Source organism: Acomys russatus, chromosome 8 (genome assembly GCF_903995435.1).
Source record: "Acomys russatus chromosome 8, mAcoRus1.1, whole genome shotgun sequence".
In the NCBI taxonomy this organism is placed as follows: Eukaryota; Metazoa; Chordata; class Mammalia; order Rodentia; family Muridae; genus Acomys; species Acomys russatus.
In genome coordinates, this window is record NC_067144.1 from 8,417,296 (window position 1) to 8,561,474 (window position 144,179).

The following is a 144,179-nucleotide window of genomic DNA, read 5'->3' on the forward strand; positions in this document are numbered from 1 at the left end:
CTTGGTCTTTCTGTGGATGTAGAAATATTGTGAGCTGTAATGAGATAATTGTTATGCGCAGAGTCATTCATTGACATAGCACGTGCCTAATGAGTGCATATTTTAACAAGATGGACATTGCTCTGGGCACGCAGTTCATAACAGAGGATGACAAGACTAAGTAGCCCCTGTTGAAGATAGTCGAGTAATTAGTTAATACACAATATAAGATGTATAGGATAAATAGGTTCTTTTTTAAAAATTAGAAGAACAAATTAAGTAACATGAATGGACAGAGAAGGGATGGACTTACAAATTTAGACTGGATGTCTAGGGAGGGGTCTCAACAAAGAAGCAGTTGACATAAAAAGACTGAGGGACGGAGAACAATGGCTTGTGCCAAGGCCTTGAAATAGGAGCAACCTCAAATGCTCCATGTGACTGGCGTGTAAAGGAACTAGGAGAGGAACTATGAGAATATCACTCATAGCTTACAGCTCTGGGTCACTGCTGAGATGACAGACAGGAAGGCCCTGGAGTTGAACAACGGGTGTGTCAGTTACTTTTCTATTGCTGTGTTAGAACGCCATGGCTGAGGAGATTTATAGAAGAAAGGGTTTGTTGGGGGCTTTGTGTTTCAGATGGATGGAGCCTGCCCCCACCATGGTGAGGAAGCATGTTAGCAGGTACCAGGCATGGCATCAGGAGCAGCTGAGAGCGCGCATCTCAGCTGCAAACAGGAGAGCAGGAGAGCGAACTCTCACAGCCCACCCCCCAGTGGCATCTGTTCTTCCATCAGGGCCACACCTCCTAAATGTCCCCCAAGAAGTACCAACTGGAAACCAAATATTCAAATGCCAGAGCCTACGGGGCCCTTCTCACTCAAACCCTGCTTGTAGCCATGTCATAATACAAAATGCAGTTAGTCCAACTTCATGCCACTCGGCTGTTAGTCTGAACACCACCGGAAATCCCCAAGCCTAGTGTCTCTTCTGATTAAAGGCGATCTCTTCATTGTAATCCCCTGTGATATCAAACCCAAAATAGAATGTCACAGAATATCCATTACCATTCCAAAAGGGAAGGAATGAGAGGCTGGTAGGAAATACTGGAACAATACACCACGGGGCAAACACCAAATTCTCTAGCTCCATATGTTCACAATCACAGAGCTTAGGTAGCTCAGCCTGTCTGCTGCCTGTAACATGCGTCTCTCTCTCGGGCTGGTTCTGCTCCCGGTGTGCAGCTCCCCTTGGCAGCTATTTCATTGCTCTGGCATCTCCAACATCTCAGCGTCTCCTGTGCAACCAAGCCAAAACACAGCTAAACATAATGGCTCCTCAGGGCCTCCACGCAGGGACAGCCCTGCCACATGCCTGGCCTCAGAGACTCTCCGCAACTGCATGGGGAGGTTCCATGGCCTCTTTAACTCATGTGTTCTTCATGACTCTAAAGCCAGCACCCATGTGGACAACACTGCCAAACTTGGCTGTGCACCTAATTCCTTGAACTGTACTTGCTGCAGCTTTTGTTGCTTGTTCCTTTTCACAAGCAGGAAATTCTTAGGCTGTTTCCTTTCACGGGGGGGGGGGGGGGGGGGGGGGGGGACAGGGGAGATGGACAGCATCTTGCCCCAAGGGTCCCCTTCCCTTTATTCCACTGCAGATTTGGCTCTTCCTAATGGCATCAAGCTTATCTCTTTTAACACAAGCTTTGGCTGTAGCATTAGGTTTCTTGGTGCTCTTTTTATTTATTCATTCATTTATTTATTTATTTTTGTTTTTCGAAACAGGGTTTCTCTGTGTAGCCTTAGCTGTCCTGGACTCACTCTGTAGACCAGGCTGGCCTCGAACTCACAGCCATCCGCCTGCCTGTGCCTCCTGAGTGCTGGGCTTAAAGGCGTGCGTGACTCTTTTCAAACTGTACATTTTGTGTCTCTGTTTGCCCTACTTCCTCTTTTTCATTGTAGAACCACATAAGAATGTTTGCTACCAAACCATGTGACGGGGTCAACATTAGGCTGTTTTTGAAATCTCCTATGCCAAAGAAATTAGCCCATTACTTTGACATTTATCCTTAGGCAAGTTCTTAGGATAAGGACAGAAAACTGTCACATTCTTTCCCAAAATGGCACAAGAATGGTCTCTAGCCCAGGTGCTATTATCATCACACTATGAAGCCTCTTGATCAGAGCCTCCACAGTCCACAGTAACTCGTAGCACAACTATCTTCCAAGCTCTTGCTAGAGGATTTCCCAGTAAGCCTCTCTTACAACCATTTTTCTAGTCCAAAGCCCAAGGGTCCATCACATTCTTCCAATACCAGTATGGCTGGACCAATCTCATCAGTAACTCATTTCCTGGTATCAACTCCTGTATTAGTTACTTCTCTATTTCAGTGATAAAACACCACGGCCAAGGAAGCATATAGAAGGAAAGGTGTCCTTTGCGCTTCCAGTTCCAGGCTTGGTAAGAGTTCATCCCCATCACAAGAGGGAAGTGTGGCAGCCAGCTGGCGATGGAACTAGAATAGCTGCAAGCTCACTCCCAGTTACACAGGTCCTCCTAAACTTCCACAAGCAGGACCAACTGGGGACCGAAGGTTCAAATGCCAGAGACCATGAGGGGCGCCTGTCACTCAAGCCACCGCAGTGAGCAATGCTATCTCATTTACTGCCACTGTGTTAATCGGTTTCTGAGTGACAAGAGTGAAGACGAAAAGATTATCAAGGATGTGCCTGCATGAGGCAATGGTAGCCTGCTGTAGGGTGGGGGCTGGGGATGAGGTGGCAGCAACTGTGTGCTTGTAAATGGCAGAGTGCCAAGGACTTTCTGATACCTCAGGAAGCTTTATAGGGGATAGAGGTGTAAGGGCCCTAGGGCCTCATGCAAGCAACGGGAAGAATGAGATGCTACCTCCTAAGGTGAGCAGAATAATAAAGAACAATTTTGGGGCAATACTTAGGGGATGGTTTGGGGTGAGTTGCTTGGGATGCTCTGTCGACATTCCTTTAGACTTTCAATACAAGAAACGGCAAGGGGTCAGTGGCTCAGAAGGGAGGCTCATGCTAGAGAAAACCTGGTCACCCATGTTTAGATGAGGCTAAATATCCAGAGACCAGGTGATACCACCCAGGAATGAGAGCAGATAGAGAAGAGTCTAGGCACTGGAACTTGGGGCTCTCCATAGAGGTTGAAAATACAAGGGGAAGTCATCAGGGAGATGGAAAACTGGACCACCACTGAGAACATAGGTGATAGAGCTTCTGAGCCCAGAGACACAGCTAGACCTGCTCTTGAGGTTGTCACAGTCAGCGCCAGAACTCTTTGCGGGTAGCAGCTGCCTCCTCTCGTGGCCCCATCTCACAGCTTGGGTTGGCATCCCAGGGGGCTTCCTCACACAGCATGCTGTTTCATCACATCAGAGCAAGACATGGATTTGTGTCTATTTTTTTCCCTCAGTGTGTTTGAAGTATTGCATAATTTTTAAAAATGCACTGAAATGATGACTTAGTGGGAGGCCTAGACTGCCAAGTAGGAAGTGAACACACCAGGTCAAAAACAGAAACGTTGTAGAGACGTTTAAAGGGACAAATTCAGTTGTCACGGGTCCTATTGGCAGGCCTTGGGCATGTATGGCATTTAATGGCCATGGATTAAATAAGCTAAATGGTTGTAGGGGTTGGGAAAGATAATGTCACATGACAAATAACCCAAGGGAAGATAAATGTCCTTATTGCCTAAGTGGGTCAGCAGCTTTTGGGGTCTTGAGCCTTGGATGAGTCTATATGGAAGCTGAGGCTCCCATTCCTCTGCTTGGTGCTGGCTTATTACTATGGAAGGGAAGTCATAACCTCTGCATCAGTTAGCTTTATGCTACTGTAACAATGTGTCTGATGCAGGACACTTAGAAAAAGAAAGACCTGTTTTGGCTAAATGGGCTAGAGGCTCAAAGGGCACCCTGCTTCCTTCTGCCAGTTCTCATGAGGGCAATGGGTGGCCTTGGTAGAGCGCATGTGTTAGTCTGAAGAAACAGGGAAAGGGGGTGAACGGATTACCTCAATCTTTGATGCATAGACAGCCCCCCCCCCCCAGACCAAAACATCTCTTACTAAGCCTTACCTCCTAAACACTCTCCGTCCTCTGAACAATGCTACCCTGCTACCTCTCCTGCCTCTGTGTTTTTACTAGCTGAGTGACCTCAATCCAAGTCATGAGTCTGGGAAAAAAAACAGGCTCCCACATTCTTCAGAGGGTGCATTCTGGCAGAGCAGTCTAGAACAGTGGCTCTCAAACAATGTTCATTAGAACCATGTGGAGCTCTTCATAAACCTCCAGGGTTCAGGTCTTATGCCAGCAACCCCTTGACACATGGACAGGGGACCCTACCCCTATTCATGCCATCCACACTCTCTTGCTTTGTAGAGGCCACCACAGGGTGAGCAGCAGAGGTGAATGGCATCCCTGCCTATCTGGACCTGTCTGTTACTCTTCACGTAGTCCACTTTGGATTAGACACACCTTCTCTTTGTCGTAACACTGCTCTGTCCCCGATTCCTTTGGGGGGAAACACCCTCGGAGCCTTTGTGATCTGCCTTGATGTTGAAACGGTCCTGGCTCTGCTACCCTGTGATCAGAAGTTCATTGCTGGGAACTGAGCCTGTGTTTTTGCATCCAAATGACATTTTCTTCATCTCTTTGTGGGGGGAAAAAAAAGATCAATGCGTACCAGATGCAGGAGAGCTCTCCAAAGGCCCTGTTTGTGTCCTTGTCTTGGCTCAGAGTAGCCAAGCTTCCTTACTTGTATGATGCCAGCAGACAGAGAAGGACCAGGGAGCTGGAAAAACGTCACTTTGTTTTTGGGTTTGGTCCCTGCTCCATTTCTTCTTTTGTTAACTCTCTCTGAAGTGTTCACAGAGGGTGAGGTTAGCTAAAGACACCTTCTTTAGGCCTGGCCCTAGATTCTCAGAACTCCAGATGCACAAAATTCTCCTCCATGGGGTCTCGCCTCGCTGAGGAGCTTTAGGTCTTTTGCCTCGTGTCATGAAGCCTCTTGAATCTGCCTGTGTTCTCCCTTCTACATTGGCGCCTCATTTGAAAAACAAGCTGATCACATATCTCCTCAGTTCAGAAAGCTCCAGTTTCCCCATGCCCCCAAACCTAAAGCTTCCAAGGCTGTTCATGACTGCACAGCCCCCAGTCTCCCCAGATAGTGTGGGGCTCTTTTCTCCCCCCCTCCCCCTCTCTCTCCAGGGACATCATTTCACTCAGCTTTCCCTTGATATCCAGGGTCCTTCCATCTCCTTGTTCCCCAATATTCTGCTCCCCAGCTCCTCGGGAGGGGGCGGGGAGGGAGGAAATCTCCTTTTCTTAGTTTATTTTTGGAAAGTGAAAGTGTTCTGTTTAGGAAAACACTATAGCAGGAGTGCCCGAGTGATGGTACTGTTACTGTGTCGCAGGAGAGTTCTGGCTTCCAGGCCAGAGTACCAGGGCATCTTACTCCATCCCTGTTTTTCTATCAGCTGAGTAAATTCAGTCAAAGGCTGAATCCTGGGAGATAGTGGCGCTCATATTCTTCTGTGAAGGGCATGCCATATGGGCAGGACACCCATTAAAATCATTCCGGGGTCTTCTAATTAGACCTTACACCAGACAGGAGAAGGATCTGGGAGTCTCTGTGTCCTTGAGCTTCCAGGTTGACTCTTATGTGTAGCCTCATTTCTCTTAGTTGGTGTGCCTGCTCAGGGACGAGGCCCCAGAGTTCATCAGAAACTGGTTTTGAATCCTGTTTCTTATACCTCCTAATGGACAGGTCTCATAACTTTTGAGTTTTCTTCATTTACAAAGGTTGTGACGATGGCTTAGACAGTTATACTATAACATAGGCTAGCTGTTTCTGTTTCTGAAAGGATTTATATTGTTTAGAGCACTGCATTTACTATAACAAATGAACCAATACAAACCCCACTAGCAATCAAATCCCTGCTTTGTTTGAATCTCCTTAGTGTTTGCTTAACCCATCACTGGCCCATTCCAGGATCCCACACTAGCTCACTTGTTTGTGAGGTCTCTTATATTAGTATCCCAAACCTAAGTGTTTTAAAGTGACAGGCTTTCAAGGTATGGTAATGAAGGCTGAGGTCTAAAACCAAGGTACCGCCCTGAGATCTTCCTTACCTGTTCCTGTCTTCTGGAGTCTTGGTGGCGATCCTTGGTACTCCTTGACTTGTAGCTATGGGATTCTGTACCTACTGACAAGGTCCTCTTACCTGTGTATTTGTACCATCTTCTCTTATGAGGAAAACAGTTGCTCTGGATAAAATGTCCATTGGCTCTAGGATGACCTCTTCTTAATTAATCCCATCAGTAATAATGCTATTTTGAAAGAATGCACATGTGGAAACACTGAGGTTTTAGACAGCCAGTATCTTGTGTGTGTGGGGCACAATATAACCCATTCTAAGCTTGTGTTGGTTATGACAAGTTTGTTTGCTTGCTTGTTTGTTTTAATGACACCCCTACCTGTTTTTTGATGACCTGAGCAATTTTGTGGCGCATCAGTCAGATGCTTTGTAGACTACTCTTTAGTTACAATTTGTCTGATATATTTCTCACAGTTATGGGTTGCAGAGTTTGTGGAGAAGAACAGAGAGAGGCAGAGCCGCGTTCAGTCTCACTATGGCTTTGTATTGTTACTATTAACCTTTGCCTCCTGGCTGGGGTAGGGCCTGTTGGCGCCTGCCCTGTGGAGTGACTCTTTCCTTCCTCCCATACTGTTGTTTTTCTTATGTGTGAATGGTGGGGGGTTGAACCTGATGCCTTGTCCATGTTATGCAAGTGCTCTTCCTCTCGAGCCAAACCCGGCCCCAGACAATGCTTTCTGGAAGAAAACTATTATGTACCTCTCAAGCTTAGGGGGATGGGCAAGCTTCTTCACAGCCGGTTTGTCTATGCTCACAATTTATGTGCGCAGTAAGCCATGAATTCAGAGTTTGTGCTCATGGTTCCTTGCTTTGTATTTTGGATTATTACTCAGTACAACTTTGTTTTTATTTTCCAGTTTTTTAAAATTAATTTATTCATATTACATCTAGATTGTTAGCCCTTCTCCTGTTTCCTCCCATTCTTCCCTCCCTCTCATTTCTCCCCTTTTCCTCTCCCCTATGTCTGTGACTGAGGGAGACCTCCTCCCCCTATATATGCTCTCAGAATATCAAGTCTCTTCTTGGTAACTAGCTATCCTTCCTCTGAGTGCCACCAGGTCTCCCCATCCGGGGGACGTGGTCAGAAAAGGGGCACCAGAGTTTGTGTGAGAGTCAGATCTCACTCTCCACTCAACGGTGGAGAGTATCATGTTCGTCGGCTAGGTCTTGGTAGGGGTTCGAAGCTTACTGCCTATATTCTCCTTGGTTGGTGCCTTAGTTTGAGGAGGACCCCAGGATCCAGATCTGCCTGTCATAAAGTTCTTCTTGTAGGTTTCCAGGACCCTGTGGGCCCTACTATGTTTTATGGCTCAAATTGTTCCAGCTCTGGCCACTGGGGCTCTTTTCCTTTTGGAGTTATCGCCACCATTGAGGAGGTTTTTAAAAAATACTTCCTCACTTTCTGGCACTTCAAGATGCTCCAGGCTCATCTTGTGTATTTCATGTCCCAGTTCTAGAATCAGCCCCAATGGGGCCTTGTTTCCTGGAGAATTATATGATACCCTGAGATTGAGGGCCTTAGCGTGTCTGAACCGTGAAAGTTTCTGCTTTTTGGTCCAGTTGCAGTGACTTTATGGTGCTTCAGTTGGCTCCCTATGAAATGAGGATCTGAGGAGTAATTTCAGCACCACTTATTGTTGGAGTTCAATTAGCGAATGTGCATATAAAAGCTGCAGTATCAGTGAGATAGCATATAGTAAAAAAGCATGATTATTTCCTACAGAACTTTTACATTTGGGCTAAGTTTATAGTTTCTCAATATTTTTTCTTGTCTGCTAACTCATGCATTTAATTATCTCAATCAAGAGAAGGCAAGCGTTTTTTTTTTTTTTTTTTTCAGTTTAATGAATAGACTGAAGTTAACCTTCACTGTTTCACAACTTGTCTCTCTTTTAAAAATATTTATTTGTTTTTAGGTATATGAGTGATCTGTCTTCATGAACACCAGAAGAGGGCATCAGATGACATTATAAGTGGTTGTGAGCCACCATGCAGTTGCTGGGAATTGAACTCAGGACCTTTGGAAGAACAGAGAGGGCTCTTAATCTCTGAGCCATCGCTCCAGCCCCAGAGCTTGTCTTTTGATTCAAAGATCCATTCTAGACTGAGATTCACTGCGCCTCTATATATGAGTGATTCTCATTTCTTCTCCTTATATCTTGCCTCTTGTTTGAAAAATATCTAAGAGATGGTAGGCTTTTTTTTTTTTTTTTAAAGAAGGCATGCCTTTGTGGAAAAGATTAACTTACAGCAAAAAGAAAGTACATATTCCAACTTTGAGCATGCTAGTGTAGACATGCCACAGTATTTCCTGATGCACACATTAAACATTCAAACAGAAAAAAAAAACAAAAACAAAACAACAACAACAACAACAAAAACAACCAAAAAACAAGAACAAAACCAAAAAATTCTCTTCTAGTCTAGATGTAGGTGGTATTCAAGAAACATAAATTGTGTGCTGAGATGTCAGCTTTATGGTATCATGATAATCTGCCAGGACAATAGTGTAGGGTTTTTAGGCAGCATGAATCAATAAAACCCAAGACATGCTTTTGTATCTGTAACTCGGCCTCCCCATCCATTTCTCTCTCTTCATGGTACAGTGATCCGAATCGAATAGAACAAATTTTCGAAACATGTAAACAAGTTACCAGCCCCATCAGTGCATGAAGAAGCACACAAGCCAAACAGGGATCTTTGACTCAGTGCAGATGTTTATTGGAACGAATGTGTAGTTTCCCATAAGAACAACAGCTTCTTTGACTAATGAATCCCAGGCCTTGAACACTGTTGCTAATAGCAGTGCTCGTAGTATGAAGTCATAGCTTTCGTTATACAAATTAATTTCTTCGGAGGTAGATTTCAGTTGCCTGGAAGACAGACCTTTTTACGGGTAGTGCATTTTAGGGTTGTTCAGGGGCTGGCTGGATTTGAAGGTAGTGAGGTTGTTAGCACTGGGCTATGAACATGAACGTAGACAAGATGGTGTCCTTGGCTAGTTCATCCTTCTGTGTCTGTGGTTCTCCGCGATCAGGTTTCTTGGACCACAATAGCAACTAGATTTCTGTCTTAATCAGCGTTCTGTTGCTGTGAAGTTACGCTATGACCACAGCAACTCTTATAGCGATGCTATGACCACAGCAACTCTTATAAAAGAAAGCATTTAAAGGGTGGCATGCAGACAGAAACAGTGCTGGAGACGTAGCCAAGAAAGTCTCATATCTGGATCCACGGCAGCAGGAAGAGAGAGCTCCTGGGCCTGGTTTGGGCATTTAAAAACCTCAAACCCCACCCCCGGTGACGCACTTCCTTCAACAAGGCCACATCCACTCCAACATGGCGACACCTCCTAATCCTTTCAAATAGTGCCATTCCCTGGTGCACGCATTCAAATATGTGAGCCTATGTGGGCCATGCTTATTCAAACCTCCACATTATCTAGCTGTTACTTGTAGGACAAGGTTGGAGTTCCATGGGCCATTTAGCTATTTTTCTCAAGGTAAGAATAACGTTGGAATTTGGAGGGTAAACAGGATAAGCTCGGCCCCGCCGGAAGTTGGTGTCTACACGGCATTTAAAGTGCTGTTAAGTATTCTGACTCTGAGGAGAGAAGCTTGTTTGCGTGTTGATTCTCATGCTTGAATGCTAGTTTCCTGGAAATATCATTACTGTGGGAGGAGCTGATGTTATCTGAGGAAAGTCTGAGTGGACATGGAGTCCTGTTCTAGAAGACTTTCCTTGGCCTCTCTTGTGGAAATGCACAACTTCTGAAGGTCATCTCCCCCTAGGCTGACTCTTTCAGTTCCCTTCCCTCAAACTCCATGCCACAACAGCTTTCTTCTCTCTCCATGCCTCTCTAAAACAGACTTGTCAGGGGTCATGCCCATATCGCAGTCACATGTGTGTCACAGCTCTACCAGGAGCTTCTGGAAGCCATGGCCCTTACTCTCCCCACTGCATAGTCCTTCGGCATCAGCCAGCAGGACCTGGAGCAGCAGGAAGCACTGGCAATGGAAAGGCTCATTGCCTCAAATGCAGTTTCAAAACTGCATCAAATTCTTTGTTGGGAAATAAAGGAGAGCACCAGCTTGCTTGCCAAGTGTCTGATTATTGGGTCCAAGTGTCATCTCTTTGCACAATAAAGAGTAAAGGCCGTAGAGGTAGGATGACTTGCTCAGTAGGGTAGAGGCAGGCTGTGAACTATTGTCCCTGAGTGCGTGGCCTCGGATTTAATACCCACAAATCCTTATTTCCCCACTGCCTTCCTCTTTCACCAGAGATTCATCTGGGCCCTAGTGGCAGCAATGCATCTCAGGGGTCAGTCTCTTTAAGAAGAACAATTCTCATACTCAGAAACTGAAGGTGGGGCTTCCATTTTGGATGAGGTCTCTAGGAGCTTCTTTAAAAAACGAGGGTTCTCAGGTGGATGAGGCAAAGGGGCAGGAGTCAGAGAAGTGGCTGTTTAAGGTCGTCTGGGATGTGGAGAGGGAGAGAGCTGGTGCCTGAGGCTGAGCCTGCCAGGGCCTGCCTTATGCAGCCCATGCTTAGAGGACGAGAAGAGCCCTGAGGCTCAGAAAAGCCACTGTAGAGTAAGGGGGAGCTTCTTGGCTGCACTTAGCCTTGGTCATGTCCTTTGGGACCTGGGTACGGTGGCTCACTGTGTATATTTCAGGGGCTGCGGGAGAGTTTTCTCTTTTGAATCTAATGAACATTTTCTTTTGGGTTACTTTGAATCTAGCTCATCAGAGGAAATGTGGCTTCATTAGATTCTAGAATGCCTTGGCTTGCAAAGTCCTTCTAAATGAGAAGAAAGGACTGGTAGGGAGGGTCACATGAGAGATGGGGGTAGATGTCTGACTTCACAACCCACCAGTTCCCTCCCAGCCTCTGCCTCCCTCAGTCACTCTTACAATTTTGGTACTTAGCTCAAGTGCCTAATGGCATTGTTGGGTGTGACTGAGGTCATGCCAGAGGGCTAAGGACTTTATTTATTTTTTATGGGGGATCCAGGCTGGCTTTGAGAGGACTGGCTTTGGTGAATAAGCTTAGACTGCAGGGGCCGTATTAGAGAAAGGGTTGAGGGTGGGAGGAGGGGTGACACTAACCATCCCTGAGACCCAATCAAGAGTTTACAAGAGGCCTCAACCTGCCTGCTGGATACAGATGACTTTTGCTATGTCAAATTTATGGAACAGACAGTTCAGACAGTTCAGTGCACACACCGGGTTAAGTACTATGCATGGAATAGAGTAACTTGTTCCTCATCATACTTCTGTGAGGTAGATAAGGTATTGCCACTTGCTTCTCATGGTTGAAGATACAGGCTCTAAGAAGCAGTCATCTGTCCACCATTACAAAGATCCTAACTGGTGCATCCATGATCTAGGCTTTTGCTTTGGCTATTTGGGTACCCTGCCTCTATAAAGAGCCTGGGAGTGGGGGGGGGGGGGGCTGAACGAATCCCATTCTCACCCAGGAATGGGCGGTGAGGATTGAGGGCCAGGGGAGGAAAGGTTGCTTTCATCCACTGATCATCTTCTGCTGGCATCTGACCACCACAGCGGGTACTGGGCTGGGGACACGAACTCAGTTTCTCACCCCAGTGACCCTCTGGATCCAATCCTTGTTGGGATAGATGTAAGAATATACTCCATAGCGATCTTTCTTCCCACAGTCCTCACCCCAGGACACCACGCCCACCAGGTACCAATGGTCCGCGTTTTCATCTTTGGTCACCATTGGGCCTCCGGAATCACCACCACAGGCGTCTTTGCCCCCTAGATGAAAGGGAGATACAGATAATATATACAGCGAGTGGCCCTTTCCCAGTGCAAACCTGTGTCTGACTTGTAGTTCAGGCAATCGGGCACCAGAGGGTGCAGCAGACCGCTGGATCCAAACACATGCTCTAGGCTAGGCAAGATGATGCTAGAAAGTGCTGGTTCTGGAAGGGATGCTGAACCGTCTCTATCTCTGTCTCTTCCTCTCTCTCCCTGTACCCCCACCCTCAACCATGCTGTCTGTGCCCACCTCAGGCTCACAGTGCCTGTACTGCGCTCAGCTTCTCGACTTACCTTCCTTTTCTCCAGCACAGATCATGTCCTTGGTCACTTTCATCCTGGATGGGGCATAGGCCTCCCGGCACGTGTCATAGTTTACAATGGGGATTTCAATCTGGAACACAAGGCTGCAGTTGGTTCCCACTCCTGGCTGAGGAGACCTTGCTATTGTGAGAACTCTGGGTGGGGCCTCCAGCTACCTTACACTTGGTTTCAAGGAACTGCTATGGGGTACAGGTAAAGGCACACAGCTGGAGGGAGAGCTGGAGCCACACATTCTTCTACAGCCTCAGCTACACAGACTCGCTGTGGCCTTGGTCAAGCATCTTTGCCTGTTTGAGACTCAGCCATCTCATCTGTAAGACGGAGACAATAATACTTGTCTGGCACATACCAGCTTCAAACATGACAGTGCGCAGAAACCCAGTCTCAGCTTTCATATGCTTCCTCCATCTCAGCTCTGGAGCCCGCTGCATGTGGCTTTATCTCTCTTTCTTAGACCACAGATACTCCGATGTCTTATCTTAAAGATGGCCCTCACAGTTATGCAAACCAATCACAAGCAGTTTCATAAGGGAAACAATCTAGAGCGTTGACAGCTCATAGATATTAGGTACTGTGCACTAGGTCTTTTTTAAAATTAAGAATGTTATTATTTTTAACGCATATGTGTTTTGCCTGCATGGATGCTTGTGTGCCACAAGCATATCTATGGAGGACAGAAAAGAACATTAGATTCTTTGGAACTGGAGTTCCGAACAGCTTTGAACCAACAGGTGGGTATTGGGAATTGAACCCGGGTCCTCTGCAAGAGTAACCAGTGCCTTTAACTGCTGACTCAGCTGTCCATCCCCCAAATGCTAGGTACTTGACAGCCTACCATGCTTGCTGTGTAGCTAGCTCTCATTTATTATTTCCCCTCACTGCAGGAACGGAATGGACCATGTGCCCCAAGCGCACACCCTCCCTCCGTTGTCACAAGGGAACTAGAAGTCCATGAAGATTCTCCTTGGACTGGCCCTCCTGGGAAAGTGGGGACAGGACCCCATGTCATGAGAACACGCTGTCAGCATATGCTGGAGTCCCTGATTAACCACTATCTACCATTCAGGTGCCGTTTAAGAGTATCATCCTTTGGGAAGGCATCTTGACCTTACAAGATGAGGTCAGATCTCCCTGGTATATCCCATAGCATCTTGCACTTCTCCATCATCTTTATCATACCCATAACCACTTCCTGTCTGTCCCACTTGGCTGTAAATACAAGGGGCCCGGGTGCTAGTTCACTCCCTTTGCCCTCTCTTCTCCCTGGCACATCTAATAGCTAGTTCACAGGAGACAGAAACCAAGCACCTGGGAGTTCATGATTGAAGCGATGGATGACGGTTACATGCTCAAAACCTTTACACATGTTTAAAAATGTAAATGACATATGTTCAAGGATTTAGATATGTTGAAGGGCTTAGAACCCAGGCCCGTAAGAGAATCCAGTAATGTCAGAGCCAGGCAGTTGCTAGAGGAAGTTAAGTTTGACTCTGTCCCCTGTCCCCCTAACCTAGAAGGATAAGATGACTTCTTTCGGGTGACTCAGGGAGTTACAAGGGCCCCATATTTGGAGCCCATGGCTCGTTAGGTCAAGTTCAGCTTTCTTTCCTGAAATGGTAGGGATGTGACCTTCAAGTGCAGAGGTCAGAGTTCACTTCTGGAAGAGCTGTGTTTCTCGGAGCCTGGCCTGTTCTTGTTAATTTGGTATGCAGTCTTCGTGTTGTACAGATGAGTCACGAGCCTGCTGGGGGCCCACACTTGGCTGTGTTCTGGGGCTTTTACAAGCTCCTAGGGACATTGAATTGTATTTATAGACTGGAGCCCGTGACCAGTTAAACAAACATATCAAACTTCCTGGGACTTCACGTCCCATTAAATTTCAGAGTTGAGTCTGGCCTCTGTCTTTCTCCTTATCATTTCCCTCCTCCAAGCTTCCAAATCTCAGAGCAGGCAGTAGAGAGCAAAAACCCCGCCCCCTCCCACCCCCACACCCCCATGCATGGCTGCAGCCTCACTGCTTGTAGGATATAAATTAAATCCCACCTCCATCAGGTTGTCTGGAAACCTCTGTAAGAACTGCCTTCCCCAGCCGCTGACGATGACCATGGTTCCTGGAGGAGGAAAGACACTGTGAGGAGAAAGGCTGTGTGGGGTGTGCGAAGAGTGGTCCTGCTTCTCTGCTGGGGGAGACGGGGGTGGGGTGGGGTGGTGGTGGTGGTGAATTTGCTACCTCGGAGAAAGGCAGTAGGCAAAGAAGAGGGTGGGAGAGCGGATGAGGGGGGCGCATTTGATCCTGTGAGACATTAACTGGCTCCTTTGTTTATCTCCCTCACCCTCTGGGCAGCTAGCAAAGAGCTGAGGCTGTGTGTGAGGAGTAATTTCACCCAACTCACTCCCAGTTGCATCCTCTTGTCTATGGTGGTGGTGTTAGGGTATAAGATGGAGGTGCCTGGTCAATGACTGTGAATAGACAGAGAGCCCAGACTAGTCAGCAGTGGGTCAGGCTATATCTTATCCCCTTGCTTCTCTTTATACCTTAGACTCCACATCCATAAAGTGATGAGGATGAACTTGGTAGGCCCTAAAACCAGCCCTGACGTTCTGTAAGCTGAGGACAATGTGGAAATAGGCTGAGGGTGAAGAGAGCAATTGTATTCTTATTTAAATAAGGAACATTTGATACTGAAAACAGCACTGCACTTAAATCCAGAGGACCTCAGCTCTACTCTCACATCTGCTCCCAAGGACATGACGAGCCTCAGCTTCACTTTCTTTCTTTCTTTCTTTCTTTCTTTCTTTCTTTCTTTCTTTCCTTCTTTCTTTCTCTTTACTTCCTTCCTTCTTTCCTTCCTTTCTTCCTTCCTTCCTTCCTTCTTTTCATCTTTCTTAAACCTGACAAATACAATCTGTGCAGTCTCCATTACTTTTGGGTTTGTGGCCTTACATTGGAGCATAGTTGACCCGGCAGAGGCCACACCCTTACTTACACTGACTCTCCCTATCCCAGAAGCTGAGAATTGGCAATATCTCCTCAGCTAGGGGTGGGACCTTGTGCCCACCTCTCCTCTCCAGGCTGGGATCTTGTCTGACTGGGGCTTGCAAAGGTCTCCTGCATACTGTCACAACGGCTGTGACCTCACGTGTGCAGCTGACCTGTTCGGTCCAGAGAACAGTCTCTGCACGCATCTGTCACCTCTGGCTCTTACATTCATATTTCTTACCTCTTCCACAGTGAGCCCTGAGCTCTGGGAGGAGGGGCATGATACAGCTGTCCCATTTAGGGCTGAGTATTCCATAGCCTCTTAATCTCTGCAACGTGACCAGTTAATCTCTATCTACTGAAAACAAAAACTTTTCTGGAATAAATTGAGAGGTGAAATAATCTATGGGTTTAGGGACAAGTCGCATCAAACATTGTACCTAAGTTACCTAAGTTAGTGAATGCCAGGAGCTGGGACATGCAAAGTATACAGTGCCCAATTAATCAGATCTGGCTTTGCCTACACATTTCCTGTCTGCTCACTTTTCTTAAACACTTCTCAGATCTCAGCATTTTCTTTAAGCCTCAGGAAATGAGTGAGGATATGACACACTGAATTCCAAGGAAAAAAAAGAGGACAGCTGGCCTGGGTTGACCTTCTGCTCTCAGTTGGTCATGTTCTGTTTATGATATTCCATTTTAATAACACGGCCAGCCTGATGGGGCTTTGTGTCCAGTGTAGAGGTGAATGCTTACTGAGGCTGGCAGCATCCTCCAGATGCGTCACCAGGAAAGCCAGCGTGATGATAAGATCTGCGCTGGCAATCAACCACTGTCCCTCAGCTTTGGCTCGCCCTGCCACCATTTGTTGGTTGCCTTTATGCTGGGGATTAAAGCTAGGGCCCACTGCATTCAGGGCAAACACACCATTGCAGAGCTCTGTTGCCAGCCTGAGTCGCACTCCCAGCCATCTTTCTGTGTGCTAATTGGTAATGCTGGGAGTGACAGCAAGAAATGGCAGGTTCTCTTGACTGGTGGGGTTTTCAGAAAAAGGAGGCAAGCTCCACTCTTTCAGGCTCCAAAGACCCAGCTTCTTATTTCCGCCCCCTCCCCTCAGACTACATGCAATGATTTTTTTTTTTCTTGCAGAAATGTCACTCCGTTCTCAGATTGTCCCCTTTACTTATTTAGGGCATTAATACTTTATGTTAAATTCTCTGTTATAACCAGTTGGCTGGCTTCTGTGTTCCTATATGAAAAACCAGCATGCCCATTTACCTGGTACCTAATACTACTTATGTCACCACAGAATTAGTTCCGAGTTTGTTGTTTTAGGGGAGGCAGTGGAGTGTCACACATGCTCTGGGAGGAGGTGTCTTTCTAGAGCTTCACCAGCTTGGAGAATGCCTGGCCATAGCCGCAGCTGCGGTCCAGAGGTGCAGTCAGGGGAGCGATGCTGTGCTGGCTAGTTTAATGCCAACGTGACACAAACTAGAGTTCTCTGAGAGGACTCTCAGCCAAGGAACTATCTCTATAATATTGGGCTGTATGCAAACCTATAGGGCATTTTCTTAATTAGTTATTGACATGGGAGAGCCCAGCCCATTGTGGATGGTGTCATCCCTGGGCTAGTGGTTTTAGAGTCTATAAGAAAGCAGTCTGAACAAGCCAGGAGGAGCAAGCCAGTAAGCAGCACTCCTCCATGGCCTCAGCATCAGCTCCTGCCTCTAGGTTCCTGCCTTGCTTGAGTTCCTGTCCTGGCTTCCTTTGACTGATGAACAGTGACGTGCAAGTGTAAGCCAAATAAAGCCTTCCCTCCCCGGGCTGCTCTTGGTCATGGTGTCTCACCACAGCAACAGTGACCCTGAGTAAGACAGGTACCTTCACTGGAGGCCTTCTCAGGCAGACAGATGGGCATCACAAGGTTGTTCAGCCTCGGGCTCTCTGCCAACTCCACCAGACCCAGGTCGTTCTCAAATGTGCTGGGGTTGTACAGCGGGTGCAGGATGGTGCGCTTTATGCTCAGATGCTGTTCGTCTTCGTCTGAGCGCAGTCTCCAGTGCTTCCCTGGGCACGTCGGAGGCATGAGAGGCAGGGGCGCAGGGGAGGGAAAGGTTTGTGCTTGCTCCCTGTCAACTCCAGTCCCGTCTAGTACCAGTCCAGCCTTAAGCCCCTTGTGTTTCTGCTACTGCCCTCTCAGCCATCCTGTCCTACCTGCCATGCCCCGCATATTCTCATGGTTCCACCCCAATGATCCTAGTGCCACTGCCCAGTTGGCACCCTTTATTGTCTAGGTCATACGTTGCCTGCTTAATTGAGCCTCTGGTGTCCTTGAGTTAGAGGCTTTCCCTCTGTGATAAATGCAGGCCAAGAGAGATAAATGCTCTATTAATCTCTCACATATGTATATCCTAGCCTCAGACTACTAAATGTGCATGTGTGTATAAGAGAATATGTTAATTAAGACCAGGAAACTAGAGTGAGACCCATGTGACCAGAAAAAAAAAGTGTCTCTAAGGGGATTGGGGTAGGGAAGACAATAGAGCCAAGTGGAGTAGAGGAACACAGCAAAGAGGTGAGAGGTGAGAGGTGGGCAGGATGAAGGGGGGAGAGCCAGCCGAAGCCGTGTGTGTGTGTGTGTGTGTGTGTGTGTGTGTGTGTGAGAGAGAGAGAGAGAGAGAGAGAGAGAGAGAGAGAGAGAGAGAGAGAGAGAGAGAGAGAAAGAAAACCTCATATGAAAGCATTACTTTGCAAATTAATTTAAAAATAAAATAATAAATAAATACAAATACAAATAGCCAAAACACTACGAATGTAACATTTATATAATTCCTGATTGTTTTGTGGTTCTTCCTGTAGGTAGCTTAGTGAATATATGTGTAATAATATAAATGCACATGTTAAAAAAAAAAGAAAAATAAAAAATATTGAAAATACTTCTGAGCTATTTATTCCTGATGTTATTTTAGCTTTTCAAACGACTTTTATTTTAGTGGTGTGTGTGTGTGTGTGTGTGTGTGTGTGTGTGTGTGTAATGCACATGCTCACAGGTACCTGCAGAGGTGAGAAGAGCCATGTCTCTGCTCCTCTGAGGCTATTTTGTAACTCAACTTAGCTCACAGGAGAAAATTTTAATTCAAATAAACAAAATTTTAATTACTAAAGGTCTTGGTGTGCATGAAAATGATTTCTCCCTACAAACTCCGTAGGCTCAAAAATTCCTGCTTCCCCTCGTACAATAGATGCCTGCGCTTTCGTTTTATAAAATCTATTGCCTGCTACATGTAGGCACTGGTTCTCAATTGGACCCTGACAGGCTGATAAACTGGACTGAGCTGACAGGTGGCCTTTATTTTTATAGTGGACAGTCTTGGAAATGGTAGCAGTAGGACTCTGCTCCAAGACCCACAGTTACCCTTAGATGTCTCGTCCCCACTCACCCATGATAACGTTGAAGTCAGAAGGGCCGAACAAGTATGAGCTGTGTAGGGTTGGGTCTTCTGGATCAAGTGGATGGTGGAGGCAGTGAGCAGCCGTCAAAACCCAGTCCAAACCTGCAGAATCGAGCACACACATCCTGTGTCCTGCGTTGCCCCATCCTATCCTGACGCCTATTGTGTCAAGCTAAGGGCCTTACACCTATTCAAGAGCCCCTTCTAAGATCCTCAACACGGCGAAACCAGCCTATGTTGTGTTCATGGTCCCAAGTCAGACACTCACATTATCCTTATTTGAAGATGAGCAATTGAGTCTGTGATTCGCTCTACTTCAATCTAGGCCAGGACCGGACATTTTAAAGAGATTTTCTGGGCTGTTTAAGGCCCAGGGTATGGGTGAGCATTAGCCAGCCCAAAGTGGATCCTCAAAATTTGAAGGAGCACTGCCTTCTTCCCTGATTTTGCTTTGACTGAAGTCTCGCGGCAGAGGACTACTGTTCAGAGCCAGCCCTGTCATTAATAACCACAGACATTCAGAACAGTGGTGTGGCTGGAGTGACAGAAAGCTGGTGGTACCAAGTCTCTTGATTAGCATCCTAGTGTTGGATGAACATGCTCTTGGTGGTTGTTTAATGCAGAGTCAAGCTTTTAGCCTTCCCTTCAATGGGGCTCACGGCAAGTCCACAAGTAGCAGAGGCCTGGACATAGCCAGTGGGAGCTAAGCAGAAAAAGAAAGCACCGTGAGCTGGTGGTGGTGGTGGTGGGGGGTGGGCTTAAGGCGCAGTGGTCTAGATTAAAGTTTGGAGCCGGGGGCAAAAGGGTGCTTCTGGAACAGCTTCCAGACTCTGCCTGTCTGGATTCTTGGTTCTGGATAAACCTCAATACAGAACACTTTCTTCCCCTGAGGTATGTCCTGAACCTGCCTACCACCAGGGATTATTGGAGTGATGGGTAAGGTGGGCTGAGGTACCCAAGCCATGAAACCCTGAAAGCCTGTTTCAGAACAGGGCTTTCTAGATGAGTCTAGGTATATGTTCTGGTTTGCCCAGAGATTAACTTCACTTTTGAGCTCTGCTAGATGTCCCTGCCCCCACTGAACCTCAGTACGGACACAGAGACAGTGCTTTGTCTCTTTCTCAGTCCCTTAGAACTTCTCTTTTTTGTCTCTCTGCTTTCTCCTATCTACATCTCTCTTCTCCCTCATCACAAAGAATAGTATCATCATCATCATCATCATCAGCAGCAGCAGCAGCAGCAGCAGCAGCAGCAATTACAGACCTGCAGAGCTGTGAGGAAGGCCAAGAGTGAAGGAGCTTTCAGCCTGGCTGATGGCAAAGTGACTCTCAGCTTTTGAACGTTAAACACGTAACCAGCTCCAACACAGGGTGCATGTTACTGATCTAAGGAGTCAAGGCTTAGAAAAAGCACTTCAAAGTCTTAAAGCAGCGGGTCAAGGCCATTTTCCATTCTTCCTAACAAAGTCGAGAATGCAACAAAGCCTCTTTTTCTTCCACTGCCTGTGGCTCTTCCCCTCCACCTCTGGCTCCTCTGTTCTTTCCGCAGGGTTCCACCCTCCCTTTCTTCTTTTCTGATGTCTCCTCTCCCTTGGGTGTCCCAGGCCCCACCAGCCTCTCTTCTTTATGTCATTCATCACCTTTATTTTTGTCTTATTCTGTCTTCAGGTCTTTTCCTCTTATGCTCTAGGTCTCTTCTCTTTCTTGGTCCCATCCCTAGTGTGCCTTGATCCTCACTGAACCGGCCAGAATATACCTAGACATCTGCTTCTGTTTCCAGGATCTGATAAGTTCTCAAGTACACATCCAAGGCTCTTTATAGTCCACTTTCCCTGATTTCCAGGGATGGTGTGTGGTGGTGGGATGAGCTGCTGGTAGTGGTGGATGAGGGCAGGGTAGGGGGGGATGTTCTGGCTCTCCCTGACCTGGCATCTCTGGCACATCCCAGCTCTGTGTCACATGTCTGTGCCTTGAGTTGCAATCTGTCAGGAGACTGACCGACCAGAATTTAGGAAGTTCTCCGTAGCACAAGGAATTAGAACAGGAGCGTGCCTGTCCTAGGTCCAGCTGAGCCCTCACTCTTCCACACTGCCTTTCTCTGGCAGTGACTCACAGTGAAGAAACAGCCAGCTTTCAAGGCAAGGTTGGTCTTTCCCCTCCACCCTGTCTCCAGCCCTTCACCCCTTTACTGTCTCCTTACCTATAAGGCTCCCCCCACAGAAGGGCTGCCCGTTCAAGTGTGACAGCATGGCAATCCACGGAGTGGTCCCCTTCTGGGCTGGGCGTCCACTGAAGATCCTGGAGATGTGCTTCCGGGAGAACTTGGGGAGACCACACACTGTAGCCAAGGGAGGGACAGGTCACACTCTATACTCTCCAATACTCACTATGGTTACCAGCTATCGTTCTGTTAGGAACATCTCATACTTCAAGGTCTCCCATAATCCACTGGGACCCTCTAATAGTGTTATGGTTGAGTCTCCTCCCCCTCCTCCTCTCTCTCTCCCCCCTCCTCCTCTCTCTCTCTCTCTCCCTTCCTCCCTTCCCCCCCCCCCCCGTGTGTGTGTGTGTGTGTGTGTGTGTGTGTGTGTGTGTGTGTGTGTGTGTGTGTGAATGATCTCAACTCTGCCTCCAGGAGTAGGAATGTGCCTCATGAAAGGTCTACATCCTGTGCCATAGCAATGTCTTTAAGATGACATATGCCCTTAGACAGACAATTAACGTCTGGGTTGAAGATCTAACGAAACAGTAATAAGAATATTTCTCTCTGCTGGTATTGCTGAGCGGTTGTTTTGCAGGACCAGATCTGTCAGCTTTAGCCTTGTGGAGAACATACTGGGGCCAGAACAGTGCTGCCAGCATCCAGGAAAGCACAATGGAAAAGGTCAGGGCTGAGGCACCTGTCACATTCCAGTGCTGCGTTCTGATAAAGAACCAAACCTAAGCCAGGTGCAGTGGCACACACCTGTGATCCCAGCACTTGGGGAGGTAGAGGTAGGTGGATCTCTGTGAGTTCGAGGCCAGGCTGGTCTACAAAGTGAGTCCAAGACAGCCAGGGCTACACAGAGAAACCCTGCCATGTGGGGTGGGGGTGGGGGAAGAACTAAACCTAAAGTCTTTTCAGTCATGTGAACCTGTAGATCCCCGCTCGTTTTTTCCTTTTTTCTCCCCGTCCCTTTTGATGTTGGTTTTCTGTAATTCAAAAATGTTAGATTCTTAATAAAGAAGCTTCATGCTCCATTAGCAGGGGGCTCTCCTGGCAACGCCTTCCTCCTGGCCAGTGGAGTTGCACACTCCCACAGCGAAGGTCTTTCTGCTCTATGTCCTCATTCCCAGCCTTGCTTGATGTGGATCCACTGACCAATCCATGGCCGAATGCCCTTAGAAACCATCCAGTGTGTTCCTCCTACCATACGGCTCAAGATGACAAAGTCTAGAAAGTATCTGGCTTGCCAAAAGTCATTCCATGGGGAAATGGCAAGAATATAATTCTGGATCACCTGACTCCAACTCTGTATTTATCCTACACCAGCCAGCATCATTAACTCTCAACAATCTTCCTTAGAACTTTCTGGATGTAGGCAGCCATGTGCCACTTTCAAGGCAAGTTGGCATGAATCACAGACAACTGCTGCACCCTTGATCATGTCCTTAGCATCTCCCGGTATTGCTGCACAGTTTAGGCAGTGGCTCCAGCCAACACCTGGCTCCATTCCCAGCCGATATTCCAGGCCCTGGGGGTTGCTGCCCTTCTGTATGGTTCGTCTCTTCTTTACAAAACACGACCAAGACTTTTCAGCAAAACAAACAAACAAACAAATCAACTTCTCTTTTATCCCACAGACTCTCTTTCTTGTCCCCTGCAATGAAGCCTTTCCAAAGAAGACAGAACACGAACCCTTCATGTTCTTCCCTCTCTTTGGACCTGGATTTAGATGCAAGAGCTATTTACTGATCACACTTGGAAGTCAGGCAGTCATTGGACTGGCTATTCTGTTGGCTTTGGGCCCTAAGTGGAACTTCAACAGTGATATTTGCGTATATGGGAGAACACTGTTTCTGAAATTGTGTCCAATGTGTTCTCTCTGTTCTTACAACCTTGCACTGCCCTGTGGCTCCGCAAGCGTTGAGGCTGGCCCTCCTTTTAAGTGAAGAATAGATAGACTTCAACTTCGAAGAACAAAGCAGAAACCGAGGGAGGGAAAGACAGACCTTTGTTTGAAGCTGGGCTCTGTGGTAAGAATAAAAGATCAGTGCGTTTGAAGGAACCAAAGCCTAGGAACTGAGCGTGACTTTTGCTCGATACTGTAGAGAGGCGATCATGCTACCTCAGCTTCCTGCCTCTCAGGGGAGAGTTGAGAGTCTTTCTCAGGCACACGAAAGGGTGGACAGAAGGAGAGGGGTTTCCTAGGAGAGAAAGGGGGGTAGAGGAAGGCTGGGTGTTCGGCAGTTCAAACACAGGCAGCTTGCACCCTGACAGTCCCTCAGAAAGGACAATGGTGGCTTGGAGCTTCTCTTTATGAATGTCCATCCTAGAGGCCTTTGTCAAGACCCTCAGGTCATACTGAGTGAGTATTTACATCACCACACTGTACTTTCTCTCCTTGGCTACTGAAGCACTTTTTTCTTTCTTTTCTCTAATCCCCTGCCTTGGGGTTCTCTTTTATGTCCTTTGTTTCCCCTCCCCCCTTTTTTTTGTCATCTTCCACTACACAATAGCTTCTGTCTCCAGGTCTTATTCTACCTGCTGCTGGTAAGTATCTCTCACGTCTTGCAAGTGCCCTCTCTTCAGAAGTTCACGATTAATTGCTGGGGATGTACATTTCCAGCTGAGTTGTCCGAGAACCCTTCAAACCTAGCAAAGCTGAGCCCTCACCCTCATCTTCCACAAGCCTTCCTCCCTCCCCTGGGTATTCCAGACCTCTTTTGATGTCTGAACTGACCATACACTTGCCACCTCCCTTTTCTTTCACTTCTATATCTTATCAGTCATTAAGCTGATGGGAAATTACCAGATGTAGGACAATACATCTCTGTATTCCACATCACAGCATGCTTTCCAAATAACCCACGTGCCATGATACAAAGTCGACGTAGCTAGTGGAACATATAAATCAGACATATATTCAGATTCAAGGCATGGCAGCCTTTGAAACCAGCAGTGTGTAAAGCTTTCAAAGGCTAATTTATAATTGTTTTAGTTCTCAACAGCATGTAACTCCTGGCACACATCCAAAAGTATGATACAAACCCCAAAGAAAGGCAAACCATATGTATGTCCCAAGAAGAAGCAGGATGATGCTGGCCCTGCATCCCCATTTGTGCACTGTTTCAGGAGATGCCTATGACCTGAGCTTTGCTGACACACCACTGAAGTGAGCCTAACCTGCCTTGTCTGCACTGTCATGCATGGTGAGGGTTCCTATTGTTTCACCAAGATACTTTCAAATAGCCCGGCCCTTCCCGGCCACTTTCCCCGCTGGGCTAGCTGGACTCAGATCTGCTGAATTCAGAATTTCCACGGGGTTGAGATTCATCAACTCAATGTTTGACAAGACATGAATCCAATACAGGATGCAACTCAGAGAATCTCAGGTTAGAAGACAGTGTGGAACAAGGCTTTTAAGACTGCCTGTCATTGTCCATTGCTCTGTGTTCAGCTAAGGCCTGCTGTCCTGCTTTTCCACCCTTGTACAATTGTACCTTTTCTCTCCCCTCCTCTTGAGTTTTTGTAGCCTCTACTAAAGCATTCTGAGTCCCTATAGCTATACAGAGTTGCACCTTCGTTTAATAACATACCCACAAAAAGTCTCATTCCTTTTCCCCTTTATTTCTGTTAACATCTATATCCACATAGCCCCGTTCTGTCTGCTGATGTGATCTCTTTGAAGCCATGGCTGTAAGTTGTAGGCACTTGAATTGGGGTGGGGGGGGGACTACAACCTTACTTCTGAGAAAAGAACAGATAAATAACCAATAAGTACCCCCTTTCCCTCACTCCCTTGTCTCAGATGATGACCAGATGCTAGCAGCTGTGACTACAACGGGAGCAGGAACTTAATGAAGGCACATTTCTTTTTCGAAGATCAAAATGTAGGAAGGCACTTCACAGCAAACTCTCAAACCAAGCTTATTGGCTATCAACAGATTTATTGCCACCGTAGACCCCCTGACAAGAGAAATAGTGTGCAGAGGCCCCTTATAGGGTAGCAAAGCCTGTGATATTAAATATACAAAATATAGTACCCTTTACATGTGCCATTCATAGATATGGGAGTGTGTTTTGATGACCTTTCCCAGTTTTCTCCACATCTTTCTCTAGGCCTTTCCAGCTGCCTTTGTCTGATGGAGATTCCTGGGATAGTGAGCTTAGGGAAAGAAGAACACGCAGCTCGGGACACCTGGAGACGCTGGTGGCACTCAGGGAGGTGCGCGCTGAAAGTGCTGGATAGACTCAAGGGAATCTTCTGATTTCACCTTCTGGATGAGGAGACTGAGGGTCAGAGGAGAAAATGATGCCAAGGGCCCTATGGGCAGCTGAAGGCAGAACTAGTGACAGAACCCGGGACTCAGGGCTCTCCATCTCTTTCCGACTAGTGAGCCTCTGTCCCATGACCTTGTCCTCTGGAACGCCAAGGACTGGATGGCTTGGAGAATGCCACTTGGTAGATTCTTCACTGAGCTTGGGCTCCAGGGTTGAGTGTAGTCTAGTGTATTGGAGTGACTAGTCAAGTCTTAAGTCCATATTTCATTCTGTTTTCCTGCTGAGAAGCAGTGAGGAACAGCAGGGCACAGTGGGGCATGGTGTTCTCTTTCTTCAGGTAGCCACTAAGTTTCCATATGCATGGCTAGGGGCAGGCAGTCTGAAGATGATACATCCCGGGGCTGTGTTTGTGTGGAGTGGCAGGTGTTGACACCTCGAGGTACCTGCTGGTATTTGAGTGGCACACAGGCCCGATGAGTGGACAGCAGGTGTTTAAGGGGCTTGCGAGAACTGCTGCTGTTCTTCTCTTTCCTCAGTCATCACAACCGTCACAGTAGCCTCTCTGTCATCTGAAACTCTGAGAGCACAAGGCATATGCCCCCACGCTGTAGGAAGCTTTCAGGAGAAGATCAGGAACAAAAGTGTGCGCTTCTACTTACTCTTCTTAGAGACAGCTCAGACTCTGCTCTTGATGGCCCAAACCTCAACAGTTCTTTCCTAGATGAAAGAACTAGGCTTAGTGCAAGTGTAGAAACCAGAGCTGGGAAAAATACATGGATACAGACTGTAGCTGAAGGAATCCTTCCCTAATGATCGGATCCAAGCTTTCTTGCATCAACACTGGGCTTCGTGGGCTTGAAGAGTGATTAGGAGTGATTGACACTTAGAGAGGATCTAAGTCTTTTGGAACAGCTTGCCCTGTGCTGTGGGAGTGGTGAAGCTAAGACACAGGAAGAGGGTTGGTTGAAGCTTTGGATTGAGTTCTCTTGTTTAGAGATTTTTCTCTGCATCGTATTAATAACCCCGGTTTTGTGGGTGTTGGGGGCGCTCTCAGGGTATCGAGTGCCCAGCTAGGCCAGTGTGCTGTAGTTTATTTGGTCTGCTAAGTAACATGGAGTACGCTGTTGGCAGTGTGTAGTGTAGCCTCGCTTGAGCTGGGGCAGGGTAGGCAGGCCCCAAGGAAGGCCAAGCATTCACCGGTCCACCTGGAGCTCCCTGACACCCCTCGGGGTGTTCATCTCCTCCCATACCCAGTCCACATAGTTGGAGACCTTTGTGTAGACTCCATAGACTTGTTTGCTGCCACATTCTTCGGGTCCTCCCCAGGACACCAGGCCTTGGGCTACCCAGTGCTGGCTCAACTCATCGAAGGTGATGAAGGCCCCGCCACTGTCCCCAAGGCATGTATCCTTGCCACCCTCATAGTAGCCAGCACAGAACATGTTCTCTGTGACACTGTAGTTGCCTGAACGAGACTCGTAGCTGGCTTTGCATTCAGCATGTGACACCACTGGTAATTTGACATACTGTAGGACATCTGACAACGTGCGTGTGCCACTGATGATGATCTCATCCACTGTCATATTGGGATTGGAGATGCCCCAGCCAGCCACCAGTCCCAACATGTGGGGACCTGGACCTTGAGGCTCAGGTCTCGGTAGACAGATGGGCATGACATGGGCCCCCAAGGGCACAGGCTCCTGCAACTGCACCAGCGCGATGTCATTATTGTAATTCTGGATGTTAAAGTCTGGATGGAGCACCACTCGGGCGGCAGAGCTATTGACAGCTCCTGACTTGTCCCGCACATCATGTAGGCCCAGGTAGACAGTGACATGTTCCTTTGAGACAGGCATGACTGTGTTGTCTCTGCGCTGGGAGCGCAGTACGTGGGCTGCCGTGAGTATCCAGGACTCAGAGAGCAGGGCCCCACTCCCGAACCACTTGTCGTTCGGTACCCTCGACGTGTCTTCCACCACTATCAGGGCCTGCCACGGGAAGAGGCCAAGCTCGGCGTTCCGGCCTCCGATAATTCGCTTCACCAGGTTTGGCAGGGGGCGGGAGGGCTGCCCGCACACTGTAAGGAGGAAGGAGCGGAAAGAAAAGACAGGGAAAGAGTCAGCCATGTAAGAAGGACCAAGAGGAAGTCACATCTCATTCACTGTGGATGATGCCACCACGGAACCCTGACTTGCTGAGTCCCGCTAGGTTGGGAGAGCTCAGATGTAGTTCATTTGCGTCTAAATCTCTCTGAATTGGCCTGTGTCGAGTTTGAAATGTCATAACCAGAGCCATTCCAGTACCAGATCGCTTTATTTTTTGGCCTTGTTCAACCTGAGCTACTTCTGACTGAGTCACGTTTGGACTGGACCATATTTAGCCAGGCTACCATTAGCAGAGGGCACTTCTATCTCTTCTTCTCTAGAAGGGTATCCTATCTCTCAGAAGCCATCTGCACCATGGGTACTCAGAGAGCCTCCTGGCATTTTCTAGTCAGATGTTAAGCTTCTAACCCAATAATTCCCCTTTATGAGCCACAGGACCTCAGGCAAGTCGTGTGGTTTTCAGAAGCTCAGTTTCCTCATCTGTAGAATGGGTATGTTAACAGTGCTGACCTTATGACCTATACAGCACGTGTCTACGATTACCAAGTTCAGTGCTAATTTCGTAGATTTCATGCTAGACTGGGGCACTTGGGTTCCTGACTTAACTTTTCCGCTTTCCAAGTGAACCGAGTCAGCACTCCTATTTCTGGATTTCCACCTCTGAAAGATGATCTCCGAATTTTAAATTTCTCAAATTATATCTTTCTTTGCTGTGTCCACAGCTTACATAAGATTCTCATTGTTTAGAGGTTGGGGTTAGCTCGAGGTGACATGGGTAACGAGTCAGGTGGCAGGGCCTAAGCCAGACCGTAAGATTGATATTTCAGCTGTATCCTGTACTGCTTTATTGCATAATAAGACCATGGCCATAGGCTTGAATCATTTCTCTGGCCTAAAGGACTCCCTTGCGCTTGTTCCTTAAGGCTCAGTGCACACAGGGTAAGGAAAAGGTGGCATTATCCACAGGCAATGATGCATGAGCCCTGCTCGGGTCACCCATCATTGCACCCAGGGGTCCTTTAGTACCTTTAAGAGAGAAAACTCCATTCCTCTGAACCGCACCCTGAGCACACACATGTCACCAGGTTCCCACAGCCAAACCCCTCTGGCTTCTGAGGAGAAGGTCTTCAGGAGCAACTCCTTACTGGCTATGAACAGACTTATATGGGCCTCCCCTGGGAAGGCTGTTTGAGGTTGCTGTGGGTGTGTCCTTCCTGTTGCAATGGTCAGGCTATCCTCTTTGGTCCCGACCGCTTCTAACAGTTCTTTAGAGACCAAGAGACATTTGGGTTTTCTTGCAACTTTGGGAGGGCACACTTTCAACAGGCCAATGCTTTTCCGATGCTCTTCTCCTCAGAATCAAATGCTTCTTCCATAATCCTGGGCTGTCCCGTCATTTCCTCCAAGACAGACATAAACGGGCCTTCTAACTCTTTTTGGCCTGGCTTTTGAAGTTGAGGGCCAGTCTCTCATTACAAACAGCAGACAGCAAGGTGACATTTCAAGGCAGTTCTGTGACATGCTCTAGCAGACAAAGGTCATAATCCGGTGAGGGACAAATAGATGACTCAGTCCACAAAGCTCATGGCCAGCAAGAGTGGTACCTCTCCCCAACCTAGGTGTCAGCACCTCCTGAAGTCACAGAAGGTTAAAGCCCAGAGAATATTAGAGAACAGTGAATTTATGTATGGAGATACAAAGTTATGGGAAGGTTATTTGCTCACTCAGAGTCATTATATTAAGAAGAAGAAATACAAATTGCTTCTTGGAACGAGCTTCATTTGCCCATTACAATGTTTTATTTCTGATGTACCTTTGGTTTTTCAAGGGGTCAAATGATGCAACAGGTCTTTGGGGGAGTTCACTAAAACAGGACCCTCCTCCTCCTCCATCCCAGCCTCCTCCTCTCCTTTCTCCCCCCTCCTCCTCTTTTGCTTTTTCTACAGCTTCTTCTTCTTCTTCTTTATTTTAAGATTAATTTATTTATTATGTATGCCTGCATGCCAGAAGAGGGCACTGGATCTCAGTATAGGTGGTTGTGAGCCATCATGTGGTTGCTGGGAATTGAACTCAGGACCTTTGGAAGAACAGCCAGTGCTTTTAACCTCTGAACCACCTCTCCAGCCCTTCGTCAGCTTCTTAAGTAGGTGGGACTCCAGGTGTGTACCACTGAGCTCAGTGAAAAGCAGCAGTAGGTGGCGATGACCTCAGACTCCATGCTTGGGATCTTCCATGTTGCTCACTGCTATGCTCTGCTCCCAGTACTTCCTTTTTTTTGTTGTTTTGTTTTTTGTTTTTTGAGACAGGGTTTCTCTGTGTAGCCTTGGCTGTCCTGGGCTTGCTTTGTAGACAAGGCTGGCTTTGAATTCACAACGATCCACCTGCCTCTGCCTCCCAAGTGCTGGGATTAAAGGCGCGTGCCACCACCACCCGGCTCTCCCAGTACTTCCTTAGACAGAAGTGTCCTTCTAGTTCTCAAAGCTTTGGCTGTGCAGAAGCCAGATGAAGACATTTAAAAGAAATGGTGAGTACAGAAGGAAGTAGGTCCCTTAAAACAAAAAGGTGATGTTCCAGGATTCTGCATACCTTTTGGTGAAATAAAATATGACCCATCAAGGAAAATGCAGCACTGTGCATGCAGACAGCCATGTTCTGAGTTATCTTCTGGTTCAGGCCCTACACTAAACGTGGCCTTGCAGATGTCACCACACCATCCTGGTCCTTAGTTTTCATGTCAGAAAAATAAAGAGCGTGAATCCCATCTGCTTATATATACCCCTCGGCCCCAGAAGGGTAGACATTGTGATGCTGGATGAAATGGGTTTGTCCGTTCTGGCTTGCTACTCAGGCTTTCAGAAGGAAAGAATTTAAAAAGTTCCAGTGTGGTCCAATGATCCCTTATGGTTCTGCCAAACTCTGCGTGTTAAAAGAATCTCATGACTCAGTGTGTCCAAGCTGTTCTTTACCGAGTGAGGCGGATGACCATTAAGAACCACAAAATATGAGTCGTGTCTTGGTCTTGCTCACTCACTTCTTAGGCATGGACTCCCAGCCCCAGACAACACCATCACTTCCGGGAGACCACATCTGGAAGCATCAGTCCGGGACCCAGGCTCTCAGCACCCACCCTGGCACATGTTCCCCATCCAGACATTGCCTTGCGGCTTTCCAGGAGGGGAACTGATTTTAGTTTTTTTGGCCACATAATCTTTTAGGAAATGTTGACATCTGAACCACTGGCTTGCCACAGACCCACTATTCTACTCCTTTTTTTTTTTAAAGCCCTTGCCACTTTGAGTTCTTGAATGTGCTTGTGGCTAAGCCAAATTGAGACGAGTGAAATTGCTAAGCATGAATGGCATGGCTACACTTTCTTGTTTCTCCTTGTCAGTCCTTCCTGGTGTCCACCTCCCCAATTCCTGCACGAGCATGGGCCTTTCCTTGCCCTTTCTAGAAGGCCCGGAGCACCTGTGGTGGGACATTGGAGATGCATAAACTACGGCACTGTATATATTAAAGTTAATTTCTGTGGGTTGTACTTAACCGTGCAGTGTATGACCTGGGGCTCTAACTTTCTAATCGTACATGGATGCATGGAGAGTGCAAGGAAACCATCTATGCTTTTAATGCCAAATCAAACTCTCCAACGTCTATCTGCGTTCTAACACCCTTGTTACCACAAAATCCTCTTTTCACTTTAAAGTGGGGCCAGTTGATGAAACACAGAGGAGGCAGAATCAAAACTGTCTATGCACACAACTCCTTTTGGGTTCACCAGAACATTATAGTCACCAGTCTTACACCGACGTCTTCTCTGGGGCCTGGTGTGTGCAAGGACAGAGCGTCCATTTTCTTGATTTCCCCTAGCAGAACACCAGGGGCACACGCAAGTCGTTTTGAATGAGAAATCTAGTGGGAAAGGATAGGAGCTGAACAGCAAAGAGGTAGGAGAGTGTCTGGGATTTTAAAGTAGGCCGGGTAAAGACACTGGTTAGTTTGAGAAGTGGCCAGCTAGACTTTTCTGACCTCTAACCTTCTGATGACATCACTTCGCAAGCAAAACATTTCCATCTCTGCTTCACATTAATAGAGCTTGGGTGGGAGGCTGTGACTGGTGGGGTGAGGTACCTGGAAGGCAGGTGGGCAGGCTTCTCTTGAGCACTTCATTTGTCCAGGCTCCATGAGCAGAACACCTATATACACCTTTGGGAGTAAAAAGGTGGGAGAGGAGAAAGAAAATAATTAACAGAAACTCCCAGGAAACAGGTCTGGGTTCTCAGTTGCTCTAATGTGGATCACTGTAGCTTTTTTTTTTTTTTTTTTTTTAAAGATTTATTTATTTGCTTTATGTAGACAATGTTCTGCCTGCACATACACCTGCATGCCAGAAGAGGGCACCAGATCACATTATAGATCGCTGTGAGCCGCCATGTGGTTGCTGGGAATTGAACCCAGGACCTTTGGAAGAGCAGCCAGTGTTCTTGACCACTGAGCCATCTCTCCAGCTCCACATTATAGCTTTTTTTGTGGTCTCTCTGCTATCACGTTCTCCGAGCCAGTCATCTCTGCAACCTAACGTATCTTTCCCTTCAGCTCAGAATTACTGTACTCAGAAACAAACACCATGCTCTTCAGTGTGGTCCCATAGGCCCTTGTAGTCTAACTTTGCCTGCCTGAGGGTAGTCTGTGCCTTTGCCTACACTCCTCTCCTGGGCCACGGCAAGTGTCTCCTTCTCGTGGGTCATAGAACTGTCCACAAAGCTCTGTGCAGAGCACATGCCTTTCTCTCCCTTCTTTAAGCTCTTTAATAAGCCACATCTGTGTCCAGTGCCCAGCGTGGGGCCGGACGATAGCCTTGTGACCTATAGCATGTTCTCTTACTTGAAGGCAAGATTTGCAGATATAAAAAAACCAAGGAACTGTTTTCAGAGCTCATATGCAGAGGGTAGGCTTACTTGTCTCCACAAGGAGACCATGAGGGTCTCTGAGAGTCTTAATGGTTTGAGTTCACAAGGCTTCACTTGCAGGAGAAGTGGGGCACTTTTTTCATTGTTTTTCCTCCCACACCTTCACTGTGACAGAAGGACTGGCTGTTGCATGGCTTTTACCCTCAACCTACATGCTGCTACCTGACTCCAGGGGAAGCCAGGAGTCTTGGCCAGAAGTTGTAGAGAGGCCTGGGCAGTACCAACTATGGCTGCATTTTGGGACGTTTTGGACTTGCTGCTGAGATGGGTCATCTGCTCCCTGCTCTCCCAGTTCACCTGGGTGAGACGTAAGAAAATGCCTCTGAAAGAAGCCCTACGGAGCTACTACAGCCCTACTGAGTGGCTTCGGTCTGGTCAGTCCAAACAGGAGACAGAAGACGGTGGGGTCAGCCAGAGCAGCCATTTTCTAGAAATCCTAGCTCTGCCTCAGACACATGGAGGACCTTATTTTGGGAGAGTCTAGGCTTCCTTGAGAGTCTCAGTTCTTCTCTTAATTTTGAGAAGTGTACATCTTTTATGCTCCATCAACAAGGCTCCACATTTACTATATATATATATATATATATATATATTTTTTTTTTTTCCAGAATTTCAAGTCCAAAGGAAAAACATCTTGGCTTTGGTCTTGGGCCTATTTGGTGTGTCAAAATGGACCTATCCGCTTGAGTGTATAGGGGGCAAAGGTCAAATTCTATGCTTTATGGGAGAACACTTTGTATTGTAAGGCTTTGCCCATGTAGAGGCGCCCCTCCTCCTGGAGCTCTTCCCTTCTGCGCCCTGAGGCCCAGAAGGTGTGTGGTGCCACCCACTAGTGTGGAGGACTTACCTGTGGTATTGTGAAGCATCTTGTAATAGGGCTGCTGGCAGGAGTATCTTATTTCAGATTGGTATGTAGTGAGGTTGTTTGGTGTGGAGAAGGTCACCAGCCCGTGTTTCAGCCCTGCTGGGACTCCACAGTCTACAACTGAGAGAGAAGCGAGACCTCTTAGCTGACCTTTGTTCTTCCTCGCAGGGTCACCAGAGCATCTGTCTTCCCTAGAGGTACAGTCGATACGCAACACACGACTCCGGAGAGAGGGAACATAGCCTACCCAACTCGCACCCTTGCAACTGTGCACCGCATCACCTGTCAAGCTGCCATCTCCTTTTTTCTGGCATTTCTCCACTATAGTATTACGATATCTACCACACAGGCAACTTACCTGCCCTGGCATCAATTTCAGGGCAGGCCTGCAGAGATTTTTGGAGACCAAAGCTTCTCCCCCCACCACAGCCCCTTTCTTGGATTTCGAGTTTATTTTGCTTCCGTTGCCCAGGAATAAAGCCCATGGCTCAGTGAGAAAATTCTGGCTGACCTGAACAAAAACAAAAACAAAAAAAACAAAACAAAAAAAAATCTTCCATTTTTTTCAGTCTCAACCACAGGCTGAATAAGAACATTTAATTTGCTCACATTAGAGCTCAGTACTAAAATAACAAACCCACACAAACAAAGAAACTCCAGTTCCTACGTGAGTGTACAGCCCCACCCTGCTGTATGGGCAGCTCATCTGCCCACAGAATGCAGGGAGAATTTCCAGTATTCACATGTTCATTTTTCTCCTTTAATAATGGCTGGACACTGGGGCTGTAAAGGACATGACCACAGATGCCTTCTCTTTAGGATGGACTTTAGTTAGCTTGACTGTCTAGCCACGTCCTAGGCGAGTTGCTATCCTGGGTGGATGCCGACATGAGTCAGTCCGGTCAGGACATCTGTTAATGGCTGCAGCATCAGAGGCCAAGGACTCAATCTATTGAATCCTTTTCAAGGAGTTCCATTAGGAAAGGTGTGTTTTAAGGAAACAGCAATCGTACATATAACAGTCTATGCGACAGTTGGAGAAACATGAAATTCCACCATTGGAAAGGAAACAGAGGCAGAGCGTGCATATTTGCCTCTTTATGTTAGAGATAAGCTCAGCAGGAGGACTCAAGTGGTCTGAGGTTACCTAGGGAATCATTGTCAGAGCAAGAACCTGACCTTGAATTCAATGTTCTTGCAGTAGCAGGTACTAGCTGTTCCCAGGCTTCTGTTTTCCCGTTAAATAGCAAACATTCCCTGGCTGACATGGACATTGCTGATACTTCCGGAGTTCTGGCAGAATTTCCAAAGTTCCACCTCCTCCACAAGTTTACCCAACCCCTTGAGAAATGGAGTGAGGCAGTTAACCTCAGGGTGCCAGTTATTGGATTTTTTAACCCAGGATTTCAAAACTCACCTTTTAGATTGACTAGTTACCTAATTTGCAATTTGCATGATTCCAGAACCTTCCAGATGAGAAGAAGGAGGGTGAAGGAAGGAAGTTCATGTGAGGACTTCTTACCCAAAAGGGTCCTGGCCTTCAGCCCTGCCACCCGCAATAAATCATTTCATTTGTATTGATACCCAGAATATAGATATAGATACACTTGTAGTTTATACAGTAAACTAAACTAATCCTAAGGCCTAACCCTAACCCTAACCCTAACCCTAACCATAACCATAACCATAATCCTAACACTAACCTAATCCTAACCCCTAACCGTAACTCCAACCTAATCCAAAACCTAACCTAATCTCACCCCTAAGCCTAAACTAACCCTAACCATAACCCTAACTCTAATCCTAACCCAATCCTAAACCTAACCTAATATCAACCCTAACCCTAACCCTAATTATAACCTTAACCCTAGACCTAATTCTAACGCTAACCCTAATCCTAGCCTAACCCTAACCTAATCCTAACCCTAACCTTATCCTAATCCTAACCTCATCCTAACCCTAACCCTAACCTAACCCTAACTTTGTCCTAACCCTAATCCTAACCTCATCCTAACCCTAACCTAACCTTAACTTTATCCTAATCCTAACCTTAACCTAATCCTAACCCTAACCTAACCCTAACTTTATCCTAATCCTAACCTTAACCTAATCCTAACCCTAACTCTAACCTAAACCTAATCCTAACCCTAACCTAATCCTAGCCCTCACTCTAACCTAACCCTCACCCTCACCTTAATGTTAACACTAACCTACCCCTACCTCTACTCCTACCCCTACCCCTAATGTGAAGGTTAAGACTGGGATAATAAAAGATAGTAATTGCTACTTAAAGCCTTAAGTAGATTGAAATGTATTCTGCTGCTGAGACTAGAAGCAGATATTCTTCTACCTTCAGGAAATCCCTTTGATGGATACCTGAATACTGGTACTACTGTTGTCCCCCTGAGCCTTCTGGAAGTTCTTTGGCTTCAGTAACCCACATGACCCCTCCCTTGTGCTTGAATGGTTGGTGTTAGCAGGAGATATTTTCTAAATAGTGGGCACACTTTCACATTGCCCCAGATATGTAACCCTGCCCACTGACATGGCTACGAGAGAGAGAGAGAGAGAGAGAGAGAGAGAGAGAGAGAGAGAGAGAGAGAGAGAGAGAGAGAGAGAGAGAGGGAGAAACTGAGAAACTGACAAACAGAAAACAGAGGGCCACATCAGCTTGATGGTAGTCAGTGTGGAGGAAGCAGCCTCTTCTCCCCATGTGCAGAATGACAGGGAGAAAGTCATGTCCCTTTGAGAGGAGACGACTTCCCAAGAGTACTAAGGCCTCTTGCATGACACAATCAGTGCACGGCAGAAACTGTCCCCAGCTGGCTGAGTAAGCATTTCACCTTGTTCTATTTGCCCTTGGCCACTGCTACACCCTGGAGTCAGAATGTTCTTCCCTTCTCCTTTCCTCTTCTCCCTTTCCTCAGCCCGCCCTGCTTTCCACTCACTCTCTGGTATGAGCTGTACTGTCCCATATCTTGTGTCTCTGGCCATTTTTTGCTGCCATTTGTTTCTTCCAATACACCTGTCTTGGCCTCAGCTCTAAATGTGCTTTTTTTTGTAATTCAAGGCCTTCTTAGAGAGCCATGCCTAAGCACTTGACCCCAGTACTCAGGACCAAGAATTACGCCCCATGACCTTCCTGCCCTCATTCTCTTTCCCTTGGTGCACGTGCACTCCACATCATCTGACTCTCCACAGTGCCACTTCCGTCTTACAGGCATTGCCTAGGCCGCTTTGTTTCCATACCTTTCCTCACAAAGCCTTGACCAAACACTGCTTCTTCCTGAAGTGTTTGTTGCCCTGCCAACTGGACAGGTCATGCTCTCTTGTCCTAACAATCTTTATTCAAGTCTCTCAGGTGGTGCACACCTTATGTTGTTTGTTATTACAATTGTTTGCACATACGTCAAATCTTCCTCTTAAGTTGTGAGTCCCTCTATCACCTTGTACATAATGGCTATCAATACTTTGTGGCCTGGCCAAACATGCATGTACCCAGACGATATTTGTCTTTGGTGGCCATCCCATCTCCTCTCTCAAGGGCGTCTTTACTCCAAGACAGTACCTCAGTCTCCAGTCTGCTCACCACCCACCCTTGAAGGATTCTGCACTCACTAAGCAGCCACCTAAAGAAGTGAGACCTCTGGTGTGTGGGCTCAAGGCAGCATTGCCTTGTAAAACGCCAGCACGCAGGCTGCTCTTCTTCAGCCCTTTCCTCACCATCATTCATGACCCAGTTATAGCCATGACCCAAAGCTGAGGACCGCTGCCTCCAGATGTGCTGGTCGTTTCTTTCAGGTTTTTAATAGTGAGCTTTAAGAAACACAAAATGTGTAAGCCCTGGTAGTAAAGAACCTCAGACACTAGAACTTCAACACAAAAGGTATGGATAGGAAATACACGTTCTGAATGAGAAAACAGCCAGGTTCTCAAAAATCCACACGCTGTGTTATTATTCATTTAAAAAACCCATCATTGTTAAGAAGGTAGCAGAAGGCAAAAGTCTGAAAAGTCACTAAGTAGTTGGCATCCTGACTCATTTAAACTTACAGTATAAGTGGATCACTAGCCAGGACCCATGTTGATCTAGGTCACGTGAGTGTATATTACATTTGTGGTTTTTGACCCAAGGACATGTTTTCCTTTGAGAAGAGTACAGTTCACTCAGAGATCAAAAAAATAATCACCCATTGTCTTTTCATTGCTTTTTGGAGTAAGTTTGTATGGTGAGTAAACCGTCAAGAGAGAGAATTTGTTGTCAGGGCAGGCAGCACTTTCTGCTGATGAGGCCGCTCCACCTTGCTCAGCATCCGTTCTAACCCACACTGAAGTGGGCAATGGAGTGTTGGTGGGGCAGGGTGGGGTAACTCTGTGTGGGACTGAGGGGGGTCTCGGCAAGTGATCCATCCCCGGATGTCTGCACTGTGTGTGGTTCTCGCGTCACTGTCATTCACTCTGTCATTTGTTCTGACTGGAGCTCGTTCTCCAAATTGATCTCGCTTTCTGTCACCATGGTGAAGTCAAAGTAGGATCAGGAGACCAAGGAAGAAAGCAGAGAGAGGGAGAGGGAGAAAGAGAGGGGCAGGGGTGGGAGGGGGGAGAAAAGGAAGAGAAAGAAAAGTTAGCAAGCGAAGCAGAAATAAGTTCATGCAGGAAACACAGAAACCGTTCTACTAGAGCCGACGGAGGACGCGGTTTAAGCACAGCCAGTGTGGAGGACAGTTTGGGACTGCTGAATTTGTACCACTCTGAGCATTTACATAGTCTTACATCCTGGCTCCTGGGGAAGATAAAATTCTGCCCCTGGCTGGGAGCTTTGCATTCATCTGGCCCAAGTGCTTAGCTGACAGATGGCATTCAGAGTATAGCAGGACTTGTCACCACGAAGTGGAAGTAGGGCCAGGACAGCAGCCCAAAATTCCCACTTCCTGCTCTTTCATACATTCTTATAATTTCCCCCTTTCCTCTTCTTCTTTCCTTCCTTCCTTTTTTTCTTTTCTTTTTTTCTCTTTTGAGACAGGGTATCACGTGGACTAGGTCGGCCTTGAACTCACTATGTAACTGAAGATGACCTTTCATTTGTAATCTTCCTGTCTCTGCTCTCCATCTCCTGAATGTGGGTTACAAGCAAGTGCCACTGCGTCTGGTTTATCTGAGGCTGGGGACTGCATCCAGGGCCTTGTGCTGGTTGTCATTCTGCCATGGGACCTGCATCCCCACCTTCTCTGCCGCATACTCCTTAGTCACACCTTCCCCACTTCCTGTCTGTCTCTGGCCACTCCCTGCACACTCAGTCTTACCTGTATGTCTTCCCTAGGACCTAGCAGTGTACAAGGTATGCACAGATGCTCAGAGATGCTGGCGTCAGTCCTGATCTAGCTTAATGCAAATGAACTGGGTCACGTTTTCAGTATAAAAGAATATGATGTCCTGAAACTTTCTAGCATAGGTCACATAAAACAATACTATTTGATGTGGTAGTGTCTTACTCTGCCCATTATAATAACCCATATGTTTTACTAGGGAAAGGCATTAACAGCACTTTCTTTATTCCAAAACTATGAAGCAGAGATACTAAGGCCCTGGCCACTGTTGGGGATGGGCTGAGTATAATTAAGCATTTAGTTCACTTGAATATATTTCTGTCTCTCTACAGGCATGGCGAGTATAAGAACCCACGTAGTTATCACCACAGTCTTCGCCAGTGAGGATAAGGCCAAAAGACTATGAGCCAAAATGCCTAGGCACGCCCAACTGCTAGAATGTGCATTGAAAGCCGTAGCTTCCTGACTACAGAGTCCAGTTCTGTCCTGAACACCAAAGCCTCCACTAATCATCAGAACAATCCTCGCTTTACCCTGGATCCTAGCTCAGAACCCAGTCACACTGCACACTGGGCCACCTACTGGAGGAGCATGTGGCCCTCGGGGTTAGACCTTGTCTTTTCCATCTGAATTGTCTCCAGAACTCAGCATTGGCATCCAGTAAGTGCTAAACTTATTACTGAAGCTATGAAGGGACAACCTTCCCCCCCCGCCCCTCAGGGCCCTGACCACAGCCCATCACCATATGAAAAAGAAAACAAGCACATCTTAAGTGCTGCCTGGGGTTTGCCTCCAGGGAGCCCTCCTGCCAGGATTCCTTGGGCACAGAAGGGACAGATCTGCCCTGAATGCTGCATGGGAACTATTTAGAGAAGAAAGGGACAGAGCTCAAAGGGGAAAGAGAATTGATGGAACTGCCTACAATATCTTCATTTCTTATCCTCCATTCTAAAGCAAGTCTGCGGCCCTCCTTCCCTCCCTGACTCCGCCGCTACCGCTGTTGCTGTACACAGCTGCAGAGTCAGGAAGGGAAGGAGGGGTGCACAAGGCGAGAACTCTGGGTCACCTGAGTTAGTGCCCTCTACTTCATACAGGTCCTCTGTGCTGACACTCCCCGCCCCCCCCCCCACCCTAAGTCATCAGCTGACCCAGAAGGAGACTTAGTGGGAGAATGATCAGCTCTGGGCATCAGTGCCAAACTGGCAATTCCTGAGCTTGAGCTCGTTTTGGACGTTGAGCTATACTTGTATTCCTTGACTATACGTTGCACCCTGTCTTCAAGGTGGGGAGGGGGGATGGGAAGGATTCGTATTCAGAAAGTAAACCAAAGGCCACCAAAAAGTGTGCATGCGCTCGCGCCCCCCCCCCCCGTGCTTGTGTGTGTGTGTGCGCGTGTGTGTGTGTGTGCACGTGCATGCGTGTGATTCCAAAATCTGGGCTCTTATTATCCGTCCAGTTCCTCTACGGTTATCGCTTCCTGCCCACCCCTTTTTAGAGAGCGCCCGCAAAGCTTTAAAGCCAGCACGGTCATTTGCTGCAACCCCGCCATGAGGAAATGTGACACTGGAGTGAATCCATTCGGGTTTCTTACTTTTACAGGTAGGAACCTTGTTACTCCATGTACCGTCCTTCAGACACTCGATTTGGAATGTGTCCATTACCTCATTATCCTGAAAAGAAGCCAGAAGGGCGTGGGAAGAAGGAGGGAGTACATTAGCACATATTTCCTGACCAAGATAACTCAAACTTCAAGCCTGGCTATTTTCAACTGGCAATTCCCACCATGACTTGCCCAAACTTGCCCAAAGGAAGAGAGACAGATGCTCACTTTGCTACCTCCCCCACTTAAACTCTGGGCATGCGCAATTGCCTAGAGGGGAAAAAAACCCACTATAGTTTTGACTCTAGTTTTAGGGCAATGGTTCTCCAACTAGAGCAAGCAGTCAGCATCACCCTAGCAGAGACGGACGGCTGGTCCCTGCCACCAAAACTCCACTTCAGTATGTCTGACCTACCTACCCAAGGAGAGATAGTTTTAACAAGCTCCCAGGTGATGCTGCTGGGCTGATCTGGCCTCTTCCTGGCGCGGGATAGGCATGGGGGTGACAGCTCCTCCAGAGCAGTGGGATTCTACCTTGGTTGTACTTTGGGCTCACCAAGGGAACGTTAAAACACCAACCACTGGTTCCGGGCCCCAAAACTCCACAAGTTGGAACTGCGCATTCTTACTCCTGCTGTTCTGAAAGGTGGCGTAGGTGGACCACCGCTTTGGGGGAGGGGCGACGAGAGGAGTGCGCATCTGCCACTTTTTAAACCCCTGCTTCCTTTTCAGCACCATCCCGCCCCACCTCTGACGAGCTTTGGTAAGTTTCTCGTCCCCCTAATTAAAGAGCCATATGGCCTCATATTTAAATTTAAATGTTCATGCCCCAATGAACAACTTTCGTGCCATGTCCCGCAGTGAGAAGTGACTGAAATGCATAATTTTAAGTCCCTGCCGGTTTGGAGAAGCTTTAAGGAGATGCTGGGAGATACTGGGAGATACTGCGCTGGCAGTTTGGCAGCTCCTACGCGCCTTAGCAGAGTTTTTCCCGGCCCACTCACTCCACTTTCCAGGCAGGGTTCTGCACCTTGAGCACTTTGTAGCCTGTGTCACAACTGATGAGCACTTGGTCTTTGAAGGAATACACGGCTTGCAAGGGCTCCATTTTCCCATAGGCAGGAGGTTGTAGCTTTGGGCACTCATTTCCTGGCAGGAAGCAAATGAAAAGGTAGCAGGTGAGAAAGACAAGAAAACCCCCGACAGCCAAGGGCCTGCCCGAAGGAAGCAAGGCCGGAAATGAGGTGGAAACAACAGGACTCCGAGTCTAGACACAAGTTTTTTGAAAACAGGAGTGAGTGACTTTTCTAACGTGGCCTTCCATCTCTTCATTTCGAACATGAAGGAGTCGGCCAAATACTTTCACCAACACTCAGATTGGAGGACCATTAAAGGCCATTGTCCCACATCAATGGTGACCCCCGCCTCCACCCCAGGCCTGTACTTGTGGATACCCCGGATTAAATAGGCAAGGTCTTCCTATTCAGTTGAAATTTGTGCAGTGGCATTTTTCACTCACTGGCCACCCAGGATGATGGTAGTCACACAGGCAGATCCCAAGACACTAAGGGATTATGGTCAGATGCCTCTGTTCCTCATCAGAAGGCTGATCCTGACAAGAACCTCAGCACTTTGCCTAGCCATGACTCTCACTCAGGGACAAACCTTTTGTTAATTTCTTGTCACATCTCTCCCCAGGATGCCCTGGATGTGACAATGCAGGCAGAGCCAGGCTTCCTGGCCCTGTGAAGATGGTTTGTTGCTCCCAGCTGGTGTCTATCCTCTTTTTCCTTGAGTTATTACAGATGTATTGAGACATATAAGTCCCTTTGGGTTTTGTGGGAGGACAAGCTCCCATGGAACACCAGGAATGAGGGCTGTAGGCTGTGCCAAGCTGGGGGCCTATGTAGACACAGATCTCAACAGTGAAACCTTCAGCTCTCCAGAGCTCCAGGCTACAAGCTCTAGTCCCACACCAGGACACAGCCAGGGTTGGGATGTCCTCTCAGCCTGCTGAATCTCATGTGAGGGGAGAAAAGGAACAGATTGTTTCAGATGGTGCCTCAGCATAACCACCCTTGAGCGTAAATCCAATCTCTCTGGTGTCGTCCCTCCTTTTGGGTGGGAAACTCAGCCAGAAGCTGCATCTTGGTTTCCAGTTTCTCAGCCAGAGTCCTACTAGGTCCCCAGAGGGGAACTGGCTTTCTAGCTTGAACCTACATCCTTCCTTCCTCAACAACCCTCTTTGTGTGACTGGGGAAGGAGGGGCCGTTACCTGCTGCCCTGTAGGAGAGCCTCCAGCCTCGGTTCTCCCCTGAGTTGTCGCTGCGGAATAGGATCTGGATACTGTGGCTCTGGGTGCTGAGTGGTTCCGGGGCTTTCTCTCCACAGAAGGGCCCCCAGACTTTTGGACCAGTTTTAATCTAAGAGAAGAGAAGAGGAGAGAGAGAGAGAGAGAGAGAGAGAGAGAGAGAGAGAGAGAGAGAGAGAGAGAGAAAGAAGAGGAAGAAGAAAGAGGAGGAGGAGGAGGAGGAGGAGGAGGAGGAGAAGAAGAAGAAGAAGAAGAAGAAGAAGAAGAAGAAGAAGAAGAAGAAGAAGAAGAAGAAGAAGAAGAAGTCACATCTGAGTGGTGCACATCCTGCTGCAGGCAAATGAGTGCTGGGGGTTTCTGGAAGTCCTAATGGGAATCTATAGTATACATAGTATACGTTCCTGGTTTTTTTTTTTTTTTTTTTTTGGTAGACTTACCAATTACCAAATGGCTTTATGTCCATTTTTTTTTGTCATAATTTCAGTGGCCTTTGGAGTTAACAAGGCAAGTTAATAATTGTGGGATTAAAGATAAACATTTGGTGGGCAGTCTTGAACAGTACACAAAGTAGGAGAGAGGTTCCCACTCTCAAAGAATCTGTAGTTTACTGGGGTGGCTGACAATAAATAAACAAAATAATTATAAGCACATATATATAATATATACATATATATGTAGAAGGAACATGTGCCATATTTTATAATTCGTCGTTAAAGTGTATATTATATACATACAAAACTATATAATCTATAGAAGTCATCATTTGTGTAATAGAAACCTAGTAACTGACAACTTTAGGTTGTTAGGATTAGGAAGACCCTATGATAAAGTGACATTAGGTCTGACATATAGAATGAGTAGAAGAAAATACAATACCCCTTTTCAGGCAAAAAAAAAAAAAATCCTTAGCATATGTAAAAAGCAAGGTCAAAGGTGGGGAAATCTTGGCAGGCTTGAAGAGCAGGAGAATTCATTGTGACTGTAACAGAGGGAGTGCTAGGACATGAGGCTGGACAGACTGGCAAGGATCTCATTTTGTTGAGGATTTTTAGCTTAATTCCGTGTCCAGCCTTGGTCCGATAACCTTGCTGCAACCCTCTGTGCTGTGGGGAAACAGATGATGCAGGAGCAAGAACAAAGCAAGAGCACCAGCTGGGAAAGTTGCAGATGAGCAGGGCGGAGGGAATAGCGTCTGGATTCTATATAACGGAGGCAGCAGAGCAGGGGAGCTGGCCTTAGGTACCACTGCCTGATTCAGACCACCCAGCTCTCAGTACTCTGCACTTAACCCCTCTCCTTATATCTCTGAGAACCAGGACTCCATTTTGAGCAGTCGGTAATGTCTATAATCCTGAGTGACATCATTTCGCAGGGGACAGAGGAAAGAGTACTTCAAGACATTCAGTACCTTGATATGGATCTCACGCTGGGCTTCTGAAGCACAATGCGTTATACCCCAAGACAGTCAGCAAGCCCTTCTCCCTCAGTGTTTCTTTGTCATTAGAACAACTTTGAGAGTATTTTTCATTCTTTGAGGATCCCCCATATATACAGTGCGTCTTGGTTATAATTACCCCTCACATTCCCTATGACCCCACCCTGGCTCCACCGTCTCTTCTCCAACACGATCAATGCTTTCTTTCCATAATCCACTGAGTCTAGTCAGGGCCATCCATCTGTGCATTGTCGCGGGGCCATCCAGTGGAGCATCTGCAACCTACCAGGGACCACTTCCCCAAAGAAAATGCATTCTGTCTTAGTAGCTTTCGCTGCCAAAGCTCCTCAGCTAGGACTGGGAATTTGTGATCCCTTCCTCACCTATGCTGAGCTTCTGACTGGCTCGATCTTATACAAGTCTCGCGGAAGCAACTACAGCTGCCTTGAGTTCGTGAGTGAAGCAGCCCAGTAGTGTCCAGAAGACACTGTTTTGCAGCCGTCCATCCACATGTCTATTCTCACAATCTTTCCTCCTCTTTGTATACAGTGTTCCTTGACCTATGTAGGGAGGGGTGTGATGTAGATGACCATTTAGTCCGGAGCACCATTGCTCATTTTCTGCACACTGGCCAGATGTGAGTCTCTGTAGTAATCATAGCCCATTGTAAAAAAAGAAGCTTCTCTGATACAGCTTGAGAGCTTCACTAATCTATGGGCACAGAGATAAGTATTTAGAAGGTGGTTTGATAGTATATCCATTTAACAAAATGATAGCAGTGAGTTCTTTCCTGAGGTCTATGACCCTCCCAGGCAAAAGGTCTTTGCCAAATTTACAGGGCAAGGCATATGTATTGTCCTGTGGTGTGAGCAGTTGGTCACCCTGTTAACCTGTATGCCACTACTGCACCCAAGGGCATATCTTAAAAGAATAGTTATAGATCACAAAGCTAATATCTGCATATGACTGTTGGTGACTGTTCTCCCTCAGCAGCCTCTATGGCACCATGAAAGCTAGCTGACAAGAAAGAAGGTTCCAGGTCAGGACCAGACTGACTTCTCCATGCCCCGTGACTCAAGTGTTTGGTGTCTTTAGCAATAGGGTCTTATCATTTCGTCCTGATGGGCAGCGAAGAACAAGTGACAACAGCCTATTTGGGTCATCAGGGTTCTCCGGGATCAGACTAACAACTTGAAGGGTGGTATTCTTCACTTTTCTGTTTGATAACTATGGCTTCTGAAAGGACCATAATCCCCCTATTTGGGCAACTCCATTTAAACTCTTGTGTGTAAAATAAATGAATAAATGAAAAGTAATAAATAAATACATAAAACAAAGCCTCTAAAATAGTATATTTTAATATGGCTCTTTCAAACGTCTTTAGTGTTAATTATTTCTTCTGTCTTTTATTATCTGCCTCCCTTAAGATCGTCTCACCCTGCTAGGGCCTCTTTCTAGTGTCCTGGCTTCTACACTTACTCCGAAGTAATCACACATAATCTAAACATTCTAAGCTAGCATCCACACATGAGAGGAAAAATGTAATACTTGGTGTTCCAAGACTGGGTTACTTCACTAAATGATTATCTCCCAGTTCCATCTATTTACTTGAAATTTTAATAATTTCATCCTTTTTTATAGCTGAATAGAATTCCATTGTATATATATATATGTATGTACCACATTTTTATTATCCATTCATTGGTGGATGGACATCGAGGCTTGTTCCGTGTCCCAGCTGTTGTGAATAGAGCAACAATGAACTTGATCAGTTATCGCTACGGTAGGATATTGAATCCTTTGAACGGATACCAGTGAGTGATACAGCTGTGTCATAGAGTCGTTTGATTTCTTGAGGAACCTCAATGCTAGTGGTTCTCTATCCCTCATTTATTTATTTATTTGTTTGTTTGTTTATTCACTTCCCATCCTGATCACAGCCCCTCCCCCTCTTCTCCTCTCAGCCCCACCCTTCCATTCCCTTTTCCCATTCCCCTCTTTCCTCCTTAGAGAATGGGAGGCCCCCTATGGGTACCAACCAGCCCTGACACATCAAGTTGCAACAGGACCAAGTGCATCCTCTCCCACTGAGGCCAGACAAGACAACCCAGCTGGGAGAAAGGGATCCAAAGGCAGGTAAACAGAGTTCTCAACCTTTTTAATGCTTGAATATAGTTCCTTGTGTTATGGTGATTCCCAAACCACAAAATTATTTTTGTTGCTACTTCCTAACAGTAATTTTGCTACTGTTATGAACTGTAATGTAAATCTCTGTGTTTTCCCTTGGTCTTAGGTGGGCCCCACTGAAAGATCCCTTGCCTGCCCACCCCCAAACGAGGTTGAGACCCACAGGTTGAGAACAATGCTCTACACTGGGTTTCATTTGGCTACGTCAATTTTCACTCCCACTAATGGTGAACAGTGGCTCCTCTTTCATCACAACCTCACAGCAATTTTTGTTACTTGTTTTCTGTTAGCCATTCTGACTGTGGCAAGATAAGATATCGAAGTAATTTTAATTTGCCTTTCTCAAATGTGTCAAAGGTATTGAACACTTTAAAAAGTTGTTTTAGATTGTATTTCTTCCTTAGAAAGTTCTCTATTCTGCTCCATTTTTTAAAAAGTTGGGTTGTTGTTGTTGGTGGTGGTGGTGGTGGCGATGGTGTGTGTGTGTGTGTGTGTGTGTGTGTGTGTGTGTTTAGTTTTTTGAGTTCTTTGTATATTTTAGACATCAATCCTCTGTCAGATGTTCAGCAAGGACTTGTTCCCATACTTCTGGATGCCCCTTTACTAGGGCTGTGGCTTCCTTTACTGTAGTTTGGGTTTCACGAGGCTGACGAGAGGGACTCCTCAGAGAGCAGTACACAAGAAAGTGAGAGCAGTTTCTGGCACCAGTTATGGGACCCGAGTCCATCAAAAGCCAGGAATAAAGTTCTGCCACCAGCTCAGATGATCATGGAAGTGGTTTGTTTCCCAGAACCTCACGGCAAGAGTGTCATCAAATTGACATCTTGATTTCCATCCCATGAGGCCCTAAGCAGAGAGCTGATAGAGCTGATTGGAACTTCTGGTCTACCAAAGCATGCAGTAAGAGTTGTTGCAAGCTGCTAGGTTGAGAGCACCATACTCTGCCGCAACACATACGTGCCCTGTGTTTCCTGCTGTGCCATCTGCAGCCAGACGCTCTGATTCATTAAGTTGTTGGGCTTTCTCACAGCAGTTACTAGGTTTCTCTGATTCTGCTGCTGCTGACAGCTCCCTTTCAGACTTCCCTTCCTGACATCATCAATGGCCCTGACCCCTCTGTCTTCTAGTTCCCATGTCTTTTGTTCTCTTGAACAGCTCAACATCCTTACACAAGCACCTGTCTACATATTCAATGGCGCCTTCGTTTCTCTCAGGGTCAGCATCTTCCCTTAAATTAGAACCCGATATTCAGCTTCCCTTTACCTGGCTCTCCAGGAACTTCTGATTTTCTCCCCACACATCTGAGAAAGGGTTCTCTCACTATCCCAGCCAAAGCTCATGTTTAGATCACCTTGCTTTTGATAGATACTATTAGAATAACTGCAAATGGAATAGTTGTTGGCCTTGAACATTTTCTTCCATCATTATTGCCTTTGTAATAGTCTCTTCCTTCAAACTAAACCACCTGTGCAATGTCTGGGATCTAGTACAACCCAAAAACCTGAGCACCTTGCTCAGAACGTATCAAGTTTAAGATGGCATGAATGCACAGGCCCATGTGACTGTACTGAGTGCAGTCCACAACGCTGAATCTGGCTCAGGGGACCTTCCTAAAGCACAGATTTGACTCTGTGACCCTCTATCTCATATTACCCTACTGTCCAGGAAGCCAATTTGAAATTGAGGGGAATCCCAGTCTGGATCTGATGAAACCAAGATATCATTTAAAATAATGACATTATTTAAAATAATAATGGGAATAATAATAGGGATTATTTATTATTCTATAAAACAATAGAGGGAAGCTAGTGGCTTAGCTCCCTCTTCTCAGAGAAGATAAAAAGCCCAAAGCCCAAAGCCCAGAATATTGATTTTTCCCCCCAATCGAGCCAAAATGCACCCTTAAAACAAATAGCCATCGCATGCTTACCTTAATGTAGTCATAGGGACAGGGCACCTCAGGATGGTCTTCAATGTCAAAAATGTCCTCAAACTGCAGGCTGATCATGAAGCCTTCTTCCAGATCGATGGTGTAGGAGCATTCAGAGCTCTTGGGGTACGGGTTGGGGTAATCGGGGCTGGTGATTGTACCTGTCCTCTGGGTAAAGAGATTGCCACTGCACTCCACTGTGGAAACCGAACAGAGAAAATAGCACAGAGTCAACACAGACACAGCCAACCCTTGGCTCTCTGTCCCTGTGTAATCTTGCCAGGGTTCCCAGGAGGCAGGCAGAGCAGGCACCCCCATTTTACTGAGAAACGGAAAACGCTATGGAGGGTAACGGTTCATCCACAGCCACCTGTGGGAAAATCTGCGGTCAAGACGTGAGCGCAGACTTTCTGAGGCCTTCTCCAAATGGGTTCACCCAGGATGCTGACCCTTGCCCTGGGGTCCTCTGGCAGAGGTAGGCAGTCACTCTGAGAAAAGGACAGTTTGGAGATGAAGGGGGCAGGTAGAGCTCTTTGGACCTTGCTTCCTCCTTTGCCCAGACTTCTTTAGTTTCTCTGCTCAAAGTCACCCTTGGTCCTCATCTAAGGAAAGTCCCTTCCACTCCCCACTAAACCTCCCCACACACCCTTGATTCCTAGGCCCCGACTTTTCTCCTATTGGTTGCACAGTTCCTTCATGTTACATACTCTTTAACCAACTTTGTCCCGCATTACACCGAGCTCCGCATACCCCAGGATTCTGCTACCCGCCCCCCACCCCCATCCCCACATCCGACATCCAGCTCCCTGGGAGCCTGGCCATGACTGAGCCTGTTACAGGCTTCTCAACCTCGGTCCTTGGGCTAGCCCCTCCCAGGCCTGGTGTGTCCATGCATCGTGAGCTTTGTTTATTCTGTTCTTTTTGCAAATGAGGAAACAGTAGCTCAGAACAGCCAGCATTACCAATGTGAAATTCCAACAAGAACTGTAGAATGAGGCCTCTCGAATCCCCATCTATTTTCTTTTTCTGCCTCAAGTGTTCTCATGGAGAAGTCTCATCCTCCTGAGGGGTAGGAATGGTTCTTGGGAGAGGAAATCCCCCTCCTCTTATTCACAGCGCACAGACAGATATGTGGGTTACAAACAGATACACAGCATATCTGCAGTGCTTTCTTTTAAATGGTCCTTGGGGTGAAAAAGGGTGAGAAAAAGTGACCCCGAGCTTTAATAATTCTCTTTGAGAAAAATTCCTTTTTAAAGATACTGCTTTATACTGATGGATTTCTACAGAAGCCATTCGGCTTCATTCAACAAGTTTCGAAGGAGGAAGCAAAGAACTCTAGTCTGTCCGCAGCCTTGGCTTCCTCCAGGGAGCCCTCTCCGAGTGGGCTCACAGACACAGAGCTTACTCTGGGTGGCACTAAATCATGGGCAGCTCCCAATGGCCTAAGCTGTACCATGCCTGCGGATCGTTTTAGAATCTGTTCTCCCTGCGTGGCATGAGCTTCTCCATAGGCCTTCGCTTGTGTAAGGGAAGCCTTCGTCTCTCCTCCAGACCAGCTCAGGCCTGACTAGACTGCCACCAAGCTTCCTTTATGTAAGCATAATAAGGGTAGCATTTGCTTGGTGTCAACACTCACGTGGCTGTCACCCAGCTGGCCTGAGGAATACCCCTGGATCACCATCTCTGCCCCAGCCTGAGCCGGCAAAGCAGAAGCCACGATGGAAGAAGATGATAGAGCGACAGAAGGAATGAGCCACTGTCTTGCCATCTTTATTCCTCTTTCCTCCTCTGTCATCCTTTGGTTTGTGTGTCTCTCTGTTAGAGAGGGACAGAGGAGGCCACAGAAACAAAGGAGGAGAGGGAAGCTTTGGTTGAACTTATGGCTCAGAGAGAACGGCCTGGAAAAACCCAGGTTTCACTTAACAAAGTTGGCTACTTGCAGTAGGAGAGGAGACAGAACCGTATGGAGACTTTATACCCCTGGAAAGATGGCTCAACTTCAGAGCTTCTCAGATGCTCCTCTGACAATGGACCTGGGGCCCCTAGGCAGGTTAGTGCTGCAGCATCTATTTATAGGGTATGTGTGTGTACCTCTGACTTCTTTGTCTCTGTCTCTGTCTCTGTCTCTCTGTCTCTTTGTGTCTGTCTGTCTGTCTGTCTGTCTTTCTCTCTGCCTCACCCTGTGTGTGTCTAAATGCAGGTGTGCATACCTGTCCATCTGATACAGAGACCAGAGTTCAATGTCACTGTCTTTCTCTCTTACTCTCCACTCAAGTTTGAAAACCAGTCTTTCACAGAACCCAGAACTCACCGTTTCATTCTTGTTGGATTGGGAGCATAGTGGGGGTGGGGTGCACAGCAACCTCTTTACTCAGTGAGCCATCTCTCTCTCTTAATTGTTTGCACTATGTAGCTGTGTCTCACCTGATCTTATTGGAACCTGCAACACATATCGTGACACCGCACGGAATCATGCCTGGGCCCTACCTCGGCAGGTCCTGTTGTCTGTGTGGAGGATGTAGCCAAAGCGGCAGGAGCAGTAGTAGCCGCCGATGTAGTTGTGGCAATAGTGGTCACAAGACAGCTCTTCATCTTCCCTCTCTCTGCACTCATCCACATCTGTGGGCCAGACAGAGCCTCTCATCAGTCACGGCATGTGTGATGACTAAGCCACATTTATAAATCACTGAAGGTCATTCACTGTTTGGGGCGGGGCATGCTTTTCTTTCATTTAATCCTCATGAAGCCCAGAGCTGGCCATGGTCTCCGCTTCTCAAGTGAGGTAAGCAGAACACAGAGAAGTTAGGCAACTTGCCCATCATCACCGAGAGCTAGGTTGGAACCTAGACAATCTGAGACTTGGTAGAGGTAATTATCACATCTTGGTTACGGTAAGTGTCACACTGTGTCACAGCATTACCACCTTCAAACTGTAAAATGATGAAACTGGGACAGAAAACTTGGGGTTTCTTCCAGAGCTTGGCTCACCCCCACATCGCTACCCACTCTGTCCCTGATACAGATCAAGTCCTGCCCTAGTATTTGAACATTTATTGCTTCTGCAGAAGCATACAAATGCCCAGTCAGTATAAAAAAAAAGATGCCCACCATTGTTAGTCACCAGGGGATAAAAACGATTGACAGCATTTAATGTTGATGAGGACACAGAGCCATAGGAAATGTCATCAAAATTATATAAGGGTTTGGAGAAAATCTGGCAACTTCCTATAAGACAGATGTTCACAAACCAGTGATTCTGTGTCTATATAGTCACAAAAATACAGGAAGACATATATTCACGAAAGGCTGAAAGAACCTTTATTAAGGAGTGTAAAACACAATACAACAAAACAAAACAACAACAACAAAAAGCGAAGCCCAGGTATCCCTCAATGGGAAAAGGACAGAGCATTATAATGTATTCACACAGGGGAACACAGTTCTTCTGGGGAGCTACAGCAAAATAAGTCAATCTTAGAAACGTGGGACCGAGTGTAAGAACAATTGTGTCCCCACTATACTTTCTGTGTGTTCATTTATGTGACATTTTTGAAGTGAAACTAATCTACAAAAAAAGGAAGAGGAGGAGGAAGAAGAATGGTTGTTTACTGTCAGGACATTGGGAGCAAAGGGCTAAAGGGCTCAATTGGACAAGCATACCAGAGTCTCACACACACACACACACACACACACACACACACACACACACACACACGCACACGCACATGCACACGCACACACATACACACATACACACACACATACACACACACATACACACACACACGTGTACACATGTATACACACAAATACACATTTTCCAAAATGTAACAAGTATATGTGTAAGACTTGCACATTCCATTATATGTATATTCTACGGCAAAACAAAACATTGTCACCAGGTGTTGAACTAGGAAGCAATATAATGATGTCTGCCATTACTTTGGAATGTATTAAAAAAGATAAATTGTTAAGTGAGTGGTGACTGGCTAGACAGGTGGGTCTTTACTGGAACAAATGCAGCAAGCCCACTGCAGGCAGGAGCCATTGGGTGGGTGCATGGCTGTCACACAAGGAGGGAGCAAAAGGGCAGTTTTCATCTCTAGAGACAAAGGGAGACCTCACGCGGGGGCGGGGGGGGGGGGATGACTTACCGACAGCCATGTAGTGGGCATCAAAGCCTGTGAATCGTTCCTCATTGGAGAAATCTGACCGGAAAGTGACAGACATGAAGGAGCCAGGGGAAAGAACCACTTCCTGGCCGGGGGTCTGCTCTGTGTCGGTGGTCTCCCTGCCACAGAAGGTGGCCAGCACCTGGTCTTCAGTTTCTACCTTAGGGGTGAAAGTGAAAAGGAAGAAAGTGAGTGCCTTCCCATGTCAGCCTCTCTCTGGCTCTTCAACAAAACAGAGGACAGGCTGTCCACAAGCAGATGAGGCAGCCTGGGAAACTCAAAGAGAAGGAGCTAGAACTCTCAGATGCGAGGGAGAAATGGAGAGCAACCACCCGGTCAGTTTCATTTGCTCTGTTTCGTCCCTTCAGTAGGCATCTGCTGTTTGTCACTCTTATCATCATTTGGATGAGTTACTCATTGAGAACAACTCAATGGAGACTTTAAAAAAAGAGCCAGCTAACCTCACAGATGGATTCCATACGCAACAGGAACCTAGCCACACTTTCAGGGAAAAGAAATGTTATACACAATAGGTCATTCACATGGCACCCAGTGTGTGCCTGCCACTGAACAGAGCCTGTGATGGGGCGAGGAAAGATGAACAAAGCTCAGGGTTATTCACGGGACAGCGGCGTTAGGACAGACATAAGTGGAGCTGTGACAGTGTGACAAGCGAATTCACAGCAGCAGCCAGGAGGTGAAGGGGTCCCGGTGTAACAAGCTACAGGATATTAAGAGAGTTTTGTTTTTAATAGCCTTTGCCCCAGTGCATGGAATAGAACCTGGCACACGGTTACTTACCCAATAAATATTTGCTAACAAGAACTAAAACTTCAAGACACATTATGAGGACTACGAGGAGCCAGGGAGCTGGTGAGAACTGGAGGAGGAGGCTGGGTTTGAAAGGATGCTGCAGCCCATTGTGGTTGACCTTTGATGACGTCAATGCTCTGAGTAGAAGCCACTGAAGTTTCTTGAAAGAGAAGTCGTGTGCTCATAACTATATTTAATAGGTAGTCCTGAAAATTTTAGAAACTGTCTTTTGGAAGCATCCAGAAATTGCATGCATGTGCTCATGCTGAAATCAGATGCAAAATTGTCCTACTTTATAAAAGAATTCCTTACTTTGGAAGGGCCAGAGACTCTGTGCAAATTTGGAAAACAAAGCAGAAGCAATCTACAGCTCGCCTGAAGCTGACTTTCAGTGTCTGGTTGGTTTAGTTGAATATACACATTTACCTATCTTCCTTACTCCTAATGTATTAACTTACAACTCACTTGATTCCTTTAAGCTTGTATTTCTGTTTGTAACATCTGCACCGATGTTTTACCCAAGCTAAGGGAGAAAATCCCGTAGAGAACGGAAGTCACCAAAGAGAAATTCTCAAACGCTGCCTGTCCCAAGTGGCTTCTAATAAATCCACTGTCCTGTTCCTAAGTGTAGTGTGGCAGAATATCTTGACATTTGACACTTCTGTTTTGAAACTAATGGTTTATTTATTTAAAATAAGAAGGAAAGCAATTTGCCCTGGCAGCAAGACACAAGGACAATTAATCACTAATGTTGGGAACTGAAGTGTAAACAGAAGATGAGCTCACGGCCTTGCTATTTGTTCGTTGTCTCTGCAGATAGCAGCGATCTCCAGCAGCCCCCCAACTGCAGAATGTCTCCTTCTTTTACACAGCTGAGCTGCCACTCCTCAGCCTTCCAGCTGCTATGTTGTTTTGGTTAGTGGGGCGTCCCAGATACTGAAGGGTTTCTAGAAGTAATCCCTAAGATTCGCTTCCATTAGGTAGAGTGTTTCCTTTCAAAAGAGGGTTCTCCGTGAATCACCGTTTTCTTAAGTCAAATACATTAAGCTTGCCTCGGTGAGCTGAGCTCGCCAATGTCAAATGCCAGGACACTCCATTACTGTGGGACTCTCGGGGATACTAGCCCATGCACTGTTTGCCCTGTGTGGAACACTGCTCCCTATACTTCTTCGCAGTTTTTACATCTTCATTATGAAGTGTTCGATTTTGTGTATAGTAGCAGCCTTACTTTCTGACTGCTTATTTTTAATATTTTATAAATTAGAACTGATTTGTACTGCGCATGCTGGAATTTAATAGAAAGGAGACAGAATTGATCTCGAAGAAGGATTAAGGGGAGAGAGTCCTCAGTGGGAAACTTAAAAAAAAAAAAAAAAAAAAAAAAAAAAAAACCAGCCAGGCAGTGGTGACGCATGTCTTTAATCCCAGCACTTGGGAGGCAGAGGCAGGTGGATTGCTGTGAGTTTGAGGCCAGCCTGGTTTACAAAGTGAGTCCAGGACAGCCAAGACTACACAGAGAGACCCGGTCTTGAAAAACTAAAAACAAAACAAACAAAACAAAACAAACAAACAAACAAAAAAACAGTGTTCTGACTTGGTGTCAGTGGCTTACAGTACTGTATGCGTGTAGAACCGTAGACATCACAATACACAGATCTAGGCTGCCTCGTGAAGATACAATGTTTATGAACCATCCTGACACACTTGAAAATTCATTACCAATGAGCTGTTGGGGCCTTAAGCAATAAGAGCTCCAGCACAGAAACCTTCCTGTAGCCTGGTAGTCCCACTGGCTCTTGGATTTTGAAATGTGGGGAACACAAGGCTCTTTCAAGGAAAATCAACTACAGATCATCTGGAATAGCGATCTACTGAGAGCCTAGAAGGAGTTTCCCCATTCCTTGCAACTTCTCGGATTAAGGCAAGTTTCATGACAATAAGCAATCATCACCTGCAGGGCCACACCAACCTAGAGAACAGGGATACACACTCGAGCAGAAAGCCAAGAACACTGAGTCATGGACACTTTTAGAAGCAGACAAGAGATCCAGCCTGCAGCCCAGAATAGAAGCTGAGCACACTGCTGGTGAGGGGGCCCTGCAAGAGATTGAGTCCCTTCCAGAGGAAGCTGAGACCCAGAGGGGAAGTGACTTCAGAAAGACAGAGAGCATGAGCACTTCTGATATCATGTTTTGCTTTAGATACAGTTCTGGGACTCACAGAGAAGCCATCAACACAAAGGAGCGCGACACAGAATGTGACAAAAGGACACAGACACTTGGCCGAATGATTTTACTGGCTCAAGTGCCTCTTGATACCTTATCTTGGGTTCATGAGTTTTTCACCCAGAGAGAATGTAGCTCAGTGACAGCTCAAGCCATAATCTAAATAAAAAGCTCAGTGGCCCTGGTAACCCTACTGTTACATTATAGAGTGCTGCAAGACCATTTATTTGCCTCTGAGGAGAGCAAGACTGAGCCGTGGCTTCTGGTTTAACTGTCCTTGTGTCTAGAGTCATCATACCAACGTGGTGGAGGCAAGTTTAAAGTAAAAACATGAAGTTCATAACCAGAGGCCCCTGTAACAGAGGATCACAGACTCTCCGCTTACCATTTCTGATGATAGAAACCATGTTGTTGTAAGCTTTTGTTATTGAGGGCACCGGCATGTGGTTGTGTGTCGGCAGTTTGGCTTCTTTTAACTCAACTACATAGACACTTATGTACTGAGCTCTGTCTGGGCTACCTACCATATGAAGGATGTTAAAAACGACTTATTCTGTGACATGAGCTAATAGGCATGCCCCCTGCCTCTGAAGACGTGAAATTTAATAGGAAAATGATCTAAGTGCTCAAATGTGTGATCTCTTATCACCAAGGTGTAATAACGTCAATGAAAGATGGGCAGCCTCGGGCTTTGAGGAAGAGAAACATATGTAACTACCTGAGAGGCTCCAGGAAATATGTAGGAGCTAAAGACAGTTCAGTTGTAGAGCACTTTGTCCATCATGCACATGGCGGTGAGTTCGATTCCTGGGACTGCAGCAAGAAAAAGGAGGAGAAAGAAAGAAAACACCCAGAAAGAGAAAAGACATCCTTAGAACCAAGGAGTGTCAGATGCGCAGGAGTTAGGCGGCAGAGGGAGGTGGGGGAGGGGGGGCGCAGAGGGAGGTAGGGGGGCAAGGGGCTGGGTGGCAGAGAACATCCAGGCGCTGTGAAGACTTAGGGTGTTCTGGGTGTCAATCAAATGTACACCTCCATACCCCAACCACTGTGTCAGAGGGGTTCTATTGTACAGAGGACTGGACAGCATGTCTCAGGAGAGAGGCTAGTCTTGTTTTCCAAAATCTTTTTTCTAAATACAAACCTCCCAGACAAAGCTGAGGCAGACACCTAGAAGCCGGGTAAATCTTCAGAAAAGACAGCTGAGATGTGTTGCACTAGCTTTATTTAGAACACTTGGGAGACAGCATGTCAGGAGCCAGGGTTCTTGCTCCATAGGCAAAGGAAGGGAAGCCTTGATAATTTTAGTGACCTGGGCATCATAAACAGGAACCAGTGAGTGATGCACGGTCTAGTGCTAGGTGAATGTAGGGAGCCATAGGTCTAGGTCCACAATTATAACAAGAAAACTCTCCTGTGTACCTCTGACTCCCTCTGAGCTCCCCCAACTCCCTTTGAGTGACTCACACCCAAACCAGAGCTGCTTTAAGAACAGCAGACAAAGAAAACCTCTCCCGCTGTCTAGAATCTTGGACTGTGCTTGTCATTACTCACAAGCTATACCAAACCCTTCTGAATTCTACTCTGGGCCTTCTGAAGAACGTTTCGTACTTATTTTAGGCACAAATCAGCATCTGTGCTAGAATATCGGGCCCTAGGATCTCCTTCCTGTATGATTCTAAGATGGCCCTAAGAGAAACTTGTGCCAATTTGAAAGGCAGTAACCATTACAGTAACTGTAAAGATTGTTTTGGATGGATGGAGAAAACCCAGCCAGTCCTAACTTGTCTTCTTGAGAATTTCTCCACTCTACCCCCAGCTCTCCCCTCCCACAGACCAACAGTGGTCCATGCCTGCCATCAGATATGTGAATGCGGACCCATAAAAGTGCTGTCTTCTTTGAGCCAAGAGCTCTAGAGGCCTCTAGTTATATTCCTTTGCAGTTGTCCACCTTGCCACTGAAGCCAGGGATTTAGGAGGATTGTCACTTTCTCTGTGGCCCTTTCACTTTCCCTTCCCACCATTTACTCCCCGAGCTCTTCCTATAACGAGCTCTAACATTCATGCTCTCAGTGACCACAGAGATTGGTTCAACTCTCTTGATGGAATGTCGAATGACAATAGACTAATTCAAGCTGGCAAGTCCCCCTTAAAGTCTCTCTTGAGCCTTCTATATGTGATAACATAGTTCTTCGTGCAAAACTAGAATACTTGAGTGTCAGAAAACAATGCCCATTGCCCTTCGGTTTGGGGATTGGCTCATATAATGAACTCTAGAACTGAATGGTAAGGAAAGCACCATAGAAGTCTCTCAAAAAAGACCACGTGAGCTCTGTCATGGTGAATCGATTGGCAAAACAGCTGTGGCAGCTGTGGAGGTGGGGCATCAGCACAACAGCCGTGCTCCTGGTTAAGGACACACCGAGGAGGCAGACACTGCATGTGGGCATGCACTGTTGGCTTTGTGCACCAGTCATCAAGAAGCAGGTGTCTAGAAGTGTGAGGACTTAGAGGAGGCAGGGATGGGGTTGGGAACTGGTCTTTTTACTAGAAAGAAAAAACTAGCTGCAAGATAAAGGTGAGGTCAGAGGTATGGTGCTTCCACCAGTGTGTTAAGTTCTGAAGGACTCCAGGTGGAGTCTGGACCTCCTTATCATCCAAACCAGAAGTCAGCTAAGAATCTTATAGATTCTGAAGCACTTTCCTAGGTGCAAAAGCCAACTTGGCAAACTGCTCTGGCTGCTATTGCTGTTGTTTTGTATGAAGAACTGTAGAGGCTCAAGAGAGACTTTATGGGGGATGCGCCAGCTTAAACTAGAAATGAAGAGCCAAGAGATGAGGCCTTGAGTTCAAGGCTCCAATGCACAGAAAGCCCGTGGAGAGCCCTTGGCTGCAAACATGAACTCTGTCGTAGGGGAAGGAGCGGGTTTCTCTGAAGGTGAAGTTGGCGGAAGCAGACGCACAGAGAGCAGAGGACTGGGAACCATATTCAGACAGCAGAACTGGTTCTATCCAGGAAGCGCTCCTAAGTTCTTGAGCAGACGATAAGGAACTGATTGCTCTTACTTCCATCCTTCCCACTTTTCAGCGAGGGCTCTGCTATGCGCCACTTATTCTTCCAACACAAAGAGAATCAGACACTGGGCATGTGGGGGGTAAATAACTTCCCCTGCAGGTTCAGAGATCTATGGCAAAGAGAAGCTGTGCACAAGGGCCTGCTGAGAACAGTTCATCTGTACCTAGACCTGGTTTAGATCAAAAGGCCCTGAACTTCAAGCCTGATCCCACAATGCACTTAGGCGACAGTGTGAAATTGTATTCAGTGTACAGAACAGGCATGGATGGTTTTGCTCCTAGACTGTGCTCTATTGTTTCCCAAAGCACCTGCAACCGTCTCTTCTATTCGTGTACAAAGAGACTTCTGCCCTGTGACTTTGCCGATCCTGGGCTGAGCTGGTGACTTGTGCTGACAAAAGCACATTATGTGTTCAAAGGGACATGCCTTCTCTGAGCTCAGGCTGCACAGTCTTGTAGCTGTGGGCAAAGATTCTTTGCTTGTCTTGGCTTTGGTAAAGCTTCTCAGTTTTCTGCCAGGCCCTGTGCACAAAATCCACTACTAGCAAGGAGTCAGGGTCTAGGCAGTTTCTGAAGGACTCCTCTCCCAGTGCCCCCCACTGCTCCTCAGTGATGTCTCAGCAGCCTGGTCTGTCTTCACCAACTAGCTTGTTAGATCAGTTTAGCCACTGTAAGCCCTGATGTTTGCTACTAACAGTTATTCTGCTCTGTGGATTTCTACCTGTCTGGTCTGTATCTGAAATAATAGTTAAATTTGTATTAACTTATAAACATTAGGGAGCCAGTAGTTAATGGAGAATTTGCAAAGACCTGGAAATATTCTGAGGAAATTTTTAGCAAGGAAAAGCCCCATTACTGCAGTCCTTACATGGGTGTGATGTTCCTGAGTACAGCCTACCCACTAGTCTTTCAATGTTCCTCCTCCTCTTCCTCCTCCTCCTTCTCCTCTTCATCTTTTCCTCTGCCTCTTCCTCCTTCTCCTCCTCTTCCTCCTTCTTTTTGGTTTGTCAAGACAAGGTTTCTCTGTGTAACCCTGGCTGTCCTAGAATTCACTCTGTAGACCAGGCTGGCCTCGAATTCAAAGAGATCTGCCTGCCTCTGCCTCCTGAGTGCTGGGACTAAGGGTATGTGCCATCATTACCCCAGCATAATATTCTTGTATGTTAATTGACTCTTTTCCTTAAAAACTATTATTTCACATGTAGAATTCTGCTCTGATGTCGCTACAAGAAAAAGCCTTAGGAGACCTATTGGAGTGATGTAGGTCAGAGATGAGTTGTCTACGTGAGAGTTCTAGCTAGCTGACACTCACCATTAGTCACCAGGTGAGTATGTGAGGTCTTTTTGTACCTTTGAGTTTCAGGGAATCTCTGAACGTTGTTGATGCCTCGTTGCCTCTAAGCTAGCACAGCACAGCAGCGTTCCACTTAGTCTAGATCAAATCCATCACCATAGGACTGTGAATGAACCTTTAACCAAAACAAAAATCAAAACCAAAGCAAAACAAATGATCACCTCTACCCTAGTCTCCCAGTAAATAAGAAACTTGGTACTTTCCAAGTTACAAAGTCATTCCTTGTTCTTATACATGGTGATCTAACCTTGGGAGAAAGAGTCAAACATGGTATATATGGTGTGTGTGTGCAGTGATTTTATATATATATATATATATATATATATATATATATATATATATATATGTGTGTGTGTGTGTGTGTGTGTGTGTGTATGATTTTATATATATATATATATGTGTGTGTGTGTGTGTGTGTGTGTGTGTGTGTGTAAATTCCAACTAACTTAGTAAACATTAGGGAGCCATTAGTTGTTGTCACATTAATGGAGAATGTAAAATGACCTGGAAATAGAAAGCCTAAGCAAAGGGGAACTATATAATGTGGTGTGATCCCCCAAACACTGATCACACACACTGAGAGTGCAAAGCAGGAGGAGCTAATGACAAACTATAGGTAATTCTTTGCTTTTAGATCTGAAAAAGAAACTTTGGCTTAAAGAGACATTGCTCTATTAAGCCGGACTCAAATGGCAAATATTTAGTATATTTCTCCTAATATGCAGAATCTAGATTTAATAAAAAAAAAAACAACTCAATGGACACAAAAGTATAATGAGGGCATTTGGTGAGAAGCAGGGGACCACCTTTACCTCCAGAGGCCAGGCCAGTGGATGATACCCCAATCCTGCTAGTCTAGCAGGTGGCTTCAAATTTCAGTTAAAGAGCATGGGTCGAAGCAAATTAAGTGTGTCCAAACAGCAGACAAGGACCTCAGCCCGGAGTGAAAGGGGGTGGCTCGTGCCCTGCTGGCACATGAACAGTACATGGAAAATGCTCCTGAAAGCTATGCCTGTGAAACAACATAGCTGGCAGATGGAAAGTTTCAGTTGACCTCACATAGATGTGCTGAGAGATTGATGCTTCAGTCCTGACCCAAATCATGTGGCCTTGAGAAATAAGTGAAAGCCGGGAGTGGTGGCCCATGCAGGAGGATCCCTGTGAGTTCCAGGCCAGAAGTCACACAGTGAGTTCCAGGACAAGGAGAGCCACATTGTGAGACAACCCTGTCTCAACAAAAACAAACAGGGTGGTGATTCATCCTTATTCTAGTGGGGCATTTTTATCTCTGACTTACTGCCTCCTAGTCAGGATCCTGTAAGGAGGGTAACTCAGGCAGACATCACAGGTTTGAGTCTAGAGAGGTCATATGGATTCCCTAAGACCACACAGCTTATGAGTTATTTCCCACTGAGATAAAATTCACGTGTACTGACTTTCATCTCTGGCCAAATAATAAGAATCAGACAATTATGTAGACTTCGGAGCTGGAAAAGAGTCCAAAGATAGTCAATGTGTGCACCTTTTATTTCCTAGGTTGGGAAGCTGAGACCAGTTCAAAGTTACGCCACAGTGGCCCAGGTGTACCGATCCTTCCAGGACAGTAGTCTTATTTTACAGCTAATCATGGTAAAATCCCTTAACAGAGCTTGATAGTACCATAAGAAGGTCCCGTCTGTGTGCAAAGGGCAGACGTCATAAAGAACGGGGAGTGGGGCAGGACTGATAAAGAGCTCCTAGGTCCTGAGAGTCTGTGGATGCCCCTGGTGCCAGGAAGGATAGCAAACTGAAGAGACCAGCATGTACAGGGAGAGAAGAAAGGACTGGCAGGGGAGGAGTCTGGCCCCGAGCCTAAGAACTGGCATCCAGGCATCCCGCAGGTGGGAACCAGCCATGCCTCCACATCGCAGGCTGCAGTGGGGGCAGCAGAGGGGCTCCTGGTACTGTAGCTGGGGTGGAGTGCCAAGGGAGCATTTACAATCCCTGTAGCTGGTGAATGGCGGCGACTCCTCCAGCCCACTTCTTCCTGCATTGGAGATTGCTCATTCATATGCAAATCCCATTAGTGTAGAGAGGCTGGGCCCCACAGCTCTGTGCAGGAAAATAGCTTGGGGACAAGGAAAAAAACAAAACAAAACAAAGGGTGGTTGTGTTCCCCAACTGGGGCTGCAAGGGTTAAGGTACCTCACAGTCTGGACTGGGGGTGGGGTGGCAGGGGGGCGGGGCATGAGGTAGTGAGCTCCTTTCTTTCAGCAGCATCCCAGGCAGTTTGCAGTAATCTATGAGCTATTGTGTTCACTGTCACAGCTCAGAAGTCTCTTCCAACCAACCTCATTTATACCCTCAAATCTTTGTATAGAGAGCCTTCAGGGGCACTGAAAATATGGATCCAGGGGCCGTGTGTCCTTGTCACAGCCTTGTCACACTCTCTCTACTCAAATTACTGCCATGTTGTGCTGTGAATCTGGAAATGCCTATTGGCTTACAAGAGCCAACATTCAACTTTGCTGCAATTTTGCTCTAATTGTCAAACAGCCACACAGCCATCCTTAATGGCTAAGTTCCCCACGCCCAAAATTACGATTAAACAAACCATATTATAAATAAATGAACTCTATGAAAACTCATCATTTCTAAATTATTTTAGCATTGTTCTATCATTGTCACTGAGGTTTTAATGTCCTGTATTCAAAAGAAGAAAGATGTTCCAAGGTCCGTCTCTTGCCTGTTCTGTGCTCCCCACTTTGCTTCATTTACACGTATTATTGATTCTAGACGTCGGCTTTCTAGAACATAGGATCTGGACATTGATATTGTCCTCCACTTGCCAAGGCACAGGAAACAGAGGGTGTAGAGGCAGCTGTCACGTGCTTTCTTCCCCGACAGCATCTTGCAGGAGCCCTGTTCCCTAGCCTCCCTCCCTGGCCTTCTCTGTACCTTCTTGTCACCCCCCACTTCCGGACGGTTCCCCTCAAGGGTCTTTGTGATGCCTGTTCCCTCTGAGCTGGATGCTTTTTCTCCAGGAATCTTCAGACTAAGAAGATCCTCATTGTTATCTCTGCTCAAATAGTCTCTTCACAATGAGGCTTCTGTGCCTGCCCTGTTCAAGTAACCCTCCTCAACTTCTGCAGGACCCCTATACCTCCTCGATTTTGTTTCTCCGCCCATCTGCTCATTACTTATTAGATAAAATATGGATTATTGCTGCTTATTGTCTAGTACTCAATGCAAATGTGAGGCCCAACTTCTGTACCTTATAAACCATGGCTACATAGCATTTCCTGAATGGACACCTTTTCCTACTTTCTCTTCTCTCCTGTAAAGAAAGTTTAAAATCTGCTTTTTTTTTTTTTTTTTACCAAGAAGTTTCCTGTGGACACACAAGTACACAGATGTGCACCCTGTACACTGCACACCAGAGCACACGCAGGAGGTATACATTCTGTACACCATGCCCCAGAGAGAATATCTAACACACACAGACACACACAGACACACAGACACACACACACACACACACAGACACACACACACAGACACACACACACAGACACACACACACAGACACACACACACACAGACACACACACACACAGACACACACACACAGACACACACACACAGACACACACACACAGACACATACACACACAGACACACACACACACAGACACACACACACAGACACACACACACAGACACACGTCCATTCACACTCACTTCCCTTCCCTAGACCAAGCGTGAGGCCCTTCCCTCTGTTTCTCATCACCTTAGAGCCTGTGCTGTTTGCATTTCCTGCTTAAAATAAGATTTGGTCACACTTTTTTGAAGCTCATTTTCACCTTCAGTTAGCAGGCCCAGTGCCCCGGAGGGAAGAATTGTGCTGAGAGCACAATTACAACGTGAGGGAAACCTTCATCACTTCTCATTTCCTTCAGAGGCCAAAGCCTTCTGTCTACTCCCAGAGACTGAACAGACAGACTTCAGTACTTGGGGTCAGCAGAGCCTGATGGTTGTGGGCATGTTGTAAGTAAACAGAGAGCTGTAATGAGCTTGCAGTGGAGGTCAGAGGACTTCTGTCTTAATTGTGCAGCAGGATACACACTGACCCATGTGGCTTGGGGAAAGGAGCACTGGACTGGCTCTCAGACCGGTGAAAATGGGAAGGGCATGGCCAGCTGGTGCACTTCGCTCACTGAGAACGTGGCAGCCCAGAATGCACTGGTAATTTACCGGAAGTCTTACCCTGAGCCAATGGGTGGGTTCTAGCATCGTGTTCTTTCCTCCATACAATTGCCTGGAGACTTGAGCCTTTTCTGCCCTACCCAGGACAGTGCTGCTACTAGAGAAAACTCAGATCCAGCCTTGGACTCCTGGGGCTGGCTGTCTAGCCGGAGTGCCTTGGAATGCATGCACCCCAGATGACAGCTGAGCAACCGGGCACTTCCCATAATCCTTGGTACCAGAGGCTTCTCTCCTTGCTTCTTAAAAGCAATTTTCCTCTCAAAGCCAGGATAAAACACAAAGTTATTTGACAGAATATGGACAAAAGAGGAACCCTCAAAACCCCTGATGCCATTTTACAAATTTGGCTAAAATACCACAGCAGGCAAACTGTTGCCTTAGCAATAAATGCATGGCTGAGAAACAAACCTAGGTCCCTTCTGGGCTAGAAGCTGCCTGAGAGGCGCTCCACAGTGGACCAGAACCACATCTTGGGCATGCAAAGGAACTGAGACTTGGTTTTTCCAGAGAGACTTGGGTAGTTCTGTCTGTGCCTCAGTTTCCTTCTCTGTAAGATAAGTATAACAATACCTGTTTTTTTCCAATTCCACGAGAAGAATTACATGTGGCAGTAGTTTAGAACTGCTGTAAAGGTTGTGAGGCAAAACGCACAATTCCCTGCAATTACACAGTCCTTTCAAAGCACTTGGAAGGAGTTGCTCTGAAAACACCAGGTGACTCCGCAAGGCAGAGAACAGAGGAGGAGGCTTACATTCAGTGGCTGATGCCAGGTGAGCCCCATGCTATCTGGCTAACAACGCTGCCACACCCACCTTACTTAGCTATGATGCATTGGACAGATGTCTTAGAAGCATTTCCCATCAATTTAAAAGGGTATCATGGAAGAAGCACTTGCTCTAGGGAGAGGTGGTGGTAGGACCTGACCCTAGGTCTCAGAGTTTCCGAAACCTGGACACAAACCACTGAGTCTGACAGCCGTTTTCAGCACACACTACATAAGACTACCCCGCCTCAAGCTGTGAGAAAGACACTGTGCTCCACTCTGGATTTTTAAAGAGTTGACAACAAGCCTGAGCTAAGGGAGCTGAAGAAGCTTGGCCAAGGGGTCTCATGCATAGTGGCTCTGTTAATTTTATCCTTATGCCTGGTTAAGCCCCATCCTAAAAGGCAGATTAGCACTTCCAGTTGTGTTCCAGACTCAGTGCTCTTCAACACACCCCATGCCCTCTAACCCCCCTGTCCCTGTATGCCCCTGATCTTCATGCCTTGGAAAGTGGGTCAGTGTGTGGTGAGAACCTGGGTTAGAAGTGCTCACTCCCCCTTCCTCTCCTCTGGGCACTCATCTCCTGTGCTGCACGGCCTGTGCTTCCAAAGCATCCTTTAGGGGCCACGAGCTTCCTCCAGACACACGTTCTATCCATCCATCCATCCATCCATCCATCCATCCATCCATCACAGCCGCACTCAAGCTAGCCAATGAGTTTCCATGATGGCCTGTGCCTAACTCCTGTGTTTACATATCTAGGTCAAAATTACACAGACACGCCTGTGACTATGTCACCTCCACATCCTCTGTCCCCAAACAGTTCATAGCTTTCCTACTGGAAAGACTCAAATGCCAGATGATGCCACATTGAGCGCATTAAGGCTGAAGCAAAGGACTTTTCTTTAGATGGAAACATATTTTGCACATTAAATGCAGATGGACTTTCTTTAATCCACAAAGAATGTTTTCAAATAATTTTCCTTGAAATATATGCCTTCTCAGGCACTTCCCTGTTTCCTATTTTTGGTAGACTCACTGGAGGGGAAAGTTTTGCATTCTTTACTATGAAGGAAGTAATGGCACAAGCAAGATATGAGAAAGCTTTGGCAGTGCATGCAGAAGGGTCCATGGGGGATGGGGAGCCCTAACGGTATGGTCCACACTACAGGATACCAGGGTTTGCCTCTCAACATTGCCAGATTTTTGAAGGGAAACCAGGATTTTTGTGTGAGATCACAAGTTTTATGTTGATATAATTTTTTTTGTAGTTACTGATTTTCTTTTTCAAAGCAGAGTGAGCTCACATAAAACTGTAGAACAAAATACAGTGAAGAGTTAATTCTGCCTTTTGATCACTCTTTATGACCATGGATGTGTATGCTTAAGTCCCCAGATCAATTCAACCAGTCTGTCACTTGTCTGTCACTTTAGATGGCCATGTTTAAACTGGGATTTACTAGATATTTTCTTAGTCCCTCCCTACATAATTGGTGTAAGCCTTTCTTGTGTATCTCCCTCTGTCAACTCTGATGACTCTTGTTCTCACCATGACATCCTTTTCAATCTCTGTGTCATGGTTATCAGCTGCCACATTCCATTCCCGGAACCTCAATGCTGAGCTTCTAGTCACCCTTAAGGAATTATCTCAAACTCTGAGATCTTTCTGGCTACACAGAAGTGGCCAGTCACACACATATATGTGTTGCCTTACATTTATGGTGTGGGTTTTAAATTTTTAACTATGTAATTGTCTTATTACATCCTTTGAAATCATGGATTCCCAGAGGGCGGGACTACAATGCTTAACTGTGGGTACCCAGTTTTGGCAGTGATCGTCTTAGGGATAAGTCATCTACAGAACCCTTGGGCATCAGGAAGAAAGTGGGTCGATACTGAAAGAGTGTGAGAATGGCACCAGCAGGGAGACACGTGAAGATGATCCCTCTGAATATCTACAGAAGGTGGACTCATAAGAGAAGCTGATATCTAGCAGATATTTAGGAGAAGGTTGCAATGTACCGGGTAAGCTGATGCGGGACCAGGGCCTAAGGTGCTCACAGTGGAAAGGACATGAGAGATGCTCATTATTTAGGAGTGCAGGGTTAACAGAAGTACAGTGACACAGAACCTTATGGGTACTTAGTAGGCACCAACTGAGCTTTGGGGGAGGCAGTTGAGAGAAAGAGCGATGTGGAGGGACACACACACACACACACACACACACACACACACACACACACACAGAGGTGGGGGAGGCTGAACTGAAGTGCCGCCTGCCTTCTTTTTCTTAAGCAGATGGAACATGAAATGGGAGGTGTGAACTTCAGTGCCTGGAGGTTTGCATTTCTACAACTCTCACCTCCTGACTCCTTCATTAGCAAGTCATGTGACCTGATGCTCAGTTAAACTTACTTTACTGCATTTTCTGGGGAAATCCTGTCTTTTCTGGCAATAATTCAATTATAAGAGAGTTTTAACAATTTCACTATAGGCAGCACATGCTACATGTTGCAACTTAAAGGTTAGGCATTCATAAGATGGGACTCTCCTATAGATTGATTAATTTAAAAGAAGAGAAGATAGACATTATTTTTTTTTATAACAGGGTCTCTACCTAACTCTGGCTGGCCTGGAATAGGATATACAAGGCTGCCTCAAACTCTTAGAGATCCACCTGCCTCAGCCTCCTGCATGGTGGGATTAAAGGTATGTATCACCACTCCTGGCAAGACCAACAATTTTCAGATGTAGATTCTGCTCTAGGCCCGATTGGGCCAATGGTCTACCGTTTCCCAATCTTTTGACATGACAACAATGATGATGATGACAGTGATGGTGATGATGGAGGTAAGTCTCAGGTCTTTGGATACTGAGCTTAGGTGGACCTTATAGACCATGTAAGTCAACTCCGTGATTGACAAGGAATGGGAGGATGGGAAAAGAGCAATTCCTTCTAGATGAAGCCACTTGCCAAAGGCTAATGTAATAGTGTAGAATAGCAAGTACAGCTGAGGCTTCTGATCCCAGCGCTCAGCATCTGTGCTGGGTTCTTCTTCTGTGGTGCCCACCAGCTGTGACTCATATGCCTCCTCTGTGCACTGCAGGACTCCACAATGGCAGCACATTCCGAGGACGCAGATGCTGCTGTGCAGATGTGCACGTGTCTTGAAGACTGAGGACTGCGGGCAAGCAGGCTGCAGGGGAATGGCCGTAACTGTGAGCATCCGGTTCGCAGCTTTGAGGTCCTATCTTTCTTCCTGGCTGATGACACTCAGTGTCAGCGGTTCCCTCGTGCTCACCCTGGTGGGCTTGAGCAGGCAGGGAGGATCACGGGTGTGGTTTGGACTGAAAAGGGTTCTTGTGAGTTGGGTAGTCCTTTAAATCTACCCATTGACTGTGAGGACAATTCAGCTGTGGAGCAAAAAAGCCTCGAAATAGTTCAGGATATTATCCTGCCAAAGGAAACTGATGATAGTTTAAATTATTTGGTTATGAATAGCAGTGGTGTGCTATGTTTACAAGTTTGATTCGAATAGTGTATTACTAAAGCATTCCCCTGAAAATTGTAGGCTCTAAATAGAGTGCTGATGGCCTTTGGACTTGGAGAATTGGCCAAGTAGGATAATGAAAACTTGGAGGGGTCATCTGGAAAATTCTGGCCCAGAATTTAAGGGACTATAGGGGTCATCATCTCATCCCACGTTTTGGTCCATCAATTTCCTCCAATCTGCAACATTTCTCTGTCCTGAAGCAAGCTCCTTAAGATTCGAAAGTAAGCAATTGCACAAGGTTCAGGAAGTTACTGAAACTAGCAAGACTCATGAGGCCTTGCTGGGTGCAAGAGAGCCTCCCATCCTCCGAGGTGCCTACAAGGGTCTCTCCAGCCTGTCTCTGTCAGTTTGCAAGTCACAATGGGGCCCCAGAATGCAGCTTTCATGAACTGTCATTCTGGCTGAGAGGGTTTTTGGGTGGTCCAGCTGCCTTTGAGTCATTGTCAGTTACTCCTCTTCCCCAATGAATGCACTGTTCCACCAACTTAGACTTTGGTAGAATCATTTCTTTGGTTAGTTCTGGGCTCCCAGCAGGGAGAGTAGAGATCTGTCCATGTATCCCTGGGAAAAGTGATGCAATTCATCATTGAACAGATGAACTAATAGGATTTTAGGGAGTGGTGTTGACTTCTCCTGGAGCCACAGGGCAGCGTGTTTGGGCTTGCATTCAGGTTGAAAGAGAAGAGATTATCTCTCATTCAAAGTAAAAACATAAAATAAAAAGAAAAGAAAGAAAAGAGATATCCTGGGACCTGGGGCTTGTGGAGGAAGCTAGGAAAGGAAAACAGGTTTCAATTCTGTGTGAGGTTTCTGGACTTGATAGTTGAAAGGCAGAGTATTAGTGTCTCCTTGAACTCTGATGTCCAGTCTCTTCTTCCAGCCTACGAGAACTAGACTGCAGCTGCAAATTCAAGCACTGGGCCTCAACGTGCTGTAGTTTGGTCAAGGGCAGTGAGCAAGCAGAAGAACTTTAAGGTTCACTTAAACCCAAGCAGTTCCACAGCTGTGTCTTTCTATGTTGGGCCAAATTTAAGGGTTATTAGGACACGGTTATCAGAGAGACAATACTGAAACCACAGTAACATTTAGCCTAATCCTGTCCGATGTAAGGACACGGATCTGTAGAGGCCCCGGACGTTAACGTTTGTGCGTTTGTATCTCAGAGGAAAACTCTATTACATGTGTCTCTGTCTGTGGAAGCGCCAGTGGCCAGCAGATGTGGCAGCAGCATCTTGAAGCTGGAGACCTGTTCCTGTCTCAAGGCTGCCAGAAACTCTGCAGAGAACTTATGCTGATGCGAGGAGGGATTTCTAGAGAGTCAGTCATGCAAGCCCTCCATAGGAGTCCCTGTCCTTATAGAAATTAGACAAACATGTCTGTTTCACGAGGGTCAGCAGCTCATTCTGCAAGTTGCCTCACGTACATTTAGAAGTACCCAGAACCCATGTCTTCTAGGCTTATCTTTCTTCTTGGGGGTGTCAGATCTTTTGCACCCTAATAGTTGTATTATGCATAGCACAGGGCATCCGGATAACGGCAATACCTTATACAGCAATGGGTCTGGGATGGTGTTCGGATCTGTATACATTTTTGGTTGTGACAACCAGGTGGAATAGCTACTGACACCTAACGCATAGAGGCCAGGGGACCTGCTAAAACTCCTTCAGTATTAAAGACCCTCTTCTTCAGTAACGGTGTCAACAGTGCTGAGATTGAGAGCCCAGACACGGAACACCGTGTGAACATTTGATGCCACACTAATGCTCTACATATCAAACGAGCTGCAGTTGGGGAGGGGGACCACAGTTTCCCCATAGCATTTCCTGTGTCTCTTGTCATCTTCTGTCCCTTGGGACTCAGGGGAGCACAGCTCATGAGCCATTCAGTATAGCAGATAAGCATGGGGTTCAAATTCACAGGACACAGGTTGGGATCTTGATCTGCCATCTTCCGGATGGATTGCCTTGAGCCACTTAGCCTTTCTGCATTTGTTTTGCTGTGAAATAAGATAGGAGTTCATGCCCCATAAAATGTGTCTGTGGTTCGAATGAGATGGTTTATACAGTATAAAGTGTGAATTCCCTACTTGGCTGTTGATCGGATATTCTGGTGAATACCAGGTTAGCTGATGCTGAATGACAAACTGGGGAAATAAGAGTAGACTAGTGACAAGAGTGTAAAAAGCTGACTCTAGCATTATTTGGTGAGAACCTTTTCCAGAAAGTCAAAGAGAGCTAAGTAGGGGTGTTTCATGGGGCCAGAGAGATGGCTCAGTGGTTAAGAGTACCTGCTGCTCTTCCGGAAGTCCACCTGTACCCCCAGTTCTAGGGACCCTAATGTTTTCTTCTAGCCTCTGTGGGCACTGCACACATGTAGTGCACTTATATACATACAGGCAAATCCCTATACACATAAAATAAATAAATACATAAATACCGTAAAAAGGTAGATTTTTTTCAGTTTTCATAACTTCTTGAAGTAGGTCCTTCCGTAATAAACTTGATGTCTTAGAATATTTTTTGAACCTTTTCAGACCCATTTTATTATTATTAATTTTTTTGAAGACACAATCTGAGTTGTTCCAAGGCTTTAACCTCACTGTTGTCCCGACCCTACCTTCTGTGTCCTGGAATCACAGACATGCATGCCTAGTTTAGACCTACTTTACAACCAGAACTGCCCACCCATGGCAATTCCAGGGAATTTTGTCTATGTGTAGTGATACTCGGCTGCTCTCCCTGTACATTTTTAATATTTCCCACTAACATGGGTGTAAACTTTGCTAATAAAATACAAACATTTGACATGATATTCAAGATCCTCAGAACCACACTAGCCCTCCCTTCGAACCCTACCTCTTGCTGTTGACTGCTGCATAGCCTAAAATCCTAAGCATTTGATTATTATTTGAGGAATCTGGCAGTTCTTTCTAATATCTCATTATTAGGCATAATTATGATTCTCTGTGATTACTGCTTATTCTTGGGTCTGTACTTATTCTTGGGATGTTTTAGCAGAGGCTATTGGATATATTACAGATATTGAAAATAGAGGGGGGGAGGGAAAGCTGTTGTGTCTAACTGAATCATACCACCAGCTCTCATGACTCAAACCTGGCATACTACTCCCATTATATTTTTCATTGCAACATCTCCTTGTGTGTCTTCCTCAGTAGATGCAACCCCATGAAGGTAAGAATGGTACCTAATCAAGTCCCCATTAGAGAACATTGGAGGTCTCACCTTCACATAGTCATATTCACAAAGATAGGAGGATTCCAAGTTGAAGTGCATGAAGTAAAGCTTGATCCGAAAGCCCTCTGGGACAGTGATATTCCAAGTCACCTCAGAGTCACTCGGATAGGAGTCTGGATAGCCAGGCGACTGGATCTGGCCAAACATTTCATTTAGCTCCACAGTATGGGCTGAAATCTCCGACAGGGCGAGCCACAGAGCATGGTAGAGAAGGAGCCGCCTGAAAGACACAAAGGAGGTTTTGCTCACATTGATGATTAATATGTCCAATACCAAGCTAAGTATCTGCTCTCATTACTTCTCTCCTCGAGGTCTTGCTCACCTGGTCTGTAGGACCTTTGGAGAAAGTAACTAGATGATTGCTAAGGTTGCTTTTAGCTTTGTCGTTTGAAAAGTTGATGTGCATACTGAAGATTTTTAGAGAGTTTCACACTGGAGACTCTGAAATGTGCTCTCTTTCTCTTGAAAGTGTAATATAATTGGGTGATAATTGTATTACTTCTCTGGCTGCACTTCACTTAGGAGCCTTAAATTCTTTATGCATTTTAAAAATACATGCAATAATAACTGAAACATTGGGATCAATCTTCTTCTTCTTCTTCTTCTTCTTCTTCTTCTTCTTCTTCTTCTTCTTCTTCTTCTTCTTCTTCTTCTTTTGGTTTTTTGAGACCAGGTTTCTCTGTGTAGCCTTGGCTATCCTGAGCTCACTTTGTAGACCAGACTGGCCTTGAACTCACAATCATCCCCCTGCCTCTGCCTCCTGAGTGCTGGGATTAAAGGCATGTGCCACCATGCCTGGTGACATTTAATATTCTGAAAAAAAGTTGGTTACTACAAAGCCAGTAAATGTATACAAAACCTTAGATAGAGACAGAACGGACAAAATAAGTCTTGGTGAGTGTTTTCCTTTAGCAATCAAAAGTTTATTGTTCATTTCTGGAGAAATGAAAAGTAATGGACTACTGAGAGAGCTGCAAGAGGGGGCCATGGAAAACACAGTATCAAACATGGGTGATGCAATAGTGAGGCAGGATCACTAAGGCTGCATAGTCCTAACAGTCAGGTCACAGCATAGCACGTTCCCAGCAAGACACAAGGTCCTTGAATACAAACATCTCAAGCCTGACTCCTTAGCTGCTCTTCTAACAGGGTCCCCTGACCACTTTTGCTCCTGTGGGGGCATGTGCACATGTGTGTGTATGAGTGTGGAGGCTGGAGGTCAACCTCAGGCATTGTTCCTCTGGAGCCATCTACCCTGTATTTGGAAGCAGCCTCTCTCTCTGGGACTTGCTCACCGATTAGGTTAGGCTGGCTAGCCCATGAGCCCCCGGGGGATCCTCCCACCTTTGCCTCCCCAAGTCTGGAATAACAAGCTAGTGTCCTTGCCTCACTTAATTTGTGGGCTCTGGGAACGGAATGCAGGTCCACACATTTGCATGGTAAGCATGTGCTGTGGAACTTCTCAAGCTCCATTTTTTTGGTTCTTTTTTTCCTGCCATTAACTAACTAACTAGTTAATTAATTAACTTTACAGCCTGATCAGGACTTCTTCTCCTTCCTCTCCTCCTAGTCCCTCCCTCTCACCTCCCATCCCTCAGTGCCCCTCCCCCTTCTGCTCAGAGAAGGGGAGGCATCCCATAGATATCACCTCCTCCTTGGCATATCAGATTGTAGTAGGACTGGGTGCATCTTCTTCAGTTGAGGCTAGGCAAGGCTGTCCAGTCAGGGAAAGGGATCCAAAGGCAGGCAACAGAGTCAGAGACAAGGCCGTACTGCTGTGAATGCATCCAATCTCCTCTGATTTCCTTTCTTGCTGTGGCTGCTGGCCACTTCCCTGAGCCTGAGATCCTACCAGCTCCTCTTTGCTTTGACATGATGTGTACTAGTCACCAAGCCCTATTGATTCTGCTTCTTATGCTTTAGAAATCGATCTCTCTCGTCTCCAATCAATTACTTCATTTAAAACTGTCACCATGACCTCAGTGATCTTCCTGTCCCCTTTCTCCTGGCTTACTCCTTTTCTCCTGAAGTTGGCCTTCTAACACAGAGAGGACCCTGTTGCCTAGGAACAGCATCTGCTCCTTAGGTGGCTGACCAGACCCTTTGCAGTCTGATGCTCACCTTCCTCTCTAGTCTCCCTCAAGACCCCTCATGGCTCTCCCCAGGCCTCAGCCGCACTATACGCATGCTCTGCCCATCCGCCACATTCACTTCTTATTCCTCTCAGCTATGAATGTCCTTCCATCTTCCAGCCCCCATTGCTGGAGTATGCCTCTTTTGGAGCAGCTAGCGCACTGCTCTGCTTCCAGCACAGCCTCTAGAACGGGATGCTCATGAAGCTAATCCCAGTTCCTCCATTGTAGACACCTAGGGACCTTGCCTCTTTGTGCTCCCGTCCGTTCATGCATAGATGGGGTTATCATTCCTCATTTGGAGTGTTCGAGTCATCGTGAAAGATGATGCCTATGAAGTATTTAGGAGGGAGTCTGGCATACAATAGACGTCAATGAACAAGTAGCAGAAAGGCCATGGAGGCAGAGTTTTCAATAACCTAAGAAGCCAATGCTAGGGAACTCTGTGAAGAACTTGGATTAACAGTTACGTCTTTGTTAATCAGAAAGTCAGCTCTGTGCCAAAACCTCCTCCCTTGTACTCTCAGATGCAGATCTGTATATGTATACTTATGAATTTTTCAGTGTGAAAACAATGAATAACTACATGTTCAGATTATCTAGTGTTTTATGTCATAGTTACATAACAGCAAACAGATGATATATATGGATGTCTATTGTGATATTAGCATGGATGTCTGTGGAATGGGAAAGGGACTGTCTTAATCTTGTGTGTGTACCGTGTTACACTGAAGGGCTGCAGAGAGGCTAGTTAAGAGCACTTGCTGCTCTTGGAGAGACCCGGGTGCCATTTTCAGCACCTACATCACATGGCTAACAAGTATTTGTAACCCAAGGGGAGTGTATACTCCTTTCTGGCTTGCACAGGCACCTGCACACATTGGGCACATACAGACAAGGTGGACACACATACAAGTAAATAAAAACTTCAAAAGATAATACATCGATCAGGCACTGAATTTACCCACAAAGAAAATAACAGTTTAACATTTCGCCAAGGCCCCTACAATTGCAACATGTGGGATGGCAGTAAGAAAACAGCATGTTTTAATCCAGGCGCCAAAGTCAATATTGTTCTACACCAATCTATAAAGGAAAGGCTTTGTGGGTAGAGAAAGGCAAAGGCACATGTCCAAGTTACCTGGTGAATTCAGGGGAAAACTGAATTTAGGAACTAACTTTCAGGGCACAGGCACCCCATTTCTGAGTGAGGAAATGTACTTTTGTTGCCAGAGTTGAGAGTGCCTAGCAAGGAAGAACAGGTTCAACTCCAGGCCTTGGCTTTTTTTTTTTTTTTTTTTTTTTTCTCCTACCCACTTTAGGGAAGTTGGGGGAATGGAGATGCCCTCCACCTGTTTCTTCAGCTCATACCTAGTAACAGTAGTGACTTCTCCACAGGAGCATTAGAACAAGCTCTAAATATCCAGCCGTAGGCAAAGGCTGCCTCTGACAGCTCCATCAGGCCCCTTCCTGGAAGGCACGAGCTCTAACCCCCAAGCCTGATTTCTCTGCAATACTGACAACCGAATTACACTATTACACAATGCTGAAAGGTCAACTTTCTCCACCGCTCCTTTTTCCAGAACACACAAGAGATGAAACCCTCCTCAGGCCATGTCTGCTGAGGCTGCCAGCCCAGGCCTCGGTGCTGTGTGTGGTAGGCAGCCAGTGAGTGTGTCTGAAAGGCCCACAGAGTGTTCTGTCCTTTGCGTCTCACAGACGTAGACACAGGGATCAGTTGTCTCCATTCATGTGAGAGGCTGAAACATATGCCTGCTTGCTTGCTTGCCTTAGGGGCTGCGAATCAATGGATGTACGTGGCAGCTTGCATTTCTCATCACACTTCTTGGTTTGGCTTCTCACGCACCAGACACCGGCTGTACAAATCCCTGACACCTGTTATCTCTCCTCCGGTTGATCAAAAAGTTGGGCTACATTTACTGGAAATGTCAGAAGTGATGTAGAGAGCTGGGATTTCAGTCTCCGTGCTAAGAGCAGGCTATCAGGGATGCATAAGGAATGCTGTGTGTGTCAGATTGTGGGTTGAATTGGTGCTCCCTAGCATCTCCACTCACCCCCCCCCACTTCCATGTGCTCACCACCAACACTCCATTTTTAAGATTCAGAGTTGGAAGTGATTACACGGCTCCCTTACCCACCACCCTCACTTGACAGACAATGAAACGTATACCCTAAGCGATGGCACGCCATGCCAAATACCATATGGTGAATTAACTTCAACAGAAGAAAAGAATAACAAAAGCTCACACGAGAAGTTGGGCCCATGCCCGTATCATGCCCAGGCATCTGGCCAAAGCAATTAATCCTGTGAAAAATAATTCTAAAAAGCCCATAGCTTTATGTGAAAAAATTTAAAAATGCTAATGTTCGAGTCCCCTCCTCTGTGAGCAAAATTCTGTTCTATTGCCCCGGGGCTTGGCATTCCTCAGGTACCATTGTAATCTGCAGTTGGGATTGAGAGCCTGGTAGAATATAGCAGGGAAATGCTTGGAGCCCAAAGACACAGGAACAGGTCTGGGCCATTTCAAGATCACTGGTGTGGCTCTGGGCAAGCTGATTAACTGCATCTATTTCATGTATCCATCAGTCCTTCTGTCACACAAAATCCGAAGCCAGGATAAGACAATGCTCATGAAAGTGCCTTGCAGACTCTGAAGTGCTGTATACCCCTGAGTCCAGACCCTTTAGAGACAGCCAAGGGAACACTTCCCTAGAACTTCCTTTTGATATTCAGTCATTGAATTCAATTCAGTCCTGTTTATTGAATTTCTACTAGGAAAAGGACAGGATCTTAGGTGCTGGTCACCTGAACAGGAAGACATTCTACAAAGACAAGGACACTGATCTCATCCCTTGGAGGGGGTGTGGGCATTTAAATAAGCAGCCATTCCAAAGATGAAAAGAATTATGGCCACAGATGAGAACAAAGGAAGGGCTGCTTTGTCTGGGGGATGCAGATCAGAAGTGACGATGCAATGTTGAGTCTGCCCAGGCAATTCTAGGTGGGAAATACCTGGGAGAGTTGTTCTGGGCTATGTAAGGGTGTCCTTTGCTATGGCCGGAGGCTCAGGTAAAGGAAACTGTCATTCCATACACAAAGGAAGAAAAGTCCTTGTTTTAGAGGAAAGGAAAATGAAAGTTTCTGATAGGTTTAAAAACAAAACAAAACAAAGCAAAACAAAAACATCAAAGGACTTTACAAGATCAGGAGAGTGGAATTAACTTTTAGAGACTTCGCTCTTGCTCTGAGCCAGCCATAGTTAAGTGGGATTCAAAGTTACACAGATTGAAAGCCCTTATTGGCCAAGGACTGAGCAAAGTTACTACATGACTGAAAAAGAGAAACAAATAGAAACTTTATCAATTTAAAGGAAAATGAATGGGAAATATGTGCATGGGGACTTAACACACCTACAGTGTGTTTTTCTGGCTCTTTTTGAGTTTTTCTGGTGGTCTTGACACCTACAAGTGATAAAAATAATTAGGATAGTTGAGGTTTCAGATTCTGGAAACACTTATAAGAAATGCCTGCCGAGGAACATCAAGCAACACAGGGAACAAGAAAGGTCGAGGAGCTTCAAGCCCATTAGAATTTAAAGTGGTAGGTTTCCAAATTCCAAATGCTTGTTTAAAAAACTGTGGTGTCTCTTTAAGAGCCATTTGGTGCACTTCATAGCCTGATTCATGTCACCAGCTGCCTCTGATTTCAGTGAGAAATGCAGAATTTATAGGGAACTGTAAAATGGGGACAGGTTTTTTAGTTTTCTAAATTGAGGTTTAACTGGCAAACTTCTGAAGGCTCAAAAAGCCACAAGCGAGGTTGTAGGGAGCTGGTTTCTTTTCCGGTCAGAAAAAAGAAAAAATAAAAATAAACACACAAACACATTATCTAACTCTCAAAGTGTTGCGAGAAAAAAATTGTTGCTCTTTGCCGAGGAGGAAAATGAAGAATCAGCCTTGTGGGCAAGAGGAGGAGGATCACATTGGCCAGTAGGCAGCACCCTGTGCTGGCAGAAAGAGAAATCTGAGCCTCAGCCACACCAGCCAGGAGCAGGCTTTGCACAAACTATCTGGTTTCATGTTGCTGAGTCCCTGGAGTCTCTGGGAAGGTGGCCCAGGGACAGGACCCCCATTTTCATGACCCGGAGGATTGACGGAAAGCCCCCATCACCAGCCACCCACAGGACAAGCAGGTGAGTCTGCAGGGAGACAAGGTCAGACCCAGCGGGATGCTTTATACTTGGACTTGGAGAAGAAACCCGGTGGTGTCTTGCCCTTGCCTGAGCACTCACCTCATTTTCCTGCCTTGTATGCTCCTGGCTTTGGTCCCTTCTGCCGGACTTGTCTGTGAGCTCGTCCCAGTCCCCGGTGTGGTGTCAGCGATGCCTTATCTTTGTTCTGAGGTCCCTGTGTGTCTCTGGAATTGGCTGGCATTCTCCATTCAGGTCACGCCTTCCCCTGCCTGCAACAGATCCCCTCTCCCCCTCTCCCTCTGGCTTTCCCTGTCTCTGACTGAGCTTATGCACACTCAGAGGACCTGACCGAACTGTTTCCCTGGAAGATCTGCTGGCCAGTCCCCTCCTTGGGAGGGACTGCAGCCTTTTAGAAAAGAAAATCTGAGACACTTGGAGGTATGTGTGTGTGTGTCAATCTCACACACACACACACACACACACACACACACACACACACACAAAGAGAGAGAGAGAGAGAGAGAGAGAGAGAGAGAGAGAGAGAGAGAGAGAGAGAGAGAGAGAGAATTTCTCATCAGCCTCCCTTGCCTGATGGCTATAACAGTTTTTTCTACTTCAGGACCCCAGAAAAAGAACAATTAAATAGAAACAGCCAACTAAAGCGGCAGTGCTAGGAGAGTATAAAAAAGAATGCTTATGCCAAGCCTCAGCCTGTCTGTGGACATCCGCAGGTTTTTTTTTTTTTTTTTTTTTTTTTTTTTGGAAAACCCAAGAGGCTGGTCCAGACTGTGAGGGAGCACCAGTTTCTGCAGCTGCCCACTTCCTCTCCCCACTTGAAAGGCACTGTTCAGCTGCTAGCCTGCAGTCGGCTAATTTAGCTAATTTACCCACTTGGGAGAGGGCTTCAGCCACGTCAGAGAGCCAGGTGACCCACGGGCCTAGAGACACCTGTCCCTGTGAGATGTCGGTGCCCCAGGCCTGTGGAGAAATCACACAGTGGGTCTATCTGAGCTGCGTAGTAGGAGGTAGCCCTCTTCATAAGGACAGCACCAAGTGGGGACTCTCTCTACAATCAACCCCTGCCCTGTAACCGCCCCCCCACACACAGTATAAGCTGTGCTCTCTGACTTCTCTGCATGACGTAGACCCCTTCCCAGTAGTAGTCCCCATCACACAGAAATGCCAGCCAGCACTGAAGAGAGTGCAAATGTGGAACTCCCTGAGGGTCATTCCTGTGCCAAGCCCAGATGACATCAAAAGTACTGCCACAAAGTTCTGAGGGCTCTCTGTGATGCATCTTTTACAGGTGACGAAATGATCTTGTGACAAGATTATGTGATGGGCCAAAGTCATCCAGATACCCTTATCACTCCTGAAGAGGCTAGTGCCACTTCAAGCCTACTGTGACACCATTCCTTCAAGGACCTTTGTGTCTCATGCACGTCGGTGGTGGGATTACAACTCCACTTTCCAATGAAGAAATGACCTGGAGAAGCTGGTCCCGCAGCTAGAAAGGGAAGAAGAATTCGATCTTATCCGTTCTATGATATCATGCCTCAGTAACTTGTCATAACACACATTCACTAACAGAGAAACTCAGTTTCGACTCATTTGAAAAGAGCTAGAGACACCAATCCATACCTTAGCAGAGATCTGTGTTTTCAGCTCAACCTGGCTGTGTGTGTGGCACTAAATGTTTCTCCTAGTTAGCTCAATGGAAGCTGTAATAAGGTGCAAGTGAGATTCTGATTGATGTTTTTCAGTCCTGCAGAAGGCTACCTGACACCTGAGTCAAGGTGACAAACACATTCTCCACCCTTAGATAGCGCTCCTTTGGCTTTTTTTTTTTTTTTTTTTTTTTTTTTTGCTGGGAAGCAATAATTTGAGATCCAGTGTAGTTCTTACCCACTTTCTCTCCAGTGTCCCCATTTTAGCCCTCTTGGGTGTGTCAGCCTTGCGTACTGGGCATGGTTACCAGCCCCTGGTTGATAATGCAGGTGTGTGTGTGTGTGTGTGTGTGTGTGTGTGTGTGTGTGTGTGTGATGGAGTGAGGACTGTGCTCAGGCATCCTCTGAGTGGAATGCTCTCTGTTTCAGGCAGAATAAAAAGAAAAGCCTATAAACCCCCATTAAGCAGACTGTCAGGCTCTTTAGACATCAAATAACTCTCACAAAACAACATTTTAATGATTTAAGTGTAAATGAATCAGAAACACATGGGCCGCATTTCTTTTGGAATACACAAGGGTTTTCAAAGCAACGGAGAAAAGAACTTGGCAAGACATACACAGTGCGCATTGGCCTTGCCCGGGAAGGAGTCCCGCAATTCTGCCTACAGCTGAGCCTGCCCTCCCTGGATTTAGCATACGTGTTAGGAACGGCGTTTATTCTGGATCTCAGCACAGAGGGAAGGACTTGGGAGGGAAAGCCATAAGCTGCCCCTTGTAAAGTGTCACAGAGAGCAATTAGGCCTCTGGGAATAGCTCCTAGCCAGCACTTTTTTGAAGCTGCCCATGATCAAGGGGAGGCATTTGAAGGTTATTCTGAGCTAAAGTTCTGGCAATAGGCAGCAGATCTGGTATGTGCCTTCCCTAGGAGTCAGCCAAGGCTCACTGGAGCTGCTGGAATGAACACAGTCACCAAAGTGCAGTGAAGGCTCTGGGCGTGGTCGCCACCGCTCCCCACTGGCTTGGTGTCCTCATCAGATCCAGGTGCGGGAGGCTGGCCGTGCTGCTCCGGGGTTTGGACCACTGGGCTCATGGTGTGTATTTGTTGTAGCTTTAGGCAAGGCACCTACTTTCCTTCCTTTTGAGTGAGGGCTCACAGAGGATGATATGGGTGTGATAAGAGGCAGTGATGGTAAGCTGCTTGTCTGTGCAGAGCCTGGAGACCAGAGGAGCCCTCACCAATTAGTGCCACTTGGCTTCCTCTGTGGTTTGGACAGTGTCGTCATTAATTACTCAGAATCCGATCATGGACGTTAAGAAAGATCATGTTTGGAAAAATTCAATTAGTTTCTTTAAAAGTTTGACAAAAAATGGTTTATTAATATGCACACAAGGACCCAATAGTTCTGACTTCTGAGCAAAGAAATCACAACAACAGGGGTCGGCTCAGAGCCCTCGCACATCACTCAGGAAGCCCTATCAGAAAGGCAGCATCTACGGAAATGAGTCCCACAGCTTTTCTACCCTGGAACACTGAGGTTTACATTTTTCTCACAAAGTATTTATTTTGTAGCATCTGAGTGAAAGTTTCTGGAACTCTATGAACGTGTCAGAAAAATGTAAAGAATTCAGTCAATGGGTTTTCCTTTTGCGGGGTGGGGTGGGGGTGGGGATGGGGCAAAGCCTGGAACCCGGGCTTCCTTCTGAATATCTGAGAACCGAATACAGAACTTGAGTGGAATTTAGAATTACAGTTGTGGTGGAGCACAACTCTAATCCCCTGTCCTCAGAAGAGAGGCAAGAAGACAGCAGCGACTTCAAGGCTAGTCTAGGCTGCACGGTGACACTCGCATCAAAAACCAAAGCAAACCAAAATTTAAACCTTAGGTGGTTCAGCACATTGGCCAAATGTGCCAAATTTGCCAAATTCCAGGTCATCATAATAATGTGAGAAAGTAAAAAAAAAAAAAAAAAAAAAAAAAAAAAAAGCCATGGTTTGTCCTGGAAGACTCAAATTCACTTCAGTGAGGTTGCTGATTCGGAAGTCATGGCTGCACCATTTTTTGATGCATACAGCAGAGAGCATCATTATAAAGACAAGGCTATTTTCCTGACTTCTTTCTCAGCACATTAACTTTCAGTATATAGAAAAGGTGCTGACTTTTATGTTGATTTTGCATCCTGCTACTTTGCTGTCCATGTTTATCAGTTCTAAGGTTTGTTGTTTTATTTGTTTGTTTTTCTTTTTTTTTTGACTAAGTCCTTAGAATCTTTTACACATACAAGACACCGTTTGCTTACAAATATGCTAAAGTAGACATTCTTCAACAAGCAGTTCCAGGAACAGTAGGCATCCACAAGCAAGAGAAAGGAACCAGACCTCATCTCTCACACTGTACACAAATCGATTCAAAAGGTGTCAACAGACTTTATGTAAGACCCATGACTCTGACTCTGTAAGAGAAAAACACAGGCAGGGCGTATCAAGGTCTGGATATAGGGAAAGACTTTCTGAAAAAGGACTCTCTCGCCTTAGGAAATAAAATCAAGGACTGACAAATTATTTTGTGAAATAAAAAGGCCTCTGCCCAGCAAAGCAGGTAACCCAATGAGGCAGCAACAGGGAGCAAGAGGAACTCTTTGCCCACTATATGCCTGACAGACGTTCAACGCCTAGACTGTAAAAGGAATGGTAAGCCCCAAGTACTCTAAAGCGAAACATCTCAAGTAGTAAATGAAATGAACAGACAGTTCACAAAGACGATGATGCACAAACAGCCAACGAGCAAGTGGAATCACAGTCAGCATCCCTAGCCATCAAGGACAACTCATCTTACAGCTACACTGAGACCCACTCCATCTTAGTCAGAACGGCCATGGTCAGGAAGAGGATAAACACTCAATCGTCACACCAAAATACAACGTTCTATATATTTATGATATACAACGTAATGTAAAACAATATATATATATGAAATGTATACACTCCACAAATTAGCGTACATGTCTTCTAGAAGAAAATAACTGAAGGATGCAAATTGGTTCTTGGTTTCATGGGGACATGGAAGGTGGTGCTCTGTAGTGGTGGGAACTTGGAATGTGACTTGTGACATTTCCACACATAGGAAAGGCGGTCTACCTCTAAACCTGAAGGTTCACCCCCATAGCAACCCACATCTTCCAGTGAAGGCCCATGTTGCAATGCCTCACAATCTCCCAGAGCAGTACTGTCATATAAAACCAAACCAAACCAAATAATGTGTTTTCTTCTAATATATTTGTATATAGTTTGTTTCAAATTATTTTTCATGCTGCTGTTTAACATTAGCTAAGGCTATAACTTTGTTTGTTTGTTTGTTTGTTTGTTTAGCATATGGACAGTTTTCTTATTAAGGAGCCGGTCTTTTTCCCTATTGGATATTCTTGATACCTTTGACAAAGACTTTGCTGACCGCATCTGCATTGCCTTATGTATGTGGGTCTCCACTACGCACCATTAGTCCACATGCCTATTTTTTGTACCAGTATCAAGTATCAAGTTATTTTGATTGTTGTATATTTAACAGTTACTTTCACCACAGTGTAAAATCAAGATTTCTGCTGCCTGTAACTTTGTTCTTTTATGTAAAGTTTTTTTGAAGCTGTTTGAAATATTTTGTGGTGCCATAAATTTTTTCTGATATTTTTTCACTTCTGTGAAAAATGTCATTAGAATTTTACAGTGACAGCCTTATATTTGTATATTAATTTGAACAGAGTGGGTATTATATTTACCTGTATGTGACTTTGGGTAGCATGGACATTTTACTTACTTATACCTTTTATAATTTTTCATTTTGTGTATGTATCTCTAGGCATATGTGTTATGTGGAGGACAACTTGGGGGAGTAGGTGTTCTCCTTCTAACAGTTGTGTTTCTGGAATTGAAGTTAGGTCTTAAGTCTTGGTAGCAAGCACCTTCACCCACTGGACAATCCTGCTGGCCCAGAAATTGAAAAAAAAAATCAGCTCTTCAAACCTATGATAAGGGACATATACCCATTTGTTTATATTCTATTTACTTTCTTTCACTAGTCTCTTACAGTTTTCGGGATATTTAAGTTTTACTACCTTAGTTAAATTAATTCCTAAATGTCTTAATGTTTTTGTTGGTATTGTAAATGTGTTGTCTTCATAGTCTCATTTTTACTGTTTGATGTTAATGTATAGAAATGTTACTGATATTTGTGGGTTGTCTCTGTGCCCTATAACAAGATATTAAAAGTAATTTTTAGCAGTTTTCTTTTAATACACTTCTTAAGCTTTCTATATGTAAGATCATGTCAACTTAACTTTATAACTTGTATGCCTTTGATTTAATTATTTAATTTCCTTTTTGTCCCTGTCCTGCGGGTTTAGTTATTCGGGTTCTCGAAGGGGGTTGCGGCCTGTAAATGAGAAATGGGCGGGAGAGAGACACGACTCTAGAAAGGTTGTCTTATCAAGAGTCATTTACTGAAAGCAGGTGTATGATTTTTAAAGTGTGCTTCAGGAAGGGCGGGGGAAGGAGGGAGAGCAGTGGGAAAGTACAGAATCTTCTGGGGTAGGAACCCCTGGGACAATGTGTGGGGTGGGGGGAGGAGACAGGTGGCCCTGCGGTCCTCTCCCAGAGACCACAGCACGTCAGATGTTCATGTACCGTGACTCCTGTGAAAGGCTACAAAGCCACGGTACGCTGAGTGTTCCTTTTCTCAGGGCCAAGTTCCCTCTCCTGGGGCCAAGCACGACATTTGCGGTTTGTCCGTTGCCAGGCAAAATGTTTGCTAAGTTCTTTCTGTATAGGCTGGCTGGAAAGGGTCAGCTGGAGTTCAACGCAACCAGGGTCTCTCAGCTCAGCCAGGGTCTCTCGGCTCCCAACATCTCCCCCTTCCCTATTTAATATGGGCCCAGCACACCACATGCCAAGGAAGGTCTCACACATTCCCGAGAGCGCTCGTCGTCGGGGTGGCGGAAGGCGAAAACTGGTGCCACATGTGGGCGCAGTACTTCGCAGCTCTCCATAGGGTGTTATATGGGCAGTGAGCTTAGGAAAAGGAAATGGTCCGATCAAGGCTGGAGCATGTCTCAGAGCCAACTGATCGAGGACCATCTTAGAGGTGCCACTCAGTGCCATCTCGCGTGCAATGGCAAGCTTCCCTGCGGGGTGCAATGGCCACTGGGTGCATGCAGATATAGGGTGCCTTACGACATGCAATGGCAACTAGGGCCAGTCGAGTGCAAAGGCCACGCAGAAAGAAGAAAGAGAGACTCACTGCAAGTTAGTTATGTAGGACTTACAGGCAGCCTGTCAGGCCTGGGGGAATGATCTGACCTCTAAGGCAAAAAGGCTGTGCGGTAAGAACTGAGGATGATGGGAAGGGGTTTGATGAGGTTACCAGAAACGCCTGGGGCAGAGTCGAGCCCTCCATTTGGCATCGCGTAATGCCTGGAAATGTAGGGGTTGTCCATAGGGCTGCTGTGAAGGCTGTTGGACCCTTGAAGTCTCTGTTTCGGAGGCATTATTTTTAGGATCTTCTGAGGAGAGGCGGTGGTAATGGACCTGTATATTCTTGGTAGCAGAGTCAACCTGGCTTTTAACAAAGGTGGTTAAACGATGGAAGGCCCAAGGCCCAAAAGAAAGGAGGATGAGGATCCCCACAAAGGGGCCCAGGAGGCTGGGCAAGAGGGTAGAGAGCCAGGGGGAGGAGGAAAACCAATTTTGATACCAGGATTCTTGTTTCTTTCTGGCTCGCCGACGTTCCTCCAGGGCCTTGGAAACTTTGTCAAGGCTCTTTTGTGCTAAGCCTGTTTTACTGACATAGAAGCAACATTCCTCTTTAAGAGCAGCACAGAGCCCCCCCTCCTTGAGGAAAAGGAGGTCAAGGCCTCTGCAGTTTTGAAGAACTACCTCTGCAAAGGAATCAAGGGAGTCCTTTACCTCCTGAATCCCATCTCTCATATTAGAAATATCTCTATCAATAATTGTCTGGAGTTCAGCAAAACCTTGTTTGGAGGTCACCAGGGAGGCAATTCCTGTACCTGCCCCCACTGCACCAAGGCCCAAAATAGTGGCTATGGTGAGGGTCGTAATGGGCTCTCTCTTAGATCGGGGGTGGATGGAGACGCCCTTATCTATAAAGTTCAGGAAATCTTCAGGGTTGTGGACAGAGAAGCGAGGGAATAAGAGGACCATCACACACCAATCACGTTTGTGGATAAATAAAGGGGTAAAGAGAAAAGAGGCCAGGCCTGAAGAGCAGGCAAAATAAGTATCATTAGGGGCCAAGGTGAATTGGAAGGTGGTATTTAATACAAGAGTCTGATTGCAAACTTCCAATAGGTCTCTGGGGGGAAGCATATTTGGGCCCAGAAGGCAAGTGCCGAAACCAGAAATAGATTGAACTGTAATGGAGTTGTCAGGTTCGGACGTGGAAAGGGTGGTAGGTGTCTCATTGGTAAAGGAGGGGGTGGAAAAGAGCGCAATGCCCTCATAGTAAGGGGGGGTGGGGGAGAAACATATCCAACATTCTGGGTAAGTGGAGGAGTTAGCACTTTTAAGGGTCTGGATAGAGGCATTAGCGAGATCAATAATGAGTTCTGCAGTACTAGGGGGACCAACAGGGATGGTGGGTTGGAACAGGGTAGGGAAAGAAGAGTGGAGGGTGGCAGAAGGATGAGGGGTTAGCTGTAGCTTAGGAGCAGGAGGCTTAGGGGCGGCTGCTACAGGCTTATGAAGCATATTATTGGGGCCTGCAGAGGCAGCATTTTTATTGGGGACTTCTTTTAAGAGCCTGATTTTAAAGGTTAATCCCATGTCATAACCTATTTTATAAAGGCGTAGGCCCCACTCAAAGCCTCTGTCAGTCCAAATTTGACGTTTACCTGGGGCGGTGAAGGAGATGGATAGGGGATTGCACCAACCGAGGGTGGCGGAACGAACGCTATTGCAAAGGTTTTTTAAGTCATCAGGCGTATAGTAATTATTAACTTCAGGGTGTATCTAAGAACTAGTGACAGAGATATAATCCCAGGGGGAAGATGGCTTCCAATAAGTGGTTCCCGATGTCTCACATCCCCAGGAGGCACAAAAGAAATCATTAGAGCCTCCGCACTTGTAATTATTGGTCCGGGGACGATGAGAAGTGCCAGGGCAAACATATAGGCCTCCATTTAGTCCCCAGTACCCTTGTCTTCTTAAAGCCTTATGAAGCAGTATTCGTTCTAAATCATTGCGGCATCCAACATAGTCTCTTCCTCTTATGGGCTGTTCGGGAGCCTTAGACTCATGCGTGGGCCAAAAAACGTTCTCAGTACCCCAGTCGGGGTTAGCCCTGAGTGCCAGTGCACAGAGGTCTACTTGGAGGACTGGCCAATGGGGCTGAGCTCCCAGGTGGCTACTGGAATTGACGATGTCACCAGCCTGGTTTACAATGACCCATGTGTAATTGAATATCACGTAGGGATTATGACAGGGGTGGGAGAGGGGAGTACTTACCACTGGGCTCAGGAGGACGAGGAAGAAGATGTGCAGGGACATTCTAGGAGAGAACACATTTATTGATCTTCTTCAGGGACTTTCCCTGGGGAGGTCATTGGGTTAGCCAGTTTGATTAGCCTTTCAGGAAGCCATCGAGCATTTTGTTGAGTCTGGTCATAGACACAGGCATGTCCTTTGCCCCAAATGAGCACAGGATCTGGTCCATGCCATTGATGAGTCAATGGATCTTTCCATAGTACTTGAGCATAAGTATCGGCAGTTGAAGGATGCCAGAATCTATCGGCAGCCGACTTTCCCTGTCTATCAAGGGTTAAAAAATTAAGGACAAATAAGGCATGATTTAATAAGTTTTTATGATTATTATTGATGGGGTATAATATCCCCCCAGAATTTTTGAGTTTTAAAATCATATTTTTTAAGGTTTGATGAGCTCTTTCTACTATGCCTTGTTCTTGGGGATTGTAGGGAATCCCAGTAACATGTTTAATTTGTAATTGGGCGCAAAAGCTTTTAAAGGAGGAGCTAGTATAGCCAGGCCCATTGTCTGTCTTGATGGTGGAGGGCCGGGGCATAACTGCGAGGCAGGAAAGAACATGGCTGATTACATTCTTTGTAGCCTCCCCGGACTGAAGGGTGGCGTAAAGGAATCCACTAAAGGTGTCTATAGACACATGGATGTATTTTAGCTTCCCAAAAGGGGCAAAATGGGTAACGTCCATTTGTCACAATTTTCCTGGGGTGAGTCCCCGAGGGTTAATTCCCAGATGTGGTTCAGGGAGGAAGGTAATGCAGTGTTGACATTGACGTACAATCTGTCGGGTTTTGTTCTCTGGTAATGGAGAACATTTGTCTCAGGGTTTGAGCGTTTAGGTGGTGTAGTTGATGAGCCTCACCCCAGTGTTTCTCAACCTTCCAAACAGCAGAAGCAGCTGGGGGCCGAGTGTTCAAATTACCTGAGCCTATGGATACATTTCGTATTCGACTCATATGTAACCCATGCATATGGGAAGAGAAATTACACTTTGTCGATTTGGATGACCTCTTTTAAAAAGGGCTGAATAACCCGCTCTCCACATAACTGTGGAGAATGTCCTGACCATTGGCTAGATCAGAGTACAGGTTCGATGTTTACTACATGTATTGTCTTTGGTTAGTGCAATAGTTTGAGCAGACCTCCCCCCACCGCCCTGGGCCCTGATCCACCTGTCACGATGTTCTTCTTGTAGGTTTCTAGGCCCCTCTGGGTCCTTCTATTTCCCCATCTCCTATATTTGTCTTACCTAGAGTCCCAGTGTGATGTCCTCACATCTATCCCAAACTCCTGATAAGTGAAGACTTTCATGGGACATGCCTTTTGGGCTAGTGCCCACTTATAAGTGAGTATATACCATGTGAGTCTTTCTGCTTCTGGATTAACTCACTCAGTATGATCATTTCTAGTTCCATTCATTTGTCCACAAATTTCAGGATTTCCTTGTTTTTAATAGCTGAGTAGTATTCCATAGTGTAAATGTACCACAGTTTCTTTATCCATTCTTCAACTGAGAGACATTTAGGCTGTCCTGGCTATTATGAATAAGGCTGCTATGAACATGGTTGAGCATATGTCCTTGTTGTGTGGTGGAACATTTTCTAGTTATGTGGAGAACGGGGACTCACTCTGGCATGAATTCTGGTACCCCATATTTGACCACCTCCTCTGGGTGGGGAGGCCTGAGGGCACTCAAAGAAAGAATAAGCAGGCTACCAAGATGAGACTTGATAGCTTATGATCATATAGTGGGGGAGGAGGTCCCCCTCAGTCACAGTCATAGGGGAGGGGAGTAGGGTAAAAGCGAGAGGGAGGGAGGAATGGGAAGATACAAGTGATGAGATAACAATTAAGTTGTAATCTGAATAAATTAATACAATTTTAAAAAGGGCTGAATTAAGTTTGTTTGTGTCCTGTTGAGGAGTTGAGCCCCATGTCTATCATTAGTGTTGGCACATATTAAGGATAGTATATTAAGGATAATATCATTGTCTGGCTTTGATCACAAGTGATGCTGGCCCTACAGCATGGGTCTGGATGGTTTTCCTCTTTCTCAATGCTTTAGAAGAAGTGGAGGAGAATAGATACTAGTGTTTCAGCCGTGAGCCTCTAGGTTTACGCTTTTATCTGTTGAGAAGTTTTCCATTATTAGTTAAATCCCTTTATGTATTATTGGTGTGTGTGTGGTCAGAGTTCTTATTTCCTTATGTTAAGTCTTGGTAGGTTGTTTACCTATCTATTTTATGTTCTTTAGTTGTTGGTATAAATTTTTCATAGCAATGTCTTATGGTCCTTTGTGTTCCTATAGTATTTGATATAATCTCTCATCCATAATTTTATTTACGTAAAGTATTTTGCCCCTGGATAGATACTTGTGAGATGTCCATTTGTCTTTTCAGAAAGACAATTCTTAGTGTGCTTTTTTCTTTGCATGGTCTTTTTATTTCAATTATTCTACTATAATATTTATTATTTCTTATTAGCTTATTATTGTCATTATTGTTGCTCTGTTTTTTGGTTCCTTGAAGTCTATTATTAAGTTGTTTGTAGTCTTATTCACTTTCCTTTTTGTTTAGTTTTTTCTTTTTTTGTAAGATAGAGCCTCCCTATACAGAACCTCCAACTTTTGAGCCTCCTACTTCGGTTTCCTGAGTGTTAGGGGCACAAGCAGGAGTCACTGTATCCAGTACTTATGTGAATGTGAGCATCTATTGCTTTAAATTTCCATCTCACAATTGTCTTTGTTGCTTTTCATAGCTTTCGATGTGCTTTGATTTTATTTTCACTTCTTAGATCCTTTTAAAATTTCTCTTTTGCTGTTTTCTTTGGCTCGATGAATTTTTCATTGCTTAATTTACATATGTTTTTGAATTTTTAAAAGTTACTTCTGTTGCTGAGTTTTAGTTTCATACTATCATGTTTGGAAAAAAAAATGCCTGGGGCTAGAGAGATGGCTCAGCTGTTAAGAGCACCATTTGCTCTTCCAAAGGTCCTGAGTTCAATTCCCAGCAATCGCATGGTGGCTCACAACCATCTATACTGGGATTTGATGCCCACTTCTGGCATGCAGGTGTACAAGCAGATAGAGCACTCATATACATAAAAATACATAAAATCTTTATAAGAAAAAAGGGAAAAATGGCCTGATCTAATGTCTTTTTTTGTTTTAAAAATATTTCTCGTGTGCGTGCGTGTGTGTGTGTGTGTGTGTGTGTGTGTGTGTGTGTGTGTGTGTGTGTTGGAGTTTGTAAGTACATGTGTGTAGGTGCCATTGGAAGCCAGAAGAGGCCATCATATCTACTGGAGCAGGAGCTACAGGTGGTTGTGGACTGCCCAGTGTGGATGTTGGCACTGAACACCAGTTCTGTCTCCTCAAGCTCCCTTAAAATGGTTTCTTCTCTAAGTTCTATAGTATCCTGGAGAATATACCATATTCACTTGAGTCAAATGCCTATTTTGTTCCTTAGTAACATTTTGTATATATGTGCCTGCCATGTTTGGGTAATGGTATTATTAAAATTACTTGTCCCCCTATTTCTTTTTTTGTTTAGATGGCCTATGCACTGTTGGGAAAGAGGCCCAGAAATCACCTAGTATTATCGTATTTCACTCTATTTCTCTCTTTATATTTTTCTTATCCTACCGGGTGAATATTACTTTATGCCACTGTAAAGACTAAGGTTAAAAAAAAAAGAGTATTATAAGTTGTTGAATACCTATATTTTAACTTGGTTTTACATGTGTCTTTGAGGTTGGGCCATAATTCCAAAATATGCAGTTCTGAATGCAGTAATCCTGAGCAGTAGAATCCCCAGAGTATGACCGAAATTTTGTTAAGAGCTATTCAATTTCATTTTAAAAGAAGATTTGAGAAACATACCACCTTAGACAATAAAATCGGCAACAAGAAGAGATGTAGTTTTACAAGCGTATTGCTCAAGTACTCTTGACAATACCACAAGCATGACAGTTACCAACAGTGAAATTGCAGTCATGCAGAACACAGCTCAGATGGGAAATGTATAAACACAGACCACTGCGGCTCATCGCTGTGCTCATCCCCTTTACATGTGCAGTCGTGTAGAATGTGGTGTTGTAAGCTGCTTATAAACGCCATTGCCCCTCCGCGGAGACCCTCTTTAGTCCCTAGCGGAACTGTGGCTCTTCTGCTCACACCAGCTAAGTTCAAGTTCTCAGGCCCTACGTGCCAGAGACCAGGAAGGTTGAATGCTTGCTGCTTAAAATAAAACAATAGATGACAAATGCACGTTCTGCTTGGGTTAAAGATAAACTACTTTCTATTAGCGTTAAGATGGCAACATCCTGCTATGTTCCTCACTCCCAGAAAGCTGGAAAGCCTCCAAGAGCTCCCCTACCCTATATCCTGGCCAATCAGCTTAAAATGCTTTGTCTAGCCACCTGGTCACATTGTGCTCAGAACAAAATGGATTCTTCTTGTGTTTGACTGGTCAAAATGATGTAATGCTGCCCTCCCCTTGCTTCCTACCTGGTTACCTGGTTGTTACCTGGTTATGGTTTTTCTTATAAAAATCCTGCCTTAGAAACAGACTGACATCACAGCCCGGTTCTGAATTGAGACCTGTCTTGTCAGTACTTTTTTCCAGTGTCACAGGCTGTGGTCACTGACTGGTCAGTTATTGTTCAGCATTTAAATCAACTTCCATCTATCTATGCCTTTGTGTTCCAGTGGTCAGTATGGAGCTATTCCTGAACCCCAAGAGAGGTAATGGATAATCTAAATCAGACCAATTGAAAGCAGTGATTCGCGATCACATGTCCAGCCAGCACCAATTCCAGGCACCCCAGAGGGCAGAAAGATAGCTGACCCTGGACCACAAACCTCTGGTTTCTCCTCGGGATCCAGCTGGTGCGTACTTGGACAAGGATTACAGCAGAGACAGCAATGGAGCCCCACTCAGATCCTTCCTCAGGTCAAGGGACACGGTACAGATTTGACTACACTGAAGGCTAAAGGTTGGGGCAAAGATGTCTTGGTACTGACAATAGTAATTGATGGACATCGATGATCTTCCAGGCTGTTAGAGCAAGATTGGGCTTGAGCCCAGGAACGAGGCTTGTCTGTGTTCTTTGCTGTCAGAACTGTAGCTCCTCCCAACTCCATGTAGCACTGTGTTGAGGGCTGAAACATCTCTGTGCCTCTTGGTTTTGGCATGAGGTGGCAGCCTTCTTTTGGGTAGTGTTTAGAATATCAACCACATTTTGGACATGTGAATGAGCCCACACAACTTCAGTTGGCCCGTTGGCACTGTCACAAAACTGTCTTCTTCCTCTTCTTCTTCCACAAATTGCCTGGAACTAATAAAAGGAACCTCAGTCTCCGAAATAAATTCATGGTTGGTCACCACCAAATGTGTACTCAGACAAAATATGATCGCCAGAGACTTTATGGTTCACAAATGTCGATATACAAAGGGCTTTGCTTCATTTAGTGGAGAGATTTCAATTTTTTAAAAATAAACATGCTGAATTTTTACAAATAAAGCCAACTTTGTGATAATGTATGTTTATGGAGTTAAAACAGATTCCTCCTTAAAAAAAAAAAAAAAGTGCCATTAAATGAATTAGAACCATCTAGAAGTCTTTACAATATATAGCCTCCATAGTTAAAAAAAAAAAATGGGTTGGTAAAATGTGTAGCTCAAAGAATTGTAACAAATGCTGAAATTGAAAAACAGAAAAACCTATGAAAAGGATGAAGAACTAAGAAGAACTTTATGATGAGAAAGGATGATGTGATGGAGTCCTAGATTACGAGCCATTCACTGAGGCGGTCCCACTAGCACAGGCCCCCTTTCACAACCACTAACCGTATTTTAAAGTCCTACACCATGGCGAGTAGCTGGCCGTTTTTAAAAGGCCATTGCTGTCTTGAAGAACATATTTACTCCCCCTTGCTCTGCAGTGCTGCTCTACTTTTCTGTGAGCTGATTTCCACCGACGCACACATTCCCTATGCAATTTTTCCTTTGTTAGAGCCGCCCTTCCGTGTTGTTTTGGGCACAGAGAGACATCCATTCCCTCTTTACTTGTACACAGACCTCACAGTTTTGCGGAAACAATACTGGTGATCAAGCAACACCATTGCGAAAGTGCCTTCTTGCCCTACCCTGCACATAATTGTTTTCAAACCGGCCAGTAACTTTTGGCTTTCTTGCAAATGTGGCTTGAATTCATTAAGAGCTCCTGGATTTTCATCAGCTGGAAGGAATGTCAATGCACACAGATGACGCATTTTGACATTAAAATTTTTGTCATTACTCTACCATGTGGCCAATCCACTCGTCGAAATTTTTCCACCAAATGCAGTGGGTTGAATGGGGGAAAAACAAAACAAACAAACAAACAAACAAAAAACAACAACAACAAAAAAAAAAACCCAAAAACCAAACCCGATTGGTAGCACATTGAAGTTCACCTTTAGAGTTCTTGCTCATATTTGTATTCCATGTGTGTCATTGTGGCCAGGGATTCAGATGAAATTCATTTTCTTATTCAACGTTTGCAAAATATTCAAATAGCCATCCAAGATTCTTCACTTTCCTCTCATAATACAGAAACAAGTGGCGAGGTTCTATGACTTCTCCTGGTGGAGCCTCACATTGTATGTACCTGACTTAAACACAGTGGGAGCAGTTTTGAAAGTGTAACAGTGAGCTGCAGTGAGGCTTGCAATCGTTCGTCTGTGTTATACTTAGTGATTCCTGTAAGAAGTCTGTCTCTTTTGACAGCCAGAGCACTAACCAAGGCTACTCACTATCCAATCTGCTTCGTGACATGGGAGGAGACTCTAATTAGCAAACGCCTTCGAGCCAGATTCATTTCACTCCCTGACAAAGGGCATGACACTATGTGCGCAAGGAGCTCAGACAATACATGAATGAATAATTTGACAACTGCCCCGGGCACAACCAAAGAAATCATTAGCTCTTTACCAGAATTCAGCTTCCTATTCCTTTTTCATGACGTTTTTATTTTTCATGGAAATGGTTGCTTGCAGGCTTTGGGCTTTCAGAATTTCAGCATTTGAAACGTTAAATATTGTGTTATTATGACCTGGGATTTTTGCCTTTACAGACTTGAATCTCAGGGTTTCAACGTCTGAGGGGTTATGAAATTCAGAGCCTTTTCTTTTGGTTTGTTGGTTGTACTAGTTTACCTTATCAGCGACTTTTATACTTTCAGAAGTTTTCATATGGTTATTTAGTTTCATTTCACCGCAGCTTTAAGAATTCCATTTAGCACTTCTTGCAAGTCAGATGCATTTCTTGTGAGTCTCATAGAATGATGGTAAACTCACCCAGATTTTGTTAGTCTATGGACATATTTTATGTCTTTCTTTGTCTTCAAGACAGGGTTTCTCTGTGTAGCCTTGGCTCTCCTGGACTTGCTTTGCAGACCAGGCTGGCCTCGAACCCACAGATATATGCCTGCCACTGCATTGCTGAATGTTGAGATCACAGGCATGCACCACCTCGCACCTCGCTCAGGTGTCATTTACGTCTGTATCACTGCCTCTCATTCATTTCTGAAGGACAGTTTTACTGGGTATGGAATTCCTGGTTGGTTTTTTTTTTTCAGGGACGTTGTTTGTTTGTTTTTGTTTTTTCCTTTTAATACTTTGAATGTATTACCCACCATCTTTTTTAAAGTTTTAGCTGATAAGTGAGCTGAGACTCAGATATGAGTCTTTTTTCCTCCTTTCAAGACTCCCTCTTCTCTCAGTAATGCGTTCTGTTCTGTGATATCACTATTTAACATTTTTTTTTTCTTTCTTTACAGACTTTTAAGCCTCAAGGATCTGGTTGTACATATCTCTCACAATGTAGACATTTTAATCTATTCTTCCTTTTGTAATTTAATCTTTTATTTTTTTAATGGAAATATAACCATAGTGCCGCTTTCTCTTCTTCTCTTCCAAACTCGCCTATAATTCACATATTTGCTTGCTTATGTCAGCCTGTAAATACATTATGCTTTTTTTTCACTTATCATTTTTGGTTTCTCTAATTACATAATTACACTTCAAATTGTTTGAAAACATTTGAAAAATATTCTTGCTATTACTTCTGCATGGCCTTGCTCTCTTCTTCACTGTAGTTTTGCTCCATTCTGTGGCTATGTTACTCAGCTAGGATTTCTATGGTTCTTTTCTATGATTTTTATTTGTTAAATTTAACCTCTGGTTTTGCATAATTTCCCTGATTGTAGTTGTTTGCAGGACCGTGCTTGCCTGGCTCCTTACTATTGCCATAGTCTTGCATTCCCGTTTGTGCACTTCAGGAGTTGATACCTCTTCTCCTCTTTGAAGACTGGCTTCAGCAACTAAAGGTTCTTTCCTGTTGGCACCTTGTTGGGCTTATGTGGTTGTCTCAAGGGCCAGTTGAGTGGAACTGAGTCACATAGCTGTTGTTGAGTCTGCAGTTGGGTGTGTAGGTTCCCAGATTCTTAGAATTGTGGGAGATACAAGCATGGGACTCCTCTTTCTTCCATCTTGGCAACGCAGACATTTACATTTAGGACGAATATTACCATGACTGGATTTTATGTGTCACAGTATTCCTTCTGTTCTATTTGTCCAACTCTTTCTCCACTTTGCATGGGTTTTTTCTTTTTCCTGACTTTTAGATTAATTTAAAGTAGAAATAGTGTATCCATTGGTATATATATACATATATATGTATATATCTGTAATTGGTTTGTTATTTCCCTGTTTTATGGTTTAACTTATCATTATATAGTTTTGACAGATGCTATATTCTTCCTTTGTATTATAAGAAACTTTTGCTAATTTCCATTTTCCTGTCCACATCTTTATATTACTGTGGTCATTAACTCACAAGTTTACATTATAATTCCGCATCCCATTGGTTTTATTTAAGGAAAAGGTCGCCCATATTTAAAAAAAGAGAAACAATAATGAAAACAATCTTAGATTTTTACCCATGTATCCCTCATTTTAGGTGCCTGTGTTTCTGTATGGTCCATATCTCTGTCGGTATTGATTTTGTTTGTCTGAATCACTCTCTTCAGTATTTCTTTTGTATGGGCTTGCTGGTAGACAATTTTTTCAATCTTTATACATAAAGAAACCTTTGCTTTACTCTTTTTTTAAAGGTATTTTTACTAGAAACAAAAGACTCTGTAATTTTGAGGTCTAGGAAAGGTATAATTAAAATAATAGCTTACATATGTCAAGCTGTAAGTATTATTTGTGATGTAAAGACTTGTAGATCAAGGCTCAAAGAGTTGTTGTCCAATGTCATTCACGTACCAAGCAATAACATTGGTACAGTTGCAACTGTGACTGCAGCGTCCCATCGTCTGTTAGGATAAAAGGCACACCAATAAAGACCATACTAATTGCATTTCTGGTCGCTGTAACCAAATACCTGATGAAAGTGTTTTGGCTCATAGTTCAAAATGGGAGAGAGGAAGGGAGAGGGAGAGGAGAGAGGGGGGAAGGGCGAGAGAGAAGCGAGATCTCTCGCTCGTCTCCTCTCTCGCGCGCTCTCTCGCATGTTCCTTCCTGTTTCTCCGAATCCTCTCGATATATTGTTGCCACCCCCCATTCGGGGTGTGTGTTCCCTCTTCAGAGAAACCAGCCTGCAAGTATCCTCACAGACACACCCAGAGGTATCTCCTCTTCTGGGTGATTCCAAATTGAGTTAGGTGGCGAAAGTTTATATCAAAGAATCCAGGAAATGTTTCATGCTTATATTTCTGAGGAAAACAAAAACAAAAAAGCAAAACAGCAATTTATGAGCAACTTTGTAGAAGGCCTTTGCTACTTTGTGGGTTCTTCTTTTTTCTACCCTTTATTCCCCTGGTTTCACCCTTATCACTAGATAGGGAAAAAAGAAGGATAGAGGGGAGAGAAAGAGATAGAGATCCCTGAATCTAATTTCCTTTCTATTGTTTTTTTTTTGAGCATGACCACTAACAAAATGCAGCACCTCCCAGCAACCACTAACCCCACCTCTTGGGGCCCTAGCATGTATACCCGCTGGAAAGTTCTCAGAATTCCAAATGTCACACCATCACAGAAACTATCTGCAGGTGGCAAAGCCATGCCTCTGCTAGAATCCAAGGCAAATCATTGTCAGCTGCTGTGGACAGTCCGAAGCGGCCCCACATGCCCACACCTGGGATTAAAACAAAAACACATTCTTATACTATTTCTGTGTTAGAAAAAAATTCCAAAATTTTTACTACAGAGCTCTACATCAGAAACAGACAGAAATGAGTGTGACATTCCACAATGTCACAGTTTGTTGAATAGCAGTAAATTCACAAAAATGGCAGTTTCAAAGGCTGAATTTGCCCGATAATCATAATTTCCTTGCTAAGTTGGTTGAAGCAAACACATTTTTTTCATTTCAATATTTATTACTAGTAATAACTCTCAAAGGACATATCACATAGCATATGTCTGTCTGTCTGTCTATCTATCTATCTATCTATCTATCTATCTATCTATCTATCTATCCATCCATCATCTATCTATACCTATCTATCTATGTGGGTTACAGAATGGATCCAGAGGATTAAAGAGGCTAGAGCAGTATTTCACAAGGTTGCACAAGTAGTTGGTAGAAATGGAAATAGAAAGTGTGCAGCTAAGTTACAGGATCCAAGTCCCTGGCAGAAAAGAAGCCACCGCTATAGTCAGGCTGTGGATCACAGGGTTGGAAGCAATGATGTTGAGACAGTTTCAGCTAAGAGGTGAAGGTGCAGGACTAGGTTCCCTGAAAGAACAGAATCACATGTAAACCTGAAGACAGACAGATAGCGGTTGAGTGGGCTATGTCAAAGGTATGAACTAAGCAGAGCTGGATGCCCAGGGACAGCACAGAGTTCTCCACCTGTTGGGTCTTAGGAGCATACATCAGGTACCATTGCCTGGTGGGCCATTGCCATTGTAGTGGCGAGTGTCTACTTTATGTGGCCTTGGTTAGGGAATTATGTCCTTTCCTTGGTCTAGTGTTTCTGATAACTCCTTGAACTTGGGTTCTATGGTAGGATTTGAATATACACCCAAGGCCTGGAGAGATGGCTCAGCAGTTAAGAGCACTGACTGTTCTTCCAAAGAACTTGAGTTCAATTCCCAGAAACAACATGGTGGGTTACAATCATCTATATGAGATCTAGTGCCCTCTTCTGGTATGCAGATGTACATGCAGGCAGAATACTGTATACATAACAAACAAACAAACAAATAAATAAACTCAAGTCACCCCAATAAACTTGAACAGTACCTTTTCTACTCCTATTATAAATTTCATCAGGATATGACCAAGTCAGTAACATGACAGAGCAGAAGGCCTGGAACGTAGTCCTGTCTTTGCTCCCCTCTGTGGTGCTGAGAAGCTTTGCCTGAGTGGTAGTGCCTTTCTCTAGGTATGATACTAACAATAGCCTCCCAAACTACTCTTTGTGGGGTGAACATTCCCGAATAGATCACTTTGCAGTTTGTTGTCTCCTCCAGTACGCCTCTTGGACTCCTTCTTCCTCTGCCTCTCCAGCTAGAAGTATCTTCTTTGAAATTTGAGAGCCATCTTGCATTTCCTCTCGAAGTCATCTATCTCCCTCCAGCTTTGTTACACTTACGTCTGTGCCTTACGCCGTCTGATAAGCTGTTTGAAGGACATGCCTATAGTTACTTCATCTCTGGACCCTGTGAGGATATGTTCACAGTGCTCCACACACTTAGCACTTCTTCCCAGCCTGCAAGCTGCCGTACCACTAAAGAATGTGAGCACGAACACTGTCGGGGGTGGTGGTGGGGGGATGATGGCTCGAACATTTTTAGAAAGACACTCTTGGACCCAACTGAAGATCACTACTGAAATGCTTTTGCCAGGGTTACATGATTCTCACTTCTGCTGATGTTGGATATTTAAACATCATCAACAACAGCAAATGGCAACAACAGGGCTCTTAATGTCACTATGCCTCCCGCTCTCTAGTCCACAGCAGTATTTGAAATATCCTCTAAACCTGTTTAGAAATGTCAGAAACATCCGTAAACATTCTCCACACAGCCAACATCTCCTCAGAATGTCTACCAATGACCTCAAGGACTTCCCCGAGTGGCATGTATCTTCTTGATGTGAGCCTCCATGCTGGGTCTTAGTAGTGAATGGCACGCATGGTAGTGTCCCCATGAACCACATCTCTGTTACTGCTGTGGTTGAAGTCTTCACTATGCAACCCAGAGCCTTGTGAGAATGTCTGAACTGGCTTTTTCCCTTTCCAGACTCTTACCTTCTCATACAATGGCTTTCAACCTTCATATGGCTGCGACCCTTTAATACAGTTCCTCATGTTGTGGTAGCCCCCAACCATATATTGTTTTCATTACTACCTCATAACTGTAATTTTGCTACTGTCATGAATAGTAATGGAAACTCTGTGTTTTCTGAAGGCCTTAGACAGCTCGGTGAAAAGGTCATTCACCCCCCCAAAGGGGTCGTGACCCACAGCTTGAGAACCATTGCTCTGTGACATCTACTAGTCTCACCAACAATCCTTCTTAAGTACATATTGAGATGTAATAATTGATAGAGTCAGAGGCATGAGCCTGGAGCCCAAAATATCTGGTTGGGACTCTAACGTCTACCATTTCGTAGATGTTTGGCCTTTAGGAAGGGTTTCCGTCTTACTGAACCTCAGCCCTCATCTGCTATGAGGCTTATGTGAGATGGCTTAGGGAGCTCTGTCACCACCCTTGGGTCCTGGTTTAGGACTTAAGTATCATTATTATGCTACTTCCTATTTCTGTCACAATGCAATGTAGGTGGCTTTTCACACGTCACCTTTTGTCTTTAATGTATGCTTTTCCCATGTGATAAGTAGATGACTACTGCATTCAGCTCAAACAGCTGATGATAATTCTAGGAACGGAGAATAATTCAAGAGATGAACTATGATGTAGACTCGGAACACATGTGAAAAAATCTATACAGGTTTTCACATTCTGGTGCTCTAGAGACCCCCCCTCTCAAACCTCGCCAGGCATCTTCCAGGTGCCTCTTGGTCCTCCCGTCTCTTCCACCTAAAACCCTGCTACTGACTAGATGAAGACTTCCTCCGTAGAACTGAACAGTCTTCAGTTTACCACCAGCACGTGCTCAAGTGAGACAGGAGATGCCACAGCTGGATCAAGGGGCCAATGATGGTGTGCTCTTTCTCAGATGTCCTGTAGATGTCACCTAAGCCAGAAGATCTGAGCCGGAGGAGTGCTTACAGCTCTCTTCTTGCAAGATGATCTGAGCCTGTCATGTGACTTGCGTAGGCTTGTTGCTGGAATAAGGGAGTTAGGTCACTCTTCAGCTTGTACATTTGACACTGTGCAAAAGTAATGGATGCTTACTGGTGGTTTATTAAGTGTTACAGGAGTTGACACAGAGCTATAATCAAAGCATTTTATCCCAAACACTGAAAAATCAATTACACCAAAATAACTTTTTTTTTTTTTTACACCAACTTGGAATTCAAAACAAAAGTTATTTATACAGTAGGGTTTGTTACAGAGTATGATTTGCTCTTCAGTTACATTCTTTTTAAACTCAGGCTCCATGGTACAATGGCTCCAGAATTAGTAATAATAAAACATTAGTTACACTGGTGGGTAATGGCTTTATTTAAAATAAGATGAAGTGTTACCTCAGTGTCTCCCGGGACTAAGTGAATGTCTTTAAGCAGCCATCCAGAGGCCGCAGCCTTTATGAGTAGTCATTAGATCAGTGATGGAGATACACAGAACAACTTACATTTTGTGTAGCAGTTTCCCCTTGCTATTATGTGAGAGCTTCACAATTCCTCTGGGGGAGTCTTTGCTATAACTCCTTTTCCTGGCAGAGGGATGGCAAATCAAAGAATTTTGTTTGCTTTAAATCCCAGGACTCACAGGAAATGACAAAGCTGGGGAAGCTATGAAGCAAGCCAGGGATTAGGGCAAGGGTCTGCTGCCAGACCATAGGCTGCAGTGCTGTGGGCTCGAGCACTGTATGCACCCACTGTATTATGAATGGGAGTCAGGCCTGCTTCGTGGAGACAGGCTGCGCCAAGGATTTAACACGGGGCTGGGCACCGACACTTAAAAACTGGCCATTCTTCATCCTCTACCTCATTTTCCACTGGAGCACTTGGGTGTTGACAAACATAGCCACTGGCAGCTTCCAATTTACGTATTTCCCCAAACCACCCAGGAGCACGCTCCTAGCAAGCTAGTCTGAAGCTGGCTACAAGGCCACATCCCTCCCATCTTGTGTGCCCTGGGTGTTGGAGACTTCTCTCTTCCTTCCCAGCCCTCTGGCCTTGGAGCCAACATTTCATCCCCTTGCCTGCCTTGCCCAGGCACCTGGAGGGGCAGAGGTGGAGGTAGGGGAGGGGGGGGGGGAAGGGGAGGGGAGGGGAGGCCAATGTTATGTTGTATCAGAAAGGGAGAAGAAGAGAAAAGGCTGCAACCTCTGAGGGAGAAGCTGTTCCTCCTCCCCCAGGCTTCTCTCCTTCACTCAGAGCCTCAGTCAGGCTTCTGTCACCCTGGCCAACCTCCCCTGGAGTCAGCTGTGGGGAAGAACTTGTCCTCTGGGCTCAGGCGGAGCCTAGCATCTGAGAAGTTGGCAGGAATACATACTCACTGGTGTCCCACACCAGCTCTACAGAATGAGAGTGTGTGTAGGGGTAGGGTCAACAGGCTGTGTGTGTTCTTAGGAGTCCGGCAGGCAATTCTGGTGTGTGTTCAGATCTGAAAAGACAGTTTCAAAGACACAACATGAACGAAAACAGAGAGCCTGCGCATTCCTCTTTGATTCCTGCCAAGCACTGTGCTGACCCTTCAGGCTTTTGTCGAAGCTATATATGCTGGCTCCACAGACGGGAGCCTGGGGCTTGCGGAGGTCTGGAGGTACTTAGGGAGCCAACTTTTGCTTTGTGGGACAGGAGGGGGCTAAGGAGGCGACCACCCTGCTATTTCCTGAGGGCTTACCCTGCACGGACTGTGCACTTGGCACCCACTGTCGCATTTAGATTTCATTTTAGCATTCTCAAAAGAGAATTTGTCTGTATTTATAGTTGGAGAAATGTGGAGCTGTGCTTTGAGAAAGTTAAAGAGAAGATAGAGGAGTGATGCTGACTCAGGACCACAGCGAACACGGACTCCGCCTAAAGTAGGGAGAAAGCTCATTCACCGAATCATTGTGCTACAGATGCGCAAACCAAGGACCAGAGAGGAGAAAAGACTTGTCTAAGATCACGCAGAAAGCCAGTGTCTGCCTCTGGACACGATCTGCCCATGCCGTGTCAGTAAACAATTGCTTGTGTTGTAAAACTTTTTTGAATTTTATATGTTGAAATAATTTTGAAGCTATAGAAAAGTTGCAAAAAATAATAGCATTCCTCTCACTCTTCTTCCCACCTTTGCTCTGCGTTTTGAGTAAATGTAGATTTACACTCAGTTATAAGAAATATTACCGACACTTCCTCTGCAGTCTTAGGAGGGTTTTTGCTCAACAGGGAAATCTTATTCAGAATTTATATATTCGCTTAAGCATTTTCTTTCTTTCTCTTTATTCAGGCTCAACCTCATTCAGGACAGTGTTCTCAGACCTCCTCTGAAGAGACACTTGGACCCTCCTGCAAGAACTTGTTTAAGCCCCTGTGGGCGCTGCCATCCGTTGTACAGGTGGGAGGAAGTGGGATGCTCGAAGGACAGGGGTTGTAGGAACTGGAAAACTTTCTGAGATTGTCCTAGGTGGGGATCCATAGCCCAGAGCCAATCCTTATGGAGTACATGGTGCTGAAAACTCATCCTGTCACCGTGAAGTGATGTGCTGCCTCCTCCCAGCAGGTGCTCACTTCGGCAGCTGAGTGGTTGGCTGGATGACTGAACTCCAAGCAGGTGTGTGCTGCTGAGGTAATCTTCCTCCAAAGGGCAGCTTTGTTGCCTGGGCTCCTGTATGCAGCCAGGGCTGGCTAGTTAGAAAGAAAGCCAAGTGGTGCTTGCCTTGCTGAGGGAAAGAGCCCCTAAAAGCTGACAGGGGTGGAGTACTCCAGAACTGGGGCAGTGGCAACTGTTTTAAGTGTTGGGAGTGCTGGGGCCCTGTGGCAACCTGTCCTCGAAGCTCTGACTGACTGTATTCCTGAATGAGTTGAGAGAGATCCAATTAATATGTTTTCCAGGCAATTTACATGACTTTCAGAGAATTCCAGGGTTGGGTATGGGCAAGCCCAGTCCCTGATGGACAGCCAACTGGTCCAATACTGGCCAATGAGCAAGTGCAAAGGGCACAGTGTCTGAGGCCTGTGTCTGCCAGAGCACAGCAGTATCCAGCAAGAACTGGGAGAGGTCACGAGCTCCAGGAGCTCTGCCAGGCCTGCTGGTAGGACCTGGGTGAGGCGGAAACAGCACATGGCTGGCTGCAGAGGCACTGGGAGGCTTCTGGTACAGAGGAAAAGGGAGGTCACCAGGTGAAGACCAGGTTTGCCTCTTGTTCAGCCCCAGGGAGGTTAACTTTCGCCCCAGGGCCTCATCCTCCTCACCTGCAGCCTGTGTTACTGGATCTCATGATTTTTGTGGACCCAAATAGACTATTAATTTATTCTAAGAGTCTTTAGTGTCTTATTAAGAATATTATTTGGCACTACCTAAATAAACGTTTTTCCCAAGAATTAATTTTACTCTCATCCTCAATGAGAAATACATTTTGCATAGTAATCTGATACTGTAATACTGAGTAATTAAAAGGAAGTTTTACAAATCAACATTTTCTCTTTCTACACAACAGGCCAGTAAGCCAATGTGGAAAGTTTCCTATGAAATCTGCAAGGCTTTGGTGGAGGGAGGACAGCCTATGTTGTAGTGAGAGAATTGTAAGCCCACAAGTAACAAATCAGGGACCGTCAGCACTTCGCCTGGTAGGCAGGATTTGTTTAGAAAAGAAAATGGGTTGCACCTGAAAAGGAGACCTAAAAATAACGAAGGAGTCGCACACACTTGTGAAACAGGGCCAGTCATCACGGAAGTTCCTCTAAGTGAAGAAGCGAAACATCAAAGGCAAATGTTTTATGGTTTCACTTATATGAAATTTCTAGAAAAGCAAAAACAATAGAGAGACAGGAAGCAGACCAGAGGTTTGCTGGGCTAAAAGAATGCAGAGAGGAGGGAGGGCTGTGTGGAGGCGAGGAGAGGGCTCTGAAACCGACCAGGGCTGCACATCTGCAGACACTTAGTAAAGTCGCTGCACTGGGTAGTGATCGTGGATAAACGCATGATGTAAAGGCTGAGGCTATGGGAGGCATGGGGACTGACGAAGCTATGGCTGCTGTGGAGGAGGTAATAGATGACTTTGTTCCTTTGTGCTGTGTCCCCCAGGCGTGCCAAGCTTGGTCTAAACCTCTCAGCACTTCAATGTCTCCTCGCCCCACACCCTCAGCACCACTAAATTACATGTGGTATATAAGCAGCTCGTTGGAAACCAGAGGAATAGCTGAACGCCACTTACAGTTATCTTGGAAACTCAATTTTTTCATAAGCAACGGGGCTTTATAAATCCAAGCGACTCTTAGGATGTTGTTGTTGTTATTGTTGTTGTTGTTGTTTGTTTTTATTCTGCAACGTTTTTAAGAGCAAGAGCTCACTGTTGCTCAGGACAACTTTGAACTCTTGGGCTCAAGTAGTCTTCCTACCCAGGATTCCTGGGGAGCTGGGGCTGTGACCCCAGCTACCTACATATTTATATGCAGTAACCAACCAATGCATGAATAGACCATAGCAAGTTGCAGTTTCAGGCACACACTATGTGTGAAGTGTGGGGAAGACCTTTTCACTTTGGGGCTTAGGATGGGAACCGGCCTCCTGCAGCTGGGCTCCCAGGATTGCCAAGCAGTTCTGCAGCTCCCTGCCTTGCTCCAGTTCCATCAAGGTGGTCCTCTGACCTCCACCCCACACCTGCAGAAGCAGAAGCCATCAGGGGTCTGAGTGCTGCACTTATATCAAGTTTCTCCAAGTGCCAGGGGGTATTTGTCAGCCTCATTTGCAACCATACCCTCTGGTTATTCAGTCTAGAGAGTGAGTCCCAAAGAACTAATGTAGGTGTAGGTTTTTCGAGACCTTTATTTAGTGTTCTTAAACACTTCAACCTCACTTCTTTTTTTTTTTTTTTTTTTTTTTTAATTTTTTAAATTATTTATTTATTTATTTTTCTCAACCTCACTTCTAACCTACCAACCAGAGGAAGGAGAAAAAGAATGTCAATAAGAAAAAGGGGTTGTGCACCTGTTTAGACATAGTTCCTTGGACCAATTTCACTGTGTTGTCAGAATACCAGCAGTTCAGTCCAATAGACAACACCAAACAGCACACAAGTCTGTAGAGGTGGCACAATCCAGCAGAAGCTACAAGGCTCCACCGGATCGGCATGAGTCTGTGGAAGCAGCCAGAAGCAGCTGGAGTGCCACAGAAGTTCTCTGGAAGGTTTCTCTCTGAGAATGGAAGACCAGCAAAGTCCAGCAAAGACCACTGAGGCGTTGTATGGCGTAGAGATGCCACAATCCCCATCCCTCTGTCCGTGGTTCTTTCTACACTCATTCTCACTGTCTCCCACCTGTCTGCTTTCAGCAAAACGTCACATGCCCTCTCTTTCAGCAAAACATCACGTGACACAACTGAATTGTCAAAGAACCAGAAACTTCCACTTCAAACTACCCCCAATTTATGAGTAAAATGCCATTGCCTGCAAATATATGAAAGAATATATATCAGGGAATAGAGCCTTGTTTCAGTAACCACAACACTCATACCTTCTTAGCTTCAGGCAGGGGTGAGAGGGTAGGTAGTAGAGGAAGAATCCTAGAGTGCTGAGAATCTCAGCCCCTTTTATCAGAATGGATAATGTGCCTGTTATCCTTGCAACGCTGGGGTGAAGTTTTTCCAGAGGCAGCTTAAGGGTGAGAGGTTTATTTTGGTTCATAATTTTATAGTAATCTCAGCCAACCAAGGTGGGAAGGCCTGGCTCTGTATATGTTAGGAGGAACAAGAGGCAGTGACTGCCTTACAAAGTGGGACAAGGAAACAGACAGTGCACACACACACAGACAGACAGACAGACACTGGAAGGAGATGGAGAGAGAAAGACAGAGAGAGACAGAGAGAGAGACAGAGACAGAGAGACAGAGAGAGAAAGACAAAGACAGAGAGACAGAGACAGAGAGAGACAGAGACAGAGAGAGTGAGAAAGACAGAGAGAGACTGAGAGAGAGACAGAGAGAGATAGAGAGAGAGAGACGAGACAGAGAGACAGAGAAAGAGACAGAGAGATAGAGAGAGACAGAGAGGGAGACAGAGAGACAGAGAGGGAGACAGAGAGGGAGAGACAGAGAGATAGAGAGAAACAGAGAAAGAGACAGAGATGTTGCAGGATATTTAATCCCATTGTGAACCCCATGACTGTGAACTAGAAACATCTGTTTCTAATTGTGGTATGGCTCAGCCTTTGATCCTAGAGCTTTTGGTTTACTGTAAACAAGTACATGTGGTGTGGCTTAGCCCTAGCACACACCTTTAATCCAAGAGCTAAATAAAGTCAACCACAGGTCAAGAGCCAAGTAGGAGCAAGCAACCAGCTGACAGTAAACAAAAAGGAGGTCAGTCCGGGGCATTTAAGACATTGTGGAGAAGGAGAAAAGAAGGCTTCTTCCTTCTGGGTGTGGCCTGAGTGGGAAGGGCTTTTTTTCTTTTGGGACATGAGATGAGGAGGAAGGTCAGCTGGGTGCCTTCTCTGCCTCTCTGAGCTAGCTGGCTTTCAACCCCAGCATCTGGCTCCTGAGTCTTCATTGGTAAAATTGAACAATTGGGGTTTTCTTTCTTTATAACAGCACAGATAGGACTTCAAAGGCTTTTGTTGTTGCCAGCCAGGCTCCCAAAGGCCCTATAATCTTCAGAACAGTGCCATAACCTGGGAGGCCAGAGTACAGCACACAAACCTTTGGGGATCTGTCATGTTTAAGCCACAACAGAGACAATCATCTACTGATGCTGTAACTGTTTGGCTCTTGTCAATTGATCCAAGTCAACCCTCTTCTTGTATTTGCACTTTGAACCCAACAGCATAATTTACTTTTATAAAGCTGAAGCCAATGCGCTCTAGACTCCCAGTGTCTTTTTGAATCTCCATTCAGTGATTGTGTGGATGCCATCACTTCACCAAGATGTTTATCGACTCAAATATTACTATGCAAGCTTTCGCTGTATGGCACCCCCCACCCTTCTCTGCCTTTGGTTAACCATCAGAATGCCTTGTGCTCTCACTTTCCCCTTCCATACGGCCTCACTGAAGGGGAACCTTCTCCCTTGGGTTCAGGGCCCCTTTCCCAGCTCCAGTCCAGGGCATCTGCCTTCTCTAGCTCTAGCCCTGCCTCCTGCAGACAGTGCTAGGGCTGGTTATCCTCACAGCAGAGACTCCAGTCTTTCTGCTGTGACAGTAGCATCCTTCCAGCTGGCCTCCCGCCTCCCTCCACTTTCTTCCTCAGTGAAGTCTCTAGATCAGCGGTTCTCAACCTTCCTGATTCTGTGGCCCTTCAGTACAGTTCCTCATATCATGGTGACGCCACCCATAAAATTATTTTCATTGCTACTTCATAACTGTAATTTTGCTGCTGTTATAATTCATAGGGTAAACATCTGTGTTTTCTGGTGACCTTAGGGGACCTCCATGAGAGGGTCATTTGACACCCCCAGGGTCATGACCCCCAGGTTGAGAACCACTGCTCTAGACAGAGAACTGCTACCAATGCAGTATTGCCCCCCCTTGCCCCGCCCCCCGGATTGTGAGCATCCTCGCTGTCTGGCTTCTGTCCCAGACACCCTGAGTTCCTGAGCCCATTCAGCCTTTCTTTTGTTCGTGCCTCACTTAGCCAAACTGTTGCTCCTTCTTTAGTTGTTTCCTTTCCCCTCCTGTGCCTCTTCCATTTCCCCTCTATGCCACACTGCTTCTGTCTGTCTGTCTGTCCTTCTGTCTCTCTCGCATCCTCTGAGGTTTCTTCAGTGTGGCTCATCTGTACCTGTAGCTGAAGACAGCTTGCTACTGGCTGAGCTGACAGCTCAGCGATCTGCCCTATGGATGGCCTCTCCTGGGCTGCCGTGCCATCTCCCTTGGATCATGTTCTTAAGGATTTCTCAGCCCACCATCCCCACTGCTCTTTACCTACCACCCTACTGCCATTTCTCTCAAGACTCCTGTCAGCTGTAGATACCCTACGTACACAGCCTATTGTGATTTGGCCCTTGTGTAGCCCTTGGGTTGGCCCCAGACTCCTGACCCTCTGTGTGCTCTGTGACCTAAGGTACACCCTAAACACACACGTTGGCTTGCACTTCTGGGTATTGGAGGTTTCTTTTACTAAAATGCCCTACACTAAAGCCCTTCTTATCTCACTCTCACAGCTCTGCATGGCGGCACTGCTTGTGCCCCCGGCACTTGGGTAGGTTAAGACAGGAGAAATGTCATAACACTTCAGTTCAGGGCATGCAGTGAGACCTTACCTCAACAAACAAACAAACAAACAAACAAACAAACACATCAGAAACAGAAAAAGCATCCAAATAAGAGCACCATCATCTCCCAAAGGCCAGCCTCTTCAAATCTTGGAAGCTACACTGAGCTTCACAGCCTAAGCCCAAGCTTTGTCTCTGTCCTTAAGGTGCCCTGTGCAAGCCACACCCTCAGCACTGTGGTTAGAGAGGACTTGCTGGGCTCAGGTCGGAGTGTAATCACTGCACACAGGCCAGGGCCTGCTCTCTCCAGCCTCCAGAGAACAGGCAGACAGGTGGTCTCGTGGGATGAGCCCTGAGTACAGTGTAATGGGGGCTTCCAAGAGTCTCTTATAGAGAAAATGACACTAGAAAGTCAAGGACAACCGCTTTGACTAAAAGATGCTGTTTAGAGGGAAATTCCCAGGAAAGTGGTAGCAGAAAGCATGTGCAGTTGTCCCCGTCTTGGAAAGGATAACCCTGTCACAGCGAGAGGACAAAGCTTCAGACACATTCCGTGGAGGCACTGCAGAGAACTGGGGAGAGTTGGGAAATGAGAAAAAAGTCTGGCCCTGTCACTGACATCGTTTTTTAGAGGATTACAAAGTCTCTGGGTGCCAATGCACAGGTCAGTAGAAAGAACTGCGGCAAAAGGGTTGCTGAAAGTGCAGTAACATGTATTAGCCACCAGGTGACACTAGAGGATTTCCTTCAGCACAAACAGGGTTTATCTATGTGCTCCTAAGTGCCACACCGTCACACCTAATGTCTAAAGAAGGCAATTCTGAGATTTGGAGAAAATGCTCATTTTGGAGGATGCAATGGAACTATTCATTAGTTATCTTTGAACATGCAAATTTAAAAATCAGCTCCCTCCACAACTCTCAAAGCGTTTAAAGGTCGTTCCCACGCTTTTTCCAGAAGCTTTGGCTCAGACTCCATATCCCGGATACAGGCAAGGAAATGTTCTCACCTGGTTCTAGTGGGGCCCTTTTCGTACCCCTCTTTTTAGAGGATGGATATGGATGGCAATAAATGTCATGGGTTGTTTACAGAGATCTGCCTCCCTCTTCCTGAGCTCTGAGCAAAGGCAGGGCACAGAACGGGAATTCTAGACCATTATGAGTCTGGGTTTGAGAAACCCTCTCTCACCATTCAGAATGTTCTTTATAACCATGCTCTTTTAGCAGCTCCTGAGACCCACTGTATAGCCACGAATGATTTCGGCCAGCCTTAGATACCTACTGTCTGACAGTCACGCTGTGTGATAGCTACATGCCTCGGCAGCTTCCTCGTTTGTAGAGAGAGCAGACTCTACTGTCTAAAGGGAAGCCGTGGAGGTGCAGAGTCCCACCGTTGTGTTGGTGGTACTCCACAGGCTTCTGGTTGGATCTGAGCTTTCCCAGGAGTGTTTCAGCATGGAAAAAGATGGAAAAAGATGCTGAAGTTTGAAGCTGTGCTGCAGTGGGAGCTGCAGAGTCACAATCACCTGCCTCCTGGGATGGTACCCAGGCTGCATGGGGAGGGCACAGCTTCTTGCCACCTATGCATCTGTGTCTCTGTCTTGAAATTCTCTGCCTGTGCCAGCGTTGCTCAGGCACTGTGCCTACTTTTCTCTGGTTTATATGGCTGCCATTTATTAACAGTGGGACTGGCCTCAAATACGAAATGGAAATAATAACTCCTGATATTATATCTTTGTCGTGTTGAGTTTCTGTTTCAGTGCTCACATAGATTATGTGTTTTCTTTAGCACAGTTGATTAATTAAGACATTGGGAGAGAGAACCTAATTCTAAAATGGTGGGGGTGGGGAGTAAGAAAAAAAAATCAGCTACACAACACAAGAATGACTTTGAAGGATGGCCTTTGGGGCAACAGAAGCGCAGTAAGAGCCCCGAGTCCCCCACCTCCCCCTGGCCATCTGTTATCCAGCTGCCTAAGCATCTTCCACACCAGTGCCCTACCTGACTGCACACGCTGGTCACCAGATCTTGTCCTGCCTCCTGCTCACTCAGGCCCAGGCTATGTGGTCCTGTTCAAGGACACGTTCTAAGGAACCTAAGACAAAACCTTTTCTTTTCGGCAAACCCTCTTTCCCAGTTCCAGTTTTTGCTGTGTGTGGCTCTCCTGGTCTTCTTCTTCTTGTTGATTCTTATTCTCGCTCTCTCCCCTCGTCGCAGCTGTGTGCGCTGCTCCTTGCATTAGTTTTTCCCGTGCCTCCACACATCTTTACACCCTGTTTCTAACTCTCACATATACTTTAGGTTTGACTGGAAGGCTTATACCAGATCAGTCTCAAATTCAATCCCAGCAAAAAAGGTTCGTTTTCTCTCTTGTGCCTCGGCGGTTGCAAACGGGGTCAGGCTAAGCTGCTGGACAGATATGAGGGAGCTATGGGAGAGAGCTGATCACAGAGACACCAGAAACCTACCAGCTGACCAACTACAGACATAAAGTCGGGACTCTCCAAGACTACAACAGATTCACCTAGCTGAACCATAGACTTAGAAAAACAAAACAAAACAACAACAACAAAACAACCAAACAAACCATAAGCAATTAGTTATAGGGTAGCTGGTTATACAGCAGATCCCAGCTGATATAAATGTGCCACTAAAGGTAATTTCCAGACTGTATAAGACGATGACAGAGGTAATTTATGGGCCATCCACTGCAGCATATCTGCTACCCTGAAAGGTACGTTCTTCCATTTATGTTTCTGCCTCGCTGTCAGAATAAACCAAATTATCACCTTAAGAAGTTAGAGAACCATCTTGCCATCTCATAGGTGAAGAGACCATGAGGGACAGAGGTGACAAGACTCAGTGGCAGCCCCAGCCAGCCCCAACTTGGAAAAGACAGCCTCTGTCTGGATTCTGCGATGAGGCTCTCTCCCTTAATGGTGGGCAGTCTACCCGGCCAGTGTCCTTCATTCTCGCAACAGGGCTCCTTACAGACAGTAGCCACTCTTTCTTCTTCACTGAAGAACATTCTGAGGCTCAAATACCTCTCCTCAGGCACCAAGAGTGACCAGTGTCGTTCCCTAAGAGCTTATATTTGGGGGGGGGTGGGTTGTTTCTACTGCTTTCAATAAAGGACAGCAGGAATCCCCAGTGATGTCTCTAGAAAACTGTAGCTTTTCCCATTGCTCAGTCCCCTCTCATTCCCTTGATCATGCTGAGAGACAGACCTAAATGGCTCTCATTCTGAGAAGCAGGTGGACGCTTGGGTTCTGATGCAGCCCTCACTGATGATTCCACTGACACCCATTTCCCCCGCCCCAAATAAATCAGATATACTTAGGTCACCAATGTTTCTAGCTTGAAATGTGGACACCACTCTTTTAAGAAGGCAAATGCGGAGGGGATGGGGGTGCCATCATTAAGTCAATAGCCTTGACTGTACCTTGCTAGGGGCAGCCGCTAGCTGTTAGAAAACTGTAATGCACCTCCATAGTGAGAAGAACCCTAGGGTCATCCTTGAGACTCCAGCTGATCCTCTGACTCTCTCCTGGCCATCTTCCACAGTGCAGGTATTGCTATCCACAGTGTGCTGAGCTCCCTCCCCTCACCCCCTGCCCCCCATTCACACGGCTTCATTTACTCCTGAACTTCCATCACCATTGCTTGTAGATATAACGTGAAATTAAAGTAATATCAGGCCCTGGGAGACGCTGAATTTATAGTTCCTATCCTTGAGCCCCTCCCCCCTCCCTTTTTTTTTTTTTTTTTTACCAAGTCCTCTCTTTTGGGCAAGCCTTAGTGGACAGGCTGCCACTGAACATCAGCAATCCTCCTGCCCAAGGGGCTCTACTCACACCCCAAGTATTTAGAGGTGTAAGAGATTGTCTGTAGTGTAGTCTCATCTTAAAACACCTTCTGTCACTGAACCTCACCCTCCTCCTGCTGCAGGACATTAAACAGATAGCAAGACTTTCAGACAAGCTCTTCCTGTTGAGAGTTTGTGTTCACCCAGAAGGTATGTGTTTGGCTGATTTGAGCAATTCTGTTTGGCAAACTCTTTTCAGAAAAGTCATTTATTTTGAAGAGAGCCAACAAGCAAGGTGGGAGGGTCTAGTGGTTAATGACCTTGAGGTTGGAACTTTTCTTTTTTTTCCAGAACAATGAGGGAAGTTCACAGAGTAGAATTGGACATATTTATGTACAAAACAATTTCGGACAGCCACACAAGGGCCAGACACCAACAGTGTCCCAAGGTCACATGGATTTCTTTTCCATCAATCTAAATGCCATTCTGTTCTTTTGGGAGCTCAGGCCCCAAACTGTGCTCTTGTGTGGGAACTTTTAAATATGAAATATGATACATAAAATATGTGCCACACAACAGACGTGATATGGAGAAGTTTATTATATGAGCATGGGGAGGGGGAGGAGGAAGGGGGTACCCCAGGGAGAGACAGAGACAGAGACAGAGGGAGAGAGAGGAAAGAGGTAAGAGAGCAAGGGAGAGAGAGAGAGAAAGAGAGAGAGAGAGAGAGAGAGAGAGAGAGAGAGAGAGAGAGATATGATTTGTCCTTTATATACTCTTAGGCAGGGGCACGCCTAGTGGCAGGTAGAAAATGATGTCATAGGTTGCTAGGCAGACTGGGGCAGTAGTCTAACAGGAACCCCATATTTCTCTCACACTGAAAAATCTCAACGGACTTTACTTCAAGAGATAGCTAGAATCCAACATGTCTAACCTCCACCATCACATCTCGCACTGGAGTGGCTGCCATTGCTTCTTAATCCTCTTTACTTTCACCTTTGACCTCTAACCCCAGACTTACACATTACAGGCAGAAGTCCTGTGTAAAAGAGCACCACCATCAGGCCTATTTTCCACCTCCCAAAATATTAAAAATGGTTTGTATTCTCTGCCAGTCATTGGAATCCCTAGCCTGCCTGCCTGTCCTTGTTCAGAAGCGATAACCACTACCAGCTCCCAGGTTTGGGATTCATTTTCTTCTATGGTCTTAATGACTGAAAAACCCTAGAAGTGAGGTAATAGCAAAACCTGCCTGAAGCTTCTCTGAGGTTATTAATTTTTATTTCCTGCTGGCTAAATTAGGCCTGTGGTTCTCCCAGGCAACGCAGAGCAGTGATTTCAGCAGAGCCCTGCCAGGGTTGGTCCAAGGGATTCATCCAAGCATCGCACAAGAGAGCAGTTGGGTGAGAACGCAGAGACCCTCTGCGAAGTCAACTGGAAATAAGCGAGTCTTGACCGAGGTTCGTTAAACCGCAAGTGTTGCTCGCTGTTCGCCGTCACCCCTGGTCTACGCTCAAGGGAGTGCTGTGCTGGCCAAGTAGTCAGATCTTTGCACTACAAAGTCTGGTCTGAGGAACGGAGGTAATGGTAGCGGCTGGTGATTGCTGGCTAATGATCTGGGATTGTATAGAATGCATTCAATCGGTGATCACAAGGTTAAATGAGCGCTTATGTGCCATTTGGATAATAGTGATGACTTTTGCTCATTTGGTGGCATTGTTCTCAACATTTTATAGCCAATCATTCACCCTTTCTCTCTCTCTCTCTTTCTCTCTGTCTGTCTCTCTGTCTCTGCCTGTCTCTCTGTCTCTGTCTGTCTCTGTCTCTCTGTCTCTGTCTCTCTCTCTCCTGTGTGTGTGTGTGTGTGTGTGTGTGTGTGTGTGTGTGTGTGTGTGTGTGTGTAGTACTTATTTCATCCTCAGAGAAACAAAACAGAAAACCCAGAGCTTGATGCTGGCACAGGGAGACCGAAAACGAATGGTAAGCATAGTGAGTGAGTAAGTGTGCCAGGCACGGTGACACATGCCTGTTAGGCCAGCACTCGGGAGGCAGGCGGATCGCTGTGAGTTCGAGGCCAGCCTGGTCTGCAAAGCAAGTCCAAGACAGCCAGGGCTACACAGAGAAACCCTGTGTTGGGGAAAACAAAACAAAACAACAACAACAACAAAAAGAATGGGTATGTGCGTTGGGAGGGTCTAGATGGGGGAAAGAAGTGCTGTGAACGGAGGCTGCAGAATTAGTTGATTCCCAGGAAGCTATATTGAAAAAAATGATACTGAAGTGGAGACCATAGGTCCTTCCTCTTGGGACACCTGTAGCCCAGTGTTTGGAGCAGAGGGACCAGCCAGCGGAAGGACCTTGAGAAGAGCCAGGATGCTCTAGGACGGTGAAGAAGCCTCATGGCTGGAGGGGAGCATGAGACATGAGGTTAGAGACCAAGAGGTGTCTCCAAGGGTCTCTCTATGTCTACGCTTTCTATCCTAACCAAAGGGATCAAGGAGGAGGCTGCTAGAGGATGCTGGGAGAGCTGAGAACGGAGCCTGTGTTTTATGTGATCTTCGACCGCCGCACTGAGAGTGGACTGCAAGGAGTCAGGGAAGAGAGACGGTACTGGTTAGGAGACTACTGTGATAGGAGGTACAGAGGAAAGGCTTAGATTAAAGATTAAAGGTTTAGTGTCAACAGGTCTCCTCTACTTAGACAGTCAGCGGCAACAGAGGAAGCAGAGTTGAAAAGTCTACTAGATTGTGGCTTGGACACCTGGAAGATGGAGTTGTCCTTTACTGAGCTGGAAAATGTTGGTGAGCAGGCTTTTGGAGAAAAATGGGGAGTGCATTTGGGGACACTCTAAGTTTTGAGTACCTCCTTGAAGAGTCATGGGCCATGTGAAGACAAACTGCAGGAGTTTGTTTAGGAGTCTTCGATTTGTAGATGAGGGGAAAACCATGAGCCTTGCTGAACTCACTAAGGAATTATATAGGGCCAAAGAAGAACCAAGCTCAGAACCCTGAGGTTTCAAAAACCACCAGTCCTAGAAAAAAAGATACACCATCACCCAAAGGACAAGAGACTCAGAGCCACCAGAAACCAAGGGAAGGAAAGGGCCCCAAGGGGAAGCGATGGACTGCCATGTGGACTATCCTTAGAGGGTCAGGTTGGAGCAAGGCTGAGGACTCAAGGCCATTGGTGAGCTTGTGTGGAACCCTTTATACCAAACAACAAAGGCGAACCTCGCTTCATACAGCTGAGGGGAAGTAAGTAAGAGAGGAACTGGAGACAGTGTGCGTCAACACAAGACTCACTGCTGCCGAATGTTGCAGAGAAAAGAGAAAGTGCAGGGCAGAAGAAGGGTAAGTGAGGGTTAAAATTTATCTGCCGCACAAATCACAACCTGTGTAGATGCTGATAAGGACCACCAGAGAGGCCAATGCCAGCACTGTAGGAGAAGGCTGAGTGCAGCAGCTGTGAGGGCTGAGGCCTCTTCTGGTGACTGAAGGGTTAGCTTATGTAGCAGGTCACTGCGTGGCGGCTGCCCTAAGAAATAACAACAAACAGAGTGGCTTACATGGCCAAAGGCCAGCCTCCCAGTTCTGGAAGCCAGAAGTCCACAGCAAGCCTTTGGTAGGGCAGGTTTCTTTAGGAGCCATGAGGAGGAGCTTCTCCCTGGGTTCTGGTAGGCTTGCTGGCAATGGCTGGCATGATTTGGCTTTTAGGCACATCCTCGTGGTCCAAGCCTTCATCTCCCTATGCCTTTCTCCCATGTGCCTATCTGTAAAGATACTGCCCCTCCTGGGACAGCATTAGATGAGAAGTGGACAATCCATCATTAGCAACAGATGGCAAGGCGAGGCATTGCTTGAAAGTATGGCTAGGTTTATAGACATATATTGTGAGAGGACCTAAAAATATTCTTTGGATTGCTTCAGTTTTTCTCTGAGCTGTGAAAAGCAAGGTTCTTAGCTGAAGGTGTGAGTAATGGCAAACAGAGACGGGGAAGTGGTGAAATTATTTCTACTGGCTGAGAGAGTAGATAAGGTAACGGCGTGCGATATGGCAGCAAGGCAGCCTGAACATACCTGTGACACTTGGGCTTCTTATGTAGGTAGGACAATTTGTGGTGCTGCGTCAGTTACTTTCCTATTCCTGGGCGAAACACTATGACCCAAAGCAATCTATAGAAGGAAAAGTCTGGTGCGGCTCATGGTTCCAGAGGGAGAGCCCACTGTGGTGGGGGAGGGGCATAGTGATAGTGGCAGAAGCAGGAAGCTGAGCTGTCATGTATCAACTGCGCATGGAAAGCAATGGGGAGGGGCTGTCATCTGGAAGAAGGGCAAAGCTATAAACGCTCAGAGCTGGATCCCAGGGTCCTGTTTTCTTTATCAGAGCTGTGCCTCTTAAAGATTTCATAGCCCTACCAAAAACAAAACAAAACAAAACAAAACAAAACAAAACAAAACAAACAAAAACAGTTCTAGCAGTGCACCAACGGTCCAAACAATGAACATATATGAAAGATTTTTTTTTTTCATTCGTGTCACCACAAGTAGTAAGTTGTTTCCAAGCCCCACTCAACAACGTGTGGGCAGGAGAGTCGTGGCTAAAGAGCTTCAGGGTTTATAAGATAAATGCAGCCCACGGGAGGCAACAAGAGGCAAAGGAGTTGAAAGTGCGTTTACCTAAGATGATTGACAATAGCTCAGAAATAGAAGTGAGTGAGAGGGAAGAGAAGCGCCCACGTGGGGATGAATCCTGTGGTTACTCTGGCCTTTTAGCTGAGGAAGATGGCATGTGGAGAAAGTAAGGCGTTCTGAGGGACAGAGCCAGGCGCCAAGGCCAAACCTCAGGCATTACGCGTGGCCTCAGCATGTATGCTCTTGGTTCTCTGTGACAGAGCTGTGAGAGAGACAGGCTTGGGAAGGAGAAAGGACAGAAGCAGGAAGCACAGCCATGGGACGCGGTTATGATTGGCTGTGGCTCTGTAAGTCCGTTCCTGATCCCCTGCGGTACCCCGTGCCTGCTGTGGGTCTTTTCTCCTTCCCTCCTTGTTTGCTTTCTTAAAAAATGATCCAGGGTTTCACTATACGAACGACTCTCTCCTCTTCATCTCCAGCTATGTGTCCATAACCCTTTTTCATGTCTAACTGTTACTCTTCCTAATTTTAAAACAGGATAATTTCAAATCAGTCTCGGGATCCTGAAGAAATGAAGCTGAACAATTGCTCAGCTGCAGGTCAGTCTGGACTCCCAATTTAAATCTCCAATGTCAGATTCAGCTCTTTTCCCATTAGAAACAGTGTTGTCCTCTCTTATTTCAGATAGCTAACAAGAGGGCAGATGCATATCAATCCAGGGAAGTTTAGAACCTGGAGCTAGCACTGATCTGAGATCCTATAGAACCCAATCAATCAGTGATCACAAGGACCCCTTACATGCCTTCTACACTTTCCCCCCCTGCTTTCACTCTTCTGGCATACAGTGTGCACATGTATGTGTATATGCCTACCGGTGAGTGCACGTCAGTGTAGGTAAACGTGCACATGAACACCTGGAGGCTTGGGGTGGATGTCAGGGATCATTCTCAGTCACTCATTGCTCCTTGAAGAAGGTGTGTCAACCCAGTGCAGAGCTCGTCAATACAGAGCCTTGCTAGCCAGCTTGTTCTGGGGATCCTCCCTCCCCCGTCTCCACCTTCCTGGGTTGGAATCCCAGGTGGATCACCATGCCCACCTGGCATGTGTTTTTCGGACCCCCAACTCTGGTCATACTTTGACAGCAAATACTTAACCGCTGAGCCCTGTCCCCAGGCCACATACCTTCTAGTCTTTACTCTAGACTCACCAGGGAGGGACTGTCTGTGTACCTAGAAGAAAAGCTGGTTAATGATTTAGTGCTGGTGTTCACAACTATTTACACGATGGTTAGTTCAGTAGACCAAGTTGTCTCGTTTGTAGCAGGGGCTGTATTTCCCTATCAACACAACGCCTTCTGAAGCGCTTAGTAGACATCCAAGTCTCACTTAGCAAGACTTATTTATTCAAACATTTAAATATTCACAAAGCAAACCTCTGATGGTCCCATCCTGTGTGCCTGGCGTCATTCTAGGAGTGGACCCTCTGTCTTTACCATAGGGCATTCATAATCCACCTGGTAAGACAGTTCTATGTATGATCAATAACTACCCATAATACTATAGCAGAGAGGTTCACAGCATTGAGCTGGGCTGGACAAAGGTCCTGGGTTGGGCGTAGGTATTTCCTGGAGGAAGCTTTTGTTAAGCACAGAGGATTATAGCACCTGCCTGGGTCTTGAATTTCTGTGTCCCAGATGACTGCCACACCTGTAATGACATGCCACACTAGCATGAAGGTAATCAGAGACCAGCATGGAAATTCAGGAGGCAGATATCACAGGTCAGGGGTGGGCAGGCTGGAGGTTAATTTGGATTTGTAGTAGAAAAGCAGTCTCCCTATTTGTAGCCAATCAGAGGATAGAGAGGCTGTGGGGGGGGGGGGGGGGGGGGGCTGGATGGCGATCTGCTCTGGCCACATACTGGCCCACCATTTCTCCTTCCTCAGCTTCAGTTCTTAAGCTATGCAATGAATGTCGTTAATAGTCTTTCAAAACTCTTTCATTGAAAGGAACAAATATTCTTCATAGAACACATTTTGACCACATTTTCCTTTACTCAATTCCTCCCACATCCTCCTCACCTCTTTACCCATCTGACTTTATGGTTTTTTCTTTTTCTTTAAGAAAAAAAAAAAAAAAAAAAAAAGCTGAAAAATGAACACACACAAAATTATCCACAAAACCATAAAAATAAAAATCAAGATAAGTAAGCAAAAGATTGATAAGACAAGAGGTGGGGGAAGCTCAAACAAAGCAAGACAAGACAAAAAAAAAATCTATAAAAAGTTACTCTTGAGCTTGTTTTGTGCAGGCCAGCTACTCCAGGCATGGGACCTGCCCTGAGCTGTCGCTAATAGACCCAGTGAGGCTCCATTGGATAAAGTTGCTTTTCTCTTTTCTGTGAGTATCAGTTGCAGATAATTTCTTGGCTCTGGATGGAAGCCCATGTCCACTTCTGCCTCCTAGTTCTGAGATTCCTTCCAGCTTGAACCGGCTTGAACTGTGTGTGCTGACACAGTCTCTGTGAGTTCATATCTGCATCATTCCTGTTGCCTCTGGAAGACACTGTTTCCTTGGAGTCATCCATTAGGGAGCCTGTGTGGGTCTGACTTAGGTCCTCCACATATATGTTATGGCTGTGTCTTTTTGGCAGGACTCTTAACGGGGGGCGGGGGGAGTGGGGACTGTCTCTGTCTCCTTGGCCTGCTGTTGGGAGCTTTTTTCCTCCTACAGAGTTGCCTCATCCAGCCTTAATATGAGGGGCAGATGAGGAGCAGGGCCTAGTTTTATTGCAACTTGACGTGCTGTGTTTGGCTGATACCTGATATCCCTGGGAGGCCTACCCTTTTCTGAAGGGAAATGGAGAAGGAATGGATGGGGTGTTGGGGGGGTGCAGGGGAGAGGAAAGTGATGTCTGAATGTAATATATGAGAGGACAACTAAAAAATTTAAAAAGAGAGAGAGATTACAGGTGTGTGCCACTGTGCTCATCCACACACACACAAAAATCTTATTAACATTAAACTTTTTATGTATTAACTAACCTAAAACACAACAGTGGAGGAATTTAACAAGTCACCTCCAACCCCTTTCTAACTCATTGCCAAAATTTAAAGGAATAGTAGAGACAGAGGAAATAGAGTATACAACAGCTAGGCGTGGTCAATCTGAGCACGCAGGAGGCAGAGGCAGGTGGATCTCTCTGAGTGAGCTCAAGGCCAGCCTCATCTATATAGTGAGTTACAGGATAGCCAGGGGTACATAATAGAGAGATCTTGTAAAAACGAACAAGCAGAAACAGAAAATAAAACAAACAACAAACAAAAACCCAAAACAGAACGCGGGCAGGGGTGGGGGTTGGGGGATAAGGTCCAGCATTTAGTGACATGGATAACACGTCACCGATGTTTGTATCTTTGAAATAATTTCAATCAGAAACATTTTAATTAAAGACCCTAGAAATGGGGTGGAGGAAGCTAGGTTAAAAAGAAACCTCAGTAAGTGGACTGCAGCGTTCATTGGATGTGAGAGAAGAAAAAGTTGGTGTGGTTCATTTGTGGTCAAACACAGTCTGGAACTTGAGGAAGTGAGGCCGTCCAGCCTGAGCTGATGCATGGCCAGGCCATCTGTGTCCTCTGAATGACCTCCTGGGAAAACCGCAGCTTACCATCTTACGGTTTCCTGTGACTGACTGTACATAGGATGGAAGCTATTGCATATATGATCCATGCCTGCACAGAAGGTGCTTGCTTTTATGAAAACCATGTATAATATCCCACCTAGCAAAAAGTCCTTCTCTGAGCACCACGAGAGAAAGCTGCCGCCGCCGAGCCGAGCCCTGGCTCCCTTGCCATGTGAGTCCCTTGCACTTTCACTTCTTAATGAAAGTCCTACTTATTTTGATATTTCCATGTGCTTTCTCACTTCTTTGAACACAACAACCATCAGAAAAGCAGACTAAAAATGAATGGGAGAGAAAAATAGATAAAATATAAGGAAATACTCCAGAGTGGAATTCTTAGAGTCTTAGACTAAAAGGATACACAAGCACGCAAGCACGCACACACGCATGCACGCACGCGCATCAATCCCAGGCATATTTTAGTAAAATTTTGGGACAATGAGGCGAAAAACAATTAAAAAGCTTCTGGAAAGAAAACGTCAGATAGACTCTAAGGAAAACGAGTCCCAGGCTTCTTTGGTCACGAACGGAGACCAGAGACAGTAGAATAATAGCTACGATTCTGAGCTAACCCACAGGGTCACTGAAATGTAAGGTCAAAAAAAAAAAAAAAAAAAAAAAAGTACATTTCAGATATATGAGGTCTGTACCACAATGCTAATTACCAGAGCTTCCAAAGCTGTCAGAAGGAAATGGGAATAAAAGAGAAAATAATCAGAGACATTTTCCCATGGCCGGGGGCGGGAGGGGAGCGATAGGGCGCTTATGATGAAATCTAAAACATTTGTTCAGCCGAAGACTACCCTTCTTGTTATTGTGAATGAGGAAAATACTCAGTATAGCAAACCAGAAGCTGGAGCCAGCGGGTAAGGGTTTCACTGCCAAGCCTGATGACCCAGCTTCGACCCCTGGGGCCCTCACTGTGGAAGGAGAGAATCAATTCCCGGAAGCTGTCCTCTGACCTCCATATGTGCACTGTGGCGTAAGTGTCCGGCCTTCACACACACTCACGTACACTCACGCACACACAAAATCAATCCATTTCAAAACACCCCGGAGCTGCAGGGAGCAAGTAGTAAGATGTAGCTCGGTTGCTTTTGTTTTTGTCTTTCCAGTGGTTCCTGGATCTCTTCAACTTTTTCCTCTTTTCTTTCCGAAAACAAACCCAGTTTGCTTGCCAGGGACTGCTTAGCACTAGGGTTGCAAAGTTCATTGTTCGGTATTGACAATTTGTCCAAAGGAGCTTGACAGAACAGAAGCGCTGTGGTTTGTGTTCCGCTTGTGAGGTCAAAGGGCTAAGGCTGGATCAGTCCTAGAAAGAAGGCGGCATTCTTACCTCCCTCTCTGCAGATAGGAAAAAGAGGTCTGTTTGGATTCAGAGCCCGGCACATGCGGGTCAGATTAGAGGAACCCTTTGTTTGGAGAACTTACTCTTGGGGATGAGGAAGACCTGAGAAAAGAGGACTCCATGCTCAAGGGACAGTGTGAGGGGAAGGGCTGAGGTGGGCTCTGAGTGGCCATACCCATGCACCCTGCAATGTCCTGAGTTGTCCCTGTCAGCGTTCCATCAGATCACTGTCCTGTGCTCCCACCTTGTATTAACTAGATCAGTATTATTTTTTAGCAACTAACATGTACTTTTTAAATTTAACTCAATTATGACTTTAAGTTTGAAAATGTACAGTTAGGTTATTTAAACTTTTTGTTTGTGTTTTTTAAGCCACTTGAAATAGCATTGTGTATTTTGTTTCTGAGAGACTGTGGTACAAGGTATTTATTTCAGTTATTGATTTTTTTCCCCCCAACATGTTAGGCGTTCCGATGTATGTGGGAACCAACTTGACACTGATGTCCAAAGTTTAAAAAAAAGTAATAAGATAGTTAAAGTTTAATTTTAGGGTACCCCCAAATAGCTTAGTATATGGTATGGGCTACAGCAGTGTTAATAGTGTTTACGGTGTAGTGTGGGAGGAGATAGGCAAAATGTGCCCACACAGAAGTCACTCCTGCTAAAAGAGAAACAAAAACATGTTAGCTGACACTTTAAAGACAGGCTTTCCCTGCATAGCCCCAGCTGACCTTAAAGTGACTGTGCAGCATAGTCTGACCTTAAGCTTACCACAGTCCTCCTGCCTAAGGATCCTGGATGCTGAGAGTCTGGTTATGCACCACCATAGAACCTCTGGGGACGGGGCTCGTGAGTCACATGTTAAAAACTGTCTATGTGAGTCCAGGGTGCCGTGGACTTTGTCAAGCAGGAGGAGAGACGGCAGGAGTTCAAGAGAGAAGGCTACATTACAGCAGGGGTTAGGTGGCAGCAGCAGGGTCAGCTCCTACCCCAGCCTCTGTCTCTGTGACCATTGTCACGGAGCCTGCGATGGGCTTTATGAGAGAGGAAACAATTCTGCAAGACCAATCTCAGAAAGGTACATAAAACCATACGGCTTCCCTTTTCAGTGTACCTCACGGGGCCTGCAGGAACACAGAGTTCCCGTCCAAGGTTCTGCTCCTGCACGGCTGGCAGAAGGTGCTATCCATCAGTTTCTCTGCCCATCATCTCCCCAAAACCTTCTTGGACCCCATTTAATGTGTGTCTCCCTGCTGCTGCGTTCCCTCACACTGCCGCCCTCCCTCTGTGCAGCCGGCATCGCTTTGTAATACAGTTCCCTTTCCTTTATGGTAACTTCTCTGGATGCACCTCAACAAACTAGAGGACAGGTCTCTGTTTGCACCCAAGGCTACCACAGTGCCAGTGCACAATAAAGATAGGCATCTGTCAAATGGATGGACCGGTCACGTAAGACCCTGTCCAAAAGCAGCTCTGGGATAAAGGGGTTTATTTGGCTTATCCTTTTACGTCACAGTCCATCACTGAGGGAAGAATTTGAAACAGAAGCCATGGAGGAACACTATTTGCTGTTTTTCTCACAGGAACATACCTAGCTGGCTTTCCTATGCAGCCCAGCACTGCCTGCCTATGAAACAGTGCTGCCCGTAGTGGGTGGGGCCCGCTTACATGAATTAATAATAATTTTTAAAAAAATCTCTCACAGTTATGTCTACGGGCTAATCAGATCTAGACAATTCTCCAGTTAAGGGTTCAGGTGACTTTAGGCTGTGTCAAATTGACAAGTAAGGCTAACTGGGACAGCTTACCATCTCAGCAAAGCAAATCCTGAGCTGGAATAAAAATCAACGTGAAAGTTTATTAAAATGTATATTCCTAGCTTCAGCTCCAAGTGTGTTGAGCCACAAAGGTTAGGGCGAGGCTTGCAACCTTCATTGTTGAAACCGTTTCAAGCTGAGACACATTTATTCTTCCCAAGGCCTTGAGAATGTCTGTCCTTTTGCCCTCTCCCTGGGATCAGTCTGGAACAACAGGACAGGCTTCTGGGCCTGATTTCCTCTCTCGGAAAGCTGAAAAGGCTGGCTTCCCCACAGGGTCCCATTCCTATGTAAGGAAGATTCTTTATAACCTAAAGCCCTTGGAGGTTGACACTGAGCAAAGCATGGCAGGCAGATGTGCAGTCAACTTTCCAGCAGATTTTCATTTGGCTTAACTTCTAAATCAAGGGGAATTGAGGAAATAGAGCCGAATTTTGCTATCGGGGTCTTGTCAACCCATTACTCTCTAATGTCAGTGACAGCCCTAGTAAGAACACTCTGCCTTTTAGTTTCTTTTTTTCCCCCACCAAATGAATACTGAATGCTGTGTTTACCTTTGATTAATATTCATCATGCTAAAAGAATCACACTCATCCACCTATAATTTATATCCTTCTTCCGTACACAGGCTTTTAGTCACAGACGGTCCGCGGTGGGAGGAACTACCTCTCTGGCCCCAGCCTCGTCTGATACCAGGAAAGCTGCCTCTGTTCTCAGTCAGGAGCAATGGAGCTCTCCTACCCCGCTGTGGGTAGAGTCAGGTCTGCTAAATTTGAGCTTCCTGTCTGGGCTAAAGCTTTTCCCTCCTGTACTTCAGCCTTTGAATCTGAAAATGGAGATGGATAATTCCCATCAAGGCCCTGCACACTGGGAACATCCAGAGGAATTAAAAACATCAAACCCAGACTGTATTCAACGGCATGCCATGGGCTCTCCATGGCCAGGCCTCAGCACTAAAACAGATTATGCATTAAAAAGATACCCTGGCAGAACTCTGCTGAGAACCTCAGGACTGCTCACTGCTGGCCCAGCTCCATTACCATCAGACCCTGGTTGCCGTAGCTCCTGCTTGGGCTGAGATTGCTCGGGGACCAGAGGAGGGCTAGTGTGAGCCTCAAGCACTGGCTGAGATCCACCCTGTGCTTGTCTGTGCTAGGCAGTTCCTCTTCTGGGAGCAGCTTACTGGTGCTCTCCAAGGGTGGATAAGAGAGAAGTAATGTTCACTGAATCTGCTATATGTTGGAGAAATCCTGCCTTTCACTGTCAGCAGTGTACATTGGGGGGTCTGCTTTAACCAGGGTTTCTATTGCTGTGAAGAGACACCACAACCATGGGAAACTCTTATAAAGGGAAACATTTAACGGGGTTGGCCTACACTTCAGAGTTTTAGTCCACTGTTGTCATGGTGGCACGCATGGCAGCACGCAGGCAGGCAGAATGTGGGAGGAAGTCGCTCAGAGATCTACATCTGGATTGGCGGGGAACAGGAAGAGAGACCGATGCTGGGCCTGGCTTGAGCACCTGGAACCTCACAGCCCATCCATCCCCAGTGACACACTTCCTCCAACAAGGCCACGCCCTCGAATGGTGCCACTCCCTATGAGCATATGGGAGGCTCTTTTCTTTCAACCCGTCACAAGGTCTAATCCACCAGGCATAGAAGTTCAATAGTCAGGGACAAGGCAGGTTCTGACCTTACATTTCTTATGATCTGGAGAAAGACTTGACGTGAACAGGTATTATTAAGTATAAGGAGGTGCAGAGTGAGGGCACAGGTGACCATGAGACCCAGAACAGTGGTGGTGGGGAAGTTGAACACGGAAATATCCTAAAGCAACGGCTAAGACCACAGGCTGAAGGACAAGGTGGAGAAAGTTCTGCTGGTAGATGACAAGCCCCTTAGCTGTTTGTTGCTGTGAGAGTGAAAAGACACCTTAAGAGAAGAGGTTCCCTTTGGCTCATTTTTTTTTCAAAGCTTTCAGTGACTGGCTGGCTGGCTCTATTGCTGTGGGCTTGAAGTGGTGAGGGTGTGTAGGTACTAGGTGACTGTGTGTGCCGGGTGCTGAGGTAGTAAGGCCTGGGCTTCCATTTTGGTGCTTCCCTGTGGCCACCCAAGTCTACTTCCCTCAAGGATGTGTTCCAGTGTATCTACGGTGGGTCCTGAAACCTCACAAGTAAATTTCATATGTACTACTGGTTGAAAATCGCTTTTAGACTGGGCCTTCTTGGATGTCAGATGCGGATCTTAAGGCATAAGAGAAAGTGACTTGCCTGAGGTCATAGAAATATTAGATGCACCAAGGAGACTAGAGCCATGTGCTGTTCCTCTGTGGTCCTGTGCTCCCAAACGCTCGCACTAGGAAATGGCAGGAATGGCCACAGTAGCTCCTTAAGAAGCCCCCTCACCATTGATACGCCCCTTCCATGCATCTGGTCCTCACAACCAGGGAGATGCAGTGGAAAGGATGTGTTAACTGAAGTGATGTGCAAGCCCAAGATGGAACGCTTAAGCCTGATGGGAATTTGTTCCTCATTCTCAATCCTGAGACCAAATGACATAGCTGGTACCCAGGCTTTTCTCCCAGGAGGCAAGACCTGACCTTTTGTCAACCTGGTTGGTCTAATGGCCTGCAATCCATTTCCTTCACATGTCACCCTAATGGCGTGCAGCAATAAGGTTAAAGGGGACCCCAGTAATTAGCAGCCTGGAGGCATGAATGACATTCGGACAACTGCCCTGCTGGTTACAGTGCATTTGGCACCCCAAGGACTACAGAAACCAGAGCCAGAGTGCCAGACACATCAAACTCAAGTGTCACCAAGGTCTGAGCTCAGCTGCTCCCTTAGCATTTGGAAAATGTCCCTCCCACTCTTTTCCTTCATTCCCCGTCCCCGCACTCCCCCACCCACCCACCCACCCACCCCCGCTGGCCATTTCCAGGAGCAGATGAACTGAGGTTACATGCAGCTGATCCCTGTGCTGGTTAATTATCCTGGCCTGTAATTAGCACTTCCCTTGCTTCTCTCGTTTCCAGCTCCCACAGTTAATGCAGCAATTCTCCCTGCAGAGAACTAGTTGGAAAGGGCTCCAAAGAGGCCATGAAATAAGTTTCTAGAAGTGACAACCTTTTGGAGATGTTACACTGGCTTGCCCTCCCATCACCCCAAAGCCAAAGCCTTTGGTATCTATCATCCCTGGACTCTCTATCTATCTCAGAATGGATTTCAGTCCAAGACAGAATTCCTCCCTGGACCATTCTTAAAGATTTCCATCTCCCATCTTTGTGTTCTCTGGTTTTGCTCAGCTCTTGTTGGCTTTCATTTGGGTTTCTACAGCATTTCCCTAATTGACTTTTCCCACCTGGGTCCTGTGGGCTTCTCCTCTGTATTATAAGCAGAATGATCTTTCTCTGCAGTCTATGCTACCCAAATGCCAGCCATGTTAGTTTGGCGTGCAGTGTTCTGCACAGTGCATTCTACCTATTTTCCAACACTTCTTTCACCTAGTTTTTAATACTATTATGATTCCACAGTGCTGTGGCTCTCTCTCACATGCACATCCCAACACATACCTACATGTGCACATCCATAGAACTCAGTGCCCAGGCATCCATCTAGCCACATTACCCCATCATTATGAGAAAAGAAAAAGTAGTAAGGCCATCTGACTGCCTTAGGCATGCGCCCCAAGACCCATCACAAAGGAAGGTGCTTACTGTATGTATTTAGAGACAGAGCTGAAAGCTGTAAGCCCCCACCTTAAAGAAATGTTTGACAACTGAGACTGCCTAAGGCAGCAGTCTCCTCATCTCACTCCCTCCCCCAACACTAGCTGGAGGGTTCCTCAGAGCATCTCTTAGAGGTGCTCAGGTGCAGGACCTGTGCTGGGCTCAGTCTGATAGTGAGGACCCATAATTGACATTTGAATTTCAAGAGTTCGTACGTCTTGGATTAAGACAAGCAAGCAAGCAAGCAAGCAAACAAAGAAACAACAACAACAACAACAACAACAACAACAACAAACAGTTTTTCCATTTCCCAAACCTTTCCTATTTGAGAAAATCTGTGATTTCTCTGATTTGTGACCCGTAACTTTACTTATTCATATTTTCTATTCCCTATTCTATCCCTCTGTCCCTGTCTCTCTCTCCAGCACAGTATCTGACCTAGAGAACTTTACAACACATTATCTTCTTTCTAAATTTGCTTTTGATGTTTCATGGAGTCACACTTGCCCTCTCCCTCGTTGAACTATATGAGCCTGAGAGGGAAGAGACTCAGCGGTGTGGGGAGTGAGCCACTTGACATAGGTGATAGAAAGAGACAGGTGGCCACTCCCTCCCCATGCCGCTCACACTGCTTGTGTGCCACATATAGGGCTGAAGGCACCCTGAGTTACATGGCTGCTACATCCAAGACAGTGAGTTCATCTGAAGCTTTACCCACACCCAGAAACTCTTTCCAGTCCACTGCTGAGTTGACTCATTGAGAACTGTTAAGGAAGTTTCCACTGAGGGGACTTCTGAGAGGAGCTAAAGAGAGTGGTGCTGAGGTAATGAAGCTACAGGCACCAGCATGCAAGGTCTGTCGTCACCTCTGGGGCAGATGGTGGAGGGGTCAGGCGTTCTCCACCTAGACTGGAATGACACGGTGCTGGAGACCCGGTGTCATTTAAATGACTGAGTAATTTTTAGAGAACTGTTTGTTCTCTGGGGATTGATGTAAAGGGAGCATCAATCCTGTCAGGAATCTGGGTAATGGCCTTTTAACAACACCATGCCTTAGGCAAATCTTGTGCTCAGATCTATCATCTGTTGGCTGTGGATGGGATGGAATGGGAGAAGAGGAAGGGGAGAAGCTTAAACTGCTGCATTGTTTTCTTCCAGGAGGTGGTAAGAGTTTTCTACATTTTCTTTTTCAGAATTTGTCCAATTCTCCCGACCCCCACCCCCACCCCCCGAGATATTTTGGGCTTTGTGGCTCACACGATCTCTATCGCAGCTACTCAGTACTGTCTTCACGACAGAAAAAAACAGCCTAGACAATAAATAAATTAACATTGTTTTAATAGTATATTATTTTTGAGACAAATTGCGAGCTGGGCTTGGTTAGTTGGCCTCCAGTTTATAAACCTTTCTTCTAGTATCTTCTATCTCCTCAGCACAGAACAGGACAGAGAAATCTTTTCAGGTTAAAGTATGTAGTGGGTTTCTAGGACCCTCTGGATCCTTCTATTTCCCCATTCTCCCATACTTTAATCACCTAGAGTCCCAATAGGAGGTCCTCACATCTATCCCAATCTCCTGGTAAGTGAGGACTTTCATGGGACATGCCTTTTGGGCTAGTGTTCAATTATAAGTGAGTATATACCATGTGAGTCTTTCTGAGTCTGAGTTAACTCACTCAGTATGATCATTTCTAGTTCCATCCATTTACCCTCAAATTTCAGGATTTCCTTATTTTTAATAGCTGAGTAGTATTCCATAGTATAAATGAACCACAGTTTCTTTATCCATTCTTCAATGAGGGACATTTAGGTTGTTTTTAAGTTCTGGCTATTATAAATAAGGCTGCTATGAGCATGGTTGAAAATATGTCCTTGTTGTGTGGTGGAGCATCTTCTGGGTATATTCTAAGGAGTAGAATAGCTGGGTCTTGAGGCAGTCCTATTTCTAGTTTTCTGAGAAAGCACCAGATTGATTTCCAAAGGGGTTGTACCAGTTTGCACTCCCACAAGCCATGAAGCTGTCACTTGAGTTTTTGAGCTTGTCCATTCTGATTGGTGTAAGAAGGAATCTCACAATTGTTTCAATTTGCATTTCTCTGATGGTTAAGGAAGATGAGACTTGATAGGCTGTGACCATAGGGTGGAGAAAAAGGTCCCCTTATGTCTCAGACCTAGAGGAGGTGAATAGGATGAAAGAGGGAGGGAGAGAGGAATGGAAGGAGAGAAGCAAGGGGATAACAATTGAGATATAATCTGAATAGAGTAATTTTTAAAAAGTAAGTGGTGGGGACTCCATTCCAAATCAGCCAGCTCCCCAGTTCTTCCATCTTCTGCATGGTTGAGGACTTCCGACTTAACTTCTGCACAGTTGAGGACTTCCGACTTAAGGCACGGCTTTATTTAGATCACCCCAGAGTTCTGCTTAACTCAGAAATGAGAACTGTGTGGGGAGGAAGCTGCCAAACAATGGTCATTTTCACTTCCCACAAACAAGACCGTGGTTTCCAGGTTTTCAAATCACCGTAGTGTGGTTTGGGCAAGTGTCCTCCAAAGGCCCTTGTGTTGATGTCTTGGTGCCCAGCCCATGGTGCTATCAGGAGGTGCTTTAAGACCTAGTTGGGGGGAATAATCTGGTGACTGGAGCCCTGGAAGAAAATAGAGGGACGAAGATAGTTCCTGCCTCATGTTGCTTCCTCGCTGTCATGAAATGAGGAGCTTTCTTACCTGCTGCTATGCTGCTGCCTCACCATGGACCAAAGTAGAAAGGACTCCAAAATTATGAGCCCAATAAACAATTTATTTTCTTGAGTTGACTGATAATTTGTTAGGGTGATGGAAATCTGACTAATACATCTAATACATTGATGAGAGTTAACCAAGACACAATATGGTGAGTCTTTTTGCCAACACAAGTTTCAAAGAGTAACTCTTAAGCTAGACCCATTTGCCTCCTAAGCCTGTCACCTAAGGTCTTATTGATCTAGTACCAGCACACACACACACACACACACACACACACACACACACACACACACACACACACAATATATATATACACACACATATATATACATATATGAATATATATTCCTATAATCATCACCTGACATTATATCAACATTCTCATCTCTAAACTGTGTGACTTCAAGCAAGAAGGTTAACCAACTTCTTATGCTTCACCTTTCCTAATTAAAAATAGGCATGTTGCATAGCTCTTGGCATCTGGTAAGGCATTCGATAAATGTCTAGTGTTTGCTCCTTGCCCCATGAACATTCACCACATTTACCTGTCTTTCAGGGAGGTGTGTTGATTTTCTTCAACTAGGAGGATCTGTGCTCACTAAAAGTAAGGAAGAACATTTGCATGTTTCACTTGCCCCTTAGATGAACCTTCGACGGTGCACTTAGCGCTGGGCAGAGGGACACGTATAGCGAGCTAGCTAGCGATCGAGCGAGTATCGAGCGATCGAGCTAGCTAGCTATCCATCTACCGACTCTCTAGCATAGCTAATAGAGATTCTATAGATTATCATCTAGCTCTGGCATACTATTTCATATCTGTCATCTATTTATTTATCTCACATCATTTTTATCTAGCATCTCCTTATGATCATTTATCTCTCTACCTATCTATTTGTTATCACCTATCTATTCTCGATTTAACTATACCTCATGTCTGTCATCTATTTCATATCTATTTAGCTCACATATGTGAATCTGTATTTTGCATTATCTATTTAGATTTCATATATATATTTATCTATAATCTATTTATCAATTATTTATCTTTTTTCTATCTCCTTATTTATCTATCTTCTGCAGAAATATCACCAGTTCCCTCTGTCTCCTCCATGGGTCTAGGCCAAGTACTTAAACATATAAAGGACATTTAGTTAATGTTGATTGAATTACTGAACGAAGTAAATTAAACAGACATATAAATTGATTCTCCATTTATCTGAGATCCTGGTCTTTGGCTACCGGAGGAAGGACTCTGTTCAGCATCCATCAGAAGTCTTCAAACGCAACTCCTTGGTTTCCAGGGCACATTGCATTTGCTGACTGACAAAGAGGCCATTTTTGCTTAACTTTTACTTGAACGTGGGTGGATAGATTTTCCTGATAATTTGTAGCCTATAAAGTTATACCACATGTAGGGACAGACTAGAGGCTTTGAGTTTTGAGGCTGCAAAGGTGGTGCAGGTGGGTTTGTAGCCTAAGGCAAGAGAAAAATAATTTGGCAACTTTTACTAATTAAATCTGGGATCCATTGCTCCCTCAGCCTGCCAGGGTGATGCCAATGGGCTGCAGCTTGTTATTTCACTGAAAGAATTCCCACTGTATTTTTTTTCTGTCATTAGTGCAGAAATATGCATACATCAGCCACACATCAAGGTCGTCCTTTACCCCAGTTTGCCTTATATATTTGCTCCTACTTGACTTCAAATTCACGAAGTTGAACTTAACTTTGGAGAAATTTTCATTCCCAGATTTATGATGCTTTCAAATGCTAGATGAGTCATAGACTTAAAAAAATTGAAATGTGGCTCTTAGATTAATGTTGCTAATGGCCTTTGCATCATTGTGCCCAAGCATCCCTAGGAGAAGATTGTACAATTTCATGAATACTTCTAGTGTCAGGAGTTCTGTTACTATTGAGGCATTCACTTCGTTTGCAACTGTAATTCCCATTGAGATTAATAGTGGCATCATTTTCTTTTCTTTTTCTTTTTTTTCTTTTTTTTCTTTTTTTTTTGTGTGTGACTTCATTTTCATTCTTGCAGTAGCTTACCTCCAGAAAGCATTTTCACATTTATATACTTTGATTTTCACAAGGCTGTTGGGTAAAGGGGCCTTTTTAGCCTGTGCTGCTGCTGCTTCTGAGAGACTTAGGGCCAGGTTTGCTCTAAGTTCTGTGTATGACGCTATGGCAAGTATCCCTTGTAAGGGTAATGATAGTTTTTACTTTTTAGTTTTAAAATAAGGTAATATCATCCCCCCCTCCCCTCCCCAGTGAATAGAGGAAAGTAAATCCTTCATGTTCGGCCTCCCCGGTTCGGTCAGCACTCCTTTGAAGCAGTTAAGCGTTACCTCTAAAGCACCGTGAAGAAGGGGCCTTAGAAGAGGTGCCTGCCTGTTTGTAGCTTCAGGTTCATGGAGATGGCTCAGGCCGCAGCCTGGCATCTGCTTATAGGCTGAGCATGCTAGCTTTCACCTCAGAGGATAGCAATGGAGCCTGTCAGGAGCTTGGCTTCCAGTCTGTGGTAGTCGATAGCCCCACAGGCACTCGGCTCCGCTGACACCAACCCCTTTGGTTGGGATCAAAACTGTGAAGCACACACTGCTCTTTTTCACGGCCCATTTTGGTCTCAGTATGTTAAAGGCAGTTCATTAATCCAATGACTTTTTACTTCATAGACTGAGGAAGCCAGGTTTGTCTAGCCCACTGCTGCCAATCTTCCTGAAAGGCAAGCAAAACCTGGAGGCCCCTTGAAGTTCATTGCTGTCGTTATGGGCGATTCTGCATCCGTGTTTATGAGAAGAGCAATACAAAAGACACTAAAATGCTGGGTCGCAAATAATGGAAATTTGAAATAGTGAGAGGCCTCAAGGGAGAGATTTAATATTGGCTAACTAAAATAAAGTAGGTTTGGCTTAAACAAAATGGAAGGAAGAAAAAAAAAAGGCAGAAATGAGGACACAGTAGTGAAACTTCTCAGAGGCAGGAAACTACTACACGAAGGGAAGGCGATATTAAGAAGGAACTCTAAGAAATGAGAAAATATAATTTTAAAGTGATATCTGAAATTAAAAAAAATCCTCAGAGGGAGTAAAAAAAAATGTGTGGTTAAATTTTAATTTCAACAAATTAAAAAGAACATTTTGTAAGCTTTTACAGGGAAGACTCAGTTACTTTCAAGGGAAGATGTGATTTTTTTTTTAAACATGAGTTCATATTTACAACAGTTAGGCAATAGTTAAGCAATGGACATGGAGCCGAGGGGCCTACATGCCTTGTAGAGAAGGGACTGAAGATGCCCTTCATGGCTTGCTCAGCTTGCTTTCTCATAGGACACAGGTCACCTGTCCAGGGCTGCGTCACGCACACTGGGCTGGCCCTCACACATCAATCATTAATCAAGAAACCGCCCCACAGTTGTACTTGAGAGGGAGGCCTTTTCTCAGCTGACCCTTGTGTGTGTCAAGGTCACAAGCGCTGAGCTGCACAACAGCATGGGTACTAAATACAGTCTCTTCAAACCAGAAGCAACTGCAAAAAGAAGTGCTTTAGTGGAGTGAGGAAGAAGGACAAAACCGACCAGGGCATCCGGTCTTCTGCCGAGGCAAATTAATACCAGAATTCAGTGTCTGTGTTTGGAAGAGGCTAAGCAGCCTTTGCTAAGTGTTCAGAATGAACCAGCAGTATAACCAGAGATTTTTTTTTAAGTCCACAAGAGGGATGAATGGCATGAAAAATCAAGTCAGGTGAAGCAAAGCAAGGCACATAGTTAAAGTGCCAGTGCAGAGGAGTGCATGTGTACCTCCAGCACCAGGAGAGCCAGAAGCAGGAGGATCCCTTGAGCTCCTTGCCCAGCTAGTCTAGTAAAATCGAACTGATAAGGTTTAGTGGAAGACTTTGTCTCAAAAAATAAAGGGGTGTGTGTGACCCAGAAAGACACCCTATGTCAACCCCTGCCCTCTATAAGCATGTCCACACACGCATATGCAGCATATCCAGCCATGTACAAACGTGTATGCAGGATACACACAAAAGTGTACATGGAATTCATGCATGCACGCGCACGCCCCCCCCCCCACACACACATGCACACACTCATGCACGCATGTGCTCTTGGAAGGCCTGCAAGGTGGCTACATAAACAATTTCAGCAAATTCACACATCGTGGCAAAGGGCTGGAAGTCGCATTTTCGGAAGTACACAACACACAACCCAAAACACAGCCTCGTCCATCTAATTTCAGCTTTGTTCTCTGTGGTTTTATGATGTCTCTCCCCCCAACCCCCCCCACCCTAACCCCCACCTCCCAGCACACTTGCCAAGACCACTTGTGAGAAACGTCTCTGTTTTCTTTTGGAGTTTTACAACTTCAGGTCACGTGCTTCAGTCTTTAACCTTGTTCTGATTTCTGTACATGGTATGAGCAAATTCCCAGAAATGTGCATTGGATACAAGAAGAAAATGACAACGTAAAGCCTTAGGAATGGGAAAGATGTAACTAGATGAAAAATCAAAGTAAAATATACAGTTCCTTAGCAAAAGAAAATAAGCCAAGTTAACTCAAGAGAGTCCTTAGGCCTCTAGGCCCTGAGAAATCCTGTGAGAAGAAGAGCGCCTGTGGAGGTCAAATTCCTCTTCAGTCCAGTGGTGCCAATGGTAAAACGTATCTTGTTTTTACCTTCCTCCCGGGCTGGGTGTCTATTTGTCAATATGTCTGAACCTGGGTGGCAGAGGCATGTGGAACAGCTTCCTAGCCCGTTCTGGAATGCAATGATGTGATGTGAAAAATCTTCCTAAATTGCCTTGTGGAGCCTAGCTTAGCCTCATATTAAAATTCAGCAAGAACACAAAACGGAAATGTAGACAACTCTGATTAATGAGAACTGTAACAATGCTGCCAAACTGACTTCAGGAAAAGGAGTCTATTCACGTTACCAGAAAACATGGCGGTGTCCTTTGGTGTGCTTATCAAAGCTTCCCTGTTTGCTTGCTAAGCTTTACCTGGCTCTCGCATGCAGTCTACCGAGAGGCACAGGCTAATGCTCTCTTGAGTTGGACTCCAATAGAATGACGCTCCTGTACCAGTTCTGAGGAAGGGCTCACTGGCCCGTCTTCACTCCACTGCCATCACCAGACCCATGTACTGTGGCCATGAAAGGAAGTAGACAGCAGTGAAGGCCGATGGTTAGGTACTAGGCAACTCAGATGCAAATCAGAATATTATCAAAAATGAAAAACAAAACCATGCTAGGAGACACTGGGTTCAGCCTCTGCTTCTGTTAATTGATTCATCTTTTGACAATATCTCCTGGTCACCCAGTTTTTCTAGACAGTTTCCTAGGTTGAACCAAGAAGTGAACAGGGCAATTCTGCCTTGTGAGGTTGCATACTACTAGCTAAAGGTGAATGCAAAATTTTTGCCATGTCTCACTAGGCTGTCCTGGATGGCCTGGGACTCTCCATATAGAGCGTGCTGACATTGAACTCAGAAAGATCTTCCTGAATCTTGCCTCCCAAGTACCGGGATCAAAGGCATGTGCTACCCCTCTGGATAACAGTTTCTATTTTGAAGACATGTCAGATGCTAACAGCACAAGGTCTATTAAATGCTGAAGAAATAAAGACTTCCCAATTCCAGAGTTTCCCCCGTTATCATCTTTTAGAGCACATTTCAGCAACACTTCTGGGGGACTAGTGTGGAGCACGTGTGATGAGAACACCTTTGTCCCCTCTTGCAGGGAAACGAACTTGGCTTTGCAGCTTTTCTACTCTTGTGTCGTTCCCGGATCAAACTCCTTTTCTTCTGAACTCAATGGGGAGTCATCTCGTTTTGCTTTCTCTGATGGTAAACTGTCTCACCCCATTCATAGGTTTCCTGGTCACCCATCTACATTTTAAGGCAATTCTCTGAACCCATATGGCTGCGCCTCTTTGAAAGCTTTCTACTTGTTCTCTGAAACCTGCTCCAGCTGAAAGCCTAGTCTCTCTTGACTTCTGTTTCTATTGCTTCTCCTCATTCTGCACGTTTCTCTTGAAGTACTCACCGTCTCTCACTTTTTGATAGCTTGGTAGCGTTTCTTGACTCATTTGAGAGACAATGAACGTGGTATTTCAAGCTTGGTTTTGCTGTTCACTGTTTCGTATTTTGTGGGTGGTATTCACTGTTTTCAGATACTCCAGTAGAAAACTGAATTTTTTTTCTTACAGAGACATTAATATGCTTCGAATACAAAATAAAAATTGTTCAGTACTTTCAATAAAATGTTGTTGCTGCAATTCTAGATATCTGCACCTTTCCCATATCAGACTGGGAAAGCACATAAAAATTTGTTATTGACCTTTTAGGTATTTTTGTCCAAATATTGGAAGACCAATAAGATTTGGATTTACAGTGCTTTCTTCTGTTTGTCTGCACTCCTAAGGCCCAGAAAGGGTAGGGAAGGCACATAAGGCAAGGATGGTCAGTATCTTTTAATAATTTGCTAGAACAGAGGTTCTCACCCTTCCTGATGCTGTGACCCTTTAATACAGTTTCTCATGTTGTGGTGAATCCCCAACCATAAAATTATTTTTATTGCTCCTTCATACCTGTAATTTTGCTATTGTTATGAACCATAATGTAAATATCTGTTTTTCCAGTGGTTTTAGGTGACCCCTGTGAAAGGGTGGGTTGACCCCAAATGTGTTGCAGCACACAGGTTGAAAAGCACCATAGTAGAGCATAGCTGTTTGTTCTTTTCTTTTTTCTGTCTTTCTTTGTTTTGTTTTGTTTTGTTTTATGAGACAGGGTTTCTCATGTAGCCTTGGCTGTCCTAGACTCACTTTGTAGACCAGGTTGGCCTCGAACTCATAGCAATCTGCCTGCCTCTGCCTCGTGCACCACCACACCCAGATGTTTGTTCTTAAGTTAGCACTCACTATGTAGCCCCAACTCATCTGGAACTCTCTATATAGATAGACCAAGCTGATCTTAAATTCACAGAGATTTACCTGCTTTCTAAGAGATGAGATTAAAGGTCTGAGCCATCAAGACCAACAAACATAGCCTTTTCTCTTTCCTTTCTTTTTAACAGACTTAATTCTCTTTGTTTTTCTTATATAATAACCTTTGTGTGGTAGCCACAGTTGGACCCTGAGTATGGGTTTTCACAAGATGGTCAGTGGATTCCTGATGAGGAGACTTAACGAACACAGCTATAGGTGTTGGAGACTGCATCAAAGGTGGCCTTGGAAAAGTTGCCCAGGGTGTCAGTGCAGGCTCTGTCTGATGTGTAGCAGTCACAACACCAGTCACCATCAGTAGCTTCTTCAGAACAAGAACAGAGATAATGGCAGTGTCTCTCAGGGTCAGGGATGAAACGCACCAACACAGAGCCATAGCACCCTGTCACTTTGCATGGAACAACATGGGGCTTGCCAATCTTGCTCCCACAGTAGCCTCTCCACACAAGGACCATGGAAAGCTTGACCAAGATGATGGCATCTTGGATGGCAGGGGCTACCTCCTCAGAGCACTTAAAATCAAGAGCAACATGACCATTGTAGTCCCCAATAGTGACAAAAGCCTTGAACCTGGTCCCTTGGCCAGCCGAGTCTGTTTCTGCCCTGGCATCATCTTTGGAGCCTCATCCTTTAGGGATGTGCCCAGGAAAGAGCTGATTATCCTGGATTCCTTGATGGACAGGAAGAACAAGTGAATCTCTTCCAGGTACTTAATCTTCATGTCCTTGACAAGGTGGCCCAGCATGTGACAGGGATCTGTTCCTGAAGCATGCTTCCTAAACTATTGATGACTGTCCCATATAGGGTCACACAACTTAGTAACAGTTAAAGGTACCTACTGCCATTAAAAATGGCAGAAGTGGTTTGTGGGAAAAGGTGTAATGAGGAAACTATAAAATTCCTTTATAAAATGATGTTCCCATGAAGCTTTCTGACATGAGTAATGAAGAATCTTCTTCTGGGCCTTGAAGGCAGGACAGTTTGTGATTGGTTGGCAACCTGGTATTTTAACATGGCAGAGTTGTTACTGTATGTAAGATAATTTTATGAAGGAAGTCTACATGAGACGTTATTGTTTGTCTACTCTTTCGAAGGGCTTTGGAGCAACAGTTAACGATGGAGGCAATGAAAATCCTCTTCCTCTCCCTCCCACTCCCCCTTTCCCCCTCTGTGGGTGTGATCACCCATGGGAGCAGGCACATGTGGGAGGCAGATGTTGACATCAGGGTGCATCTTTGCTCTCTGTGGCTTCTCTGCCTTATTTCAAAGCATGGTCCTCATTGAAGCTGAAGACTGACGTCTGGACTAAACTGGCTAGAGAGCGAGGTCCAAGGAGCCTTCTGTCTCTAGCCCTCAGGTCTGGGGTTAGAGGTTGCATTGGCACACTCAGTTTTTACCTCGGTGCAGGGATCTGAACTCTGGCCCTTGTGTTTGGATACTGAGCACTTTTCTTTCTGAGTGATCCCCGAAGTTCTAGCAGACCATTTTTATTCAATGCAGTATAGTCCATGGGCAGTACTGTAGCCAAGAAAACTCATTACTAGAGTTAGGTGCTGTGCTTCATAATACCACAGAAACCATTAACTGCCTTAAAGCCACGCTCTTCACAGTTGTTTGTGTTCAAACCTCTGTAAAGGCACAGACTCCAATTACATGCAGAGATAAGACATGAAGTGTAAAGAGATGAAATAAGAAGATAAAGTTACATTGGCATTTTTTATTTTTTGGACTGAGCAGAATGCTGATTTTTCTTTCTTTAATTCCATGGTTACTTATGTCCATTCAAAAGGTGCCAGTTGTTAGAAAACAAAACGACAACAACAACGGCAAAACTCTCAAGTTTTATGGTGGGAAAGATGGCTCAGCAGGTAAAGATGCTTGTTGCTTAGCCGGATGCTTTCTTTTGATGCTTGGAACTGGAGCTCACAGGGCAGAAGAAGGAAAGAATCAACTCCTGGTGTGACACACACACATACATAAACTAATGTTTAAAAAATTTAAAACTCTAATATTTAAGTATGTCACTTCAAGAGAGAAAGTTTAACAAATTTATATAAAAAGATTAAAAATTTTACTAAAAAATAAGTTAAGATTTGAGTGGAAAGAATAGGGCAGAAGAAAGCTCTTTGGAAATGTTGCAGCAACATGTGATTTTAACCAAGAGAAGATTTAAACCAAGAGTTATAATTTATTATCTGAGTGCCTGGAGACATAGTTTCAGAAATGTTACATTTAAAAATTTAATGTTATTTTTAATTAGCATACAGATTAATATGTTTCCTTATGGCATTTTGATACATTGTGTTGGTTTATCATCCTGAATATTATTTTCTCATATCTCTACTCTCTCCATACTTGTATACACACATACACACACACACACACACACACACACACACACACACACACACACTCACACCACTCAGTATTTCTCTTTCTACTTTCACATTGGATGTGTTTCACAAGTCTCCCGGCTCCTCTCTCTGAAGTCTTTCTCCCCTTTCATTGTCTGCTTTCTGGTTTCATGACCTTCACACACACTCACTGCAACATAAATAAATATACATAAAATATGAAGCCGGGGTACACATAGGAAAGAAAGAACATTTGACATTTTGTCTTCTGAGCCTAAACATCTTAGTTGGTGTTTCTAATGCTATGCTAAAAGACCACAACCAAAAGCAACTTGGCGGGGGGCGGGGGGGTGGGGGGGGTTGGGGGGAGGTGGAGGTTATTTTGCCTTAGAGTTTGTAGTCCATTGTCCAGGGAAGTCAGGACAGGAACTCAAGGGAGGAACCTGGAGACATTGATACAGAGGCCATGGAGGAGTGCTGCTTACTGGCTTGCTCCTCCTGGCTTGCTCAGCCTGCTTTCTTATACAAGACCACCTGCCCAGGGGCAGCAACAGCCTGGGGGGCCTCTCACATCACTGATGAATCAGAAACTTATCCCACAGGCCAATCTGGTGGGGGTGGTTTTGCAGATGGAGTTCTCGCCTCCCAAACGACTTTAGCTCATTTCAAGTTGACAAAAACTTGCCAGCACACTGGTTAACTTAATACGTTGTTTTCCAGTTCCTATAATTTTCATACATGTTTCATTATTTTGTGTTTTTCTTTATGGCTTAATAATATTCTATAATATATATATATACACCACATTTTTATTATCTATTCATCTGTTGATGGACTTGCCAGCTGATTCCATTTCCTTCTTATTGAGATAAAGTAGCAATAAACATGGATTCACAGATATTTCTTTGATAGGCTAATGAGTCCTATGGGTCTATGCCCAAGAGTGGTCCTTTTAAAACTATGTTTTATCGATGGTGACTGCAACAGTTCACATTCCACCAGCAGTGAATGAGGGAGCTGAAGGAGAGAAACCTGTTCTTTAGGATCCCAAATGTGGGATCGGAACGGTCTAGTGAGAGAACAGGTGATGTTAATTCACTAGAAGAGCCACCACCTCGTGTAGGAGCTTAATTGGTGCCAGCTGAAAAGATCCCGTGAACAGACTCTGGGAGGAGCTATAAAAAAGCCCAGAATTGGCGGCAGGGGGATTGAAGACTTGGGATAGATTTGGCTGTTCATCGCTACCCTTCAAGACTCTCCTAGAGAAAACTGCTTGAGGGAAGGCTTCAGAGCTCCTGCTCCTGCTGAAGCTCTGGGGTCTGGTTACCCCCGGTTCTCGTGGAAGAAATCCTGTGGCTCCCGACCAGAGAATTGTTCCTTGGGACTGATATCCTTAAGGCTTTGTTGTTGTGTCAATTAATCCTCATTTCCTACTGTTTTGGTTAATCGGGTTATAATTGACGTAGGCTGGGTCAATAAGTTGTTAATAAAATATTTTGGTTAAGAAAATTGAGTCTACAGGGGTCCTCTCTTGCTACATCCTCACCAGAATTTGTTGTCATTTGCTTTCTTGATGATAGACAGTCTCACTAGGGCAAGATAAAATTGCAAAGTAGATTCAATTTGTATCTCCCTGATAGCTAGGGATATTAAACACATTTCATATGTATGTATGTATGTGTATATATTATATTGTGTATATACTATATAGTATATATAATATATAATATTAATATATACTATATTTAATATAATAATATATAATATAATATAATATAATATAATATAATATAATATAATATATATTAGGCATCTAATTCTCCTAGGACAGTCTTTTCAGTTCACCTGGGGCTTTTCTTTTCTTTTCTTTTATCTGGTTTAGTTTTTTTCTAGACAGAGTTTCTCTGTGTAGCCTTGGCTGTCCTGGACTCACTTTGTAGACCAGGCTGGCCTCGAACTCAGAGATCTGTCTGCCTCTGCCCCCTCTCTCCTTGGGGTTCTTTCTTTATTCTTGACACTAACCCACCATCTAAATAGAGCTGTCTAAGACTTTTATCCCATTCTGTAGGCTTTTTATCCTATGTCTATTCTATTGACTTTGTGGATAGTTTCTATTGCTGTGGAGGTTTTTAATTTTATGTCAATCCATGGATCTCTTTCCTGTGCTATCGGATTTCCATTCAGAAAGCAGTGTGAACATTTCATGACCCCTTTGTGTGTGTGTGTGTGTGTGTGTGTATCAAATGACCCTTACACAGGTACTATCTGAAACCATGGAAAGACAGATACTTGTGTTATAATTCATAACTAACAAATTACAGTTATGAAGTAGCAACAAAAATAATTTTATGATTGAGAGGTCATCACAACCAGAGGAACTGTACAAAAGGATGGCGGCATTAGGAAGGTTGAGAACCACTGCCCTAGACTAAGCTTTGAGCTTACTTTTATAAAGCATGAGAGAGAAGGATGTAATCTCACTTCTGCAGGTGGTTTTTGAGTTTTGCTGCTACAGTTTGTTGAATAAGCTCCACCCCCCATATATGCCTTTGACATATTTGTTAAAAATTAGGCAATCATAGATAAATAGCCTTATTTTGGGGCTCCTCTTTTTATGTATTTGTTTCTGTACCAACTGTTATTAAAAATGAGATGGAATGCAACAGATATGAATGTGGGAAGATTTACTTGGGGAGAAGAAGGGAAGTAGAGAGGAGTTGCGACCTGAGAGAGAGAGAGAGAGAGAGAGAGAGAGAGAGAGAGAGAGAGAGAGTCAGGTTGGCCTGCTTATAGTTTGGCACACACCTAGTGGCAGGTGATAACTCAGAGGTTGCTAGGCAGCCTACAGGCAGACCACTTATAGGCCAACACAAACATTAGGTTGGCTGTTTTTGTCACTATGGATCGGCAGTATAGTTTGAGATCAGGAGATGTGTTACCTCTAGCAGCGCTCTTCTCCTTTGGGTTGCTTTGATGATCTATGGTCTTTTGTGCTTTCATGTGAGTTTTATTTAATATTTTTCTGGTCTATGAAGAATGCCACTGGAATGTTTATCAGTATTAAAGTTAATGTGCACATCATTTTTGGCAATATAGCCATTTTCACAGTATTAATTCTTTAATCCAGGGGCATAGAAAGTCTTTCCATTGTTTAGTGTTTTCCTCTGTTTCATTTTTCAGTGTCTCAAAATTTTGTAGCAAAGCCTTTCATTTCCTTGACAATGTTTATTTCTAGGTATTTTTTATTAAGCTATTGCTAATGGAATATTTTTCACATTTTTTTTCTTCTGGGCAAGTTTGTTATTTGTATTTATAAAAGCTACTAATTTTTTATATTAACGTTTAATCCTAAAGCCTTATTGAAGGCAGGCGTGGTGGCACTTACCTTTAATCTCAGCACTCAGGGAGGCAGAGGAAGGCAGATCTCTGTGAGTTTGAGGCCAGCCTGGTCTACAAAGCGGGTTCTGGACAGTCAAGGCTACACAGAGTGATGCTGTCTTGAAAAACCAAAAGGCAAACAGACAAACAGCTCGCCCCAAAAAACTTTATTGAAAGTGTTTACCAGATGTAAAACTTTTATCATGGAGTCTTCAAGCTTAAGTATAGTACAGAATCATGCTGTCTGCAAATAAAGATAGTTTAATTTTTTCATTTCTAATTTCTATCTCTTGTATCTTTTCCTTGTCTAATTGCTCTAGCTAAAAAAATGTGAGCACTATATTGAATAAGAGTGGAGAGACTGGGTGCTCTTGTTTCATTTCAGACTTTAGAGAGAATGTTTTCCATTTCCTCTCACTTAGTACAGCCTAACTATCGGTTTTGTCATATGCAGCCTTTACAATGCTGGGGGATGGCTAGTTCCTTCAGGGCCTTCATCGCGAGCAGATGCTGAACTTGGTTAATGACTTTTGTGCATCTATGGAGATGGTCATGTATTTCTTCCCTCAAGTCTATTAAGATGGAGGGTTGCATTCAGTGCTTAGGGGATGGTGAAAGGAACGTGCATTCCTGAAATAAAACCAAACCAACTTGGTATTGAAGCAACATCTTCTGAATGTGATCTTGAATTCGGTTTGCAAGTTTGTTGTTGTTTATTTGTTTGTTTTTTGAGAATTTTTACATCCATGTTCATCAGGGAATTAGTTTTCTTTTCTGTGGTGTCTTTATTCAGTTTTGTTGTCAGGACAATCCTGGCCTCATAGAATGAATTAAGTACTGTTCCTTTGTTCTCTACTCTTGTGGAACAGTTTGGGAAGTCCTGGGAGTAGATGCTCCTAATAGTTTGGTAGGTGTCAGACTCCATCCCAGTTGTGATGCTCTTTGTGAGGAACCTTTCACCACTGCTCACTCACACTGTTTGCAATGGGTCTGTGTAAATTGTTGGCATCATTTGGCTTTAGTTTTGGCAGGTCACATGAATTTAGAAATGTACCCAATTCTTTTAGGGCTCCAACCTGTTAAAATATAGTTTTGAAAGTATTCTCTACTAATCTTTGAAGCTAGATTGGGGTCTAATGAAGCACTTTCATTTTTCATCCTGGATTGTATTAATCTGGGACCTCTTTCTCCCTCTCTCTCTCCCCCTCCTTCCCCTC

General features: G+C 45.4%; 1 protein-coding gene and 1 pseudogene across 2 annotated transcripts; both read right to left on the reverse strand.

Annotated features, from left to right (window-relative positions):
* Positions 1–11,721: 11,721 nt before the first annotated feature.
* On the reverse strand, positions 11,722–78,156 carry Masp1 (MBL associated serine protease 1). 2 transcript variants are annotated; one of them, XM_051150782.1, is made up of 16 exons: positions 77,831–78,150; positions 71,374–71,605; positions 52,088–52,265; positions 50,421–50,552; positions 47,931–48,127; positions 42,343–42,490; positions 41,098–41,216; positions 40,059–40,137; positions 33,123–33,260; positions 31,437–31,511; positions 20,920–21,057; positions 18,709–18,822; positions 17,150–17,335; positions 14,332–14,399; positions 12,259–12,358; positions 11,722–11,961 (listed from the first exon to the last, which is right to left on the reverse strand). In XM_051150782.1, exons 1-16 carry the CDS (start codon positions 77,833–77,835, stop codon positions 11,771–11,773), a joined length of 2,100 nt encoding a protein of 699 aa, XP_051006739.1. In that variant the 5' UTR covers positions 77,836–78,150; the 3' UTR covers positions 11,722–11,770. The 2 variants fall into 2 exon arrangements, with proteins under 2 accessions (XP_051006739.1, XP_051006738.1); XM_051150781.1 differs by lacking the exons at positions 11,722–11,961; positions 12,259–12,358; positions 14,332–14,399; ... (1 more) ...; positions 18,709–18,822; positions 20,920–21,057 and adding an exon at positions 26,270–27,280 and having other exon boundaries at positions 77,831–78,156.
* Positions 78,157–134,800: 56,644 nt separating this feature from the next.
* On the reverse strand, positions 134,801–137,975 carry LOC127193243 (40S ribosomal protein S2-like; annotated as a pseudogene).
* Positions 137,976–144,179: the final 6,204 nt, after the last annotated feature.

Excerpts from the sequence above, each read along its gene's own strand:
- Masp1 (XM_051150781.1), bottom strand. Across the intron at positions 41,217-42,342 it reads GCTCTCCTACAGGGCAGCAG|GAAATGAGTGCCCAAAGCTA; the intron begins GTAACGGCCCCT and ends GCTTCCTGCCAG. Across the intron at positions 31,512-33,122 it reads GATGCTTCACAATACCACAG|GTGTATATAGGTGTTCTGCT; the intron begins GTAAGTCCTCCA and ends TTACTCCCAAAG.